Raw genomic sequence first — 144,179 nt, 5'->3', positions numbered from 1 at the left:
TAATTCAGTAAATTGTAAGATATTTTCTCCCTACTTATCGCGTGCCATTGGGGTGTAATTGGAAGCGTATCTCACTAGCAATCGGAAGGTTCGAAGTTCGAATCCCGGTGAGGATGTAACTCATTTTCAGTCCTACCTGCTTCAATAAATCTAATAACTATACAAAACATGATTCATTAATACATGAAAAATATGATTAATTAGGAAAAATATGATACATGAAAAAAATCTTTTTAAAAATGCAAACTTAAGTAACGATCAAGTAAATTTGCGAGATATACTTACATGGTATAAATGTTTTTTTCGAAAAAATAGAAATATCATGTATTATAAAAATCGAAGTTACCTTTCACAAATTACGATTTAGCTGTGGTAAAATTTCTATCACGTAAATTATAAAACAAAATTGGAAACGTTTCACTAGAAGAGAGGCAATCATGATCCTTGATTTACGCTAAGTATTTTTTCAGAATGTCGACCAAGGCTATGAGTCGCTAAGTAAGTATACATGTTGGAAATCTCATAATTTTGGAAACCCAAAATTATATATTAAATATTTTAATTAGAATATTTACTTACCCAGAACTTATTTCTAAATTACCCAGAACTTATTTCTAAATTTTTACAGTTCTTTTCCGTGTTCCAACATCAATCATCGAGTTATTATGGACTGTACTCATCAAACTTATATCCTTCTTGTCTTTCGAATTCACAACCTCATTTTTTCTCTTTTTCTGGTGAGTAGACGTTGAAGCCATCTCCCACTGTCTTGTATCTTATGTAAAATGGAGCAAATATTCATAAAACCAGGAGCAGATTCAATTAGAAATAGAATGCCTGATTAGTCCTGCCCTCTAGGAGGTATTAGAACAAACAACAATAAAAACTCAAAGAAGTAAACATTTAGGAAGTGTTATAAACGTTTAAAAGTTTTAAAATGTAGAAGAACGCTTGAAGCGCGTTACGGCCGCCCTGCGGAAGTTTCACTTGAATGCGCTAGACGCGTTACGGACGACGAAGAGGTTAAAAATTCTTTCAAAACAGCAGTTATCAAATAATTCTGATGTATGGTTTATCGATATTACTTTTTTCAATTAATTTTTTTGTGAGATTGAATGAAGAAAAAATAAATTGGTTATGATTGTTTGCATATGGCAAAGTACGTGAGGATTATCTTCCTGAAGGGAGGGATGTATTTGTGGAGAACCTTCTATGGAGATGTGGAAAATGTGCAGTGCCCTCGCCGGTACACGAACCCAGGACTTCTCGAATACGAGTTGAGTATTCTTCCAATTACATCACGAAGACATAAGTAAAGAAGGGAGAAAACACACTCTGTCACAAAAAATGTATACACCCAGAAGGAAATGAACTGTTATCACGAAACTTAACACATGTTTAATGGAGGAGGAGATAAACAAATGATTACAAATTCAGAACAAAAGATCATTTTCAGAAGTCAAACAACAAAAATCAGCGTTAATTTACAAGATTTTCACAGGACTAGTTTCGATGGTTTTACCGAACCATCATCTTCAGCTGCAAAACCGCAAATGAACAAGATAGGAAATAATGTTTAGATAAGATAAGAAAGCCTGGACAAGAATATATCATTTTATTAAGATCATTTTATTAAGAAGTTATGGCATGAAAAAGGTTACAAATCAGTAAGCAGTGTAGCACCTTTGGCAGGTATACAAGCCGAACATGGCGTGGCATCGAATCAAGTAAATCACCTATGACCCCCTGCGAAGATCATACCATAACTAATTGGGTAGTTAATTAACCAATATTCCGGGACAGCTGCAGTTGCCTTCCAAGCATGTCCTAAAAATGTTGTATTAGTGAGAGGTTTAGTAACCAGACAGGCCACGGAAATACGTCATATCCCTGAAGACATTGTTGGGAGAGTCGCACAGTATGTGGAAGAGCTGACAAGTGGCACCTGGGCGATTTGATAGCATAGGCAGTACAACCGACGTTAAAATGTCGTCCGTTTAATTGCGAGCCGTGATAGTGCCTTGAAGGATGACTAGAAGTGATCGTGTGTCCCCAAAAATCGCTCTCCACACTGTCATACCTTGTGTAATCGCTGTATGCCGCTCGACAACCAATGCCGGATTGGACTGATGGCCTCCACACGCGTGTGCATTCGTCATCGGCACTGAGACTGAATCGAAATTCATCGCTGAAGCTCACACGCCACCAGTCGGTCACACTCCAGATTCCTCGAGTTAGTCAAAAATCCAGTCGACACTCGCTATGATGTGGGGTCAGTGGTAGGCGTGTTAATGAACGTTGGCAGCATATACCAACTTTGGCCTGTCATCTCCGAATGGTTTCACTTGAAGTCATCGGATGCCTGGAAGCTGGTAAATGGCGTCGAATCGCTGCTAGCGACATTGTTGGTGCTGAAGTTGCCGCTTTGATGATTGTGAGATCCTCGAACTCATTTATGTTACTGGGACACTTTCTGCGAGAGGTAGACCTCCGCAACGGTAGACTATCTCTTCCGTGATCCATTGTCGCCAAAAACGAGCAATTACAATATCGCTCCGACCGAAATAGCGGCAGACACACCTGTTTGACCAACCTGTTTGTCTGAGGCCTGTTGTACGCCCCTTCTCAAAGTCCGACAACTGTTCGTACTGCTACGTCTCAGAGGCATCTCTAATCACAATAACGTCGATCCAAACGTCAGCAGATTCATTTGAATAGCCCTACTGCACGAGCAGTCATGCTTTTAAGCTCTCCTAGCTGCGCATCTCATATGCGTATAGCCTGTATGCGCTTACCTTCATATGCACTTACATTTCATACCTTACCTTACATCTTATATGCGCTTATCCTTGTCTCATTGGCATCGAAATTTAAACCATTTACATATCTCTTAACAGACTACATTCCTGCCGAGTTTTATGATAGTGGCTCGATTTCTTCTAGGTGCGTATATTTTTTTGTGACAGAGTGTACTTTATAGAGTTTATTAATTAAAATGTCATCCAATTCACGCAAAATATGAGGCTACATGTGTTCAAAATTTTAGCCACTTTTTCACAACGTACCTATATGCATGTATATGAACGTATGTACATACACATTCTTCAGTATTTATAAGTATAGATAACTTATTATTATACTCTAATATGCATGTAATTTATCATATATTCCACTGGTGATTTTTATGTGTGTTTGCAGCATTACTTAATTAACAAAACTTGTTTCGAACACCAAATAGAGTGCCTTGACACGATTTTTTTTATTTGGATTTGGTTACTTTTTCACATGTTACTTCGAAGGTATTGATAGCAGAGTTACCTTTGCTTCATTCAAATCTTTCAAATTATTTGGCAACGCAGTGTACAGATTTAATTTGAAAGATAAATAATCTGCTCAAGACTGACAGCATCTATCAGAACACATTTGTGTAATTAATGCTGTGGTAGCATTATGCAAAATGAAGCGAAACTGGAAAGGTTAAAGAAGATTGCTCAACTAAGAAATCGAAACTAATATGTGATTCAAAATGGCTTAAAGGATGTCTGATTATTTCAGACTTTCTCTAAATATTAAAAACTAAATGTTTCATTTTCAGATGTTAGTATTAACTCCCAAAATTGAATTGATATTTAATGGAAATACAGCGGTACTTTCAGAAAAACCTTTCGATGAGGGGAAAATTTACAGAAGAATATTATAAATTTATAGACTCAACATTTTTATGACAGTTTTTTTACAGTATTATTTTAACTTCTTATATAGTTTATTTTAACTTCTTACATTATTATAGTTTACTGATGTGATGTTTCAGTGGCTAATAGCAATAAGATGCATATTTTCAGAAAATAAACTGGTTAAAATATTCTTAGAATTTGTTTCATTGCCACGATAATAGTCGGAAAATTTAATTTGAGTTTTATACAATTAGACACCGCCAGAGAATAGTTATAGTTCAGAAAATTTCCACTTGGAATCAACCTATCATAATTACTCTTTCCGTTATAATGTGACGTATATTTTGGTTAAATTATGTACAATTAGTTGCACTCAATTTTTCGATAAAATGCAGCTTTTAGATACAAAATCAAACGATTCTGTACATAGATGCATCATTAGAAACATCTTTTATAAATAGCAATATAGTTACAAAATTTATTATTGGTATATTATATTTAAAATATATTTCTATTTATATCACTTATATTTATATCACTTATATACTTTATTGAAAAGTAAAAGATTTGAATCATTAAGAAGTGTGTTTATTGCTTGCATGAAGATAAATTAAAGTTGTTATGTTTAAGGCAATGGGAATATTTCTTAAGGTAGATTCCGGCCGGGCAGCGTAACGGAAAGTAATTTATCGAACTTAGTACTTCAAAATGTTAAAAAAAATATAGCAAATGATGTTTATAGCATCAAAACAAGCAATCATTACTTTTTAGGCCCTTAGAAGCTATGGTTTTCTTCACAAGACAATTTGCATGAATATGAATATTTTTTTCTATTTGTATTGAAAAGTTATACTATAAGGTATTTCTCCCACTTTCCTAACGTCTTTTGTGGTGTAGTGGTTCTGCACGCTGGGTCCGGTATTCCAGAGGTCTGTGGTTTGATTCCCGGTGAAGGTGTTTGCTATTTTTCATCTTGCCTGCTTCCAACAAATACCTAATGTCTCTACAGTGGCGCCCGAACTAAAAGGGTTTCGGTTGATGATTCTCCGCACCCAGGATTTCGCGACTAGGTCCCCTAAAACCCTAGTCGCCCTTTCAAAAGGGGAGCATATAAGGTATTTCTCCCACATTCCTAGCGTCCTTCGTGGTGTAGTGGTTCTGCACGCTGGGCCGGTATTCCAGAGATCCGTGGTTCGATTCCCGGCGAAGGCGTTTGCTATTTTTCATCTTGCCTGCTTCCAACAAATACCTAATGTCTCTACAATACAAACGACGAAAGTGTGGAAGATGAAAAACGCATATTTACGTAATTTTTCTCTTCAGCTAGATGATGGACATGAAGAAATTTCATTTTATTACAAAGAAAACGGCATAAGATGTGTTCGCTACGTAGCTTCAGATGGAAAAGGCATGCAGAAAATAACTGCTATATTTTAAAGTTTTACGGGTTGCTGCATGATTCCGTAAAAAGTAATTTATAAGCTGAGTAAGATTCCAATATTGTAAATTATCGTGTTAACATTTTTGGTATCACAATAGCAACACCACTTCGAAAAGTCCTATATTAGTCAATAACCGATTGACTAAATTTAAAAGATAACGGAAAGATATTTTGCTTTGCCAAATGGCAACACTTTGAGAAAAGGTTTTATGCAAAGTCATATAGAAACTAAATATAAAACATTATATTTTACCCAATGTAATACTTCCCAAGATATTTGTCCTCCCCTGCGGGGGGTCGACGTAGAGAACTCTGCGAAGCTACTGCCTAGGATCTGTACCTAGGATCGGCCACGGGGGTATAAAATTTATGAACCTAGTGGATCTGGAGGCCTCGGAAAGGTCACTTGTTGTTCGGCTAGGCGGTCTGGCGTGTTCTAGAGCAGTGAGGCTCTAGTAGCGCGGGGTATCGTCCAGACACCTATCAATGTCTCTAAGGTGCGGGGCATTTTTTGGTTGAACCATGACCTTCGTGAATTTAGATGGCCTGGTCAGCTTCAAAATCACATGATTTGACGTCACGGAAGGCGTCAGAGCTTTCACCCCTCGCGCTGCACTGTGGACACTGCAAGTGAAGAATTCCTACGTTAGTTTGTGTGCTGTTCATTAAAACGTTGCACTGTGTTTTTCACTATTCATGTATTCATGTAGAAAGGAATAAAAAATACATTTTCATACTTTTGAAAGCTCTGAAGTATTTATAGTTTTAAAGCATTGGGCATATTACTGATCGTTCATTCAAGTTATTCTTAAAATTAAAACTGCAGCAAGGATTAATTAATAAATAATTATATTGTGATATGATAGTAAAAACATTTTTAAGTCTTTTAATTAGTTAAATAGTATTTAGATTTCAGTTAATTATTTATACTTTGGAATCTTTTTATTCCTTTCCTTCACATCTGCGAAATTAAACCTGCAAAATCAACAATAAATTTTGTAAATAGATTTTTCGGAGTATTTATTATATAAATTTATTTTAGTATTTGTTGGAAGTAAGAATAATTAAGCCGTAAAGATTTATTTATATTAATAAATAGCAGCTTTTATTTATTTATTTATTTTAAAACTTTGTTTTTTTTAGCAAATCCTAAAAAATCATTACAATACAATATAAAAATAGTTGTACAAAATATCGTAAAAAATTGATAGAAATTTTCATGAATATTCCTTAAAATAATACCTATTAAGATATCAATCTTAACTATAAAGAAATAAAAGGCTTTTTATAACGTTTTTCCGTAAGTCTCTGAACATTTAATCACTGCGCATTATTTAAAATAAAAAAATCTAAACTTTTAACGAAACGCGCATATTCAAACCTGAAGCAACGTCACGGAAGACTCCGTGACGTCATTAACAGAGTTCCGTGACGGAAGGGGTTAGGCGTTAGTACCAGAGATTGATGAAGATTTGATGAGAGAGAACAAGTAATAAAATTAAAAAGTCACCAGGTGCTAGTTACTAACAGTAAACTAACGCCTTCCGTGACGTCACTCTGTAGCTAACCAGGCCATGTTCTTCCATTAGAATGCTTCATGTCTATATGGCAGTAGATTTGTACTGTGCTCTGGTACAATACACTGCATAATGTATTTGCAACTGAACGTGCCTTGTAATATATCAGTAATTGTTTTATATATTGGTAATTATATTTCGGAAATTGCACATTAGTATTGGTATTTGTAAGGGTCTTTTAACATTTTAGCAATTGTATAAGTAATCATTTAGTAGTTTTTTGCATTAGTCCGAGGTTGCGTTATAAGGTACAATATAACTGTTTGAGTATTAGCAATTGTGTAATTGCATAATGTACTGGACTTGTTATAATTGCATATTGTACTGAATTTTGTAAGAATAGAATATGTATTTGTGTTTCAGTTTATGCCTCCTGAAAAGTGGTAACTGAATAAAATATTAGTATGTAATCAGGATCGTATCTATTTAAGTTATATGCTGATGAAATATTATGCATAGTAATTGCATAATGTAATAGCCATTATAATATGTGCTAGATATTGCAAGATGCAATTATCTAGTAATGTATGAGTATTTAATTAATAAGTGGATAATAAATATCATAACTGTATTTGTTAATTAATGCACTTCTGTCATTTATCCGTAAATGCACCAGTTGTGATATTCTTGCAATTATATTAAATATTGGTAACTATGTAATGTACAGGTACAACATATTTATATAATGTACTGTATTATAGTAAATATACTTGGAAGTTTTTTTTTTGTTTTTGTTTTGTATTATGCGCAATAATATTATAAAGTGTAGGAGATTGGATAAAGTACTATATACTGTAAGGTAAATTTGCATGTATATAATTTATCAGTATTTGAAACAGGTTTTAGTATTTACCTAAGAATGAAAAAAAAAAAAAAAAAAAAAAAAAACTCCTTAAGAAGTAGATTGATAAAACACTGTACTTGTACCTGCTGTATAATGCATTACTATGTAAAAATACTCGTGAAGGAGTAGATTGATAATATATTGTATTTGTACATGCTGTATAATGCATATCTGTAATAATATAGTTATGTAATAATATGGTACAAGTTATTGGTCTATCAAGTACTGGTAAATGTATAGTGTATAGGTATAAAGTACAGGTATTGGGAGCAAACATTAGTTTCATAAGATGTAATCACTTTTATATCTATTTTTTAGTACTTATTCAAGGATGTATTAGCATTTATTCAAGAATGGTTTATGCATTTGCATTATGTAATTGCATCCCATTTTTGGTTTTATATTTTATATTTGTATTATGTATTAGTAAGTATGCATGTATTATGTACGATGGGTAAGAGCATCGGCTTTCTAAAAAGCACAGTGCAATTAATATCTTCAAGGACCTCAACTGCTGAATTGGTAATCAATTCTTTATGGATTATGTAATACTCTGGGACGGAAGACAACTCAGCGGATTTCAGTAATTTCAGTTGGCCGTGGTTGAACCCTCAGAACTGAACTGAGGTTGCTTCGCCATGCTAGTGCCGGCACAGCATGGCGAAGCAAGTAAGTTAAAATTAGTTCCCAAGATATTTAAATTATAAATATATGATAGTGTAACTTAAAATAATTATTCAAAAATTTAGCGACTCTGCGAAATATGCTTCTTACAGCAAAAGTTAACTTCTGACTGATAACTCTTTCAAGAGAATTAAAAACAAGTTCTATTAGTTTCCTATGTTTCAAAGTGTAAACATATTTCAAAAGTACTACTAGTTGCGATGCGAGAACTGATGCTCAGTGAAACGTGAGTGTCCTGAACATATCCACGTCTACTGACTGTGACTCACTTGATCTTTACGATGATGAATATGTTAACTATCTTTTAAACATTAAACTTCTACTCCCAGAACGGCGAAGCTCTTCATTCCGAAGTCATCAAAGAACCGTTAATCTTTGGATCTTTCTTTAAACGGGCACCTGGCGACGTTTTAATTTTATTACTTGTTCTCTCTCATCAAATCTTCATCGATCTCTGAATTTAATTTTCTCAGAGGGATTTAGTTTGCTGTAAATGAAGTTTGTACATCTTTCTCACTTCCAGCGAGCGCAGCGTCCAGAAATCCTGGGATTACTGTATAATTCGGAATAGGCTTTTGGAAGAATTAGTTTGATTGAGAGTACGGGAGCGACACTTTGAGGGACAAGGAACGGTTGGATTTCTAGCTGGCTATGAGCTATGCATTATTGCCCTGAATTCTAAAGTCTAAAACCTAAATGATTTGGTAAGAAACATCATTTACTAATTACAATGATGCTGAAAATGCTCCCAATTATTAATTAAATTAATTTGTACAGACATTAGGTATTTGTTGTAAGCAGGAGAGTTGAAAAATGAGCAAACGCTTTCGCCGGGAATCGAAAGGCGGACTTCTGGAATACGCACCCAGAGTGCAGACCATTACACCACGAAGGCATACCAAGAAGGCCGGAGAAATACCTTTTACCCTATAATACTACTCCCCCTTTTATAGGGCGACAGTAGTTTTTAGGGGACTTAATCGCCAAATCCTGGTGGTGAAGAATCATCATCCACCACCCTTTTAGTTCGGGTGCCACCGTAGAGACATTAGGTAATTTTGAGAAGCAGTAGAGATGAAAATTTAGCAACGTCTTCGCCGGGAATCGAACCACGGACCTCTGGAATACGCGGCAGCGTGCAGACCTCCACACCACGAAGGCGGCATGCTAGGAAGGTGGAGAAATACCTTATATACTCTCTCTTTTTAAAGGGTGACTGGCGTTTAGGAGACCCGGTCGCCAAATTTAGTTCGGGCGCCACTGTAGAGACATTAAGATTTTTTTTGGAAACAGGGAAGATGAAAAAAATAACCAAACGCTTTCGCCGGGAATCGAACCGCGGACCTCTGGAATACGCGCCCAGCGGGCAGACCATCACACCACGAAGGCATGCCAAGAAGGCGGAAGAAATACTTTATAAATTATATAATTTAAATACATTTTAAATTGTTGTAGTGAGGTATATTATTAAAATAAAATAAAGATTGAAATTATCAACTAAAATTATTTGCTAAATCTTTGACTTTCCACTGCTTATCTATGTATCTATTCTTTTAATGCGAGATATTCAAGATAATACACTTCTTTTACCATGAAAGGGAAAAAAAAACTGCAAATTAGAAACTTCAGATTGTATTCTAAGATGTTAAAAAAGAATTTATCATAAAACTTAATTTTATTGCAAACTGAAAAACAGTAAATTTATTAAACAACAGTTAATAACGAAACAGTTTATTATTTCGAATAAGTTTCCTCACAAATGTTTAAAAGAATTTTATTGTATAGGTATTTTAATGAAAACAGTTCTTTTATTCATACGAAGAGACACCAGTGCTTTAAAACACTATTTTATTGATGGCGCATTATGCAAATTACATCTTATATGTAATTTTGCCAACATCAGCGTAATACCCAAAAGTACGATTTATGAAATGGCATTATAGGAAGGAAACGGCGAACTAGAAAAACACTTGCCCTCTTTCTCATGGTAATCCCAAGCATCTATCAATTACAGAAACTTTCTTCCCCGATCTTTTTATAGAAAAGTTCGTCTTGATGCGGTTGAGACAAAAGCTGTCTCATGACTACATTTAATCGATAGTTTGCTTAGAAAATCGATGATCTCGAGAAGACAAATGAGCATTCTTCGGGTATATCAAATGTTTTTACTTGAAAAATTTCTCCTGTAGCATTTTCTTTTTACTGTTTTGAAAAACAATATTTAAGGTTTTCAGCACGAGTGTCCAACAGGAGGACCGCATGCTGATCTCATGAGCCGCTGATGAGACCCATAAATTGTAATCGGATGGTAAAGGTTATCGTAAGTGAAGTCGAATATGCAAATAAGAACTTGCCAAGTGATTTTAGCGGATTTGGTTGTTAATTGAACTAAATAGACTTCTGGCTTACTAATGTAAGCAGTTAATAAATGTTTTTTGAATTGTAGTTAAACCTGTAAAGGCTATTTTCTAATGCGAGACATGCCTTCGTGGAGGAATATCTAAAGAAAATTGCTTCATATTTGATATTGTTATCCATATGGAAAAATCACGACAATACTTATACAGCTAGCCTGTTTATATGGATGCAAACTTCAGCATTAGTCCATTACTAGGTTAATGGTGGACGAGCAACACGAAGATGGCGATTCTACCAAAGAAATTCCTTTTCATATAAAATTGAAGAGCAAAGGCCGACTCAGTACCCCCCGGAAGAATGTTAATGAATAAAGCAAAAAGTCTGATATGAGAAGACTCTTACCATTATTTGCACTTTGAAATAAATACAAATCCATTAAAATAAGTGTAATAGATTCACACAAGCCAACGAAATTTCCTTGAAATGCAAAATTATTCGATTCTTCAGAATTCACAGTAATTTTATTTTAAATATATTCCTGATATCAGCCATTAGCATTGAAAGAAGATGCAACGCAGCAAGATCACCATAAACTAAGTAAAAATGAAAGTTATTGAATAATATAAGGTACAGGAGAACTCAGTCTATTCCGTACCGATGAGTACTTAAAATATGGAGTTAATATCTTAAGTACCATTACTTTGATAATTTATTGCGATCGTCCGTTGTTGGAAAAGACTATATTTGAGAATATATATTGTTATATATAAGCCCCTTGCAAAATTTAAAAGAAGAATTTTAATGTACGCTTCCAAGATATAGAAAATTTAAAGATTCTAGCATGGCTCTTGACATTATGATGCAAAAAGAGTTGATTGCATTGAAAGAGAATGTTCAAGCACAAGTCGTTAAAAGACGTGTACTCAAAGGTTTAGAATTTAAAACTCATTCGAGAGAAATATTCCCAAATAGCAGCTGCTGCATTACCAACACTACTGAACTTTCCGTTTCCTTACTACTCAGTGAAAACAAGTTATAGTCGAGAAGCAGGTTAAAATTTTTGAAATTATTTTTTGATGATGTGCTTTAGAAATTCAGGTAATTTTATGTGATATGACAAGAATTTTGTATCTATGCATCAAGCGCAGTTAGCACATTAATTCAGATCTCGTTTTTATGGCAGTAGAATCTGTAAATTTGTTTCTGAAAACTTGTTTGTATTTGTAATATCAAGAATAATAGTAATAAAAAGACAATGAAACATAAACTTAATAAAATATTTGTTTTCAAAAGCTTTGATCATATCCTTAGTCTAATTGTTATCTTCAAGTTGTTTATGTGCAGTTATTTGTATTATGATTAAAATTATATTATAGAGGAAAAAATTAAAAAGAAAAAACTACTGTGAAAAAATCTACGCTCCCTTGGGCGTAATATGAAAGCTTTCAGATTTTATATTACGCCCAAGAGAGCGTTTTCTTAATGTTTTGTGTGTTACCTTTATTTATTAAATATCACGTTCTTCGCACTTAAACCATAAAATTCAATTCAACAGCAATATCGCAAAACATTTAAAAGAGCATATTTTTAGAGTTTCCGATACACAGTCTCGCGCGCTCGCGCTGGAGGTAAAATTTTTTTTTTTCCGCACAGTGTTGCCATTGCTCGCTTTGAAATCGTTGAATTTCTAAATAAAAAACTCATAAATGCTTTACAATATATGAAATAGATAATAAAAAAAAATTCCAAATTTTGGCTTCCAGATGCCGATATTAGGGTGGAGACATACGTTATTCAAAATTTGATGGCTGTAGGTACCGTTGTTTTATCACAATGCGAGAAACATACATAGATGTATGCAGATTCTTTCATTATTTAATTTCTTTAAATATAATAGAGGGCTCTAATATTTGGTGGCAACAATTTAAAAAAGTGATTCGCCGTTTAGAGTGAACCAACACAAAATGCGAAAACGAAATCAATAGCCCTTTTGGGCATATTGTCCCTTTGGGCTAATTAAAAGGTTCAATGAAGAAAACCATTTTTAAGTGGGATCAATGCAAGAAAAGATAGGTAAACCTATGATTTAAAACGCCTTAAATTTACGGTATGCAAAACTGATATTTTTATGCATATTTCTAGCATTATTCTAATTCATAAATGATATTTCTGATAGCAGTATTGCATAACACGGTCTAGCAAAATAATCTGATTTAATACTTTAAATTGCTGTACATAATATAAGAAGTTGCAGTGTTTTTAATTTTGGCAATGTATAGGGCTATCCATTTATGGTTTACTACAATTTGAACCCAACATACGAGAATCTGAGGGTGTCACATTTCCTCTTCTCTAATCATCGACATCTTTAAATGGTTTTCACGTAAACAGATTTTATGGACAGTTTTCATATCAACAGTTTATTATTCTGGAAACACTTCACATTCATAAGCGCTCATGCTTTGTTCTGAGATCGATCTTGGGTGAAATCTTATTTTCAACCACCGAGTCAGAAGAATTCACGTCTTATTCTAATGGAAAATTAACTTACAATTAATTAATACTGAATAGGTGTTGGAAAGAAATGGCATTACACTGCAAAACAGATAGAATTCTAGTTGTTAAAAATACAGCTTTTCTCCATTATAAAAATTCAATTTCAGTGTCTACATTCATTGTAGACGAAGCATAAAAACAGCTACATTAAGAATTTCATGCTATATTTAGTAACAACATTCATATATAATCGCCTTAAAAGATAGAGGCTTACAACACTTCTGTCGGTGAATAAAAAGGCTTTTAATATCTACAACTAATTGTATCAGATACTATGAGAAACAAGGACATAGTTCAAACTTATCACGTCATTAGACTAAGAAGGGATTAGCGCACAATAACTTTTCAAGAATGTTAAATGCTTCCCGTGTTGTTTTTTAAGTTAATCTTTAGTAAAAACAAATGCACAAAGCTTTCCAGATTGGTTTCCGAAGATTTAAGGCGCCTTAAAATTCAAAGTCTCTTATCATATACACCACACGCGTTTAAATTTAAATACATAACTTCACTAACAGTGAATCCTTATATTTTTGTTCATTTTTTCTGATTTATATATAGACGTCGATGTTTTTCCTTCATAGTAAATCTTACTTCTGAAAACCAGACTTTTTAACATTACCGCTTTCATTTCTATGGATCACGTTTAGCGCAAGGAAAGAAAAATAATTAAAATCATAACAAAGGATAAAATAATTAGGAGAACTATCATTTAATGAAATCTAATGTTAGCTTTTAGTCTTATAGTTGTCTCTCTTCAAATATTCTTCCCTAGGACATATGATAATTATAAGTTTTAGTTTTAGTACAATCAGATTATAGTCTAATACAGCGAAGAAGAGTTTAGCATTAATTTAAGAAATAGAAAAATAATTATACACATCCTTTTGGTCTGTCATTTTAAAAAGTAATATCTATTGTTAATAACTTAAATTAGCCATTACTATTAAATAAAATCAAAACTCAACTCGCAAAAGAATATCTATTTTAAATTCTTCAGCGTTTATTTGCGTATTTCTCTCTGTAATATAAGAGGCTGTTGTTTCTTATGGCCGTATTCGGAAAGTAATCCGTTTACATCAGGCCGCTCGCCCAAAACAAAACACTAAATTCAAAATTACATCAAAATATTAAAAACACTGCAAAATTACATCACTAAAATTCAAATCTTTACAATACCAAAAAATTTAGACATAAAAATTTCATAATTAAAATCTTAAAAATCTTCAGTGATTAGAGGCGAAGCAATGGTGTGCTCAGAACATAAGATCCCTGACTATCCAATACAGGTACAGGGAAAAGTGTGGTGGAAATCAGCGATCCACCATGGGTCAGCTGATAATGCCTTTCCATACTAATTAACTCAAAGAATATTCTTGCTTTATAAGAATTTACAAAGAAAAGTTGAGGAAATGGAGAACATCACCCCTATGTTGTAAATTACGGTCAAGGTCTTCTGTAGACTGAGAATGAACTCGTTCCAGTTATTCCTGATATTCTCCCTTCGAATTTGACAGTTCTGTGCTGTAAGCTGTTACAAGTTTTTTTCGTACATTTCTTCTGTATCTACGTGGGATGATATCAACAGAAATTCTACAGTTTTACCGTTCTTATTTAATTATATGATATAAATATAAAATAGAATAAATAACAAAATGACAAAATATTAAAAATGTATGCATCCATTTCAAATATTTAATATTTAGATGAATATTGCAAAACATAAAATGGCTGTTTGCCTAAAGTGAAGGATGCTTTCGGGGAAAGCTTAGGAAAACTGACTCGCATTCCCCTTTCACGTGGGAAAAAAAACGGAAATCAACCATGTGTAGCTAGCCTAAGGATAAAAAAGAAATGCATGCACTGGAAAATGGTTTGCGATCTACTACGAAATTTCATTATACTATTTTCATTTTTAATTGGATGCAAACAACAATGTACACTATGAGTATGACAATGAGTTTCAAACATTGGTAATAATTTTTGAATTTTATTTGTAGCGGACAAGGATGCTAGAATCACAAACGCATTTCGTCTCTGACGGTAGCTCTTCTCCTCCTTTTTTGACCATCGCGATTGAATTTAATTTTCTATTAATCACTATACTTTCGCAGAAATGGCAGTTCTCTACCAAACGTGTGTCGTCAGTATTACTGTTAATATTCGCAGACGTGATGAGGAAGACTGTTTCAAAATCACACATAAAATTTGCTTTTTAACGTGTTTTGCGGAAAATAGAAATAATGATCACTATCCGTGTCAATTTTTTATAGCCTACTTTAATTTTTCGCAGGGAAAGGAGAGGAAATTTTAAAAAGGAAGTTTTAAACTAAAGACATTACAGTGTAATACATTACAGTGTTATAGAGCTAAAGAGTATATATATATATATATATAAAGAGTATATAAGAGTATATATATATATATATATACTGAAAATATTACACACACACATATATATATATATGTGTGTGTGTGTGTGTAATATTTTCAGTAGATCGACATAGTAAATGATGAAGCTTAGCAATCTGGTCACATCAGAGTCCGGTTGTAAGAAATATAGCGATGCCCCACTTGTATTCGAATAAAGCCTTTTTCATCCGTAACAGAAATGTATATATATATATATATGTGTGTGTGTAATATTTTCAGTAGATCGACATAGTAAATGATGAAGCTTAGCAATCTGGTCACATCAGAGTCCGGGTGTGGTCTTGGTAAAGTGGAAAACACCAGAATTGAAGACACAGAAGAATTTAACTTTTTAGCTCCATCTCTTTATTTAATGAAAATAGCAGATCATTCAAGATTACATATGAGATAGTAATTTAGACTCAATCCGATTAACTTTAGATTTACTGCGTCATACTATTCAAACAAAGAACGACAGAGCGGCAACAAAAAACGTTACAGCGGCAGGCGGAGAAAAGCAATCTGACCAAAAATGGCGCGAACTCCTCATTTATAGCAGCGGTTACGTAACATGCCCGAATGCTCTCGAAAGTACTGGTCTAGGGAAAAGATCTTGAAATTCCGGGAAAAGTTAATTAGGGAAAAGTTAATTAGAGGTTGCCTGTTCGCGTAGAGCGAAGCCATTGTATATTTAAAATATACGAAAATTCTTACTTGCTTTTATTTTCACAATCGTTCGGTGTCTCTGGACCTTTAGGGCCTCCCCTTATTCAATTTATAGTATTCATAACAGTTTTCATTGCATAACTAAGCTTTATAAGTTTTCCAATGAGAGATTTCTGGCGGATAATGCAGTGCAAAAACAAATAATGTATGCCGTTTTCTTTACATAGGCCTACTAACTAGTTCTGTGACCAAACATTGCTTTAGCTGGCTACGCAATGCCAGAGCACTTCCCAAACGTCCATATATTCAGAAATACATTTTCAAGTGCATTGAATATGTCAACACCTTTGGGGCTGGTTTCTAATGATTTTAATTCTAACAGTTTTTCATGAATTTTCAAACTATTGTTCTGCCAAAGATAAGGAGCTGGCTTATGTCAGCTATATATATGTTCTCTTATAGAGCTAAAGAGTAAAATTCACATTGTTATAAAGTACTTGAAACTTCACTACCCATTGCATTAATTTTCTGCTTCCTGTCTGATGAGATAAGGACACTGTTTAAGGGGTGTTGGAACCCCCAAATCTTCAAAAAATTGTGATTTCGGATTTTTGCATTTTCAAATTCTCTACACTTTTATCTTTTTAAAAGTACCATTCTTTAATCTCTATGAAAATTAGAACTGTAAAAAAATCTAGTTTTAATTTGTCCATCTACTGCTTTGATCAATGAGGATTTTTACATAAAAAATGCGTTTTTCTCCAAACGTGATTTTTTTATCTCAATGTACCTTTTCTCAAGAACTACTGCTCACAGGTATCTAAACTTTTTATGGCTTATTTATTAGGCTCCCTAATATTTACTCAAATGAGCTTTTTGTAATATACTTAGAAAGAAATTAGTTAAAAATTTTTTTGTGTGAGAAAAGTGCTAAATTTTACTATGCCTAACAAAATATTCTGTAATTTACTCTAAAATTCAAAATGTTTCAAAAGCTCATTTCAGTGTAATCAGATAGGCATACTTTAATTACAGAAAAAATTTTAAGCTTATATCTACAGCAGATTTTGAGAAAAGGTACATCGAAAATGGCCAATTTAACATTGTCGGTATAGGGGTTTCTGATACCCTTTAAAAGTTTTTAGCCATCTTATTATCTCCAAATTAAGATGCCGCTTTTACAGCACATGTTTCAATACACTCGCCATCCTTAAAAGTCGTTTAACTTTTAGCCCTAAATATGCATCGCAAGATGCTTTCAAACCAGATGGTTGAGGTTTGAGTCTTGCTGAAAGATATTCTTCTGTGTAGCTAGTTTCAGCTTCAAATCATTAAACACACAACTCATGCTGCTTCCTTGGTTTTTCATATATTTTAATTTATGCAAGTTGGTATAGTGTAAACTCATATTATACTCCTTCGAAACACTTAAGACTTCAGAACAGATAATATGAAAGGGTTTTCCATTATCTTAAACAAGAAAATAATTTCTTTGCTACTTAGACTGAAATTGTTTTTGTCATCAGATACACGCCATTTGTTTGTTTTCGCCATTTTAGGTAATACTGAAATAAATTTGCTTATAATGGTCGAAGAGAGAAGCTTATTATCGAAGTGGCCGTTATAGAAGAAATGAAAATTTACTGCTATCTCTGGGAATGAAAGAAACTGCTATCTGCTTTAGCAGTGTTGTCAGTGTCAGAGGTTTTCCGCTAAATTTGCTTTTACGTATGGCCTGTAGCGCAGCGGGAAGAAAGCATGATCACTCTGTCATCAAGTGCTGTTACCAAGTTGCTGGTGCCAAAAGTGTATTATTATGGAAACACAACATGTTTTGAATATAGCCAATATACTGGTGACTAACGCAGAGATTTCAAACACAGTATGCGAATTTTTGAATTTTGTGCTACTAAAGTATTTATCAAATACACGGTGTCTCATGTGTTGCTGTTCAATAAGATATAAATCTTTCATTTATCAATGCACATGGTGTGACATATTGTCAGTTCTCAGAGATGTAGTCGTTTAAAGAGGCATCAAATCTTTCATTCACTTTTCGAATTAAGGTTGCAAAGTTGATTAAACTATGGTATCTGATTGCTTTAGAAGTTTTACCAAGTAATTTGCATCTTTTACACTTTTATAATGGCTGTATTAGATATATTTCTTAATACATATAATTTATATATTTTATAATAGAATTATTATAGTAATTGAGAACTTTTTAAAACATTTTCATCATCATTTTAACTTTTCTGAAGCTTATAATATACACAATTATGTACGATAGCTGTTTGTACGCTGTGTAACGAGAAGTTTTTAATAAATATTATCTACTAACTTCGATGCAGAATTAAGCGTATCTGGCAACTACTGCACGTAAACTGTCTAATTCCAATTACCGCAGTAATCAACCGACTATGAAATCGAAGGGGGGAAAGTTTTTAAATTTATGATATATAGATTAAAACAGAGCAAATTGCAAAAGAAGATTGAAATATTTGGTTTATTAGTTTGCCTAAGTACTAATTTGATCAGAGAAAAGTTTTATTTGATTAAGATATTGAAAAAATTGGGAAAAGATATTATAATTCCGTCGTGTTATAATCACAATATGATTTTGTTAGAATTCGAGTCTTAGTATCTATAAATTTCTTTTAGCCCATTATGATATACCAGGGAAATATGATGTCAGAAAATAGTGTCGAAAGGTAGTATAAATTTTATTAAAATAATTATATGATCAAACATAAATAAAAAAATTCATCAAATCCTTAGGTTAATTTTCAGAGGCATTATTTCAGTTTTCTAAATGATTAAAAATATAATTTGATTATGCAAAATATTGTTGTTCATTTGTACTTATTTCTGCATTAGAAAGTAAAAATATAAAAGAAATTCGCACTCAGTTATGCAATAAAAGATGTTAAAAACATCTTTTCTTTAAAGTAATAACGCTGGATATGTTCTTAAACTATTAATTGAACATATTATGAATTAAGTACGATTAAAGTTATTTTAATTATATTGATTATTAAAATAAAATTTAGCCTAAAGTAACGGTCAAACTCTTGGCCACCGGTAATACACGGGTTCATATTCATATGAGTGGAGCACAGATGAATATCAGCAGTGCAGCGGACACACTTTCCAAAAAGCGTGAATGAGATATTTAGATCAGCACAACGTAAAATATGCCTGGAAAAATTTCAGGAAGGCTTTATTAGGATATGCGTCTCTGTACGCCATGGATGGAAATATAAACATCTTTAGATGGATTATTAAAAAATTAAATAAAGATACAAATGAGCAGGAAGTGCATTTATTATTATCTAATCCATCAGTTTGTTCAGCAATTATCGTTTAAAATGTAAACTGGAGGTCATTTTAAAAAAACGTTTTTCGTAAAAATTTCAATAAAAAATCAGTTATAGATAAAACAGGTCAGCTATTAGATAACGTCTTTTAATTTAACAAATCCAAAACAGCAAATATTCCAATAAAATTTGAAAGGTTGCTTACTTAAAAATATTTCAAAATTTTAACTATTGCACTCACATCTGTATATTGTACTATAAGTTTCGATATGATAATTAACAGAAATGGTTTCAAAAACAGATAATTATCGGTCTGAAGTAAACTTTCTCAAAATGGTGAATTTAATTTTGAAACCATCATCTCTAAATGATGCAATGGAGAATTTTAAAACGTTTATATTTAAAATGCTTAATAATATATTTTTGACAACAGTTTCATAAAAATAGGTGCCATTTTACATGGCAAGTAGTTTAAATGCCATTACACTATTTTGAAATCGATTTTTGATACTGAGAGGTAGGTTTACACAGCATCATAAATTGGGGATTACGTTTTTGATAAATTTATTTGCTGATCAAGTTGTCCGAGAAACTTCAGTTTTACCCTTAAGCTCGTGGTAAATGTAGAAAAGGACAATTTTACAAAAACTCACATAAGATGAACGGTTTCATTCGTATTATTTTGATATAGAAAAGGTTTAGAAAACAAACCGAAAACTTAGACGTTAGAAGAAAAATTCACAATTCTTATGTTTCCAAATAAGAAGTTATTTTATTGCCCTCGGTGACAACGAAGAGCTCTCCTTCCGATTCTCTGAATGATTTGATGCAAAAAGGGAAAACTGGCGGAAAAAGAGAAGGGAGAAAACATGGCTTAGAATTAAATGCAAATTTTAACCGAAATAAACAATGGTCTTTCAGATTGCCTCTTCGTCCTATTTTTTTTTCTGTAAAAGTTTAACCATTAGCCCAGAATATCCAAGTCAATGGAGCAAATGCTTTGAAAAGTTTCTTTTTTTCGAATGGCGGACCCAAGTCATCATAGACGTTGGCCACTACCAAGACCAGAAGAGTTGGTATCTTTATTCTGGAGTTTCCTAAGGGGTAGTTCACCGCTGCCTCCTACGAATGGGCGGACACTTACAACCATGCCTTTCCCGGAATTCGAACTCGGACATTTTGGTATCGCAATTGGCTTCCCTAACCACTATACCGTACCTGTATAAATACTAACTGTAAATGTTTGTCAAATTATCGTTTTCATTTTCTCTCACATAAGGTGGATTGTGTCATTCGTATTGTCTGGATATAAAAAAAATCTGATGTGTACACCACGACTTCCTTGTATAGAATATTAAATTATAAGCTTTTTTTCCTGCATTTTATTTTAACTTATTTCCTCGAATTTCATTAGAGATATATTTCTCATTCAATTAATTCAGTTCACTTCGCACTAAGGCGAAAATACATAAAAACTTTAAATATTTTCATTAAAAATTGAAAGCTATAGAAAAACATAAAACAACAAATACAATTAAAAGAATTTTTAAAAAATTACAATTAAAATTATAGCTTTTACGCAAAAACAAGCAATTCGGCCACCGGGCAAGAAGGCAGAGTTTTCGGCGCACAAAACTAAAAGTTTCTTTATAATCTCACTTGGCAAAAAGACACTGTACGTTCCGTTGTTAAAAATAGTGGAATGTAAATTGACTTGATATTACTTCAGTATAGAACCCAAAAAACCTCAGAATCATAACGTTGACCGAAACTTCTTTATTGACTTTCAAAGTAAGTTAGTTGAGGAACGGCGAAGATCACACTGCCAACTCCGAACTCAGTAGCGGCTTACCAACACAAACTCAGAAGAACCTCTGCTTAGTTGAAACTCCAGTAATTCACAGCAACCTCAAAGCTCTAAATGCGAGCTTTAAAAACCTAATAAATTTGCGTCTGCGCCGCTCCTCGGTACAAAGAAAGAAATACAATTTGCATAACATCGAACATACCCCCAGCCTTGAAGTCCCAAGGGGGTTCAAACAATAAATTTAAACTGTTGAACTGCATAAACCTGAAAAATAAAAATTAAAGTCTCTAAATCAGGAATTAAATGGCAAAGCACAGAGCTTTGCTATAGGTCGTTTTATTTTACCGTTAGACGTGCGTAAACTCTCCACTCGAACTTTCTCATCAAAACCAGGATACACTTTAGTAATTCTACTTAATTTCCAACGTAGCGGAGGTAGATTTTCGTTCTTAATAAGAACCATATCACCAATCTTCAGATCTTCTTGTAATTTGCACCACTTGGGTCTCTGCTGCAATCTAGATAAATACTCACTGCTCCATCGATTCCAGAAATGTTGAGATAACCTTTGCACGTTCCTCCAACGGTCACTGCAGCTCATGGTTTCTTGAATTTGGTTAGATTCTGGAATAGCGCTTAAAGCCGCTCCGGTTAAAAAGTGCCCTGGTGTTATCGCCTCCAAGTCGCTACAATCACTTGAAGCTGGTACCAAAGGCCTAGAATTAAGATAGGATTCAATTTGGGTTATTAATGTCAAAAATTCCTCGTATGTTAAAATAAGTGTTCCTAAACATCTTTTTAAGTGATGTTTCATAGACTTGATACCCGCTTCCCAAAGCCCTCCAAAATGAGGGGCAGAGGGAGGATTAAATAACCATTTAATATTTTCTGAAGAAATATAACCCTGTAGCTGTTCATCACGTTGAACAATAGAAAAGGCTTTCCTTAATTCTTTATTAGCTCCTATAAAATTCGTTGCACAATCACTATGAATTTCACACGGTTTGCCTCTACGAGCTATAAACCGCTTAAGTGTCGCGAGGAATGATTTTGTTGAAAGATCTCCAACTAATTCTAAGTGACTCTTGTAGTAAACTTGTAGTAAAACAAATAAATAGACATACGTAACACTTAAAGATTTTGACTCCTCTACCAGGACGATATTTAACGTTAAATGGTCCTGCTAAATCAATCTCTACACGAGAAAAAGCTCTACTTTGAGTAACTCTTGAAGCGGGTAAATCTGCCATTAGCCGAGTTGCAGTTTGCGCTCTAACTCTATGGCAGATAACACATTGGTTTATACACTTTCTTATAATATTTCTAGCATTCACAATCCAAAATCTATGTCGTATGACAGAAGTGAGTAGCTGCGTACCTGCGTGAAGATACGTGTCATGATAATGCTTAATAATTAAACGCGTAATATTGTGATTCTTAGGTAAAATCATAGGATGTTTCTGATTATTTGAAACTGTAGAGTTTCTGAGTTTCTGAGCCTTCCGCCTACACGCATTACTCCCGCGGAATCCAAGGAAGGACTTAAAGACAGTAATTTACTTGATGTCTTCAAGGGTTTACCAGATTCTAAACAGAATAATTCTTCTGGAAATTCGGCTCTTTGCAAAATTCTAACAATCATAGAAGTAACTTCACAGAATTCTTCAGTAGATAAATAACCCTTTATACGCTCTGTAGGTAACTTACTACAATTATTTCTAAATCTTAAACACCACCCTAACACTCGACATAACTTTAACCATGATGAAAATCTTGAAAACACACTAGGCTCTTCAAATTTGGAAACATTTGAACTGAAACTCGTTTTCAATTCCTTCAACATAACTTCACCCTCTAATTCTACACTTGAATTTTGCTGTACATGAATTAGGGATTCGTTTAACCACTGCGGTCCCTTCATCCATAACTCACATTGTAGGAATTCTGATGGAATAAAACCTCTGGTCCCACAGTCTGCAGGATTTTCTTTCCCAGCAACATAATTCCATTGAATACCTGGAACAGCTTCTTGGATTTTTGCAACTCGATTTGCCACAAAAGGTAGCCAACGGCGAGGTTCAGACGAAACCCATGCCAATGTAACCCGCGAGTCGGTCCATGCGTAAATATTGTTAATAGGCAGTTCTATGCATAATAATACTGCATGTAAGAGGTTGGTTAAAAGTAACGCAGCACACAACTCTAGTCTCGGAAGAGACTGGGTTTTTAAGGGCGCTACTCTGGTTTTCGATGTCAGAAGGCTGACTTTGACTGACGAATCAAGGTTGATTGTTCGAAGATAGATGACTGCACAATAAGCCTTTTCTGAAGCGTCGCAGAAAGCATGGATTTCTATAACTACTGCCTTCGGACTCAAGACATACCTCGAAAATTGTAAGCTTGAAAGTAAGGGCAATTCTAGATAGAAACGCTTCCATTTTCTACTTATTCTCTTATCAACGAGTTCATCCCAACCCAGCTGTAAGTTCCATAACTCTTGTAATAATATTTTCGCGTATATTATTGTTGGCGCTAACCATCCCATTGGATCAAAGATTTTGGCTACTTCTGATAAAATAGTCCTCTTAGTAAACTCTTTATCACTTATGCATACCGAAAAATGAAAGGTATCACTAGAGTTGTTCCAATTAATTCCCAATACTTTTACTTTCTTGTCACTGTTTATTTCAAGAGAAATACTTGATTCTCGTAAGCACTCGGAAATATTCTCTGAAATAGCTGAACTGTTTGAAATCCACTTCCTTAAGCGAAATCCACCCCTTTTCATCATTTCACTCAACTGCTGAACTAGAACATTCGCTTCCTCTGCACTTTGTGCCCCTGAAAGCAAATCATCAACATAAAAATCACGAAGGGCAATTTTTGATGCTAAAGGAAATCTCACTTGTTCATCTAATGCAAGTTGTTTCATTACTCTAGTAGACAAATATGGCGCACAGGCAGTCCCATATGTAACTGTCACTAATCTAAATGTACTCAAAGGCTCACTAGGACTATCCCTCCAAATCATTCGTTGCCAATTTGTATCTTCTGGTTGGACACGAATTTGTCTGAACATCTTCTCTACATCGGCACATACTGAAATTTTGTGAATTCTAAACCGTAGAAGAATTGGAAACAGCTCTTGCTGAACTCTTGGCTCAACCATCAAAATATCATTCAATGAAAGACCCGATGTCGTTTTAGCTGAAGCATCGAAAACAACTCTCAGTTTAGTCGTAGTACTTGATTCCTTTAATACGGCATGATGAGGCATGTAATACGTAGAGTCAATAAGAATCTCTCCCTCAAGCACTCCCTCCATATGTCTCAGCTCAAGGTATTCCCTCATGAAATCCTTATACTGTTCATATATCTGAGGCCTTTTTAGAAGTGAATTTTCTAAAGATTGGAATCTACGCATAGCTAATTGTCTGGAATCTCCAAGCTGAGAAGGCGGAGAGTGAAACGGTAATTTCACAGTATATACTCCACTTTCCTCTCTCGTATATGTAGATTTGAAATAATCTTCACATGCTCTCTCCGATTTAGTAAGCATGTCAAACGTAATTACAGCATCCAATTTCCAAAAGTCAGACAGCATCTGATCAGTTTCCACTTGTATATTATTAACATAAATAGTAGGATTAATTTCTGTTGAATTATTCACACTACCTGAAATAATCCATCCTAGTAGTTCAGAACGAGAAGCTACCGGTTTACCTTCTTCTCATTTAATTATTTCTCCCTTTAAAAGAGGTAAGGCAATATCTACGCGTAAAAGTATATCAACAGGCCCACTTTTGTAAAATGTTGGATCTGCTAACATTAAATCATTATATTCCTCAACGTACTTCTTATCCAATGTAAAATGCGGCAAAGTTCCAATAATTCTATTGATGATAAATACTGGTGTTTTAAATGACACTTTCGCCGGAAAATGCGGAACGAAGTTTATTTCCGTAATTCCATTAGTTTTCGTATTCAAAGACCCTAAACATGAAATAAAAACTTTGGCATTTCTTCTTGCTAACCCTAGCCTTTGTACACAATCTTCTGAAATCAGGCTTGCTTGACTGCCAGGGTCAAGGAGGGCTCTACACAATTGGTATTCACCCGATGAATCTAACACTTTAATAACAGCCGTACATAATAAAACTTCACTCTGAAAATTAAAGTCTGAAACACAAGATTTAATTACTGGACTAGAACTTGCGATATTCTCCCCTGACCCAGCCGATTGAGCGCGAGGTTCTGGACGAGGGAAAAATGGCTTAGCCGTCACTGATAATTCATTCGAACTGTTCGTAACTCCTTTACGTGCCTTTGGTTCATTTTGAACTCTTTCGAAATGCAGTAGTGTGTGATGATTTTTAAAGCACTTTTTCATTTATGTGTACTTCTACACTCGAAAGCTTTATCATTTGAAACCAAACAATTAAAACAAACATTATTTCTCTTGACAAAATTAACGCGTTCCTGAACATTCAAATTTAAAAACTTATTACATTTAAAAACTGAATGACCGGCTTTACAATACGTACACTGCGCGCGAATCTCTGAAGCCAGTGAAGTTAATTTGTCTTTTGTAACTTGTTTTTTAACACCTTGCGGTTTACCTGCTTGCAAGGTTCTGGCATGAGATTTCAAGAACTCTAGCAGATTATTAAGCGTTGGTATTTCCTCACTCTTTAATGTTCTTTCCCACCATCCTCTCGTCGAAGAATCCAATTTAAACTGTACTATTAACATTAAAATAGTATCCGCGAATTGTTCCACTTTGAAGCCTAGATTTTTAAACGAACATACACACTCTCTTACAGTGTCTACTAACGCTAATATCTGACGAAAAATTTCAGCTTGTAAATTTGATAAATACAAGATTTTCTTTAATAACGATGAAAGTAATTCTCTCTTATGTGAAAATCTTTGACACAATAAATGCCACGCTATTTCGAAATTCCTGTCACAAATAGTTAAAGCTTGAACAATCCGCAAAGCATCTCCTTTAAATATTGTAGCTTTTGTGCACCTGATAAACGGTCATTATCCACTATCGCCGTTTTAAATAAATCAGAAAATGATAACCATTCTTCAGTACTGCCACTAAATACAGAAAGAGTTAGCTTAGGTAAGCGTATACTCGCTATTTCACAAGATTTAGTTTCCACACTAATGTCTTTAACATTCTTAACTCTGGTTAGCATTAAAATTAACTCATCAACAGTATCTTGTATGACCTGTTGTTCTTCTATAAATACATCAATATCTTTTTCTTCACACACTACAAATATGTTACTAAAAATATCCGAAAGTTCGGTCATTAAATTATTTAATCTAGATTTAAAAAGTTCTAACTGATTAACATCAGCAGAATCGTAAGTCACTGTAATTTTCTCTTTCACTTTACTTAACTTAGCTTTAGCTACACGCTTTTTAGTCTTAAGCGTTGTAAACTCCATTATCTAATAAGAAAGATAAAAAAACACACTGACTCACCAAATTTACTGCGACTCCGTAGCTGACGGACCAAAAAACATGTACGTTCCGTTGTTAAAAATAGTGGACTGTAAATTGAGTTGATATTACTTCAGTATAGAACCCAAAAAACCTCAGAATCATAACGTTGACCGAAACTTCTTTATTGACTTTCAAAGTAAGTTAGTTGAGGAACGGCGAAGACCACACTGCCAACTCCGAACTCAGTAGCGGCTTACCAACACAAACTCAGAAGAACCTCTGCTTAGTTGAAACTCCAGTAATTCACAGCAACCTCAAAGCTCTAAACGCGAGCTTTAAAAACCTAACAAATTTGCGTCTGCGCCGCTCCTCGGTACAAAGAAAGAAATACAATTTGCATAACATCGAACAGACACTGAAGGTGCAGAAAGATTAATTCACTATTCTGCTAAGTTTCAAATATAAAAAAATATGGCTGTTATGGTAAACAAAAATTAGGCTTAGCCGCACTTAAACAAATTAAAAAATTTTTGATAATTTTACAACTACTGCATTCAGATTAACTAAAGGCATAAAAACTTTAAGCGGAAGATAAGAACAACACAATTCAATCTATTTTAAAGCAAAAAATTCACAATTACCAACATATAAGAATAAAAAAAAATTAGCTCCCCGAGTAACAGAAATTATCTGAAATAGGTAAGGAGTTTAAAACCTATTATTTGTTAACTCATTGAAATTTAGCCATTAGTAACAAAATTAAAAAATATTTTGTGCCCAAGTACATGACGTGCGGGGTTATAAATATATTTTATCAATAATTGTAATAATGCAAATTATCAGTTATTCTTAATTATCAATTATATTTATTACAAATTAAATGTACTATAAACTATATATTAGCTAGATATATAACTAAGAAAACAAATAGTATGTACCAATTATGAAATATGAGCTTGTAGAGTGAATAGGTTATATTAAAGCAGAAGATGTAAAAAATGCGCAGTGCCCTCGCCGGGACTCGAACTTACTTAGAAAGGTTCCACCTCCAGAGAAATGATATATGTAAAGTTTGTAATAAATTCGGCGATTCAAAGCATTTCATCGAGGACTGTTGTCTGACTGGAAGAGTGAGAGGAAAATATAAATTCGCGAAGTTTGAGGAATTATTTAGTAACTATAAATTGTTTAGAAAATTTGCAAGAGATATCATGCAAACTGTGAATGAAAATAAGAATAGTGGTATCGATATATAACAAAGCAGAAAATCATACTGAAAACAGAAATAATTGAAGTAACGTATAAATGTAAGACGAATTTTGATAATATAAAGAAGATTTGAGTAATAATAACTAATTGAAAGTAAATCTTATAAAGATTTTAAACTTCGAAAAAAAAAAAAAAAACATAAACATAGAAATGGAAAAGACACATCTATATACTATTTCACCGAGAGTGTTCGGAACGTATGTATCTGCTTTACGTTTTTTTTAAAGCTTTTATGTTCTTTTGGGCGATTGTTTGATCTGAACTCATTAGCATATGTTTATTAAATTTGTTATTTTCTGTTGTGTTAACCTTTTTTTTTTATGCTTTGTGGCTTGGCCTATCCCCTCATAGCCATATGGAAGGTTTCGCCTGCTAGGCGGGGTGGGAGCCACTGCTTAAAAACTAACTAACCTTATAAGCTTATCAGATATTCAACAAAATAAGCTTTGACAACTGTTATGAAAACTGTTAATTTGTTAAGTCGGGTGTTATTATTATTAAAAAAAAAAAAAAAAAAAAAAAAAAAAAACTATTGATTTACTATGTGAGGTCTTACGCTATGCTTACTTAAATTATTTTGCTAATCATGTGGATGGCACATGCATGTTTGTATATCGTAATATAAAGTTCGGAAAACTTTCGAAATACTACGCTAAAAATATTCTGACTATAAAAATAAACCTCCATTTGATAAGGACATCCTTTACTATTTCTTGCAGAACTTTTTGTGACTTTTAGCGGAAGATTAGTATTTCAAGTAACGCCTGTTGATACCGTTTGCCTAGATGCAGATAGATGGAAACTTTTAACAGTGACTTAAACGGAAGTGAGTTTGTTTACTCTCTAATAAAAAGTTATAAGCTCAGTCTCTGTTTTTTTTCCGATTGTCTTCGTGGTGTAACTGGAAGCATACTCCACGCGTATTCGAGAGTCCCAGGGTTCGAGTCCCGGTGAGGGCATGGCCAATTTTTCACCTTTCATGCTTTAAAAAAAAGGCCTAATGACTCTGTAAGTGGCGCTCGAAGTAAAATGGTGGTGGATGATAGTTCGTCACCCCCAGGACTTGGAGAATGAGTCCCTTCATCCCCAGTTGCCAGGTTAAAAAGAGACTATGTAAGATATTTTATCCCTCCTTTCCGCATTTCTCCTTCGTGTAACTGAAAGCATACCCGACGCGTATTTGAGAGGCCCCGGCTAGAGCACTGTACATTTTTCACATTTCCTGCTTCAAAAAAACCTAATGACTCCATTGTAGAGCCATTCAAAGTATTCAAAGAAATTACAGAAGGACTAACTTTTTAATAAGAGAGATGTGTTCATGGAAAAATTTTATACTCATATTCACAAAAAATGACGAAAATCTTTAAATTATTAATGCAGTCGTTTCATTCGCCGAAACTCAAACACGTGCTGGACCATCAGTGTTCAGCGGACCCAGCTACGTAGAATTTGCATCCGAATTTTTGAAATGAGACACAATTTGAGATCTGCGTTTAAAATCATATATTGCTTATAGAAATTTTCATACACCTACAAATTTCTATATTTCTATATATATATAGTGAAAAATTTAACAGACTGAAATATTAATTATGCTCTTTATTATTAAACTAGGTAAAGCGACACGAATTATTTTTTTAGAGAGAGACTCGATACTGGAAACACAAAGCTTAAACTTTTCACCACTTCGGTAAGCTTTGTCGGATTAATAATTTAGAGATCTGTGTATTTATATTACCATATATAACTATTAAAAATACACCTGGATATCTTCACAAACTCCTCAACTGGTAGAAAGACTTTAAACATGCCTTTGCATAAATCTTTATTAATAAAGCAGTTTAAAAACTTCTTAGCGCACATTTTTATGACGGAGAAAAAGTTAAGGCAATAATTCTAGAAAGAACTACAGACATTACTGTTTAACCATAGCATAGTTATGAATACTTTATCGGCTTTAAAGTTAAATCCTAGTATTTTTAAAAATGATCAATTTGAAAAGAATAGGAAATTGAGTTAGAATCTTAGATCTAGCAAATGCTGAACTCATGAAAAGGGTTTTGAAGGAAATATATAAATGATAAGCAACCTGATTATAAAAGACTCACAATAATTATTTAAAGGTTAAATTTCCTTTAATAAACCGTTTGGTGTGTATGACTGAGTGGGAATATGACTCACAACCAAAAGTTAGATAAATACTGGAGCAATTGTGAAAAGTGTCTGTGGCAAAAGAATAGTATATGCATATTTTTCTATCTTCCATTTTGAATAGCAATGAGTGAGTTTTGATATTTGACGGAAAAGTAAAATTATTCCTGACATAGTCATTTATGTATCGGAGTTTTACGTCTTTATGAATGAGAGAGTTCGTCATGTTCTAGGAAGCGTTTTTAATTTGTCGACACATAATCTCAAACTTGTTTTGGATGATTTGTGTTTAATACATGTGCGTTTTCGCCGCATAATTCAAATCTTAAAACAAACTACTTGTACAGTTTTTATATCAGATCTTTAATCACAGATTTTATATCACATTCTAATTTTGCCATTCCGAGAAAGAATAATATTTTCATCATCTGAGAAAGATATTTCAATTTTAAATTTTCAGAACTATACAAATAGTAAGATTCCAACACTTCTAGTCACATTCGAGGATAATCCTATCGACATAGTTTTCAAAAACACAATCAAAGTCAATTTTAGTATCAATAAAGTTCTGGATGTGATTTCAGTGGTTTATCGTCTGCAAATATATTACAAGAAAAGGGGCCGGAAATTTTACACTCACGAACATTTATCTTAGTGTTGTTATAAAATGACATAAAATTACGTTATCATTTTGTGCTCATCCAACCGTTCTGGTTTATTTTGGGCTCATCCAACATTTTGCCAACCGTTTTCACCAACAACGATTTTTTATCAAAATTTCATTTACTAAAACTAACTGGTAAGGCTCTGTTTTACATGACTGTGGTTGTGCTTTCAAATGTTTAAAAGCCTGTACAGCTTCTCTAGGAGCCATTCAGAAACACAGATGTTCTGTCATCTATTGCCGGTCTTATCTTGTCCGTAACCAGTAGCATACAGTCTTGAAATCCCTTCTGTTAGTCTTTTTAGTCTGTCCTTTTTAGTTAGTCTTTTTAGTCTGTCTTTTTAGAATTATTTAATTTTTAATCTTTCCTTTTTGGATATAAAATGAATAAATTGACTAAAAAATATACCTATACATCACTAGTGACGTTTTGAGTATCGATGTCTTTCGGTTTAATTTTAATTTAAAATGCTATTTTATCTATCCTTTTTTTTTAAAAAAAAGCTAAAAGTATTTTATTATTCTAGAAACGTATTTTATATTCTAAACGTAGTTCATAATTCTAGAAAATTGGTATTTCTTTAAAATTTTGAATTAAAAATATTCCATAGTGTATCAAAAATGTCGAACATTAATAAAAAGTACTAAATATTAGTAGCATAGCGACAGCATAATTTGTGTTTATGAATATTTAAAAATACATTTTTTTCTTTTATTCCTTAACACAGCCACCGTAGTTAAAAAAAATAGATAGGTAGAAACCTTTAAAGAACCTTAAGCTCGGCATATAAAAATACAAAAATAATGACGATGACGATGGCTTAAAGTGCTGACCAGAACAAACTTTAGCGAGAGTAATTCTCCTAATGATGCCTGATAATTTTCATTCATGTGAGTTTAATTTAAGATTTCGACAATAAAAGTACACAGCTTAATAAGGAAGTTTTATAAACAGGTATTTTTGGAAAGGGAAAAGAGAGATTGAAAGCTTGTAATTTGAATTTTTGCTTAAATGTAGCAAAATAAAAGTTTTTTTAAAAGAAATATTTATGTTTGCATAATATTGGCAAAGAAAAAAAAGGAACTTTTTGGACAAAATTATAAGTAATTTTTGTTTGCCTAATTAAATTTCTCAATTATTTAAAATTCAAATATCGACTAAATTTCCCATGTTTATTTTAACTGAAATATTATCAAAAGTATGCATACTGTTCAGAACGCAAACCAAAAAAAAAAAAAAAAAAAAAAAAAAAAAAAATTACTGGTATTATGAAGTAAAGATACCTTTCAGCTCATTTTGATGATTTGTCGAAAAGAGTGTAGCATCCCGAATTATATGATAAGCTAAGCTGTGTCAAACATCCTAGACGAAGACGTCAAACGCATTTTCCCTCAATTACTGAAACTTCGATTTTCTTTTTCCTTTTGATATGCTAATGTATTTTATGGTATTTGTATAATGAATTATAACAAGAATTTTATCGGCACATGTTAAAAAAGCGATTTTTTTGTTTCAAAAAGTTATCTTTTTTAAAAACTAATTTTTTTCATTAAAATGTAGGATAATGTAATATTTTTAAGAGCCGAATGGAAGTAAAAGAAGTGGAAATTATACAAATCTCAGCGTTTGCTGCAGAAAAATATGTCAATGTGTTTCAGTCAGAAGGAAGAGTTTCTTATTCTGTAAGCCGGAAAAAATGTCCATTGTCGTTCCAGAGGAATCAAGACGTGGGTGTGAATTCATAACAGAGAATGTTTCACATATTTACATGATATTCAAATTATATTGTTACTGAATTAGCTGGAAAAAAACTAAACTTTTTCTGCACAGAATATTTATTGCACGCACTAAAATAATTATTATATCACTATTTAGCATGTCCCTATATAATTAGGATCCGATCGTTTTCTCGTATCACATTCCCCACAATTACTATATTATTCTCCATGACTACTGGACGCAAATGAGGAAAATAGTATGCTTTATTGATTTCGAGCCTCATCTTTTTAAACCATTCAACATTTTTGAACTATTCTACTTCTGTTAGCGTAGTGAATTCCCTTCGACGACGAATCTGTATAGATTTCCCACCTGCACTCAAAAGCTCACCAGTAAGTCACTTTACACTAGTAATACGACCCGGATTCAAGTCTCAGCGAACGGACTCGATTCTCGTGGTTTTCTCCGGGTGTAACGTAAATACGAGCCAGTTACTCAAATAAAGTCCTCCACGAATACATGCCTCAGGCAGATAACTCTTTCGTGCTTTCTTATCATTAAAAAATCACATCAAACCAAACCATCGCTTAACCAAAAACCTTGCAACACTTCCGTTGCTCTTATGTTGTGCACTAATGCAAGGGTGTTGTCTTCTAATTGAAATTCTTCCATGTTCCTATGTCTGCTGCAGGCTTGCTAGTACTATCTACTCGGAGCTGAAAATTTTGCATACCTGATGCGACACTGATATCGGTATGCACGAAATGCTTAATGCAAGGTTTTCTGTTTTCTGCTAAACGGCGTAAGATAAGCTATAGGGGTAACAGCCGTTGAAGGATAAAGAGTTTTCGGACACTTCGCGATAATATTCTTTCTCATAGAAATCCATATGTCAACAGTATTTCAAAAAGAACAATCAGAGGTTCGAAAGGCAGGCCAAATATCTGGAACTAATACCGTGCAATAATTATTGTTAAACTTCTCAGACTGTACTATCGTCTTTAGATTGTTGCGAAGATTACCAAGCATTTTCAGGACCAAAGTTAGAAGTTTGATGTGACACAAAACGGAAGCTTTAAAAGTTTTAAACTTGGTAAATTACTAAGAATAGAATCTTCTATCAATGAAACTTGATTAAGACGATCATCCACAGTTCCATATGATTTTGGTCTTCTCTGGTAAAGGTATTTCTTAGGTGTTTCATTGTATTTCTTAGGTGATGTAGTTGTCATGAGAGGTATAATTAAATTTGAACATTAAGCCGAAAAAGTTATTTAAAGCTCATATAAATCTTAAAATATTCCTGAATTTCCCCATCAAAGGTTTTGTAACGTATGTATGGTTAAACCAATTTATTATCCAATAGCACCTATTTAACCTTTCTTTGCTCTGATGAATTACAGTTTTAGCAATCAAATAAAAGTCTAACTTAACTTCAGTAGCTCATATAATGAAATAAAAGTAACTAAATTATTTATTAAAGCTTTCTTTTCTATCCAAATAAAATTTAACAAATACAAGAAGTTGCTACATGCAGGATTTCAGAAACTCAAGTGTTTAAGAAATAAAAACACAAACTCCAACTTCCGTTACCAACACGTTTAACCATATGCTTTAACAGATACAAAATTAGGTAGTAGTTGTTTTCTGTTTGGGTTAAACTGCTATACTGAATGGTTGCTACAGTACTCTCTCTAAACTGATTCGTTCAATATTTAAACCTAAATTAATCTGCATGCTGTCAACAGCTGAAGGAAGAAAGAGGAAGTACGCAAAAGAATTAATATAAAAATAACTTGTCAGCTAAAACAAAACTTATAGGTGATTAACACACCCATTTAAATAATTGAAAAATTCATTCGCGATTCAAGTCCTAGAAAGGGTACAGTTGATTTTTAACATACTCATACGAACTAGCTTGATGGTTAAGACAATCAATTATAGTTTCAGATGATTTTATTCTTACATAGAGATGATCGGCTTACAGAGATGACTTCTGAGGATGTCCACTGCCCTTGTGTAAGTATAAGCTTTGAAATACTTGTCCTTTTACAAACAGTTTTTGAGAGAAACGGTAGCCATGAAACATACTGTATTTTTAATTTTTACTGTAATACCGTATTATATAGAGGATCATTTTAGACGATTAAAACTGAAAGGGAAGCTACCAATAAAGGAAACCAAACTGCACTAAGAAAATTTATCTCTAAAATAAATGAAGGTTTTTTTATTCTTCCGCCTAGAACAGCTGCGTTGTCTTGACTCCTATTCTTTGGATTCTTCACGGTGTCTTCACTAATTCTTTTTGCCAGTTTCAGAACTGATCTAAATAAATGTTAATATAAAGGTCAGCATTTCTTAAAATGTTTGCATTTCAAGTTCGGAAACAATCATGTATACCTATTTACTACTATCCAGTTTCGAAGAACATCATAAATACCCTAATAACATTAAAATACCTGTTTCGACCAAGTACATAAGTATATGACTTTAAAAGTATACTTTATTTATTACAATAATGCTGCAAATCATGATTAACAGTATAACTTGGCTTATTTTAATTTAATACCATAATTATATAAATTAGTTACATCCGAAAACATCAAGTAAGTAATTAAATAAATGCATTATTATTCGCTAAAATGTAATATAATGATAAAATTCGAAGCAAAAATAAAAATATTTTGTTCTATTGAAAGTTAGATGACGAAATTTTTTAATAACGTACAGATTGCAAGTCTCTTTATATGCATCCTTTAATATTTTGATATTTGTTTGTTCATAATATCTTTCGTTCAAAACGAAAATGCAAAAACCAACAATAAAAACTAGAAATTCGTTTTGAATTCAGTTCTTAATTTTATTTAATTTGATTATTATAGATTTAGCTTAAACAGTTGGCAGCAAGGACAGAAGTGAAGAAGCGAAGCGTTAGTATAAATTCAAATGCCAATCATGTTTTTGAAGCTGATGGAAGATGAGGAAAATCTAGCAGCAGCATTTTATCATCAATATATTCCGAAAACGTTGCCACCGTATTAAACATAAAACCTTTTAGTTTATCTTTGGCGATTCTCAGAACACTACTTTTTCAAGACAAAAGAAACATTATCTTTCAGATGTAATCAAGTGCAACTGCTCTAAGAATGGAACAACATAAAAGCAATAAACGCTATTCTGATTAATTTAAATCTTTATCTATGTTTTCAAAATTATATTTTAATTAATATAAAGCAAAATGAATTTTATTCTAATACATGAAAGTAATAATTGTTATGAACGCTTTCAGCTCTATTAAACTTAGAAAAAGATATTCCTCACGCAGTGTGTTATATTAGTGTTAGATAAATTTTTAAAATGTTAAGAGTAAAAGGTTTCTAAAAATGTTTTTAATTTTTTGAAATATGAAATAATAAATTTTGGTTTGAGAAGTTAGACTATAACCTGAAGTTTTCAGATAAGGTTTTTTAGAATTTGTACTTGATCATTATCTTCATCTATGTGTTATCAATTTCCACAATCTATCGCCAGATGGCGTCATGATATTAAAAGATATTCAAAGCATTTATAGTAATAAAAACGAGAGATAAAGAATGTAACCATGGCAACAGACGATATTAATTACTCATGCACGTTTTAAAAGACAAGTAGAATAAAGTATTTTGATGATGTTGGTTGAGAATTTCTGTCCTGATAAATAACGCAAAAACAAAAAGATACACATGGTGGATGTAAGAGAAAAATCTTGACGCCAACACATGTTTTTACTTTATGCTCTTATACATTCTAAATAAATCCACTCTGTTATGCGAATGATCAAATATAAGTTTAAACTGAGAAAGAACCAGAATTACACTTAGATACTTGCAGTTGTAACAACTAGCTTCCAGTTCGAATGTGACTTGGAACCACGTTTATTTTTGTATATAAAAGACAATATACGTTACGTATTTACCGGCGTTTCCTTGTAGAGTGTGGGAATATTACAGTTACGTAGAGTTCAGTGAATGCGCATGCGCTGTCATCGACGATCACAGCAGGATTCGTTTAAGCTTTCCAAGTTTTGTTAACGACTTTTGAGTGTGTGAAATTTCTACTGTTCAATTTTCATAAATTTGTTGGCAAGTTGTGGCTCAAAAGCAACGTTCGCAGTGCTATATCATACCATACAAGCTACGTGTGATCGCGTATGTTAAAGAATATGGAAACAGGGCTGCAGAGAGGCCTTTCGGGCCACACTCAACCGAGAAAATGATAAGATTAAGTTTTAAGAATTTTATGAGGAACTAGATAAAATTTGTGCGCTGGGAAGGTGAAATATATCACTAATGGTAGCAGGAGAGTCATTGGCACAGATATGTAAATTAATTATCTAAAACTAGGCGAGAGCATCATGTTAGTAATTCTGAAACTGTTCAAAGATAACGAGGTCAGGGTCGAAGACATATTACAAAAAACTCTCAGGGCATTATTTATCAGCGATTGCTGAAATAATAAGACAACTGAAGTTAGTTCATACCACACTTTATAAGGTATTTCTCCCGCCTTGTTAGCTTGTTAACATGCCTTCGTGGTGTAATGGTCAGCACACAACGGCTCATTTTTCATATCTCCTGCTTCAAAAAAACCTAATGACTCTACAACTTCAGCTCTAGGAGTTCGATTATCTACGTATACGGAGAGTGAGAAGGTTAAACAAAACATATTTGTACTCAACGGAACCCATGATTTTTGTTCCACTACTTCGGTGGCTGTACAATGTGCCTATTTCGCCCCCAGTACAGCAGAGCTCATTTCTGTTGGAGCACCATGGATCGGAGCTGAATGACTTACTGATGAGTCTCATTTTTGTTTGGAGAGTGATTCCAAATATGTATAAGTTGCTTTCTCCCCCTTTTCGCGTGCTTTGGTGATGTAACTGGAAGCACATCCGATGCGCAATAAGCACGTGCGGAGTTCGAATTCCGGAGATGGTATTGCACACTTATCCTGAATTGATATAACCTAATGATACTATAAATGACGCCCGAATTAAAAGGTGGTGGACGATATTTCATAACCACTAGACTGACTGAATGCTTTCTTCCTCATCTGAATCCCCTTGAAAGAGGAATATATAAAGTATTTTTTCCCTCCTTTCCGCTTGTCTTCATGGTGTAACTGGAAGCACATCGAACGCGTAATCGGGAGATCTGGAGTTCGAATCCCGGCGACGACACATTTTTTGTTTCTAGCATGGATATAACTTAATGATTTCACATGTACCATAACTAGAGAAAAACACACAATAAGCTAGCTTGAAACATCCGGGAGAGGCATCAATAGAAAAATGATGGAATCATGGCACGGGAAGACATCGCTTTTAATGGTCTCGCTAAACTAGACATTTTTACCAATAAATGCTGAAATACATAAACATGAGGCCCTTGATCCTTATTGTCAAGTCGTTTAAATGTGCAATCGGTACCAACGTTATGGTTACAATAATTCCCGTTCCTCGTAGTACTAGTGATCGATTATTTTGGAAGCCCAATATAGTGTGCCCGACTATTCTTCACATTTAAATCCTATAAAATGTATGTGGAATGCAAAAAAGACTTCGCCTTTAATACTTAGCATTGCCTAGTGCTATTAATTTTGAATGCACATTGTTAACTCAAAGAACTCCTAGACAACCTAGTATACAGCATGGAAAATTGTTGCAATTTCGATTAAGAGTGACCACATATCTTATCGATGTTTCCTATGCATCTCTGACACATATTTGCATCAACGTTTCGCAACCCCACCTTATATCACATTTCCTATTTCCTTAATAAAATCTATGTTTTTCAGAAACAGGGAATTCTGTCATTTTGAGGATGTGTGAGGAATGGCAAAATAACGTTCTTTCTGCAAGTTCCGAGATCCAATCTGACATATTAAGTTATATGAATTGTCATAATCATTCCTTTAATTTTCTGTTCCGCAGTTTATTATTTAAGCAAAGAATAATAAAATGTACATTTGGAATAACTCTGTGATTGGGACTGCAAGAAGAGATGCATCACCAATTAAAAGCTAGATAAAGCACTTAATCTAGGAATGGCAGCTAAAATAATAAAAATTTCAGGTTACATTTTGATTTCGTTTTTACAGTTTGAACTTGGTTGGCGGTATCCCACCTCCCCTTTTGAGACCCCGTTAAAACAGGTAGTATTTCAAAATAAATTTAGTTAGTGAGTTTAGGAATTTGCTGAATATTTAATGAGAGAGAGAGAGAGAGCGGCCATCTTCTCTCATTAAATATTCAGCAAATTCCAAAACTACGTTCTGGCCGGAAGTAGTAAGTTGAAGTTAAGAATTTGACAGGAAAGGAACTTAAAATTTAACTGTTAATAAAATTAACATAATCCTTACAAGTATAAAAATTATTTCTTTAAACAAGAGCAAAACGTTTCTGTGTTAGTTAAGTAATACATGTATCAGAAATACAGTTAATTAATTAAAGCAATGCAGCAAGTTTACAAAAATCTTGCTGAATGGATATATTTAAAATTAAATATACTTAAAACTCTACCACTTAAAAGCATTATTAAAACTGAATTGAACTGACTGATGAGAGTGAATATCAAGAGGCTTGATCGCTAGTGATTTACAGTTGATCATCATTAACGTAGGTAATAATTTTAAACACGTTGTTAAAATAAAAAAAAAATGACCGTTAAGACTGTTGATCACCGGTGACCTATTTGTTGATAATCCCTATTGAAGTATCTTGCATCAAGCAAAGTATTGGTCAGAAATAGGTTTATTAAGTCGTAAAATTTGTTATGCAGCTATAGACATCGAAAAGTTGACAAAAGATCTAATGCTTTGTCAAGAGGCAGCTTTCTGAGAAATGGCTATTTTAGAGATCACGTAGAAGATAAATTAAAAAATCTTAGGTTTCGCACAATGGTAATCGTCCATTTGCTAAACTATATGAAATATAAATGCATGGTAACGTAACGTGACATTATGGAAACGCAACAGTGCAAGAGCTATCGAAAGACTTATTTAGATAGACTTCTGATAACATAAATGTATGCATTTCTTAAGGGATGATTGGAAGAAAAAATATTGATCATCAAAACGATCATCATTTTAATGCAATCAACAGACACAGCATCTCAAATACTTCCTGCACTGTTTCATTGATTTCTGCTCTTTTAATACAGAATTCTATCAACCCCCGACGGAGTTCGATAGAGAAGACATGAAGCTCAGAAAAAATTGAATGCAAAACAGATGGTCCGTCTAGAAGGTGAAGAAATGCACAAGGTAAATGCTATGTAAAAATATTGATAATCATTAACATGCCCTAATCGAGTTTTCTTTTTAGTGATGCAAAAATTTGTCTTATTGGCGAAAAACCTAACTTTATCTTTGAGTACGGACAATATAATTTGTAAATGAAAGAAGATACCGAAACGAATGTTCCTAATTTGTATTTCTCAAGAATCGCGTTTTCACCATTACATCAAAATCCTTAATACCAGAACCTTCTTTAATAGGATGTCGATTGCTGAAACAGTACAGTAAAACAACTTAAAAAAATCAGTCATCTACCATATTTGACTTTAAAACAGTGACGAAGCATGGGTATCAGCCGCTCAGGCGTAAGCCAAATTCACCGCCCTTCTAGGTGCAAACAAACGAATAATTAATCTTGATTGTTGATCAGTAATTGTATTTACACTACAAACTAGGGTTCCAAAATTATAGATAGGTAAATTATGAAACTATTAACGAATTTATGGGTTTCAATTACAAAATTAAGTAACTGTCTCGTTATTTTTACAACAATATAGATATTTTTTGCTACATTTCATTTAAACCTAATTCCTCAAATTGCATTACAAGTATATATCTCATTTAATCGATTCAGTTCGCGGCAAGGCAAAAATACACAAAAACTGAAAACATCTTCATTAAAAATTGTAAAATACAGAAAAACATAAAACACCAAATGCAATTAAAAACAGTTGAAAAGCAGTTTTTACAATTAAAATGAGAGCTTCAGCGCAAAGCAAGCAATTCGGCCAGCGGGAAGGAAGACATATTTTTTGGTGCACAAAACTGAAAGTTTGCCTTTGGTCCCACCAAGCAAAAAAACACCGAAGTTAGTGTAGAAACTGACTTAATTCGCTCTTCTACTAAGAGTTTCAAATGTAGAGAAATGGTGGCTTCATTAGGCTCAAATAACTTTTAAATTATCAATAATTATATAACTATTATTTTCAGGATAACTAAAGACACAAAAACCTTAATCGGAATATAAGAATAAAATTTCAATCACTTTTAAAGCAAAAGATGTACGATTTACCAAAATATAAGAATAGATCTGTTTATTCTAACAGAGCGGCTGTTACGGCTTTTTGAGCGGCCGTTTGCAACCAAAAACGGAGGTGCACAGCTATATGTCATAGCAGTCCCAGTTACAATATTAAAAAATCACAGAGAATAACCCTGTTTAGTAAAGACGCGTCAGGCCCGGTGGCGCAGTAGTTAGCGCATCGCACAGGCAGCACCACAGGTCCGGGGTTCGATTCCTGGGCTGGGAAAGGTCGACTCAGCCTTTCATCCCTTGATTTCCATCATTTGGGTCGATAAAATGAGTACCAAGTTCGCTTGGGGACTAAACACTGGGAGTCCTGCGTGTCAAACATACATTTCTTATTTTATCATATATATATATGGCTTTGAATAACAAGTTGCAGTAAGTTGCCTTTCGATGTAGCATAGGATCTTTGTATTATCCTTTAAATTATAAGCGTTCTGCTGAACTAACTGCCTTATTTAGAACTTGTAGCGTCCAGTGAATGAACTTCCATCTGCATACTGAAATAGCAGGAAAATACACTGAAGAAGGGTTTTAAAGTACCCTTTATTAGCTCTTTAAAGTTTATAGTGCGTCAATAGCGTCTACATCCCAAAACGGCAGCCTATGAGAGAGGCGATTCTATTATTTTCATCGGGGAGTAGGGAAATTAGAATGGAACGCCAACGGCAGGGCACGATGTTTGCTTACATTAGGAAGTTCAGAAAATTGCAAAGGTGGATTGCTTTAGCTTCTGCGGTTACGTTCAGTTAAATATTAGGCAGTATTTTTGGTTTGCTGATAGAGGGCAAATAGATAATTCACCTTTATAAATCCGCGTTTATCTATTTAAACTTCAGAAGATTTAAGATGAAGTGAATATATTTAACACAACAGAACGCAAGCTTAAGACTTGTAAATCTTTTAAAAAACAATACATCGATAATTAAAAATATTATTTATAGTTCATTATTAAAAACGTTTTATAAATGCATAGTTATCATATAATTAACAATTCATTCATGCATTACCTCATTATTTATTATAATTAGAAGAGAAGGTATTTTTTACAGTAATATTTAAAAATTTGATGTTGTCTTTTAAAAGATTTACAAGTCTTAAGATTGTGTTCTGTTGTGTTAAATATATTCGCTTCATCTTAAATCTTCTGAAGTTTAAATAGACAAACGCGGATTATAAAGGTAAATTGTCTATTTGCCCTCTATCAGCAAACCGAAAAAACTGCCTAATATTTCCCTGTAAGTAACCGTAGAAACTAAGGCAATCCACCTTAACAATTTTTTGAACTTCCAAATGTAAGCAAACATATAGTCCACTGCCGTTGCATTCCTCAGAAAACCATTCTAACTCCCCTACTCCCCGATGAAAATAATAGAATCGCCTCTCTCATAGGCTGCCGTTTTGGGATGTAGACGCTAGTATAATGCGTCAACTCGACGCTAACAAACTTCGCCTCTGCTTGGGCGGTAAATGAAAAGCACGTAATTAAACTCAAATTTGAAGATATTAACAAACGATAGACCCAGACTACAGGGCTCAGCGAGATCCCGTAGCTTAAACCCTCTTCTACGCTAGTGGCAGCAAAGCAATGCAATTAAGCCACTTGAAACAGCAATAAGCAAACGTAGCTACGGCAGCGATGGCGATTAAGTCTAACTCTAGCTTTGTACTACCGAAACTCGGCTTTTAACTACTTCCTTCAAAGAAAATTTGCATTCGTTCACGCGCGCTACAACATTTAACTATTCTGGCACTGGCAATTAAGGGAATGAAAGCTTACAGGATAGGCCTAAACTCAAACTTTAAATTGTTAGTTAAAATAAATATAAATCCCTACAGTCTAATAAACGCGTTCATTTTTGAATAATTAGGCCAAAGGGCATTTGTCCCTGAAGGACTATTGTTTTCGTTTTGCAATTTTGCGTTGGTTCACAATAAATGTCCGTTTTGCCTTTCAAACTGTTGCCACCCAATGTTAGAGTCCTGCATTATATTTGAAAAAATTAAATAATGAAAAATCTGCATTTATGTATGTCTATTTCTCGCAATGTGATAAAACTACGGTACAGAGAGCCATCGAATTTTGAATGACGTAATCCTTCTACGAATATGTGCATGTGGAAACCCAAATTTGAAATTTGGAATTTGTTTTATTATCGATTTCATATTTTGTAAAACTTTAACGAATTTTTCATTAACAAACTCAAGGATTTCAAAGCGAGCAACGGCAACGTTGTACAAGGAAAAAAATACATTTCTATCTCCAGCGCGCGACACTCTGTATCGAAAATCCTAAAGGATATGCTGAGTTTAAAACTATTTTGTGATATTGCTCTTGAACTGAATTTTATAGTTTAAGTTCGAAGAACGTGATATTTAGTACATCAAGGTAACAGACAAAATGTTAAAAAAATGCTCCTTTGGATGTAATGTAAAATCTGAAACCTTTCAGATTTTTTATTTTTTTAATATTTTATTTTTAATAATAAAGGTAAATGATATAATTTAAAATACATTTACTTTGTAATATGCCACATTTGTAAATTTATGAACATTTGCAAAGTTCAGACAGTCGTTACAACGTTAAATAACTAATGTTAAACAACTAATAACACTTGCAATATTAAACAATCAACTGTAACTGCGGAACAAAGCTATGACGACTGACATTACAGAATGCTTTCTGAAATTATATTTCAGAATACTGTACTCTGCGTGCGTACGGATATGTAATGGATTGAATAACACAGATAAAGCTAATCCGATATCACCGCGAATTCGCTACAATAAGCAACAAGAACTAAGTAAACAATTGATTTAAGCTGCTTTAATCCGGCTTTTATAAGCCTTTTAATCATGCGCGAAAAAATTCTGGTAATTTTTATTTCTCCAGTTTTCTGGAAAGCAAAAGCAAGTACGAGATATCTATTTATTAAATGTGCGTTCTCCTATATTTTAACTTTTCCGGCTTAGCCTTCTCTTCGAATAAGTCTCGTGCTGCATTGCACGGGCATATGAAACAATTTAATAACAATTTTAATCATAATTCTACTAAAAAGAGCAAATTAAATACAAAATCCGTCACAATACTATGTTTAATTTTTTCTATCTTTATAGTTAATCAGATAGGATATTAGCGAGAAGTAGCTGTAAATTCTATTCCTGTAAATGGTCATGTTAGATTTGTATGTGTAATTATTAAAATTTTTAAAACGAGACAGAATTTTATATGAACTTGAAGTAAGGTTCTAGGAACAGATCTAGCTTTTTAAGCTAGACCCAGCTAATAAATCAAAATGACCCAGCTAATAAACTTTTTGTTCTGCTGCAATAAGTTACATATAAATACCCAAAGACCCTGGTGACCGTCGAGTCATTGGTCGTTAGTGACGTGGATTTGGACAATTATCGGCATGCAGAAGTCCAGAAATATTTGCCAAGGCTTTTGAATGATAAATGTGTAGTAGCACAATGTATGAGAAATACAACATTCCCAAAACTTTGGAAATTTTCTGTAAACTACATTTCCAATATCAAAATCATATTTACTACGATTACACATTTATCTGAAAGTTGCGAAACCAGAAAAAGCGAAAACATCAGGGATTCCATAAAATTAATTAAAAAAATTTCAAAATATTTTCAATTAATTTTTGCTATTTTATGAATAAGTGGATCATTGCACTATAGTATTGGCAATATTCAGAAAGATGGTCTTTGTATTTACAAGATGAATGATTTACGTTTACGTTCCTTACATAATAGATTACTTTATAATGAATGATGTGCTTAATCAAAGGCGCGGTTGGGGAAAAATTGTTATTTTGAGAGTAAGTGAATTGCAGTGAAAGCAAATCCGAATCCTAATCTTAGCTGCCCCAAAGCAAAAGACTTGAAATCAAACTGCTCCAATAACAGAAAACATAATTTCACTGTTAGAGTGAAACTTAAATTTCTTTGAAAAAACAATGGTCTGCGTCGCTTGCATACAGTTCTGTGTGCTGTACATGTACATACATGTCTCGTCATTTGGACATTCACTTTAAGCGCTGCAGCTAGAATTGGTACCAGCAAGAAAAATATTGGTTTGTAAAAGACGCTGTTAATCTAGGTCTCCAAAAGGGTTTTATGCAGACACCAATGAGCTGTCTGTGAAAGAATTTGTGGAATTCTTGGACAGGGAAATTAAGTTACTTGGGTAACATTTTAGAAAAATGGGAAATAGCTTAAAAATTAAGCAATTGTTCGAGCATAAAACAGAAACTGAGGAGATATGTAAAAGGGCTTTTCTCATTGCCAGAACAATCGAGTTTTCCACAAACTGTTCAGTGGTATAAACACAGTGGTACAAATCAGTGGGAAAAACATTTTTATGATTTTGTTTTTTTGTCACGGTTAAAAATATAATCTACTTGAAAGATAAAATTTTTTTCAAGTGACTTCTTGTTAAGATCTAGATACTTCATGAGTTACTGAGGGTGTTTTTAATCTGCTAAACAAAAGGTATTTTAGTAGAACTATCGCATCTGTATTAAAGAAATTTTAAAGAAGAATCGTAATTTTATTCTCTTAGGATTATCTCTGTCTGAGAATTGTTATCAGTTAAAAAATGTAATTTATTGTAAAATGCTCACGAAAAATTTATCCAATATTTTCTCTGCAGTTTGTTTAAAAAGGAAGAATACAGATAAAAATACTAAACCGAATATACATTTTCCATATCAAAATTAATCCAAAAATTAGTATTGACACAGTAATACAAAACGTTGTTTCACACAGCTTTCGGATGTTTTTAAAAAGGGAACTTTCAGGCAGCTGACAGTTGACGAGAAACGGGAAGATACCATCATTCTACCAAAAGGTTAAAAGGTTAGGCGTGTTTTGTCTCGACTTTCCCGCACATCTAACATTAGAGGTTACATCAAATAACATTGTAAGATACTATAGCCATTATGACTCAGGACATAATTAAATAATTTACATAATTATTACATTATTTTCGATACTCAAATTACTTTACAGAAGAAGTAAACTTAGAATAGTACACATTGCAAATACACTTTACAGACTTTACAGAAATTTTCAAGCGTATATTGCGTGACATCGAAATGCAATAATAGAACAGAGAGTTCAACTTCTAGAAACAAACTGAGTAAAAATTAAATTTCAGGCAAAACTTTTAGGCAGAAATCCTGCTACAACTTTAATTTATTGTGGCACGTACGTTCTGAGAATATGATGAATGTGCAAAAATTCTCCCGTTAATTACATTACTGAGAGGGGCAGCATGAATTTGAGGCCGTGATCAATGGTTAAAGGAAAATTGTTCCATTGCTGCAACGGAGAAGTTATAATTTAATTTCATTCCAGAGCATTGTATATAAGATATTTTCTCCCTCCTTTCTGCATTTCTTCGTGGTGTAGCGGTCAGCACATTCAGCGCCTATTCGAGAGATCTAGGTTTAAGTTCCGGCAGGGCATTGCTCATTTATCACGCTTCCAGCTTCAAAATAAGCTAATATATCTACAGTGGTGTCCGAACTAAACAGGTGGTGGATGATGATACTTCACCAGCAGGATTTGGCGATTGGGTCCTCTAACCCACAGTCGCTTATTAAAAAGGGGAGCATATAAAGTACCAGAAGTCGGCTCAGCCTGAACCCCGTCTCCTACTTTAAAATAACCTAATGTTTCTACACTGGTGAAATAAATTAAGAGAATTTGCATATTTTATCGAATTGCATGAAAAGAACTGAACTGAAGGAAAAACTACTGCTTCTAGATAAATATGCAAATCTTGTACGGCAAATACGTAAGCGTACATGTGTGCGTAGGCGGAGTCAACAGAAAAACAGGCGTAGAGGGTAAGACGAATTGTGTTTCGCTAGCACACCTCGCGAATTTCTTGGTGTTATCTTACAGCAATCGGTTAAGTTCACACTGGAACAGTAAAAATAAGTAACCACCAACGTTTAGACGATGGAACGAAGTGGCGAATTGTTGGGAGGCTAGAGGCAGGCCAATCGCAAGTCCATCGAAAAAAAGCTGGGCAAGATCGTGCCAGAGCCACGACGCCCACACAAGATCGCTATTTGTTCATTTTAGCGAGGCGTAAACAGAGGGCTTACAGCTTCTCAGCTCTCTCGGTACCCGTATGCAGCCACAGGAACCCGTGTAACAAGGGTGACTGTTTTCCAAAAGACTGAATGAGAAAGGGTTGTTTTCCAGAAGATCGGCTGTTTGCGTCCCGCTCACGTCTACGGGCAGGAGAGTCCGATTAGCATGGTGCAGGAAGCATAGTGATTGAAGTATGGAGCAATGGGCGACGTTCTGTTCACCGACGAAGTCGTTTTAGCCCAAACACCGATTCGCGCCGTACGTTCATATGGAGAAAGAGAACCAGGGACCCGCTACCTACCCTCCAACGTCCGCGAAATCAACAATTATGGCGGTGGCGGTGTAATGGTCTGGGCAGGCATCATGTTGGATGGCCGCACACACACCTCTTCACGTCTTTGACAGAGACTCTATGACTGGTGTGAGGTATAGGGATGAGGTCTTGGAGTCCTATGTCTACGTATTACAATTTAATTGCTATACGATTTTCATATCAGTTGGGTATTTGTGGACTACTAGAATCTTCTTTGCAGATACTTGTGAAGGAACTAGCTTCGTAATTTGGACAAATACAATATTGCGCTTACGTAATATTACGCATAAATCTGTAAAACCTTCATAAAATATCAACGCTTCTTTTTTCTATCTACGTTATTCTGAATTGTAAAGACATAGATGTTAAATAATTTTTACGCTCTACTGAATTACAGCTTCTTGCGGAATATAATGTCATTTGTCTCAGAAAGAATATCATGTCATTTGCGGAAATGGCAAATATATATATATATATATATATATATAAATTTGCGGAATATAATGTCATTTGTCAGATGGTTGTATTTTATAAATGTTCTCAGCTTCACTATGTTTGTTCCCACTGTCTGTCATCCATCAAAATAGCAGCAAATGGTTTTGTATGTTGATAAAATGTTCCTTTAAATAATTAACCATATTTGAGATCAGATGAGAAGCAACGCATTGGGATGAAAATAACATCAAACCTGTTTTCATATTCTCTTCTGTAATATTTGATATTATATCTTTGAGAGCAAGACAGTGAAAATATTACTGATCACCTTTGTGGGATATTCCGTCATATCTTGTTTCTGAACTAAGTAACGCAAGAAATTTATATGGAGAGAAGAAAATGAAAACATATTTTGTGTGCCAGATTTTATTTTGGCTTTCTTTCGCTTGCCGGTTTCGTATGAGGTAGCCTACCACAGGGATTTACGTCTTTGCCTTAGATTTAATTATGTGTACCTATGCCACAGTTAATATACTGACTAAATTGATAAAATGTCTTTCAGGAAACAAAGCTCCAAGTTGTACCTTTTACGAAGATAAAAAAGAAACTTAAATCAAATTGAATATAAACACAAGATTTTGTTTTCAACTAATACAAGTGACAACATCATTTATAAAATACACAATATATTCAATGCTATTTGCCTCTGAAAGTATGTCCTCAACCGAAGGGCAGTAACATAGATCATAAAGTTGAAATAACAGAAAATAACGAAAGAAGGATTAGATGTATCAAGAATTTAGTCAGAAACATAAATTTTTAATCAGAGAAAAAGTAAGTAGTTTTAAATAATGCTTCCTTTATAGTTGTGTACGTTGTAGAGTCATTGTTTTTTTTTTTTTTTTTAAGTTGGAGACATGAAAATTTTGCAGTTCCCTCGTTGGGACTTGAACCCTGGACCTCTCGATTGGTTGGTTGACTTTTACTGGCACAAAACCTTGAAGGTTATTATGCGCCAAACGAATGGTGAATAAAATCCAAAATGTACACACTATCAGATGGATTATTGAAATTAACTTGCAATACTGATGAAGGCATGGAGAAACGACTTTGAAAAATGCTCTAGCAACAGGTGGAGCAGTATAAAAGGAAAAACTTCAAATCATATGGTAAAAAGAGATGTCTTTTATCTTATGAGGTTGATGTGAGGGTATCTTCCAATGAGATCTGTTAACATTCGTAGAGTTAAAATGATATTTACGTTTCTGACTAAGAGCAGGACAGCAGGTCAAAATGCGATTGACTGAAACGGGAACGTTGCAAGTGCCACAAATAGGCTCATTATCTCCTTTCAAGAGATACTGATGTGTCAGTATGCAGTGACCAATTCGTAGGTGAGTCAGCAGTACGTCCTCCTTTCGATTCCTTCTCGACTCCCAATACTCCAAATTGGGTTTTACCTGCCTTAATTTGTTCAGTATGTGGCATTTCCAGAGTTCTTGCCACCTAGACAAGATCTTTGTTCTGATATAATTCCGTATGTCTGTAAAAGGGACATTATTTTCAGAGGTAATATCATCAGATTTTGCTGCAACATCAGCGAATTCAGTGCCTTTGATGCCAGCATGTCCAGGCACCCAGCAGTACGCAATAGAATAAGCTGCTAATTCAGAAATCAAACAACAAAAATCAGTGTTAATTTTCAAAATTTTCACAGGACTAGTTTTGATGGTTTTACCGAACCACCATCCTCAGCTGCGAAACCGCAAATATTTTTTTGCGGTTTCGCAGTAAAAAATAAATACTTCTGAATTAGTATGAATAAGTACTTCTGAATTAGTACTTATTCGGTGTGTTCTTGTGTCAATTATAGAATAAGCTGCGTTTCTCAAACGGAGATGGGCCTTTAAAATTTCTAAGACCAAAGGGTGGCTGGTATTTGTATTTATTGATTCAAGAGCAGTCAGAGAGTCAGAGTAGATGAACTTTCTGCTATCTGCTATTCTGGTAAAGATAAAGAATAAGGAATTCAAAATGGCAAATATTTCTGCAGTAAAGACAGATGCAGCCTTATGAAGTTTACTACTCTTAATTTCTTTATCACAAAAAAAAAAAAAAAAAAAAAAAAAAAAGCGCTGCCCCGACATGATCATGATTCTTTGAGCCATCAGTAAAATTACTTTATAGGTAGAATGGCTGCTTCTATGCTCTAGGAAAATTTGTTGATATTGGACATCATTGGTATTACTCTTCTTAAGTTCTTCAAAAATGTTAAGTAGGTTAATATTCACTTCTTGCCAGGGAGCAATACCGAGAAAGTTAAAGCTTTTGGGATGCAGATCTTTTAGGTTGAATTCTTCAATCAGTGAGTGAATGCGAAGATTAAAAGGTGGGTGGACATCTAGAATACGCATCGAGTATGCTTCCAGTTATATCATGAAATAACGGAGAAAAGAGGGAGAAAATACCTTATGTTAACTCTGTCATGCTACATCAGCTTCTAAATCTCAAATTAACGAACTTCACAGGATTGGGGTGGTGGATACATCTTAACGTAACGTAAAGTAGAGTGACTCAAATAATGTGAATGATAGCTTATATACATCCCTAACACTCATATCTATTATTTAATTATGCTCATGTGTGGAAATACTTCATTTCATAATATAAAAATGTACAAGTGACTTCAAACAATCAGTTCAATCGGTTGTAACTTCCTAAAGGCTGAAATAATCCCAGTGCATATAGGAATGTTCAGTTTTAAATCCAAAACACAGAACTTTTAATCCAGAGCTCGTCCGAAGGAAATCAAAACAGAAAATTTGGAATGCGCATGACTATTAGAATTCTGAACAAAGCTTAAACCGGTTGTTTGAGGGAATACTGCGCATTGAGAAGAACTTCTAAATTGTATAGTGTACTTACTCTATGAATGAAGGAGAGAGTGAGAAGAGGATATATCTAGGAGATACTGCTAGTATATTAGGGTGCACAGAGTTAGGTTACAATTTATATAATCGCGTTCGGAAATGAATTACAACAATATTGGTTGCCAAAATGAATTAAAACGGATTCAAAGGTAATATACCTTATATAACGTTTTTAATATTTTTGAAAAATTTATTTTTTCTTTAAAAGAACCTCTTGAAACGGATTAGAAAAAAACGTAAATATTGTTATTACTGTTTAACATCATAAATGATGTTAAACGATAATAACGATAATGATGACGTTAGATAAAATAATAATGATGATGAAAGGCGATAATGATATTGATAATTTTATACACTAATGCTAATATTGGACGATAATGACGATATCAGCGATGACAGAACAAGTTAGTTTAAAGATCATTCATCCACCTAAAAATGTGATGTTCATGGCATGTATAATGACGAGTTCTTATAATATAGATTTATATCTATAAAGGGAAATAATCAAACTGTTCCCGAGTGTGGCTGAATTAATTGCTGTCAAAAGAAAACCTCATAATTTTTGGCTGAAGAAATTACATTACAAAAATTGTAAAACGAATGATCGGTGAATCAGCAGAAACTGATATTTGTAAAATAGCACTTTCAAATGACACAATTCATTGTAGAATTACAGGCTTATATTAATTACTAGATAATTTAATATTGATTGATCGGTTGATAGTTAATCTCCACATCTTCAGGGATGCCAAAAATCATACCTATGTTACCTGTATGTTTTTTAAGAGTGAAGACCGAAAATGACGTTTACCTAAATTTTGTGCAAGCACACACTAGGCGCCTTTAAAGAATGTATCCATCCCCTTGTATGGAATTACTGTCCTGTTTAATTGGAGCACACTTGGAAGGTGGGGTCATTTCAGATTTAAACATGCCAAATTTAAGCGCATTCCACTGAACTCACTCGACAACTGTTTTGTGCTGGATACAGCGAGACATACCATGCGGAAACTTTTATTTAGAATCGTGTCCAAAAAATCACAAGACTTTCGAAAATAGAAGATTAGGAATACTTACCTTCGGGTATAAATGCATCCGATCTCCCTTTTACAGGCTGTTCAATTAAACAGTTTTTGCAGTCGAAGTGGTGAGAGAGTCCACCATGGCTATTAGAATAGAATCTTTATGGCCAAAAAGCACCAGCTTGACGGACGAAAAAGTTATAAATTCAGAAAAGCGTAAATCAGTATTAACGACTCTTAACAAGGATTCTAAACCTGGAAATTGGTATTACAGGTACTTATCATCTGTATAAAAATTTACGCATGTTATCTTGGATTCTTAGATTTTGCTTTAAATTACGGAAAATTACAAATAAACCTCCAAACGTCAGTTTCGGAAACTGAAAGAACTGAGATATCTGTTATGTTATTGATTCAAAAGGAATCATTTAAGGATGTGAACAATGACAAAATTAAAGACCTATAGTTGATTGTGAGGATCTGAGTTGATTATGTTGACCTTAGACCAATAGTTAATTGTGGATGATCTTATTAGAGCCAAGACCAACATTACTTATCAGGATGATGCTGATGGCTTTAAGTTTCAATGAATGCACATAATGAACTACTGCATGCTGGTACTTCCATAGTGATGTTTCATTTACGAGAAAAGTATTGGATCTTCAAGGCTTATAAGACGATACAAAACTTTATTAGTGAAAGTGGTGTAAACAGTCAAACATTTAAATACAAAAGTTGTGACGCAACTTGCTGAGTTTTGCTACAAGGTAGAGTACTGATGTAGGTATTTTTGACATCGTGGGTGTCGATCTTGTATGACCCCTCTACCTTAGAAATGGTTGAAAAGCTTATACTATTCTTTACACCTACGCAATCTATTGGGTCATTCATCTGTTACAGTTACTAACATCCTTGTCAACTGAGTTACTAACATCCTTGTCAACTGAGGTTTTTTTTGGGGACCTTGAGACGTTTTATTTCTCGTCGAGGAAGAACTTCTACAATATATTCGGGCAACAATAATAACTTTAAAGGGGTGGACAGCCTTCAACATACACTTGATTTGGAGGGTGTTCAAAGGCCGTTGAATAAAGAATTCAGGGGGAATTTAATCTTCCCTCAGCATTAGAGTATCTAGGACAATTACGTCAACAATCCATTAAAAACGCTACGTCTAAACCTCTGGAGGTGAATGAAATTTTTCTACTGGAAGCTAGCATCGAGAAACGTGCATTTTGGAACCTGGTGCGCGTGATAAAACTGATACCTGGTTATGATGGACAAATAAGACTTGCTTTCATAAAAACAGACTTCTGAATTTGTGAGACAAGTACAAATCTGATCTGGATAATCCAGTCCAAACAACGGAAACAGTTACTCTGACTACCAGTAGAACTGTGAAATGTTGTATACTTATTTGAATAGATTGTAATGATTTGATTTTTTATTTTTTCTAGGTTTAGTATTATCCTTTGGCATTTCTTTAATAAAAGTATGAAATGCTGCTTTTTCGGGTAATTTATATTTGAATCTTGTTGAGGCATTTTGGAAAGCATAATTAGTCTCTAGTATTCGTTTGAAATATTCTAAACTACACTATTATACCTGTATTGTGCTTAATAGATACGTGAATTTACCTCCTCACCCGCGCCAGTAAAATATGATGGGAGTAAGATGTAGGAAGTAGGTTTCTAATGTGTTCACTAAATGGCAGAACTTTGCAAGCTTTTTTTCTAAATATATCTTGTCACTGCGCATAAGCTGCCTCTGTGAAACGAACGTTTGTCTTGAGTAGAAGCTAGGATTCGTAAGTGCTTTGCTGCACGCAAATTATGACTGAATTTGTAAATAAAAGTAGTGTGTTTTTGTAGAAAATGATATTCTTTATTCCTAACTCGTCACACAGGTTGTCTGCAAGGATCTAATCCGATTTTGAATACATTTTAAAAATGGATCATCACAATAATGCTGTAGTCCGAGTAAGTTTAGAGTCACTTGCTTACTATTCATTCTTCTATTGCATCAAAAGACAAAAGCTACTTCCAGAAATCATTATCGGCAAGACTCAAACAAGTAAAAGGTATAGTAAAGCAATCTAATGTGCCTGGAAAGCTGAGATACCTTCTTACGAAGTTGCTGAATTAATTACTGTTAAATGAAAACCATAATATTTGGCGGAAGAAATTACATTACAAAAGTTGTAAAACGAATCATTGGTGACTCAACAGAAATTAATATTTGTAAAATAGCACTAAATTTTGTGCAAGCACGCACTAGAGTTTCGCCTTCTAAGAATATATCCACCCCTCGTTTGAAATTTTTGTCCTGCTTAGTCGAAACTGGCTTGAACGTTGAATAATTTAATGAAAGAAGAAAAAACTAGAGGGCGCTGTTGCTCGCATTGTTGGGAGAGAATAAAGTTTTTTTTATGAACTAGAATACGCTCTGTATATAGTGAATTAAAAGTGTTAAAACTTTGTGAACCGCCATCACCTGATTTAGAATCGTAAACATTTAAAGAGAAGTGGAGTCATTTCAGATTTAATCATGCCAAATTTAAGAACATTCCATTGAACTGACTCAACAATTGCTTTGTGCTGGACTCAACGAGAAATGATATTTTCGATGAAATTAATCCGTATTTACAAGAAATTAAAACCTCACGGAATTTGTGCATTGGCATACCCACAGACTGTGCTACGACTTTGAGTGAATCTACAAAAAGGATTTGTAACACATGTAAGAGAACGTAATGCAGATATATTAGGTACACTGCCCCCAAAAAGGGACAGTTCTATATCTCCCTTTCTACTGGGGCGATTGACGAAATCCAAATAGCGTTTTTCATGTCTCAGCGACTTAGGTAATATATTAGATTTATATATAATTGTTCTAACATAGGTATTTTTGCACAAAACCGGATTTTTTCTGAAATAACATACTAATTATTTTCCGTATTTCAATTCTGCTACTAAAATCATGCCTAAATATTAAATTTTGTAAAATTTGGTGCGAGATTTACGGAGAAATTCAAAAATTTATGTTGGCGCAATTTTTTTCAGTTTGAGCCAAGAATAATTCATTTGGCGAACTTCTTAATATATGGAAATCTATTGTCCTTTACCTTTCATTATGCCAGAGAGGAAAAAAGGCACCTCGTTCCTACCTTTTTACATTGTGCATGAGTGGAAAAACACGCCACATCGTTCCAACTTTCAAATAATTTTAACAAAGTGTCTAAACCGCATTTGATGTTTTATCGCTTTCAACAAATATGCCAAATTTCAAAACGTGCCAATATATAAATTCACGTATATCTTAGGTAATTTTGAATAAGAAACTGCAATTTTTTACAGGTATGCTTAGAAATACGTCTACTTTAAGATGATGGTAAAAATTTTATAATTTATAATTTAAAATGCTTTTTGAAAAATTTATAAAAATTATTTAAAAATACAAATTAAGAAAACAAATCATAAAAATGGGTGAATTTTATTTGAAATAAACCTGAATTTTGAAATGTGAAAGGAAGAATCAAACAAGTTTAATAAAAAAAGAGAGATTAATCAAGGAACATTGAGGAGCTAAAATTTTGAGAGCTAATTTTTTAAAAACTACTCGTGCGGTTTTTTACAAAACTTGGTAGTTTGGCATAATGTGAGTCATAGAATCGAAATGTGGAAAAAAATGACATGTCATTTCAGAAAAAGTCCAATTTTGTGCCACAATACCTATATTAGAACGATGCTATATATAAATCTAATACATATTCTAAGTCGCGCTTTCGAGACATGAAAGACGCAAGTTTAATTTCGTCAATCGGCCCAGTAGAACGGGAGATACAGAACTTCCCCCCTTTTTTTTCGCAGTGTGCCTCTTGTTTTTTGCATCAAGAAACACTCATTACAAAACAATTGTCATCAGAACTGAAAATAGCTCTGGCACAACTCGTTACAATAATTAATTATATGAAATCAAAACCAATAATTATGTTAGGTGTCTGATAAAAATCGTTGTTACTGCAATCAAAGTTAAATGGTTGTCTCGAAGGAAAGTTTTATCTCACATGCTTGAATAAAAAAACAAGATAAAAATATACTTTTTGAACAAGATAATAATGATTTTGTTTATTTATTGGATGACACTTGCTTACTTAACTGATATTTTTGTTTATTCAAGCAGCGAAAGAAAGTATTTTAACCTCAACTGATAAATTATTGATACCTAAAAAAAGTACTTTTGGAAGAATAAGGCACAAGAATGTAATTTAGTAAAGTTTCAGCAAGTTCAAAACGACTGTTATAAAATAATTCATTGAATAATTGTTGACCATTTGATTATACTCGACAATAGAACTGTTACATTAACTTTTAAATTTAAAAATTAAAGAAAAAGAAAAGAAAATCTGAAAGCTTTCAGATTTTACATTACGCCCAAAAAAACGTTTTTTTAAATGTTTTCTGTGTTACCTTTATTTATTAAATATAATTTTATTCGCACATAAACCACATAAAATCCAATTCAACAGTAGTATCAGGAAATATTTAAGAACAACATATCTTTAGAATTCCCGATGCACAGTCTCGCACGCTTGAGATATTTTTTTTTTTTTTTTTTTTTGTTGCCATTTTTTGCTTTGAAGTCGTTGAGTTTGTCAATCAAAAATTCCTTAAAGTTTTACAAAATATGAAATTTAAATAATAAAGCAAATTCGAAATTCAAATTTCGGGTTTCTAAGTACCTATTTTTCGGTTGGAGGACTACGCTATTCAAAATCTGATGGCTTTAGGTATATTGTTTTTTCACAATGCGAGAAAAATTCATAGATTTATGCAAATTCTTCATTATTTAGTGTCTTTAACTATAAAACATGGCGATAATATTGGATGGTAAGTGTTTGAAATGTGAAACGACTGAAATTGCCGTTTTGAAATTAAAGCCCTTTGGACTAAATTACTTAGTTCAAACTGTAGTTGTGATAAACTACATGTCGGGCTGTTAATTAACGTATGAAGAAGAGGAAGAACTGGTAATTTCGATGCGTAGTACCAGGATTTAATTTTAAAACATTCAGAAGAATAAAATAATTATTCTGGGTTATTCTTAGATACGATTATCCGAAAATATCACAGAAAACGTTAAGTGTATTATTACACTCGCTCACATCTTATTTGCGTGAGTTCGTATTTTCGGCTTTAACCAACAAAGAAACAAAGGAATGTTCCACACTTTCGAATATGGAACATGAAATGACAGTACAGCATTACCATTCTTACGCCCAAATATAAATAAAGTTAAAAAAAAAAAACCACCAGTCTCATGTTTAGTATTAAATGTAATTTGTAATTTGTCATCAAATAAATATTTTATTTAATTAGTAATGCAATTTTATTTCATATTTGATTGAAAATTATTATCCTATGTGATTTTTACAAAATCCAGTACATAAATCAATAAGTCAAGAAAAATTCTTTTAAATTTATTAGTCCGAAGTCGGGCGAGGGCAAAAAGGAGCGTTATCCCATATGTCTTGAAACGGCACTTTGCTTTGAATCACTAAATGCGCTGAATCACTTTTCAAATTGTTGCCAATAAATATTATCGCCCTGTATTATGTTTAAAGAAATTAAATAATGAAGAATCTGCATGTATGTATGCACGTATGTTTCTAGCATTGTGGGGGAAAAAACAGCACTTAGAGCCCAAGTTAGTTCTTCATTAGAATATGAGCACCTGGAAACCTGAATCTTTGAATTTCAAATTTGTTTCATTCTCTCTTTTATATTTTGTAAAACTTAACCGAATTTTTTATTAAAAAAACTTAACAATTTCAAAGTAATCAGTGATAACACTGTAGGGAATTAAACATTTTTATCTCCAGTCCTGTTTTTAAATATTTTTAGTCAAAAAGGACATTAGCCTAAATACTCTCGAAGCGTATACGTGTGAGTAGATGAAAAAATCGCCCCTTTGGGCGTAATATGAAATTTGAATACTTTCAAATTTCTTTTCTTATTGTTATTGTGCCGCCAAGTAGTACCGTATTTGACGGCATATAAGACGCACTTTTTTTCCTAAATTTGTTCTCAAAAAAGGTACCTGCGTCTTATACGTGAAGGTAATTGCATTCAATAATTGTTTATTTGGCTTTTACGAAACGTGAGAACTAAACGAAACCACGCTATTGAAACGTTTTTCCTTGTGTGTGGCCGTCTAAATAAGGGTGTGTCTTATATGCCGTCAAATACAGTATTTAACGTATTAAAACTATACTATGCCGAAAAAACGGTTGAGAATCATTGCACTATAATACTCTGTACATATTGTTTTCCCGCACGAATTATCATTCAGCAGTGAAACAAAAATACAGGCCGTAACTCGATTTTTAATTCTGCGGAGAGATGAATTTGTTACTATTGGCTAGTTTATTGTTTATGCTAATGCATGTACTTTAATGAATATTAAATTGAATTATTATTTTATGATCATCCTTTGGAAACAGGTTTTTTAAACAATTTCTCTTTATCATTATTGTGATTATTAAAGGACGTTTTTAAAACGCGGCGTGTTACGTACCCCTGTACAGAACTGTTTGTCTTTGTATCTTTTATATACAACCTTTTTGCAAAATGATATTACACAAATATAAACTATTGTTGCGAGCGTACGGGTTTGCAATAGATCGAATGCACACAGAACGGATGATTGCTTGACAAAATTTATTTTACCAAAAGAAACACTCCATAGCTCTGGAACTTTCACAAAAATACTCGTACAGCTCTTCACAGTGTCACAGACTACACAAAGTAGTTACCCTTCAAATTACCAAGAAAATTAAACAAACGAAAGCAAAGCACATCTAAAAGGGGAAGCTAACACCGAGATATCCCAATACTTCGTAATCGGCTCTGAATTACGACTACTGTTACTCAAAAACTGACACTCTTCCCGATCTTATATAGTCGCGCCCCCTAGCCGCTGAGAAATCTCTAGTAATTCTCGAAATTACTGGAAAGCATATGAGTGCCGGGTACGGTTACAGCTTCAAATAGGATCAATTACAGTTATTCTGTTACAATACCCATTACAGTTATACAGGGAACGGACTAAACTGTAGCCAAATAGTCGCCAAGTTTGGTGACCTTTGGTGATTTCTCCTCGGTTTTGGCGAAAAAAAATAGTCACTGAAACTATCGCCAAGTTGACGATATCTTGTTAATTTAGCGAGATACTTACTCACTCGTAAGTAGACTTGCCCATGTATTCTTATTTTTTGAGCAAAGCATGTCCTCTTTACATTTTTATGTTACATTACACACACAAAAAGAAGAACGACAATTTCACTAAAATTATGTACATATGTACAAAATTTCCAACAATATTTTAAAAGCTAACTCCTAGAGACAAAGATGACTCCTAATTCTTTTGCAAATTCTAAACAGAGTAAGGCAAACTCAAGTTTTAAAATAAACTATTTATACTACAAAATGCTTAAAAGTATAACACTACACAACCTACGAAGTTTGCAGTAAATTCCAAACAAATTTTTAACTCGAATTAAAATGTTAATCGCAAAATAATATGGGACTACTAAGCTTTAGCACGGTCCTAATATTTTCAAAGAAAGTGCGATTAGCTGAGCTAAAACCGATAAGTAATTCAGTAGCAGGTAGTTGTAATAGAATAATCGACCAGCATTAGGTACTCAAGGCTCTCTTTCGAATTCAAGAACCTCTGCTCTTCAATATATTTCAATATATTATCTAGTTTGCATCTTGGTGAAAGTTGACGGAAGTGAAACGGAGGTAACTGGGTTAATTAATAAAATATCGGCATAACATGTGATAGCAAGGTTATTGAAAATTTACTTACGTATCAAATTATGTAACGCAGTATTTTATTATTAATAAAATATACTGGTTAACAAGCTCACTTTAAACTATTTTTCATTGAAAGCGATCAAATATGTTATACATACTTATCTAAATTTTGAAGGTTAGTTGAAAGTAAACGTGCAATGGTATTTTTAGTCCAAAATGTCTGTGTCCTTGAGGGACTATTGTTTTCTTTTTGTGATATTGCTTCGAATCACTCTGACTGTCCGTTTCACTTTTCAAACTGTTGCCACCAAATATTATCGCCTTGTATTATATTTGCCGAAATTAAATAATGATGAATATGCAAAAATGTATGTATGTTTCTTGCACTGTGATGAAACAACTGTCCTTAAGCCATCAAATTTTGAATGAAGTACGTTTCCACCCGAATATGGGCATCTGAAAGCCCAAATTTGAAATTTGGAATTTGTTTTATTATCGATTTCATATTTTGTAAAGCTTTAACGATTTTTGATTAACAAACTCAAGGATTTAAAGCAAACTGTACAGAAAAAACATTTTTAACTCCAACGCGTGAGACTCTGCATCGGAAATTCTAAAGGACATGCTGAATTTAAAATTATTTTGTGATATTGCTCTTCAACTGAATTTTATGGTTTAAGTGCGAAGAACATGATATTTAATAAATAAGGGTAAGACACAAAATGTTAAAATAAGGCCCCTTTGGACGTAATTTAAAATCTGAAAAACATTCAGATTTTCTTTTCTATATTATGTTTTAGTTATTTAAATAAAATAGTTGAAGAAAGAATGAAATTATTCACATAAACTGAAACTGAGGAAAACAACTGCGATTTTGATCTCTACGTTCAGGTTCGACGTTTATCTCTAAAATATTTTAAAGATAGATAATTATGACAGATTTACTAGTTTAAGAATTAATTCCGAGAAATTTAATGTACAAAGGACAAAATCTCATATTTTAAATAAGTTATGAAAAAGTAGTACTAAACAGTCAGCTCATATTATTACATTATTACATCACATATGCTACTTACTTTAACATTTACATAGTAAAGAAAACAATGTTACAGGAGTAGTTTATTATTTCGCGTATGAAGTTTGCTGCCTATTTGTCCTGTAAATGAAGTGGTAACAATATCTATTCTGTTAACGCAAAATACGCAGAGCAAAAGCATAACACACGATTTCAGTAATTAAATCATTAAGCCAGCTTATAATAAACAGATTATAAGCTTGTTTAGTTTCAGATGGCCTCAAAAGCATAATATTGGATTCAAATAGACAGAGTTCCGTATAACTGATATCTAGATATTAAAATCCCGATAATTGGATCCCGGATAATTGCACTGAGGATAATTGGAAGTTGTGTTACATAGAAGTGTATTATGAAGGAAACACATTTGAATTAATTTTCCAGTGAGAATTTTTATTAAGCATTTTCATTTTCTCAACTATATTCAATCGTTGAAAGCAATCCAATTTGAATGAACAAAGCATGATGAAAGGTAAAATGTCATTAACCCTTAATCTGATACTCAGCGCCCTTTTTAGATTTGCTAGAAATTTATGTTGAGGATTAAATTCTCTCCTCCTCTAGTGAGTGCAGAAGAATATTCAGTTTAATTGATACAATAGTCTATCCTAATAAATGAAAATATAAATAACTGTATTTGCTTGTTTTGACGGGCGAAAATATATAGTAACAGCAACCCAAGTGGCAAAACTTGTTTTCGTTATTCGTATTTTATATTCACCACAACGACAAACGTAAAGCAATTTTTCAGTCACTGAATCCTGAAGAATTTGTATTCTGTAGTAGATAGAAGGATGAATGCAGCAAATCAAAAACTTGCAGATATGGCCATTTCGAAATATAAATTTATTGCAGGATAATTCATATCAGATCACATTTCTGTAGATAAGATATTTTTCAATCATAGTTGAATGCAATAATTTCCATGTACACGGGTTTTAAAGTACAGCGCCATCTTAGGCAGTAAGCAGCAGCTTGGTTGAGTATCTTGCCAGGAGGGAAGCGTAAGCGAAAAAGGACGTAGCAATTCAGAAGAAGAAGGGAAGAAGTCAAAAAGTTTCAGTTTTGAGTTAAAATGCTTTGGTTTATAATTATTTGATTGGGTAAAAGGAGGTATCTGCATTAAGCGTTACATAGGGTTGCATGATTAATTTAAATGACGCAGTTTAGACTTATAGCGCTATTTTTAAGACAGAGAGAGGAAGTCCTCAAATTAAATAGAAAATAAAAGACAGCCAATTACAGCCAATTAAAATTAGAAGTTTGCTTTCATATTTTTTATCTTGTATGCATAAATATCAGAAGATTCTAAGACTACAGATACTCACAAAATTATTTAGACACACTGTTAATAAAATACATTATTTTAAAATTTTGCAATCAAATATATTATCAAAAATAAGGACTTAAATTTTTAACAAGTACGTCTGTTTCTTTTAAATAGGTGTTTAATAAGCAATTACACATTTATAAAATTTCAAAAGTAAAGTAAAATTCCTACGTTTTCCCGAATGGCATAGTGTAGTACGACTTCGCTCAGTTCCTCCTCCAGTATTGATAGAGAGCACCCCGAGAGGGACGGATAATAGGATCTCCTACCCCTCTTTCCTTGTCATCAACCTCTCGAGAGGACTTTTGGCTTGTCGAATATTTAGAGTGCCTCTATGCCGCACGGACACTATACATTTACAAACATCCATGCCCTCTCCGGAATTCGAGACTGGGCCCTTTGGTACCGAAGTAGGCTCCCCTAACCACTATACCATCTGAGCGGCTCGAATGGCGCAGTTCTAAGAATTGGTTATGCAAAGGTTACCTTAGAAGTTAAACTAGAGACCTTATGGAAACATTGCAAGAAAAGATTATTTTTTTTTACTGGCGTAAAACATAAATTAAAATTTCCATTATAAATATTAGAATAGCCAAATGTAAGTGGCCAAAATATTACAATGCATTTGCGTATTTCTAATACAAAAATTTTAAAACAGAATCATATAAGCACAAATCATAACACTGAACACTGAAAGAATAGGATAATTGACATAATTTCTCCTTACTACATCTACATGTGAGCAAGAGGAAACTAGCTTCAGTCCTTATAATTTTCAAAACCAAGCCTATATCAGAAGTAATCTGATGACTAACATTTGAATCAAAATGCTGAAACGCTAGATAGCATGATATCCCAAAACTAGTAAACTTTAAATACAAGTAAAGAAAAAAGCCCCAGAAAGAAACATTTAATTATTTGGGAAAGACTTAAAAATGTACTTGTTGAGGATATTCATAAGAGAACACAAGGAAAGGTGGAAGAATAGGGATTTCAATTATGTTTTGTCGGATATCTTACTGAAAAAAACAAACATTTGTATAGGATTTGGAAACTGTATGATTTTGCCTAAGAAAATATTAGTAATAGATTAAAAGAGTAAGCTTAAAATGTCCTATCTATGGGATAGGAATATGATGATATTTGAAGCTTCACTTTTATTGCTACTTTGGTACTCTTGTTATCGGGATCAGTTTAAGTAATGTATGTATGCACGTATGTATGTATATATGCCGTGTATATACACAGATACATACATACGTACACTGCGCCAAAAAAAAAAAAAAAAAAAAAAAAGACAGTTCTATATCTCTTATTCTACTGGACTGATTGACGAAACTGAAGTTGCGTTTTTCATGTCTCGAAAGTGCGACTTAGGATATGTATTAAATTTATATATACCATTGTTCTGATATAGGCATTTTGACCTCAAATCGGACTTTTTATGAATTGAAATGACAATTTTTTTCATATTTCGATCTCAGGACTCAGATTATGACATATTGCCAAGTTTTGTAAAATTTGTACGAGTAGTTTTTAAAAAAGTAGCTTTCAAAATTTTAGCTCCTCAGTGTTAATTGAATTTGATATATATATTTATTAATATCTCTTCTTTTATTAAACTTATTTGATCCTTCCTTTCATATTTCAAAATTTAGGTTCGTTCCAAATAAAAGTCGCCTAATTTTCATGATTTATATTTATGATTTATTTTTTTAAATTTGTATTTTAACATAATTTTTATAAATTTTTCGAAAAAAAAGTTTGAATATAACCTATAAAACTTTTGCCATCATCTTAAAGTAGATGTATTTCTAAGCATACATGCAAAACATTAGAGTTTTTTATTCAAAATTTCTTAAGATACACGTGAATTTACCTTTTGGCGCCTTTTTGAATATGGCGTATTTATTATAAGCGATAATAACGAAAATGTGGTTTACGCACCTTGTTAAAACTATTTGAAAGTATGAGCGATGACTTTTTTCCGTTCGTGGACAATAAAAAAAGGAACAGAAAATAGGTTACTATAAATTAAGAAGTTTGCCAAGTGAATTATACTTGGCGCAAACTGAAATGCGCCAAGATAAATTTTTAAATTTCCCACCAGAATTATAAAATTTAATATCTAGGCATAATTTGAGTCATATAATCGAAATATAAAAAAATGGTATATTATTTCAGAAAAAGTCATATTTTCTTAGAACAACTGCTATATATAAATATGATACAGATCCTAAGTCGCGCTTTCGAGGCATGGAAAACGCAATTTTAATTTTGTCAATCGGCCCAGTAGAACGAGAGATATAGAACTGTGCCATTTTTTCTTTCTTTTCTTTTTTTTCGCAGTGTAGATATATACATGCATATATAAACACATCCATCCATCCTTACATGCATACATATATACATTCCTGAATACAGTCCCGATAACAGACGAGTACCGCTAATGTTTTGTTTCATGACAGATAAAATGTCTAAATAACTGAATTAAGTGACATGATACATAGTGGTATCATAAGCACAGTACTAACAAGAGTTTTCTAAAAATGGGAGGAGTAATATAAGTGACCAGAACAACTGAATTGCAATGAACACTGTAAAGATGAGCACCTCTCTAAGATGACCACATATAAAAATATTCAGAATTTCTGAGAACACAAATAAACATGCATATTAAGAATAATAAGAATGTTCATGAAAAAGAATTACTCCTTAATTGAATGGAAATCGTGAAAATGTACTAAGGTGATGAAATAGCTATTAAATTGTACTGGACAAATCAAGGAAATACATTATCAGTTCTTGCTATAAGAATGAAACCCTGGTTAATGAAAATCAGAAGTAATCATTACTGAACAAGTTGTGCTCCCATTTTTCGAAATCAGCGTATGTGCTTATGGTTTTTACTTTGTGATTTTAACAAATCTTGCGGATTAATTCTGTCAATAACATGAAACTGAACTGTCTGTGGAAAAAAAAGTCTAAACGTTTCCAGAATTTATAATATGCTCAAAGGGGTGTTTTTTTCCATCTGCTCACACATACATGTTTTGAGAGCCCTTGGGCTAACGCTCATTGGGATAAAAATGCTTAAAAATAGCATATCTTTAGAATTTCCAGTAGACAGCCTCGCGAGCTGTAGATAAAAATATTTTATTCCATATAATGTTCCACGGATGCTTTTGAAAACGTTGAGTTTGTTAATCAAAAATTCGTTAAAGGTTTAAAAAATGAAATAAATAATAAAACAAATTCGAAATTCAGAATTTGGGCTTCCACATGGCTATTCGAGAGGAGGACTATGTTATTCAAAATCTGATGACTCTTAAGTATCGCTGTTTTTCACAGTGCGAGAAACATATTCATGCAGATTCATCATTATTTAATTTCTTTAAATATGACAGAAGTAGATAATATTTGGTGACAGCAGTCTGAAAAATGATTCAACACTTTTAATGATTTCACGCAAAAGGCTTTTTCGAGACTAATATCCCTTCTGGGCTAAAGATAAAAGAATTAAATTAAAACATACCATTAAGAGGCTTTTGAAGGCCTGTCTGAAAAGGACGTTGCAGAAATTCGGAAGGTAATAGATCAGAAGAATATATCTGATTTAAAGTTCAAAATTGCTTTAGGATAAGAAATGATTAAATGAAAAACTTCAGTTGGCAAACTTCACCGGATAAATATTTTTTTAAAAAAGTGAGTATTTTAGAAATTATTTAACAGTTGTTTAACGCTTAGGTTTTTCGAAGTCATATTGCAAATTTGGTTTCTGTATTTAAAACTATAATTTACCTGGAATATGTATAAAATCAAGGTATAATTTTCTAAATATATTTTGCTATTTGTCTCAGTAACTAAATCATAATTTTAATTATGTAAAAATCTTTAAAATGACCATTTTTTTTTACAGATGATGAAAGTCATGTTAAACCGTGGATGGTCTCCTTAGAGAGATTTCTCTGATTTAGGGACTGAAAAATTTGAATTAGATGATCCTTTTCTCATATTCCAATGCTCGCAGACGATATTACGTTCTTCACAAACTGCGGGGAACATTTTCTTTCATGAAACAAAGGAATACAAAAGCTGCCCTGCGACTATCCCAGAAAACATATTAAGAATAACTTTTTCCCATTCGAATGAAAACAGTTTTGTAACTTTAGAAAATTTTAACACAATAAATCGCTAAAACAGAAAACACCTGAATAAAAAAGAAAGCTGTTTGAAAAGGAAGGAAAATCAGCGCACAGACAATCGTTTTCCTTGTTTTAAAGAGACGAAAAAATCCAATATTCCACAGCGGACAAACTGAAAGTGCCCGAAAGGTCCTCCAAGACGGGAACAATAATATCAATAATAATAACCTGTGGATATAACTGAAAATTCGAGTTGCCAAACGGCGGAAAGTAAAAAGTAAGAAAATAAAAATACTTGCCGACGACGGCCTAAGCGAAAAGTCGATTTTTCTTCGAGGAGCGATCAAATTTAGATCCCCGGTGAATGCCATTGGTCACCGGAAATGCCGCCTTCCGATTGGTGCCGACAGTAGTGTGACGTCGTGGCAAAGGTGGTTGGCGCCGAAACTAAGAAAAATAGCCAACGTATTCTAAAAATCGGCCCGGCAGATATATATATTCGCCAACAATCCTGCTTAGCCTCACTTAATAATCGACGTTTCGGCGTAACAGTTACATCCATATCAAAAATTAATTTTAGTTTTCAAACTTGGAGACGTTTGTCAAAATTTTCACCAATAAGGTAAGTTTCTTCTAGTTTCAAACTTCACGGTATGCTATTAAAATAACTAACACTGTTTGCATTCATATCTAATATTATTTATTCTGATACATGTTTTATTTGAATGAAGTACTGATGATGATATACTTCTAAATTTTAATTCATTTATAACCGGCTATAATAACTACATTTGATCGGAAGGCGTTATAAGCGGCTGATGTTAAAAACTGTTTTCTCAATTGAAGTACACGCTCCGTAAGTCGATCATTTATAATTCTAAATTTATTTTCTGTAAAGACGGTCATCTTTGAAAAGTGATTTTCAATACAGATGTTTATTTTATGTTTTCAGGCATTCTAACTTCAGTGATACTGATCTTAGCATCATGGTCGTTATAAGAGAATAATATTACACCAACAGAAAATTATGGAAATCTTGACAAATTGCTTTGAGTTGCTTATATATGTAATTAAGACATTTGTATAATAATTTGAAATACGTAAGAGATAAATTTAACGTAATATTGAAACCAGAATTAATCAATCAACCGAAATGGATGATAAAATTCGTTAAATCTCCAGATATTAAGGTAGACACACAGAAATGCAATGAAATGCAAAATTACGTACTTACTTTAGAACAAATACCTTAAGAATAATTGAAAGATGTTTTATAACGGATTGCAGCGTTAGATTTCTTGAAAATTTATCTATATAAACACTATTTACATTTCATATTTCATGACATAATTGTCATGAATGAAGTAGGCTTTAATTGACGGAGTGCGAAATTTGTCTCTGTAGTTCTTGGATATGCTAACATCTGCATCTAGTATAAAACTCGATGATGGTGATGATGAGGATGATGGATGAAACTTTTTTGTAACTTATATACTGCAATATTCACTTCAGATTTCTAGTTTTAATTTGTTCAAACAATAACGTATATGTGTAATATTTTAATATATTTTTAGTTATATTATTTTACGTTCAGTAATAAATAGCCATTTCATCTTATAAACGGCAAAGATTCAGTTTCACGATTTTGGCAGCTTAGATATATTACGTTTTTACGAAGAGTATTGAAATATCTTTATGAGTACTAGAAATGTAAGAATTTTTTAAACTTGTATAAACTCTTCTGCAATAGTTGCAGCTGAAAGTTTCAGACTGCAAGTTTACTAAATCTAGTTTAATATTTTTTATATTTTAATTTTTAGTATTAAACACTTCTTCATGGTATTAGAATCTAATATGAAGTTTTCATCTTGCAATTTCTCTCTTTTTTAAAGTCTGAATTCATTTCGAATATTTCTGTTTCAATTAAAAATTTTTAGACAGCGTTCAAGAGTTCCCCCTCGTATACCAATTTTCAGTCAGAATTCTATTTTAATTTCTATATCAAAAAGATAATCTAGTAAACAGATTTCTCCCTCTTTACCAACCTACTGTGTGCTTCATTTCATCGCATTCATCTAACATTTGATAAATAATTGTCAATAGTTTTTTGTTTTGTTTTGTAAACTATGGAAATATACTCGAGGGCTATCTGCTTAACGCTTATGCTTTCATGAAAAATTTTCTAAGGAAAACTGTCTCACACTTATGTTATACATGAGCAAAACAACACCCATGCAGTCACTCGTTTTCTGAAATTTGAATCCAAGTAGAACTTCTAGTGTTCACTAATTTTCTTCGCTTTGCAAATGATGGGCTCGTTATCAACAAGTGAAATCTGAAAAGTGGCTGATAGGTTAAATTTTATTTCTTCCTTCTATAGTATCTTTTTTTCATTCTCAGCGATTGCATCTGTAATAAAAATTTCGCTAAATTAAGCAGTTATTAACAGCATTTACTGTAACTTTATTCTATAAATTTCAGGCGGGGGATAAAACAAAACAACATAATGAACATTAAGTTTAAATGTGACATTTTATGATACCATTTCCAAAGTCTTCTTAATGATAACGTTCTATGATTTGGATTAAATAATTAACGTTAATTACGTTAATTATCAAATAATCACACTTTTTATATCCTTCAACATTTTAAATAATATAAAGCTTAAACTGGATTTTTGAACATATGGAAATTTATCATCACTAAGAATCTGATATTGACAGGGCAGAACGCACCTAATTTGCTTGAAAGCGAATGCTATACAAAGTAACGTAAAGTGAAAAATAGAGATTAGCGAGGGAGGTCTTCCAGTCTAATTCCAAAATTTTTTCTGAAAAATGTATAGGAATCTATTCATCTACAACTATATTACAGTAAAAATGCAGTTTTAAGAATTTGAAAATTCGTCAAGCTAATAGATTCAAGTAATAAACGTATAAAATAATGATTGAAGAGAAAAAGGCGTATTTTGCTTATCAATAGACAGTATCATAAAATGAAAGATTAATTGAAACTAATGGAAATTTAATCTCTGAAAAATTAGGTCACAACGTAAGAAATTATTGAAATCACTTCATTGTGAAAAATGTCTATTACTTACTCATTTTAGTGCAAAACAAGAAGTATACACTGTACTTGATAGTAAATGTGCTTATTGCTGATTTAATTCATAGCACAGATTAAGTGGAGGCCCTTAAGTCATCACTTCGCTTAAAGTACCGGTTTTCAGCCTATTGACTAACGTGTACCATCTAAACAAAAATTGAAAAACTTTAGTACCACCCACTACATTAATATTAAAACCAATTGGCTATATTATACTTGCACACGTAAAAATATATTAAATTAAAAATTGGTTATCATTTTAATTATCAAAACTTTAGTCGTAATACTTTAATTCTAAAATTTAGTCCGAAATTTGGGCCTGTTTAAGAGAGATCAATTTCTTTATGTGTCTTATTTCACTTAACTTTAACCGTAAATTAAGATCCAATTTTAATTTTGTTTCGTATTTCTTTTTCAAATAAAACGAGGAAGAAAATACTCACTCGCACAAATAGGTTGTGCAAAAAGGCAATAAAAATTTGAAATGCCTTTAAATTCTTTTTTTGGGTTCAGCCTAACGTTACTTGTTAACTTAGGCTCTGAAGTTCTTACTTGTGAAATCTTCAGTTAGAGTGCAATCACAGAAAATTTCTATCAGTTTTTAATTTGTGCCTTAAGATTAGAGATTTAATGCGGTTCAAGTAAGATGGTCTGCTCATTTCAGACATGCACTGGTCTTCAAGAATTTTTCTATATTATTTTAGATGCATTAATTTACTCTCGCACGTATAAGAACTTCTTAGTTCCTAATAATGAGTGTCATGTTATTTTCATGTTAAATAATTCATTTGTATTACTTTTAAGCCTATTTTTTGTTCTCTTCAGCATGTAAAGGGTAAAGTATTGTAGCATAATATCATGCAATGTACCAAAAAGTTTTAAAAAATTCCATTAAGGCATTTTTAACGTTGAAATTATGTACAATTTTGATTTTGAAGTACTTATTCATTATGTATGAGTGAAAAGAAACTAGATAGAAAGTAAGCCGAAAAAAAAAGTTTGAGCGCGAAGGATTAAACTGCCTTAAAATGAATAACGAAATGCTTTTCTCAGAAACTTGGGAATTAGCAAACATATTAGCGGCTGTGCGCTCTAGAGTGAAAAATAAGAATAGTTTTCGCATTTAAAATATTCTTTAAACAGTTTTCAGTTATCAACGGCAAAAGGCATGGGAAAAAGAAGTGCAAATCTTAACACTTCAAAATGTACAGTTGGTAAAAATTCATTACAGAGCGGAAGCAAATCCCAAGTGCGAACATATGTACATAACAGGCATGCATTAAACATTAAGTATCCAAATAGTACTAGTTAATGATGGTAACATAATAGAGCTCGAAAGCTTTTTTATACTTTTCAGTTTCGTAAATCAAGAGTAAATAATTCTGAAAACATTCGTAAGTGTCAGCTGTATGTACTGTAAGTGAAATGGTTTGGTTTATGTGATTACGGCAAAGCCTCGAGCGCTATTTTCCTAAGGGTAGCGATGCCTTCGTGGAGGACGTTCTAAGGAAAACTGGCTCGTATACACGTTCTGCATGGGGAAAACCATGAAAACGCCTATGCGGCTCGCCCATTCTTAGAATTCGAGCCTCAGCCCAAACTACAAGTGTTCAGCGACTTTACTGCTCGGCCGGTGGTGGACCTGTAACTGAAATGTTAATTTTAATTATGTAAATTAGCGTATTGAAAAAAAAAAGAAAATCAAATGGTCTTGGAGCTACATAGAATTATCAGTTTACTGAGCATTTTAATTAAGCTGGTTTCGTATTCAATTTAAACATGGGAAGGACACGAATGCAACCAGTTCGATCATGGTTGCATGTGTGATCATGATCGAACTGGATTGGTTTTTAAAGTACAAGAAGGAGAGATATCTTTTAGAAATAAAAAAAATTCCTATTCGTATTTAGTCTTTTTATTCAAAATTTGTTTTAATACTTATGATTTCGCTTGAGATAACTATGAAATTTCGTTTGAGATAACTATGAAAAAGAAACGGGACAGTTTTAAATCGCCTGATTTATCAAGTAATATATAGTTTTTATACATTTAAATTCTTAGTTCCTAATAATGAGGGTAAGTTAGTTCCTAATAAGGAGGAACTAAGTTCATTCCTTCCGCGAGATCTTGCAATGTAAGGGTTAGTTCACCGAGATTGCATTTTGAATCCAGTTTACAACTTAATGCAGTTTAATTTCCCAATTCGGCCAAAAATTGTTTATTAGAAATTATACACAATTTTGACTTTTAATTTTTTTACATATTTCACTTTCATCATTTTGATTGTCCTTTTTCATTTCATTTTAATTCCAATAACGTTTCCATGATGCCAGCGTAACAAATTTAAAAAATGGAAACTGCTAGAAAGAATAATCATGAAAAGCAAATCAGGGTTCAAAGGATTATAATGGCCCACCAGCGGCCGAGCGGTAAAATCGCTGAAGACCGAGGTTCGATTTCCACGAACGATCTGGCTGAATGGACGTTTTCATGGTTTTGCCATGTGTAACGTGTATATGAACCAGGTTTCCTTAGAGAGTCCTCCACAAAGGCATCCCTCCCTTACGTGTTGTGCCTAAGAGAGAAGCACGTAAATAATAATGATAAAAGGATCATAATGCCTTAAAAGGTTTCGTAAACTATTTTAAAGCGGAACCTGGAAGTTTGAGAATACCTCGGTAGTACTAGATGACGTTTGAGAAGGAGCGTATTCTTTTTAAAGAATTTCTGTCACCTTTAAAAAGATGTCTTGTCCCTTTAGAAAAAGATTTCGTATCGAAGAACGTTATATGTTGGGTTAGAGAAAGATTAACTGCAGTGATTGTTACAAATATTTCTAGTGCCATGTGTATGCTTCAGTCTGTTTCTGAAATCGTGACTGCTAACCAGCTGGACGACTGAGAAGAAAAAATGAAAGTCTGAATAATTTCTATATTTATTTTGTTCTTTTTATTAAACTATGTAACGGATATACTTAAATTAAAATTCATTCAAGTATTATTTTTATTTATGAAATACTATTTTGTTACGTTATATAAACTGGTGGCATTTAAAATTTCTACACCTTGAAGGAAGCGCATAACAAAGCTGGAATTCTTATTGGAGGTAAGATGTGCAAATGAGTTTCATCTCAAAACATGCTCATAGTATAGGCAAGAGAAATAATACCACAAAGCAGCGCAAAAAGCAAACTGAAATGCCACTGCTTCGGTCAGAAATCACTTTTACGTATTGCTTACTGGAAGGGAGGCTATGTTATGTCTTTTTCACAAAGAAAGAACTCCCATGAGAACATCTTAGGATCAGGACGTGAGGTAATCATACCGTGCATTGCGTGCGATTGCGAATTATGGTACTAAGCAAGAGATGCTTTGTTGGCTGAGATCTATAGAATACTACTATATTTTACTAGTGATGGGTTCAGAAGAGCCACACGGAACTTGTGTGGAATCTTAATGATTCTAAATAATTCATAAAAAAATATTTTATGAATTCTAAATAATTCATAAAAATGAACAATGCCTTGGATATCTGGCTTCTTGTTCGCATCGTACAGTCGGGTCATGTGTTTTGAGTCAGAAACTGGGTACATTGCACAGCACTAAGTACTTGCATGAATGGTGCTCTGGTATCTAAAACGCTGCAGATTCTCAGCAAAGCTACAACTGTTTTGCTTCCTTTGACATTGCACCATTACAATTAGCTCTTATAATGGTACATTGAACAACGCATACATAGGAATCTTTTCTTATAGCATCATAATTGTTGTATCCAAGTATGAAAATCCCGAGGGTAATGAATGTTGGAAGCTTATATTCTTCATAGTATACCCAACCAACACCTGGAGTGATGGTATCAGTGTCATAGAGATACATCTTACATTTGGTACTTCAACCAGCCATCGCTATATTACTGACGTTGAAATGTCCATGGCCTTACGAAATACTCGGAACTTTCTCGTTCCACCTTTCAGTAGGAAAATGTGAGACCACGTGTTGCTCATTCTGTCTTAAATTGCCTAAACACACAGGGTGTTCAACTCCTCGGTTCCTTTTTCAGATATCTCACCAAATGGAAATGTATAGTCGATGGTTACAGAGAGACCGATTACGTAGCATTCATCAGCAAGTACGACTGATGAATGGCATGGAACTGCAGCAGCATCGAGCTGAAATACCTGTAACTGTAACAGAAACTCTGTTCGACTCCACGCTCAGCCATATTTAGCAGCTGCTATTGTCTTCAGAACTCGGCTGCCCCCATGGTACTGATTCATCCATCACGTTCTGTAACTCAAAATTACCTTAAGTTTTAATCATTCATTTTTTCACTATAACTCATTTGTGAAACATATGATTCTTTTAACAACTTTGTTTTATGAGGTAGTAAGTTTGACAGCTAGTCGTACATTACTCGGGAAAAACCGTTTCTTCTAAACTTCGCTTATTTTCAGATAAGAGTAATGCTTATTCTTTGGTGGAACGCTGTAAAATCTAATCTGAAACACAACATATACTTTCAAGAACAAATTTATTAATATAAATTTAAATCAACTCTAACCACGAAATGTTTCAAGTATCTCAGAATGATTGCACACTCTTAGTTTTTAAAAATAATGTAAAAAATTTTAATCGTTCTTATTGTTTGTAGATTATAGTTCAAAATTTGAACATTTGAGTGAAAGCATTCTTGGGAATAGCGGAGCCCATCAATCATTTAGCTGTCTTATTAATGAGAAAGTTGCCCAGGGTTCACCACCGGAGGAGACCGATATTAATTCCCCTCAAAAGAAGAGAAAGACATACACATAAAGCCAAGCTTTGTGTGATATTCGAACACCCGAACAATCGGGCTAGTATTAAGCTACAATAACCGCTATAGAGTCTCTTCATATTTAAATTATAATAGTTCTTATAATTCCATTGTAAAAATTACTACTTTTTCGTCCTTTGTTCTTTCTGGAATTTGAATAAATTGCCCTTTATAATTTTTAATCTCATTTTTTCTCAAATTACAATATTGCCCTTATATATATGAAGTGACTTTTTTTAATACTTTCAATTCATTTCGTAAGGGCTCAGCAGCGGCTGAGTCGTTAGGCACTGGTAGTTCGGTCCGAGTTAAGAATCCCGCAAACAGGCTGGCTGCACATTTTCGTGAGTTTTCCCAAGTGTAACGTGTATACCAGCCAGTTTCCCTTAGGAAGTCTTCCAGAAAGGAAACCCTCCCATTAGGCAGATAGCCTTCGAGGCTTTGCCGTAATCACATAAACCAAACCATTTCGTAAGGAGTGAAAATGACCATATTAACGAATTATTATAAAGCCAAATTGATATTGACTTTTATTTATTAATTCCGGGCTCAAATACTTGCAAAACCGGAAACTTCCATAAAAGGCAAGAAATCTTGCGTGGATATCCTTTTTCAAGTATTGCTATGGGAAGATAGCGTTTGTTCGCTATTTAAGCTTAATAATAACAGTTAACGTACCCCTTGCTACAACAAATGAGAATTTGATTAATTTCGTCGGGAGCATTAGGAAATACAAAGACCGTGTTGGATAAACCAGCTAGGAAAATTCTTAGCGCCATTTTTTTTAACTTCCTAATGCAGAGCTCATTTCTCAAACTCATGAGCATTTACTCTAATTAGACGCAACGCTTTGCTTTATTGTGAGACCCTCCGAATAAAATTCGAAACTTCAGTCGTATTACACAGAAGTAAAGTGAGTTTTTAGAAAGAAAATTAAACGTCTCTAAGAGCGCAAATGGGGTAATCTTCGCATCCTTTGGTTTAGGAAAAGTGTTTCCGACATCAACATTAGCGTCCTTAGCAAATACCTGTGAGAAAATGATACTGTAACGAGATTAAGATCTCGTTTGGAAGCTCGAAGAAAAGGGAATAATTAAGAACCTAGGATGTAATCCAGTATAGAATATCTGTTTATTTCTTACTTTCTGAATAAAGCCATCAGTAAAACTCAGTCGTTAAATTTATGAAAAACATAATGTGAATTCATTACCGTATCTGCATCTCCAAATTCCGCAAAAAATGATATTAATTAATGCCAATAAAATTTAAGATGGGATCGTGAAATGGCAATACGCTAAATTTACTCGGACATCTTATATTCGAATAGCCGAAGTAAGAAAATTTTAACCATACTTTGCTTATCAAAGTAAAACTAAATCAACCATTTGAGAAGTCCATTTTCTTAAACATATTAAAAACGTGTTTTTCTATTGTTATGTGTTTGTACGCTGTGATACATTTAATAGCCAAGCCGACAAAGACAAATATTGTCTGTCGACAAGAGATTTAATTTATTTTTCCTATTTAATTGATATATAATAGCCTAACAGACTTAGATGTTTAGAAGCAGTAAACATATTTCTTGATAATTTAAATATTTATTTTATTTTTGACGTTAGCAAACTCTTAAAGAGCTTTTTCAAATAGGTTGCTTATTACGTTACGTTACATGGGGTTATGTTACGCAACCATGCATTTAACAATTTATCAACAGCACAACTTAAAAAAAAAAGAAGCCATTTTACAGAGCCCATCAGTGTTCATGTGCATAAGACTGCTAAATATCCGGGTTCAATTCCCAGATCACCGAAAAAGGAATTATACATGTTAGAACGTTTTTAATGGTTAAGTAGGCGTTATCATGGTTTTCTCCATGTGAAATGTGAATACGAGCTAGGCTTTATTGGAAAGACTTCCGTAAAAACATTTCTAACTAAGAAGTTTTCACATGGTTTGTCATAATTAATCAAGAAATTAAGAGTTGTATTTTTTAAAAAGTAGAAATAAAATAAAATATTAAAAGATTGCAAAGGGGAAAATTCTAACTCTTAAAAATAAAAATCTGAAAGCTTTCAGATTTTACATTACGACCAAAGGGGCGTTTTTCTAACGTTCTGTGTGTCACCTTTATTTATTAAATATCATGTTCTCCGCACTTAAACCACATAAAATTCAGTTCAACAGCAATATCAGGAAATATTTAAAACCAGAATATCTTTGGAATTTTCGATACATAGTCTTGTGCGCTGGATCTATTTTTTTTTGCGTGTGTGTGTGTTTGCGTCATTGCTCGGATTGAAATCGTTGAGTCTATTAATAAAAAATTCCTTAAGTTTTTCAAAATACGAAATAAATAATGAAACAAATTCGAAATTCAAAACTTGGATTAAAAAACATTTTACACAGTGCGAGAAATAAGCAAACATTCATGCAGATTCTTCATTCTGTAATTTCTTTAAATATAATACAGTGCATTATATTTAAATATAATGCATTAGTGCTTTCATATTTCGTGGCGAGAACTTGAAAAGTGAACCAACATTTGAAGTTTTCAACGCAAAATGCCAAATCAGCAATATAACTAATATAACCTTCTGGGCTAACGCCCTTTGGGCTAATAAAAATCTGAAAGTCTTCAGATTTTACATTATGCCCGAAGCGGCTTTTTTTAACGTTTTGTGTGTTACTTTTATTTATTAAATATTATATTCTTCTCACTTACACCATAAATTTAATTCAAAAGCAATATTGCAGCATAATTAAAACAAAATGAGCGTATGTTTAGAATTTGCGATACACGCGCTGGAGATAAAAATGTTTTTTTTTCCGTACAGTGTTGCCATTCCTCGCTCTGAAATCGTTGAGTTTGTTACTAAAATTTTTTTTAATGTCTGACAAAATATGAAATAGATAATGAAATAAATTTCAAATTAGGATTTCCAGATGCCCATTTTCGGTGGAGGATTACGTTATTCAAAGTTTGATGGCTCTAGGTGCCGTTGTTTAATCACAATGCGAGAACACATACATACATTTATGCAGTTTCTTCGTTATTGAATTTCCTTAAATATATTACAGTGCTGTAATATTTGGTGGCAACAGTTTGAGAAGTAAATCAACGCAAAATGACAAAATGAAATTATTAGCCCATCTGGGCTAACGTCCTTTTGGGCTAATAAACTAAAAACAAAATAAATAAGAAACTGTTTATTTCAGCTTAAGGAATACGAGCTTGGTTTGTTCAGCAAATACAACATGAAGGCATACCTTCCTTTAGGCAGACAGCCATCTATTGTTTTGTCATATTCAAAAAACAGTTTTCGAAACTTATACCGCCGTACGCATGTCGAATGAAAATTATTTTGTAGAAACGATGATTTTCTTATTCACAGTTAATTCTTTGAAATTTTTGCAAAACTTTTGTAAGAAAAATTACAGCGGACATTGTTTGAACAGTTAGTAATTTCTTTTATCTTTGCTGAAACACTTTGATTTAAAATGGAAAACGTTATGACCTGGTTTATGAATAATCATTCATAATATTTTCACCATCATTTTTACATAACATATAAGAAACTAAATGAAGTTCAGAAGATTTATCTTTAATTATAAATTTACAATTAGCGTAAAAACTGACTACATGATTTAAAAATAAAAATTTACTCTAAATCTATGATGTGAACAAATATTAAGTATAATAAACTGAAAGCGCTGGAAATTAATATATTAAACTAATGATAAATATCTAAATAACAAGAAATTACATATATTCCTGAATTCTTTAGATTTTTTACGCTAGAAAAACTCTTCGTCGTTTGTTTTGCTTAAAAACAAATCACAGTTTCATATAATTTGCTTGCTGATTTACACCGATCACAATATCCTTAAAAGACCTCACATTTTTTCCCAGTAAAAAATGCCCAAAATTGCTTAGAAGAACTTTACATTGAATCTTCACACCAATAAATTACTTCTTCTGAGTTGCCAAACTGATTTCCATAAAAACCAGAGTGAAAACCCACTGTGGGAGAGAAGAAATTTTTAAAAAATTTAATTCCCCTTACATAAGCAATTATGGTTCAAGAGATGGCAGCGGCTTCATCTACTGCATCTTCGAACGATATTCGATTAGGGAAGCAAAAATAGGGAGATATATTGCTAGACAAGCGCAGAAAATTAGATTATCGATGCTCTCAGCGCTTGCTGAAAGAGGATTTTGTTTAGTTAAAGAAATACAATATAACTACATTAGAATTCAAAAAAGGTTAATACTAAACAATTAAAGAGTTCAAATAGGAGTAAAACAAAACTCGAGTTAGCTGTATTACTAATGATTTCCGACAGAAATTGAAATAGATCTTCTTTTTAACTTATTAAACTGAGGAGACCGCTGAGCAACTGATAAGGAATTTAACTCGGGTTTCAATTTGTGGAAATGACTGGCTGCAAGAGATACACAAGCCAATTTTCTTTAAATGGTTCTCCACGAAGACATTCCTTCCGTTAGCCAAGGCCCACCAGTGGCCGAGCGGTAAAATCGCTGAACACTGGTAGTTCGGTCCGAGGTTCGAATACCGCGAACGGGCTGGCTGCATGGGTGTTTTCGTGGTTTTCCCCATGTGTAACGTGTATACGAGCCAGTTTCCCTTATAAAGTCCTCCACGAAGGCATCCCTCCTCTTAGGCAGATAGCCCTCGAGGCTTTGCCATAATCACACACACACACCTTCCGTTAGCCAAATAGCCATAGTGCGCGTTTATATGTTAAATAACCAAAAACAATTTGTGGTCTTATTTTCCGTTTTTGTTTTCAGATATGGGTACAGCGTAATTTCGATAATCCGAAACTGAAGTTAGCAGAAACAATTTCGAGTAACTGAAAATTGAAACTATCTACATATCTGACAAACTGAATTTAAAAACTGTTTTTATATAGGTATAAATAAATTAAAGAAAACAGGGTAAAAATTGTGAATATTGCGATAGTTATTGTAAAACGAAACGTAGTAAACATCATTAAAATTAATAAATACAAATCCTGCGAGGAACTGCAAGTGCAAAACCAGTAAAACCTTTTTCTCCTTTCTTATAGTGTTTCTTCTTGGCATAACTAGAAGTACATTTAACAAGTACTATGAAGACTAGGCGTTCGACTAAGAGATTGATTTTTCGTGTCTCCTCCATTGAAAACACTATACTTTGAGTCTACAAAATTTATGAATCATTACGCAGTTCAAATACGCTTCCAATTTACAGTAAGGATAAGTTTCGTTTCGTTTAGTAACACTACATTTTCCCAATGAACTGGAACATTATTTTTTATCATTATTATAAATACAATAATAACATATATAATATAATAATAATATATTAATATCATAAATTGTAATATAAAGAGAAGGAATGATAAAAATTACATCATATTATTAAAATACTCTTTCCAAATACTTAATACTTATTTAACATTATTTTTAGTATATTAAGCCTTTTCAATTTTGTTTAGAGATAAGATATATGATGTCATAAAAATATCCTATTTGTTTTATACAGAGTGTACTTATTGCCAGTAACATATAACGAAAGTTTTTGTTATCCGTTGTTAGCAACTTACAGTTGCAGGTTTGTAGATAAAGTCTTAACACTATGTACAAATTCTTACAGCAGTGTTCCTTGCTTACTATCAGCGGTTATCGCCTTAGTTTTTATCTTTTAAATTACTCATTAGGTTCAAAACGATTAAGACCAAACTTCGGGTAGTGTTTTATGCCTTTTAAAATTATATTTGTAAAAAATAAAACTTTTCAATAATGTTTTGAACATTTTAAAACTTTTAGCGTAACTTTCTCATGGTTCATTTAATGTTGCGTTAGTTTATGCTAGAAAATTATTTCACGCTTTCAGCGTATAACACTAACCACTTTCATAAATATGATCGCCAGACCCGTGTAAATGATATGAAATATGATTTACTTATATTAAAATTTCTTTCATATAATAATACTTCACTGCCGGAAAAAAATCTAATCACAATAACACGTCACATCAGTCTAATTGCTAGTTATTCACAATAGCAACGTAACCTTCAAGCAGAGATAACAAGGTCTCTCTGCATAACTGAAATCATCTTTCAAAAACCTTCCCTTGAACAGCATTTCATTTTATCTCATTTGAATACTAAAATCTGCACAAGTTATAAGGTATTTCTCCCACCTTCTTGGGTTCTTCACACCTAAAAGGGTGTTAGATGAAAATTCTCCACACCTAGGATTTGACGATTGGGTCCTCTAAAAACGCCAGTCGCCCTTTAAAAGGGGAAGTATATAAGGTATTTCTCCCACCTTCTGGGCGTGCCTTCGTGGTGTAGTGGTTCTGCACGCTCGGCCGGTATTCCAGAGGTCCGTGGTTCGATTCCCGCGAAAGCGTTTGCTAATTTTTCACCTCTCTTGCTGTCAAAAAATCCTAATGTCTCTACAGAGTTAATTAGAGGGATTTCTAACACTCCATTCCGCATATGTCCATTGAAATTCTCAAGCGTCAATCTAACAATCTTTTCTGGTTATCGGTTAATTGATCACAGCAAAGCGTCACTTGCGTGTGGTTCTCACTTCTCACTGGTTCCTAAGACTGTTTTGGTTCATTCGAAACATTTCCTTTCGGTACCTGACATGGTTAAATTATTTGATTATGGCAAATTACATAAAGTCTATCTGCCTAAGAGGAGGAATTCCTTTGTAGAAGATCTTAAGGAAATTGCCTCGTATTCATGTTATATTTCGAGAAAACCAAGAAAACTATCCATGTGACCTGCTCGCTCGCCTGGTTTTGAACTACTGCCATTCAATGACCTTAAGCGCTCTGCTACTGGCTGGGCACCTCGGATAAAATGAATAGTCTTTTTCTTTCCTCTGCTCTTGCCGATTCGTCTTTAGAGAAAAAAATTAACTTGCCTGGACTTAATTGCTGGTTTTGGGGACATTGTTTGCCGCAGCAAGTAACAGCTACACTGAGCAATGTACTTGCAAACAACACACCAAACAAATGTGCAATACATGGAATATAGAATAGAAAGGAAAACATACAATAGACCACCCAAACGTGGCCAGTCCTTTCGCTAGGACCCGATCACTTTTTGCATTACCAGTATTCAGTTGTCTTCCATTCGGTCCTGAGTGGGAAATTTGAAAATTTGAAATAATAAATTAGACGTGTAATATAAACAGTTTTAAGAGAGTTTTCTGCTGTATAAAGGTTATACTAGCTAATTCTAATAAGAAACATTTTATCAGCATTAATTTCCATATCAAATAACGGTCTTCCATTCCAATACATCATGCGGCTTGTTGTAAGATGTATTTACTTCTTTTGAGTATACCTAATTTATATTACAAACCTCCTTAATATGCTAACAAATTATCTTCCCTTTAATCAGCTGCAAAACTTACATAAGAGAAATTTTGAACTTCGAAGTGGGTTTACATACTGTCTTCAAAACTGTGACAGCGTAAATGAAATTAAATCTCGAATTTGGAATCATTCAGGCTCGAAAAGGAAGTTCTTTTTTGTGCGGTTCGTGAGGTTAATATTCTTTGTTCGAAACGCCAAACACCTGAGTTCCACCTTTTGTCTAGGTTAAAGTGCAACGCCACAGTCTGTAATTTGATTAGCAAAATAAATGGCTTCCATTTCATATTTCATAACAGCAGAATTAAAATATCTCTACCCGAATGATGTGAATATTCTGTAAATCGGCAATTCTTCTGAGAAAGTATTAAGTAAGTTATTAAAATCAATTTATAGATTAACATTAAGGCTTATCTATTTTTTTAGCAAAACCAAATGAAAAGTTAAATGTATTGTTTGTAATATATTTAACACATGCATTGATTTTGCAAGATTACGAAATGCACTTTGGAGAAGTCGTTTTCTATTTATGAGAGAGTCGTTGCCAAATTAAAATGTAAATTTGAAGATAGATGTTCATAATTCATTTAGAAGATTAAATTTTCTGAACAAATTTTTGCTTACTATTTCAAAGAGAATTCGGCTCAGTGTCCAACTGTTGAGTTCTGGAGTTTCCATAGATGTTCAAACTTTACTGTATAAGCAGGTAGTATTGTTTCTAATGCAGAATTAAAGGTAAATAAATGGTAATCGTTTTTTTTTGTATGTAAGGTAATATTTTCCTTAAAATGTAATAAAACTAGAACCGTTTCAGAAGCATAACTATAAATTAAATTTAATCGAAAGTGGTTCAAACACCTTTAAAGAGAATAATTCTGATAAGCAGGCAATATCAACAGCTGGGAAAGAAAGAAAAGAATATGAAAATAATCAAGGAAGAAGTTAGCTAAAATAAATATAGGCTTGCTGTGAAGGTTTCCCAAAGGAAAAAGATCAAAATCTGTAACAACACGGATTTTTTCTACGCTTAAAGTATGAAGTATTGTTATCATAATAAGATGATAAATTTCATTATTGAAGTGTAAAGATTCCTAGCATACGCGTATGTCATAAATTAAAATTTTATTTAAATGAATATCAATCTGTTAATTTATTTAGTGACGCTTCATGTTCTGAAACAAACACCCCTTCATATTTTAATTTAGTGTCCTCGAAAATTTTCGTCTCTCGAGTTAGGTTGCCAGTCTCTCAACAAAAACTTACGCATTTGAGATGCCAGTAAATATCATTCTGAGTAACACAAGGATGTCTCTCAACAAAAACTTACGCATTTGAGATGCCAGTAAATATCATTCTGAGTAACACAAGGATAGCTTCGAATAACAACAATTTTCTTCTCATTTTGCTGTCTTGCCTAGTTATGAGTTTTTTACACCTTATTGGATTATATGTCGTTTACCTCTGTTTTCTAGCAAACCGTATGTTTAATTTGATAATTACAGATGATATTCAGAATTGCAAAGCTAACGTTTCTTTTCCCATTAAATAAACTCTATAAACTGAATATTAAGGTAAGATTTCTATTACCGTATTTCCAAAATAAAAACTTTTATGGGATTTAAGCTGCGAAATATTATTTTATTGTTGTCATTTCATTCTTTAACACTCGAATAACTTAAAAAATCCATTCAGCAATAAATGCTTCAATTAAAATTCGCTCCTCAAAACCTTCGTCCTTTCCAAATATTCACCCGAGGAGCACCTGTGAACATACAAACGTAGAGTGTATTGACAATTTGACACTGCAGGTGCTTCCCGAAGCGAATTCCGCTTCTAAGAAAATTCTTTTACTCCGCGATGGTCTGAATGCTCCTTTTCATGAGTTGAAATAGTCTCAGATAAATACTACAGCCTCGTAGTACGGCTTCTTTGAGAGAGACAGGAATATGCAAACGTAAAAATATTTTGGGTATTTGTTGAGCGATTTCAAACAGCCTTTTAAAATAAAACATAAAATATGTTTGATAACGAGAGTATTCTTGCGTCGACAAGGTTTAAAAGAAAGTACGCCTATGCAGCATTTACATGATTAAAATTTTGTAAATATTATACAGCAATTATTTAAGTATGGATAAGTAATAATTGTTTTTCTTTCTGTCCTCGGTATTACGATACATGACCATAATCTTTTAGGTAATCCAAAAGAGATTACACACGGAAGGGCAATTGAAACATTTATTTAATATACTACAGAGCCTCGCATTCTTTGGTAGCATAAACTAAAGAGCTCTAGAAAGACTGCAGAGGAATTATTCTTAAGTCTTGACAGCAGACAAAGTCAGAAGAAGGGTGTAAATGACCCTTTATTCAATCACAAAGAGTTTCAGAGACTTGGGCTTTACATAAGCCAACACTTCTGGCTTAACTTAAACAAGTAATGTTGAACTTTGATTCAAAATATTCTCTAAGATCGTTATAAATCAACATCAATCACTTTTAAAATGTAACCGGTGGAGAGTATGTGGAAATTCAGAAGGCACGTAGCATTACGCGACGCTACCGCCATCTATCAATTAAACAAAAAAATTTCCACAGACTTAAAATGTAATAAAACTAGTCTAAAAGCTCACAGAATAATTTAATTGCGGGGAAAGGCTCTGACTCGTACAAGCCGGCGGAACAAGCTCATTGGCTAAAAGTACTCAACGCCACAGAAATCCCTAGTAAGTCAAAGTAATAACCTGGCTTTCAAGCAGACATAATACGTTTTAAAGTCAACTTCCGAAACCCTCGCTTGAATAGCACTTCTTTGCCCCTTAATTTGAATAAGCGCGCTAGCTGATTAACACTCTGTTCAGAAAGCGTGGGTGAAAAGAAAAGTTGCTTTAACTAAAAATTAAATATTAGTCAAAATAACTAAATAAACCCTCACAACATTAACACAAAGAAAAACGTGAACAGGTAGATATTTTAAAATACAGATAATTTTCAGAAGAGTTTAAACAGTCATTATATGAGTGTTTTATACTATATTTTCCCATCAGCATGAAGGAGTGAAGTGTGGTGAACCCCACAGTTCCTTTTTTTCAGCATAACTAGAACAGAATGTTTATCACTCTGGCTGTTACTGCTAATCACTATGAAGTAGTATAAAAAAGATAGAAAAAGATTAATTTCTTAGAAATGGATATGATCTTAAAGTTGGACTTATTTAAAATGAGAAACTATATACTTAAGGAAAATTTACATCCTTACTTACTTTGACCTTACAAAAAGCTAAACATTAACTCTAAACAGTATTTGGAACATAAAAACGAACGCCAGTGAAATTTATGTGAATTTTAGAAAGAATTTTTTTACATAATTTTCATTGAATCTTTTAATTATGTTCAAAACATAATGGTATTAATTTTACAATTACTGGCGGATTGTATTAAAATAGCTTTGCAAAATAGCCAAAAAATGTGCCGATTTACCTATTCAACAAATCTTGTGTCTAGGTAAAAAATTCCAAAAATGAAAAATAATTAATAATAAAGATAGTGAATTAATTTGGTCTGGGTGAATACGAAGAATTTAACTGAATTTAAAAGGTGTTAGTGAAAACAAAATTTTCATGTTGGAAATAATCTATTAAAGATTAAAATTTATAAAGTAATGCATGTTATACATAATAAAAAACAAAAGTTCTGTATTGTAACATAAACATGCAAAAAAGGCAACAAAGCATGGTTTAAATATTTGCTTACTTTTTATTTCGTCACATTTTATATAAAAATAAAAGTACTAAAGTATGAATTTTACGAGTGCTGCAGTTTTTTTAAACAGAAGCGCTTGTTATGAAAGCGTCCTACTTTAAGCTTCTCGTTTTTTTTACCACGATGGTGCTTTGAAAAATAAGCATACCCATCAACAGGCATTAGAAGGATTAAACACTTCTCAGTTTACTCTCGTCACGTTTTAAGCCGATGTCTCTATCTTCGAAAATTTACACCGAATGTAGCGTTCTTCAAAAATATCCATTTGCCACTTTTTAGACAATGATGGTAATTGGGAGAGAAAAAAAAGTGTGTTTTGTAAATATTCATATAAATTATGCTACAGCGACGTTATCAAGTATTTTAAACGTTTATCAGTTATGCTAATAACAAAGTTTTTAAATTTTGTATCTTAAGAAGCTTAATAAGCGAAAACTAGGTTTAAAAATGGTCACCTGAAAGTGCATGCATTCACATTAAAGCAGAACTAGACTAATAAACTTAAAAGTTTAGTTACCTAGAGGGAAAAAAGGGTTATTTTTAATGCCTGAAAGACACTTTATAATACCACTGTACTCATTTCGTTCACGGTTTAGAAATGCTACAGAGACTGTTCGCACAATTTTTATACGATTTTCATTGTAATTACAGAAATATTTTACCTAAACTTTTTACATGTTCTATTTGATAACCATTATTCTTCACTATCTTTATACACCGTAGTTTCCAAGACAATGAAGCCTTTTGTACTATCGGAAGAAGTATTTTATCCCATTGCTTTCGAACTGCTTTCCAAAATCTAAGGAAGTTGTAGGTTGACATTTGGGGAAACCGCGTTTTAAACAAGTAATATAAGAAAAAAAAAATAAAGTCAATTCCTACTTAGAGAACTTTCGCTACATAATGGGACATTACGTCCGCTTCATCCAACTCTATAAAACAACAATTCTTGAATTCCATACACTTTAAAAATCTTTAGAACTCTGTCTTACTGTTGCCACTTATTTTTATTAAATATTACAATCCCATTTATCACAGTCGTGTACTGTTGTTTATAAGTTGTTATAAAATTAATTTTTACAGCACGTGAAAATTTCTAATATAAACGGTCATTATTTGTAAGTATTAAAATGTTAAATTTTATTATGGGAAATTTTAAATTTTAATTAAATTTCAACCTTCAATTGCCATTTAGTGTATGAAGACTGAGAGGCGATATTAAGAAGGATTTCAGTTAAGTTTTATTGTTGAATCTAAAATTCTCTGAGGCTTTATTGAGTACTGCCTTTCTATCTTGAAAATATCAGAAAGAAGTCTTCATTCAGTACTCAACATGAGTTACAGAGTTTATTTAAAATAGTTCAATCAAATATTAAATTTCTTTCAGTTTTTATTGTGAAAAGTTGAATGAAGACTTAAATTTACATGAAGTATTAAAAAATATAAAAAATGTCTCATCCGAATTTTCCGCTATCAATATTTTCGCTAAACATTACCCCCACATGAGCTTAATACGCTCACGACAAATATGCAATATAAAATAATCTAGACGTATAACATATGAAAGCCGAAGAAATTTCGAGCGAAAGTTTCGCACATATTCAGCTGATGCATATGTTAATAGCAATGTTTAAAATTTAGACATACATAAAACGCCTAGGAAACCTCCAGAATTCCAAAAATTGGATGCTGAGCCATGAAATTCTAGAGATAAGCCAGCGGCAAAAATGCTCTCGCAAGCCAGCCCTCTCGTTATGACGTCATCAAAAGAATCACAGTATTGAATCTTTTCAAGAATGGAGTGATATGTGATGTCATTTTTGTTGCCCGAGTAGTTTGGCTTTGACTGTCTATCAACCCTTAATGTTTTCACACATTTCTTAAGCATTGTATACAAAGCCAAAAGGCAGCCGACAAAGTATAGAATATTCTTCGGTGTAACATTTTTACTGTCGTAAGAAGAAGCACGTGACTTTCTACCGGAGAATATTGAGTACTCACAAAGTGCTCTTATGTGAATGAGAAATTAAGTGCAGTTTCAGCTTCTTTATTGTAACGAACAGGTCAACAAGCACTTAACTCTTGTTGTTTTTTTTTTTCAGTATGTTATCTTGTATTTTATTTTGCATTATTCTTTCACTTCTTTTTACTTATGGTACTGGCAACCTTTGTTCAAAAAGTATGTATGCATATTTCCACCACTGTTTCTGTGCTTGCTCAATGCTTTGAGTGAAATGCATAACTTTCTTCTGTCTGTGATTCCATTCAGATCGCATGTGATACTTCTGAGCAGTCGTTTTTATTTGCTACACTATTCCCTGCATGATATCTGAATCTGTCAGTCTTCAGGGAAACAGAGAATGCTCTTTAATGTACAATGCAGTTTACAATACTTTTTATCATAACTCATTTAATTTTGTAATGTCTCACAGAGCACAATGTGAAATAAATTCTTACATACTTATATATCACGTAAATATTACGTTTCACATAATATTCACTGCATTTAAGATTTTGTATATAAGTAAAAGGTCGTGGATGGGAGGTCATTTCTACGTTTCTTCATGAAAAGTTTTCCTATGATCCTCTTTTCATACGATGCTTAAAGGGTGTTGGAAGCCAACAATCTTCAAAAGATGGTGATTTGGGAATTTTGCATTTCCGAGTTCTCTACACCTTTCTAAAAATACCATACCTTAATCTCTATGAAAATTAGAACTATAAAAAATCTAGTTTTTATTTATCATCGAATGCTTTGATAAAGAAGGATTTTTATATAAACATCCGTTTTTCTCCAACTGTGCGTTTTTAGACTCAATGTACCTTTTCTTAGGAATTACTGCTCACAAGTATGTAAATTTTTTGGTGCTTATTTATAATGTTTTCTAATATTCACTAAAACTAGCGTTTTGTGAAAAACTAAAAAAAATTGTGAATTTTTTCTTTACTATGCCCAGTAAAATATTTACTATGCCAGATGAGAAAAGTGCTAAATTTTACTATGCCCAGTAAAAAATTTTATTAACTACTTTAAAACTCAAATTGTTTTCAAAAGATCATTTCAGAATAATTAGATAGGTGTATTGTAATTACACAAAAAATTTCAAACGTGTATCTACAGCTGATTTTGAGAAATGGTATATCGAAAATGGCCAATTTAACATTGTCGGTATAGCGGGTTCCGACTCCTCTTAAATATTGACATTTTATATGTCGCCCGAAAATTGCATGCACTGTAGGGTTTTCCTTAGTTTGCATAATAAATTATTTTAAGTTTGGTATCATTCTTGAACATCTCATTTTCCCCTCGCATTTCCTCACCTGGATGCAACTTCAAAGTTAAGCGCAAAAACAGACGAAACTTGAAGTTTATTCAGAACGTGATTATGCTAGCCTAGCGAGCGTTGCTATTTTGTCCTTGCTGCTGTTACGCTGAGTTGCTCACACGCCTTTTGGCCATTTAATATGTCTGTCGTCGGGTTGTTGAGTCAGCCTAGTTAGTCCTAAACTAAACTGTTAGTCCAGCACTAATACTTATCTTTGAATTTATTATTAAATTCTTCTTAAATTCCCACCGTAAATTGTAGGTGTTATTGTAAGCACGAAGTACATGCATTTGTGTAACGAATTTGACAACTAATAAAGGGTTAGTTTTACCTTTCTTTTGGGCTGGTATTACTCACACCTATACGAGAAGTCGCCATGTTTTTTAGAAAGATCACTCTAACTGTATGATAGCAAACCTATCATACAGTTAGAGTGATCTATCTTACAGCATTACCCAGGAAACTGCATATTAAATTAAAAATATATAGTCGTTTTATAGTTTGCTTAAAAATACTTGATCTCTTATACAATGCGTGTCTTCTGCACATTGCTCGCAACGTGTAGATACTTGCTTGCGCGTAAGGAAGAGATTTGCTTTAAGGTATAAAGAATGTTTAGACAGTCCTTTACTTTTACTGTATTTTTAATCATGTGGATTCCACTTGTACAGTATCCTTTCGGAATCTTGAATGAGAAAGTAAACTTCAAAAATTAAGGGTTCTCTACATTTAAAGGTGAAATATGGCCAATTACCATCCCACAGGATTTCATTTGAGGACTTTCTCAGTCCGAACATTTCGCACTCAAATTAGTAGAGGGAGAGAAAGCATCCGATTCTTAGTCGGGCGGAAAATCTTCTCCGGTTTGCTTCCTACAGCGTCGCCGTTGTTGTTGTTACTCTTGTTTTGGCAAAGTAGCAGCGGAAAGTAGACAAGACTACTCCAAATTAGACTTCACGCCCCGGCGACCGAATTCACCCAAATGGTTTTCCATTAGGTCTTTCTCGTTCATTCCCTCCCTCGATAGACCTGTGGTTATTCGGCCCGAAGAAAGGATTTTGTCATTAACGATTTGTGTTGAGTGTTTGCGAATTTCCTTCCATCTGCTTGCTGCAGAGTCGCTGGCATTTGGGGCGAAGAAGAGTTAAGCGATTTCTTTTACATGGATTGAGAGGGAAATCTCGGATTTAGGAATTAGATGGGTTTTGCTTTGCGCTTAGCGTGATGAGGTATTACAGTACAACCAGAATTAACTGAACCTTTTGAAATCTCACCAGGAATAGATAATCGAATGCATAAAATATAATTTATTTCAACCAGATAGCATGTTATTACAATTAAAATGTGTTTTAAATTATATCATTTGATAAGCTACTAAAAAGATAAAGTTCTCGATAATTCAAGTTATAAAAATTTAATACAATTAAAAAACGAAAAAGAATTTAAATACAATTAAAAGTTCTAAATATCAGAAAAATTAAAATTATTTTTAAAAAAATTTAAATTATTAAGAATTATTGAAATCTCTTCTTCATGCTTCTCCTTATAATCTGAAATAATTTAAACTACACAGTTATGGTCATTGTTTAGCTTTAAGACCTGATCCCAAAAATTTCAAGGTACATAACACAAAGTTATGTATTTAAAATTGCGGTTGTAAGTAGCAATATAATGCCTATTTTTTAAAAATAAATAATATAAAAAAATCTGAAAGATTTCAGATTTTATATTACGTCCAAAGGCCGTTTTCTGTGTTACCTATATTTATTAAATTTCTTCGCACTTTAACAATAAAATTCAACTCAACGGCAATATCGCAAAGTAATTTTAAAATGAGCATATCTTTAGATTTTTCGATACACAATCTCGAGCTTCGGAGATAAATTTTTCCCCGTACAGTGTTCCTCCATTGCTCGCTTTGAAATCTTTGAGTCTGTTAATCAAAAATTCGTTAAAGCGTTACAAAATATAAAATAAATAATAAAATACATTCCAAATTCCAAATTAGGGCTTCCAGATGTCCATATTCGATGGAGGATTACATTAGACAAAATTTGATGGCTCTAGGTACCGTTGTTTTTTCACAATGCGAGAAACATGCATACATTTGTGCAGTTTCTTCATTATTTAATTTCTTTAAATATAATGCAGAGTTCTAAAATTTGGTAGCAACAATTTATCTTACTTAATAACAAAGATGCTTTTTTATAGGATACATTTAAGAAAAAGATCTGGAATGGCTACTAAATCAGCTACTTGGTTGATAAAACAGATGTAACTTTATTCTTTGGACTTGACTGGTCATACGAATAAAAAATAGTAATGCAAGATAACGACAGAAAAAAATCTAAGAATGGTTCTGTTAAAGGTGTTTCAGATTTTAAAAGATTACTTAATTCAAAATGAATAAAAATAAAACAAACCTGATTTTCGTATTCATATTAATATTTGAAATTAAATTCCCATTTTAGTTAAATATAATTTTTTAAGTACAATTAATCTCTTTAAAAGGAATTCGAACTAGTTTTAAGTTGAAAAACTACGATAAGCATGCTGCATACGATAAGCATAATTAATCCGCAAAAATTTCACATTCAAAATATACTATAATAAAAGTGAGTTTTTTAAAATAGCCATGCTAAATAGAAGAAGAACTGATTATGATTATTCATTCCATCCTACAATATCAAGTCGAGGAGACTTTTGCTGATTGAACTATTGAAAATTTTTTCTATACTGAATAAAGAAAAGATTGAACTGTGAAAGACATAGCTGCGTGCACTTTTTATCACTGGATCACTTGTTCTCGAATCTTGCTACATGCTGTAATTGGGCTGAAGGGGTTGTACTTGTATTTTGCCCAGACAACGAAACTCCTGTGACGAAATAATGATCCTGATTTTAAATATTAATAAAAAATATCTATTTTATATGTGTATCTAGAGTATTATATTCCCTTTTAATCCTGATGTTTGGATTTTTAGTAACGCGTCTAAAATACTACTACTACTAAACGTTCAAATATACATCGGAAGTAGCATCGAAAATATATTGTTGCGTTCTGCACGAGTTCATGGGTTTCGAGAGATTCACGGCGACACTTGATAAAAAATTAAAACACAATTTATCAACCAGCATTATTCAGGACAGTTCCAAAAGCACGTTTACAGCCTTCGAAAGACTACGACAAACACGCTGAAATAATCAACAACACAACTTTCAGGCTATCAGGCTATAACTGTGAAGACAGCTTCACGGCAAAGCACTAGAGTACAACTCCCGACTCAGCTCCAGTCGTTCTCGGAGCTCAAAGTACTCTCGAGACTCTCCACGCTACAAATCGCGATTCACTCAATAGCCTCAACGATGCGCATTCTCGATGCGCCAACTCAAGATACACTCGACGACGAACTCGACACTAGACTGACAATCAACTCGATAGACTACGAGATACTCGATAGACTCGAGATCGACTAGACTACTCTGCGTACCAGCAGGGTTTATATAACTTTTGGATTGCGTTCGAGAACATTCTGGGCCATACCGGTAAGAATTCGTCCCATAATGTTCTCCATCCGTCTATGTCATATCGCCAATTTTGTCCCCAAATGGGCGATTTCGCCTCAAATATTGCAACCCTGTCTTCCGTTGCCATTTTCTGGCAACTCTAAACCCGCCTTGCGGGGGTTGCTCTCTTACCACGTGGTGGACATTAGTAGTCACATTCAGCAAAACTTCTAAAACTATTTCGCTTCAAATAAAGAAAAGGATCTATGACCCTTAAAATTTCCCGAGGCTACATCAAGCATCATCAAGATGATTAGATGCGCAGCCAAATAAAAGATTCAGAAATGTATCGGAAGCCAAAAAAGTGTTTAATCTTTTAAGTGCAACTCTCAGCCATCATGGATAAAACTTGATCGACATAAATTTTGGTCAGTGTATTCTAATCCGTTGTGATTGACATGGTTGTTCAGATTAATTCCTTGCTATCTAAATTAATCCATTATGGCTGATAGGTTTTGACATGTGGATATATATATATCAGCCAAGCTTGTTGCTATCTCTTTGTTATATATGTTGTATACATATAACACTGTAAAAAAACGCAAAAGTTCTTAAAACTATAAAAATAATTACAGTTATAGATTTATAATTAATTAAAAATTCATAATTAATAAATCACTTCACTTATACAGTGAATTCAGTACGTATTAATAGAGGTCTAAAGTGCTAGAAATGAAATTACTTTTACAGTTTTTAAGATTTTTGTATTGCCATATTTTGCCTCTGTTATTGTTCTGATTTTTATGTCAAAATACATGCACAGCTTATAATTGTTTTTCGGACATAGTTACAATTATTTTACATAATTTGGAATTCATAAGTTTCTTAAAAATCTTAAAGGTATTAGTATTGATTTTTGAAAGCACATTTAAATAAAAAGATGTATATATAAAGAAGTAACTTCTAAATATCGCGATGGCCAGAAACGCTTTTTAAAGGACTCCTAGATGTCAACTGCTGGAAGAACTTCCCATAAACGCTCCTGACAAGTTTTATCTCAACTTGTTCCGTTAGTTGGATCATTAAGTATTTAATTTTGAAATTTTTCAAGATGAAGAGCTTTTTCACAATAGTATTCTGTCTAAGAGCTTTTACACAATAGTATTAAACTTTAGTACTTTCTTAACTCACAGCATTTTTATAAAACATCCTATAAGGTATTAGTTTATTTTTTAGATTTCATTATTTAATAATCTGAGCTGCGTTAATATTCTATTTTAGTTTTGAAACTACTTTTTACTACTATATTAAATAACATATATATGAATGTATAGGGAGAGAACTACAAAAATGCCATGCACGAGCTCATTTATGGGGATTCAGAGCAGTTCTGGGCTTCTACAAATAGAAATAATACAGGGAAATGTATAGTTATCTTTATCTCCTACACTATCTTTATCTTCTACATGTTACCTTTATCTCCTACATGTTTGAAAGATAAATCAGGACCAAAGATCGTAGAACCAATTATAATAAAACAAATAGAAAAACGGGAAAATTTATGTGTGATACAAATAAACTAAAATTAAAATGGACTTGAATATAATATCGCTTAACACACACAGTCTGTTCAAGGGAGAAGCAATGTAACACATAACGCAGGGTACGCAACGTAACTATGTCTACCAATACACGTATCTGAATAAAACAAAATGAAATATAATTGCAAACCTAAAATGTTCTGCGTAAAAATACTATTGTATTAAATTTTATCATATGTATATAAACGAAAAATTTTGAAGTCTCTTTCTAAGTTGTTATTTTATTTCAATTTGTTTTGTAATTCAGAAAACTACAGTCGATTTTCACTTGCTTTGAAGCCTAAAACATTGAATCTTTGTGAAACAACTAGCTTTACAAAATACCTACATATTTTCACTTTCGCTAATCTCTATGCATTTGATGTTATACTCTAACCAAGAGGATTTACGTCTGTAAATCCAATTGTATATATTTCAAAGCAATACGCTTACTTAGGTACTGTTTACGCTACCACCATGCAATATTAAACGCGAAGCTCGATTCTATACCAAGAAAAATAAGATTTCGAAATTTAAATATTTAACAAAACTGACAAAGTTTTAAATGCAATTCTAAATTCCTGGGTTCACTTTCCGTTGCGCAGAGGGGCAAATGTTCGGAGCGCTCTAGCTTTGAAGCTCTAGAAAGAAAATTTGAGTTTTAAAGCTGCAGAAGGGAAGTAATCGTTGCCATTCCCAGGGTAGTAATACGGAATGATAATCTCATTTTACGACTTCCCGATTACGTACCAGTGTCCCTGATAATCTCTTGTCTGCAAGGGCAGTTGATTTGCTTTTCTGTGTTTGAGAATCAAATATAGACTCTTTAACCTCTTCAATTTTACAGTGTAGTTCCCGAGATAAAAATAGCTAAACTATAGTTTGAATATATTGTCTTAGAAAATTTTAGCTATTTTAAAAAGAGAAACATTTTTAACGGAGACTTTCCATAGTCTATTACTATAAAATACACAGTTCAAGCTCGTAGCGCCCCTTCCTCATTTACGATCATAACGTATGTTGTCAACATGCTACAGAGGGAATTTAGCGGCTTTTAGCAAATTCGAAGATTTGACTATTTTTCAATAGCCGGTGTTCCATAATTACGAATCATGGTTTGGGAGGTGGGATGAAATGGCCTTAAAACTCCTATTTTAAGATATAGTAATTCGCAAATGTTATTTTTAATGGTATTCACTATTATTTATGCTATATAGTATTTCCCAAAAATATGTCACAATATATTAGAGAATTTACCGTCTCCGCATTTTGGCAAGAGTTGCCATTTAAAGATATAAAATTTTTATGTCTTGAAATAGCAAAGTTAAAATAACCAACTCTCAGTGTTGCCACCTGATAAGATTTTTATTTCGAGAAATTTGGAATTTTGAAAATCGATAACTGATTAGGAATCTCAACTAATTTTAAGAGCTATAAACGCAACTCTTAATAATTTTAATTTCTGTTTTATGCTTAATAACATATATAATATATAAAATTTATATTTTATATCGATAATTTATAAATATTCGAGACATAATTGTAATTATTAAAATATTTCTAACATTAAACCGCAATACAGAACATGTTTTGTATATTTTCTTATTTATTTATTAATACTAAAATGATATTATTTTGCGTCATGATACATTATGAGAAATTTTTCAACCTGTATATCGCTAAATTTGTTGTTGTTGGAAGCGCTATTATTTCACAACTGAGCGATTTGGAAATAGTTAACATACTACTTAAAAACTCACATCTTTATTTTGTTTTTAATAATACGGATTTAAATAATTTAATTTACAATAGATGCTATTCATTCTACATGCCTATTTAATAATTTTTACAATTGTTTACTATTGTAACAATCTATGTAAATAAAGATAGTGTCTTTCATACAAATACAGTTTTATTCCGGTCTTGATAAAATTTGGCACACATGATCTTCAAAACACTTATACTGTCACTGTATATATAATATTTCTCAAAAACCATCCCACCGGTAACGAACTCTTTACTTAGATATATTCCAATTTAATGAACTTTTGATTAAAAACTGAACGATTTAAAATCTTTGTGTTGCAGCTCTGCAAAACGTGAAACATTTATTGAAATGTAATCAGAAAAGTCAGCTGTATAAATGAAATTTGTTTCCACCAGCTAAAAAGCAATATATTTATTTGTCTTTTGAATTTAATAAATAAAGTCAGTGATTTAAAAAAAAACTTTTGCCACTGGCCAAATCAAATTCATTTTAAGTGTGTTATAGTTCAAGGAAGCGTTAAGACATTTCATTTTTCTTTCAAATGTATTCTATTGTCAAATAACAAACTAAGCTTAAGCTAAATAACTTAAGAGTAATAAATTCAAATTAATGTTAGTTATTATTAATTACTAGCTGGAACCGAGCTAGACTAGCTGGATTTATTAAAACCATCTATATATAAAAGAATGTCTATTTTTTTGTTTATGTATCATCAAGGATATCTTCATTTTTATTCCGACCTTGAGGAAATTTTCTTACTTTAGCTTCAAAACCAGCGAAAGCTACATAAGATTTCTACAATCTAATCCACGGGGTCCACACTCAAGGCCTTTATATTAGAACCTTTATCTTAGATTCCTGTCTCTGCTGTGTTCCTGCTATCAGTGGAATTCATGTAAATGATATAAAATAAATATTATTATTGTTACAGAGTCACGCGTCTTAGTTTTGCGTCGCTGTAGTTGTAAGTTAAAAATCGTCAGGTGACGCCGTGTTCATTTACTCTATAGAACAGTGCAGAACCTTTAAAGCAGAATGTAAGGGTGCATTGTATTAGTCTTTCATGAATATTTCGAAATCCATGTAGACATTATCCAAAGTGGATGGTTATTTTCCGAAAGTTGATATTCGAAAAAAGTCATTAAGGCTAATATTTTGTAAGATATTATCCGATCTGAGGAAAATTGTTTAAGGCCAATATATGCGCATATACATATTTATACCTGCTTTTATGTAAAAATTTCTAATAGCGCTCAGACGTCCTTGAAATGGCATGATGATTTCCTAGGAAATAAATATCAGCATAATATCGAAGCTCTCCAAATTCAAAATGCTATATCTTTTCACTTAAAATACTTTAGAGTTCTTATCGTTGCCTTTCTTCTGTTTCAGATGCGTTTTCTCTTGATCCTCTGGTGCGCGGTCATGGGTTTGGAAAGCTTCTTCGTCTGCTGTCAACAGGACTTGTGGGGTGGTCAGACTCTTTCCAAAGATCTTCTGAGGCCCTACTTCTTGGAACCTTCATCCCTGGAATCTCCAGACTACGAGAGCGCGAAGTCATCTCCCCTCAACTCCTTCCCTTCTTCCCGACAGACGACTGGAGGACTGAAAAAGAGAGTCGGTGAGTGCTTTTGTGCCTATGATAACTACATTGAACCTTCGTTAACATGACCCCCATGGTTTTAGATGACTTTGATCTTGTGTGCATACTTTGATCTTGTTTTACAAAACATTACTGTACAAATCATTTGCTTAAGGGACTTATCCTATTCGTTGTCCTTGAAGTCTCTTTATTAAAAGTACTCAAGTAGAAGTATGGTATAATTGTTTATTTATACCATTAAAATTAAGAATGAATTACAAGTATAAGAAATAAGTAACGAACAACCTAGAAAAAGGAAAACTTAAGAAAGTATTTAACTAACAGTCAGTATTCGGAACTTTCCTTAGTGAACAATAAATCTGAAAAATGGATATTACATATGTATTTCAGCTTTATATTTATTTATCCATTTGATGTAATGTGTAATGTATTGAAGAGATAATTTTTATAAACATAAGTATTATTAGTATTGTTAGTGAAAGAAATTTTCTACCGCCTTATCATGGCACAGAATAATCTTTTGTGTCCCTATTTGGCACATTTTATAATTTTTCATTCCGCTTGAGTGAAAAGATCTTCATATCGCCAATGAATCGCAGTCATATCACTTCGTTCAGAATGAACTATACTGTTTCATTATACAATAGCATTAGAAAAAGAAACATGTCATATACGAATGTGCTGCAAACCCCCTGGCTGATAATAATCGGCCTCATCGTTAACGAAGCTCATCCAGCATAAATTAAAGAAAATAGAGTTAGGACATCAAATCAAAATTCCCAATATGGTTCTATTGCCATTTATAAAGCTCATCAAATCCGTCGCAAACCTAAACTACCTAACACGTTGCAATAACAGGCAGTCTTCGACGAAATGCCGTCGCTTTGCCTTAAGCATTACAAAAATTACAAAGACTATTATTTTGCAAATTAAATCTTTTCTGGTACACCGGGACGTGCCCGCGTCCGGTAATTATTTCATTGTAATCAAAATCACATATCATTCTCATATTTTTAGAAACTTCAAATTTCAAATCTTTCCCCCGAAATGTTCCATTTCTCTTTCATGAAATCATTATAGAAATCCTTGATTTTACCAACAAGAAATCTTTTTTATGCCTGAATATCGGACGCATCCCCGGAATTACCCTTAGCAGCCTCTTACGATAGCATGTCGGCCCTCTCATTGCCCATAACACCAATATGGACTTTCATTCAGTTCATTTTCACTTCATGAGTTTTCTCAACTTTTATAAGGAGGTCTTTTATATATGAGATCAAAATATTTTTGTTATCAGCATCAGCTATTGTTTTGAAACCAGATAATGAGTCTGTTATATATATTAATATATGTTTTTACAGTCAGGTGTTCATCGGTACATTTATGAGCAACTATTCGGCTTGAGAAACCCAATTGCAAGGTTCAAGTCTAATTTTGCCATAGTCTATTTCTGTAACAAACAAGTAAATCACCATATCCTGCAATAATGCCATTGTCATAACACAAACTGTTAGTAAATATATCCAGTTCTCCTACGCAAACATTTGGTCTTGATATTCCACTACTTTTCTTAATGCAGGAAAAAAGAAACATGCGTTTTAACTTCATGATATGCAAATGAATGTGGCGGTATTTTAAGAACACAGAATTAAATTTTTATCTAACGACGAGGGATTTAGAATGCCTCATTTTACGAAAAACTGCACTATCCTAATGGATGCTGATGTTATTAAATATCCCACATTTACACCAGCCAACGAATGGAGTGTTATTATTATTACAGCATGAAACTTCGCGTGATAAAAACGATAAAAATAAATGGTTTCAAATTTGCAATAAATGCTTGTTTTGGGATCTCTTCGCTTCTTTTTCCTTTCTTTTTTTACATAGATGCTAAAGCTGATGTTTTACATTAGATTGATGGATATATGCTCAGTTTTCGTGTTGCTGCAGTAACGGTTGGAAATTATTACATTCATTTCGTCAAGAAGATAGCCGTGTGAAAGTAGATACCTAATTTCACTGCACAGAAATAGACTAATATGCCTCAATAAATGAGTGAAGTAGAGAGAGATAAAACTATTTACATATTTTCCCATTAATGTTCGCATATATTTCTGCACCTGCGGTTTATTAAAGATTAGATACTGCTACTATTTTGGATTATTAGAAAATCGTCTTCATGTGCCTCATAATTCTTTAGAGTGCGAAGGCCCTTCTAGGTATTGTTTTAATATTCCACTTTCCGTTCGTTGCCTGAAAGGAAGTCTTACTAACCCACGCGGCGTACGAGCTTATATTTACAATATACATTACATTGGCTTACAAAAAGTAAGCATTGATTTATAGAGTCTACGCGTTCTTTTTATAAGGAGCATAACATGTAGACTCTACGTAGAAGATGAAGTAACGAATAGTCGCTAGTCTTTTAAGAATAAATACTGCAGAAGGAGGTTTTAAATAGCCTTTTTTATTTGAATTAAAATTAACAGATGCACGCACTTAGTGTTTACAATTCACCACTACTTGTGACTAACTGAAATTTAACAGAAAATAAAAATGTAAGAAATCACTAATAAATTTGAATGCCTAACGACTGACTCTTTAGTTTAACTAAACGCTAAACCGCCTGCGCACAGTAAAGCCGAGTCTGGAAATATTATTATAAACTGAAAGGTGTCTAACACCGACTAGAGAAATAATTTCAAACAAACGCATTATAAACTCGGAAATAACTCCGATACTATACTTACGAACTCTTCAAACGCAGCTTAAATACTGCTTCTGAAACACGATTAGATTTTCATAGTACGTCATTTAAAACTTACATTCCGGCAGGAAACTGAAGTCAGAAAGGAAAGGAAAGTAAAATTAAAAATAACTAGTTAGAATAAAATAAGATCTTTACAGATTAACGCACAATTGTAGCAAATGAAGGTAGCAGATGCTTTTGTGCGTGAAAGAAAACATGTATTATGTGTAAAGATGACAATATTGAATTAACTTGACATTTAGCTCATTAACAAATTGGTGTTTACAGCTAAAACCAAACAAAAAATCTTACATCAATAAGGTATGCGATCAGTCCGGATCTTCACACAATATTAACAGCGATTACGGATGCTTTCAATAAGGAAAATGACCATCGCATGTGCTAACAATGACCATTCTTACATTAGGGCAGTTTCCAGCTGTCTGAGGCTGTACACAAACAGCATACCTAAGAACGTCCCAAAGATTTTCCGCCTTATTAAGGTCGAGGAAATACGGCGGCTACTCTAGGAGAAATGCCCTCTACAGGTACTTACTCATTAACAATGGTGGTTTGTTGGAGATGAAAATTATAATTCATAAAGAGGAAATCAGGATCAGTTGCTGTAATGTAGAGTTTCAAAACGGGATGTCGTTCTTCATTACGTTACCCTGCAGTCATCTCAGAATCATTTTTAAAGATGTACGTCTGGGTTCAATATTCCATTGAAATCCCATCCCACGCCATGTTGTTGAATTTATGGCTATCAATATTTTGAATTATTTATGGCTAACAGATATCATTATTTATTTTATGAATTTCATTTAACACTTCCAAATATGAGGTGTTAAATGAAATTATTAGCCTGATTTCGTGTGTTTCATTCTCTCCAGACTTTCATACCCTTATCATCTAATTCCATGACAAATCTGGACTGACAGATTTGAGTAGGACGTTGTGTGTAGATGTGAGTGTGTGGACGTTGTGTGTAGATTTGAGTAAGACGTTGCACCAATTAGAAACAATATGGCTGAGATGTTAACATCACCACTTTAATATTGCTCCTCCAGACTGGGTAGTTAATAGATCACTACGCCTGGTATTCAAGTGTACAGTCTCTTCATGTTAAGCCCTTGGCGTACAGTACTGGCAGATATTGTCTTGCCACTTGGATGTAACAGCTGTAGAGATAGCTCCTAGACTCCGCTTGGATATTACAGTATAAAGATTTTCAGAAGGGCTTGAAAGTCTTGATAGATCGGACAAAGATTTCCGGATAACTATTTCACTTGTTTGCAATTTTTCCTCCGTTCGAAAAATTTTCAAAAGATCAACGTCAAAGAAAAAGCGGTATCTTTCAACTATCGTGCTTCAATGCATCCGACAGCTTGATAGAGTTCCCTAAATGTTATTCGTCATTTAGCCACATAAACACGAATATCATCAAAATTATCCAAAGAAAGTTATGGATATTTCTTATCGGTATTTAGTAAATGAACCTCCTAAAAACCTTCAGAATGCTGGCCTCTTCAGCGAATCCTAATTAGAAGATTTTGGGACAGTCAATCGTGACTGGATGCAATATACGATATTTGCATATCGCCATCATAATCTGCATCCGTAGGGATTTTCAGCCAGTCAAATTCAAATTAAGAAACTGTTACTATGAATTAAGTGCTTAATTTTTGGAAGCCAGTGTATAACATCAATTTGCATTTTATTCCAAGAGGGGAAAGCAGTTAAGGTTTTTTATTTACATAATGGAGCCTGTTTCCCGAACTAACTGGAACAAATTAGGCTGATCCATTTTAATATCCTATGCTTAATTATTAAATAATAAATACTTTATACTCAGAATTATAAAATTGCATGCATAAATTAATTAAATAAAATTATATATGTTAAACAGAAAACTAAAATATCATATCTAAAGTAATATCATAAATTGTTGGTGAGAAGAAAAATTAAATTATTCGAGATAATAAATTCGGATTTCCTTAGTCTAGTTCTATGTTCTTTATTCTGTTATATATGGAGATTCAAAATTCCTTTCGAAAATTTGAAAGTTTATAATACAGTAGCCATAGAAATTTAGCAAATAACTGTATTAAGAAGCTCTTCAAATTTGAATATGTAAGAGAACCCATTATTACAGATTTTCTTGCTACCCCCCCATTTTTCTTTTAGAAGTGAATAATTTCGACTACAATGTGCTTAGACATATTCGGAGCGGAACTGAGCAAAGTAGTACTGTCACCTGTGTGGTGTTCAATGCTCTTGCCAACGATAGGCGCAGTCTTGCAGGATGAATTTCGTGGGCTTATTCTGATGTTACTGTCAGACAAGTGAGATATGTCACGTCAACAACAACAACACAATTTTCAAGCCTTAGCTCGTCAAAAAGAAGAGGTTTAAACGTAATGTAATTAAGATGCGTCAGTAACCAATAAAAGTACCTTTCTAACGAAATTACTGAAATATTTCCTAAAGTAAAATATTGTTTCTAATTTCATAGTTAGGTAGCTCAGTATCTTTTAAGCCATTCAAAGAAACATCATCAAACAGAAGCATCCAAATGTATAAATTTTATGGGTTTCATGATTTCATTCTAGTCCATTAAAGAGTATAAAAAATGTTCAAAGGCAGAATAAAATCAAAATTTTTATAAAGTATTTACATACGAACATATAATTTTTGTAATTTAAAGTTGCATTATGAGTTTCTGCAAACTCCACTGAGCCCAATCTTTCTCTGTCGAGTTCTGTCTATCAATTCCGCGGTTTTACTCGGCTTCGGTTTCAAAGTTTGTGCCAAGTTTATTCTTAGATCGTAGCAACCACTTTAATAAGGTTTCATTCCCTTGACAATGAGAAAAATGGATTTATAATGCAAAACTAATGTATTGTAGCTATACTGAGTGAACAAAAAATGAAAAAAAAAATTAAAAATTAGTTTAAAAAGTTGGAAACGATCGTAGATATTATTTTCGTTACAAACGAGAGCAAAATTATTTGCACGAACTTCCGTATATGAGTTGTTTAGATTCTTATCTGGAAGCAAATACTTTGTATCATGAAAATAAATTAAACTTTTATTTTTGGACTTTTGACTATGGGATACAAGTTTTATGGTGTATGCCGACATATACAAACTTTCTGTAAATCGCTTTTAATAAAGTATTTTTTTTACAGTTTTGCGCGAAATATGATAAGAAACTGATCTTTGACCACATGTATTTTGGAGCAAATGAGAAAGGATATTTATCTTATATTTTGGAAATAAATTTCAGAAATTACAGACAGCTTTTTGATGTAAGTCCTGGTATTCTTTCAAACCCTTTTTGTGTGCAAGAATTTCAAATTTGGGAAATAAAAGACGGATCAGAAGTCGTTGCAGCGTTTTATCTCAGACACTAACAGCTACTTTGTTCGGAGAATCGTCCTAATATATTTCTTCTTGAAAGAAAATACGGAAGGAATCTTATCTTACACGGCAAAAGAAATGCACGAATAAAATGTTAGCCTTTAGACAATTACAATTTGGTCAAAAGAAATCCAGAGCTAAAACCCAGATTATTAGTATTTTTAAATCATTAAATAAGAATTTAGGAATTGCATCTTATTCTTTTTAAAACTCTACCTAAATTCAAGTTAATTTTGTTGGTTAGATCTCTACTTAAAACGTAAAGCAACTGTTCACTCAGTTCAGCTGTGACAATGACAAGTCATGCGAAGGGTGCGAATAATTATTGTTAATTGAACGGGGGTTGGTTTGTTCCCCTTGTAAATTCAACTAATTTCCGATCAATGACGATAATTACTTGGTTTATTAATTTTCATTTTAAAAGTCTATTTTTAATGATTTAAATTCAACTTCCTTTAAAAATATTATTTTCGGGATTAAATTTCAATGTTTCTGCGTTACTTCATCCAGAAACATTCTACTTACTTTCTATTAGGAAATAATATAATAAATATTATTTTAGTAAATAAATTATATATATATAATATTATTTTTGTAAATAAATTATATATATATGTACAGAATAACAGATATTGAAGCACACGTAGATTTAATCAGAAGTAATCTTGGCAGGTTTAAAATTTCATTTTTATTTTAATTAAACATTTTTCAACCCCAAATAGCTTATCGCAATAATCGTGCATGTTTCAAATCATAAAATTCACATTTCTGAATTTTTTCAATAAGAAGAGGGCAGCGCAGCAGCAATCTAGCTGGGCCGAGAAGCTGGACTGAAATGCGATATATTCAGGACGAATTAAGAGTGGGCTAATTTCAATTTCAGCATATTTTGACTGGATAGTAAATAATGCTCAAATGTCTTATTGGCTATTTTAGTTCTATTTACGTAATTAACGTAATTATGTAAAAGTAATATGATATGAATTAATTCAGAAAGGACGCAATTCAGAAAAAGTTATTATAAGGACTTTGGAATTGGAAAGGAAAATAACCAAATTAAAATGAAGAATTAAGGGGCTCCTGCTAATTTAAGTTATTATTATATTTGTACTAGAGAACGTGATTGAACAAAATTGGCCCAAATCTGATAGCTCAGATTATACGATACATTTTTCAGCTAGGCATATGGGTCCGTGAACAACCGTTTCTGCAATTTTACATTCTCTCACTTTCCAGGTCACTGAAAAGGAAGTGAAAGCAAATAATTTTTGTAATTAAGGTGGTTTCATACCCCATAAAAAGGAAAATGTAAATGTTAAAATAAATAAGAACAAGAAATCTGCAGATGATTACAAAAATTATGAATTGGTTGCATTATAAATTAAGTATATTTTAATTTGTATCAATTAGACACATTATGCAGGAAGTAAAATAAAGATTTAAATTTTCGAGGATTACATTTTGCTTTCAAATCATTCACATTATAAATTAATAAGAGATTGATTAAATCTGAAGCTAAATTAAAGATTGTATGCTTTGCTGAAGTCAACACTCTGAAAACCAGCTACGCTCAAGGACGCGTGAATGATAAATTAAAGGCCTTGTATTGCTTGCAATAGCAAATTATGCGAAGACATACAATGATGAATAAATGCAGGCTCTTTTTATTTCGTATTCAGTTAGGTAAAATCTCAGTTGAAGCATTATTACGTCTGCATATTTTATAGTTGAAATCATGTGTAAGTACCAATTTTGCAAAAATCATACTAGCAGTTTCGGGGGTCTTTGCATTTATAACTTGACGCTAATTTCCAACCTGGTGGTAAAAATAATTTACTTGATAAAATTTTAATTTATATTAATATTGCGTTTTTAGTCCAAAACGGCTATTAGTTCCGAAACAAGATCTTGCATATTTTCACTTTTCATTCGAGTCTGTTACTTTTCTGCAAAATGTAAGATATTTATTTATCTTTCACATTTAATATATTTCTTATTAAGTAGCCAATTACACTATTTAAAAGCAATAGATGTAGCTAAGAATGTTATTTAAAAATTTTTTTAAATCTGATTGATTTAAATACAAATGCATTTAACTGATGATATATCTAGTTAAAAACATTAAGTATTTTTATAGAATTACGATGCATATTTTTTCAATTTTCAAATATACAGAAGATACATAACGTTCCCACGTTAGTCTAAATGGATATCCATCTAATGTTCTATAAAATGTTTCGCTATTTCTTCGAGGGCCAATCTATTCATAATGTGTGCTGATAAACCATATTTAACTTTAAAGGCGACCGTTAAAATCTGAACTCTTTCAGATTTAAAAAGAATAGTAATGGTCACATTCTAAAATCGTTCTGAACTTTGAAACATTTTGTAAGTTATTAATTCGACATTTTGAAAGGAAAGTTTACTTTTAAGAACATTGCAAAATATTTTAGGATAGGATAGGATCATCATCAAGCAATAGGATCATCTACGAAAACAAAGCCTGAAGATTGGAATGCAATACCTGAATTAAACTTGTAAATATACTTAAAAATCAAATTTTAAACAAATCAAAATAGTTATCACAGTTCCTTGAACATTAAAGTAACGTTTGAAACTTTAGTGACAGAATAATTATCAGTACAACCTTCACTTACGTATTTTTTTAAAGCATTGAAAATCTATGTTTAATAATAGACTTCTGTGAATTTATGTGTATTTTACAGCAATCATCTCAAAGTAAGCAGTATTTCTCAAAAATTAATTGAAAAGAACTAACTTGCAATCTAAAAATTTCAGATAAATAACCCAAAAAAGAGTTAACTATTAAAAATATATAAATTTAAGAATACTGAATTATAGAAATAGATCAGTCCTTTTCGTATGCAAAAATAATGTTTAATAAGTCTACAAGTTAAATTTTTCTGTCTGTTGAGCAAAATTTACACTTAACTAAAAGGAAATTTCAATCTTAAAAGTTCTCATGTTTATTTCTTCAATTCTTTCCAGATCGTGGAATGATGTGATCAAAAGAATATCAGAGTATTAGAAAAATGTGTAACATTGTTGAAAGAAAATTAAAAGAAAAATTTATATCGAGAGACTAATGTATACGTATATATTAATAAAATTTAAGCGTTAGCTTTAAATTTCATTTCAGAAGCAATCATCTAACAAAAGAATTGCAGTTAGAAATTTTGAAATTAATAAATAAGTAGCTATTTTTATAAAACGCATTGTAAATATTTGCTCAGTGCATTAAAACGCCTTCCGTTCCTTTTACTTCTTGCATGAAAATGTATATGTCGCAAAATTTTGTTCAGAACTATACAGAAGACAAGTTGTTTAATGATTCGCTTTCTTATAATGATGAATAAAGTGCTTTTAAAATAACGATGCTTGGAGTTAAATTTTTGTCTCTCGCATGTGAATTCAAATGCTATTAATTCTTCCCATAATTTGAAATTCTCGTTTCCAAAATCATTATTTACGGCTTGCGAGATCAACATGTAAAATCAAATCTAACATAATACAATCAATTAAGATAAAAAATATTACATTATTATACACAGTAAATCTGTTCCCGTGGGCTAGAGATACCACTTTGCTTTTAATATTATAGCTACTATTTAGTCAGCAGGGTAAAGAACAAAGCGACCAGGGTCAGCTATTTCCTACTCCGCATTAAGTATTAAATTTTAAATCGTTACAACAGCGAATTCTTTCAGCTTTGTTTCATTCCAAGAACTTGTGGGATATATACGCCCCAGCTCCAAACATAGGGTAACTGCATATGCCGTAAGTGTTAGAACTACAATATCAATTAAGAAAAATGAACGCAATTTTAACTCTACATTTTAGCTTTTAATTTATCTTTGGTCTTTGACTTTGCTGTAGGATTTATCTACATTTATATATAGATATGTGATCACAGAACAAGGATGAATTCTGCAGTAAGGATAAATTACATTCTCTGTTTATATAGGGAATGTAATTTATCCTCACTCTTTGATGGCATACTGGTCTCAAACTTCAGTAGATATATTTAATTTCGCTAACTATCATTCAATAGATTTTTGAATGAGTATTAATATTTTATCTGAACTGCTTTTACTTGTTTCAAATAGATTATGTACAAACAATTTTCACCTTTTATTTTTAGTTTTTTAAGACGTCTAGGTAATGAATCCCATTCAGTAGTCAAAAGCATATTAAACAGTGAATTCTCGGTTTATTTGTAGTGATTCATCACGAGATACTCACATCAAAATCATTTGTTAAGCTTACTTGGAAATAAGGAGGAATAATTCGAGTGAATGTGCAGAATAAATTCGAGTGAAATGTGCAGAATGATGCGTGCAGATGAACTGTTCATAATTCGAATGAACTGCGCAGAATGATTCACTGTGCAGAATAAATTCGAGTGAATAAATTCGAATAATAAATTCGAGTGATTCACTGTGCAGAAATGAATAATGTTTAACTTTGGCATCGTTATCTTTTTTAATCCTAAGCCAGCTTTGAAATCATCACCAAATGTATTTGATATTTAAATTTATATTTTCAGATGTGTACAGAGATTTATAGGTTATAGTTTAAAAACTCATAAAATTTTTAATAAATCTGAAAAAATATAAGAAATTTAGTGGATCTAAAACTAAATTTGAAGTTATAAAAGAAGAAAGTAAGGAAGTTTAATTAAAATATGATATTACCAAATATATATCAAATTTAAATAACATTTTCGAGCTAAAGCTTTAAACACTGTCAAAATAACATGTCAGTGCGAATTTCATAAAACACACTTTAACATAATTTAAGATACAGAATCTACGAAAAAAAATTAGCATATCTTTTCAGAAAAAGGAAGATATTTTTCTAAAGGTGGTATGCTGTAAGAATATTATATATAGCATAAATCTAATATACAGGGTGTCCTAAAACGACCGCATAAACTCTTCGCAGCTAGATTCCTCGTTGGGAGTACATAAAAACTGCCCAAAGAAGTGTTCCTGTACGATCCATAGTTTACGTGAAAAATACGAAAAACAAAGTATGACGTCACTGCCGGTGGAAAAAAAAACACTTCTGGACATATCAACAGGGACAGGGAAAAGTGGACGGAGCACCAGAACTTCGTCAGTGACTTTTACAGGTGTTGCTCCGCCGCACTACTGTACCCGGCTGGGCATTTGGTTGGCCCGCATCGGATGCTGGCCTACCAAAACATTTAATAGTAATTTTACATACTAGACTTACGTATTGAATATACAATTACAAAGATACAGTACAGACATATTAACAACAATATTGGCATAGCTTTGCAGACGATAATGTTCAAAACGGCCGCAGAAACATCAGGAACGCTGGTCTCTTAACCTGTGGGCCGGCATACTCGGAGATCGTCTGCTTGGACCATATCTGTTACCTGAACGGCTTTCGAGACAGTGCACTTGGTGTTTCTCAGTGAGGTCTTAACCGAGTTCCTCGATAACATACCATTAGCGGCAATACAGGGATTTCGGTTCCAGCATGATGGGGCTCCGGCGCATTTCTGTGTTCTTGTACGTGGTTGACTGGATATGGAATACCCCGGCCGCTGGATCGGACGTGGGAGTCTGGTTCTATGGCCGCGACGTTCGCCAGATCTTACACCGTTGGATTTTTTCCTATGGGGCCATCTCAAAGAACTGGTGTATCGAGACGTAGTGACAGCACCAATGGACTTAGTTACTCATCTGGCATGCTGCTTGTACTTCGGTGGACCCGCTATGCTGCAACGTGTGATGACAGCCATTCCACGGCGTGCTCAAGCCTGCCTCGACATTCACGGCAGACACTTTGAACATCTGCTTTAAATTGTGCATATACTGCTGTTGATATGTTCAATAAAGTGTTTTTTTCTTGCACAGGCAGTGACGTCATACTTTTGTTTTTCGTATTTTTCTCGTAAATTATGGATCGTACAGGAACGCTTCTTTGGGCAGTTTTTATGTACTCTCAACGAGGAATCTAGCTGTGCAGAGTTTATGCGGTCGTTTTGGGACACCCTGTATAGCTGCGTATACCCCAAGTAGGCTTTTCGAGACGTGAGAAACGAAAGCTGAATTTCATCAATTAGCTAGCTAGAATGAATGCTATAGAGCGGTCCCGTATTTTTTACTTATATTCACATATTACTGAAGAATACATTTTTCAACATAATACTGAAGTACGTTTTTCTGTATAAATGAGCAGTTCTAAAATTGCATGAGCAGTACATTAAGTCCCAAAAGCAGAAGTAATCATCTTCGTTCATTCATCGACAAACAGCGCATGAGACATAAATTTTTTTTGGATTCTGATATATTTGATCATAACAAAATTTAGAAGTAATGATGTAATAACACTGAGACATAGAAACACAGAAATACTGATGGAGTAGATATTTGATAGCAAAGAATGTAGATCCATATTGAAGAGGAAGAATTCTGATAGCTTAGAATTCTAAAATGTTGAATCCGTAATGACTAGGAAATTTGGCAACCGAGTAAGATTAAATCTTCACGTTTATTTCAATTGACAGTTTACTTGGCACTCTAATTGTGCTTATTCAAGAACATTTACATTTTTGAATACTTTTTCAATAGGAAGGAAAGCTGCATGCAAGTGACTGAACAGCAAGAGAGCTAGAAGACAAGTACGCAACTATCCAATATGGAGGCTCATTAAGAGGAAGGTTTGGGTTAAGGTTAGAATGGTTTCAGTTCTCGAAATTCTGAGTTTAATTTCCGAAATAGGCACGTCATTAGCGTTTCGCAAGCGGCATAGATAAATCTAGAAATGGCGCAGTCAGAAAAGTTACTCCTACCTTTAGAATACAGAGAGGGAGGAATTAAGAGGCTATTACTAAATTCAATTGTAAAGGTGATTTACGTATTTTTTATCTTACGCATATATATATTTAAAAAATGAGTTATCAAAACCACTCTGGGCAACATTTCAAGTTTTATATCAATAGTAAAATTATTGCCTGTTAAAACGCGAGTCACTTGAAAAGGAGAAAAGCAGCATCAATTGCTTTAAGGCCAAACAGCAAATTCTCTGTTTATTCTGCTCAAAAATTCTAATATAGAAATAAATCGAAATTTTCTGACAGAAAGTTGCATAAAATTTGAATTATAGCAAGACTTTTAAAGTAGTAATGCAAAACTGCCATAAAAATTACACCTTAAACTAAATTTCCGTTAGCCTTCCAATTATTTACAAGGATGACAGCAAAACTGAGCCCTCTTCGCTGCTGCGATAACATCAAAGTGTCTTCACTTTAGACGAAGGCAAAAAGAAGAGAATACCACATTTACAAGTAAACCTTACAAAGAGGAACATAAATAGTTCTATTCCTAGTTATAAGAGTTATCCGAAAGAGTATAGTAGCGGATGTCATCGACTTTTTTTAGGTCCAGAAATTGATATCATATTGAGCATTAGAGGGGTATAACGGCAACATCAATTCACTTCAATACCATCCTCGATGACAGCAAGAAATGTAAAGGATTTGTGGAAGCCTATAACGTTGAAATGAGAATCTTCAGATGGTGAGGATGAAGTATCTTTACTATCACAGGAAGATGGTGTCTAACAGATGCAGTCTATTACTTCAATGAATAGAAAAATAGGAATAGGGATCTAACGATATTTTTGATTATTTACGTTTGTTATTTATTAGCAGAAGAAAGGTTTGTCGTTTAAACACCCGATATAAATCTTATCAGTTATCCACTTGCAAATATTCTCATCGCGGAGAAAAAGGAAACTCTTGAGTTGTTGACATAAAAAACATAACTCATAACATTGTAAAAAATAAAATGTCAAAGAAAAATAAATGTAGCAAGCTCTTTGCTTGGATGCTAAAAACGATTATTTCACATCGGAATACAGAATCTATGAACTATTTAATTATTGGTTAGTTACCAAAACTGATGCATATAACAGCTAGATATACATATGACAGTGGCACTGATAGATATAACAGTTAGATGTACTGCAAACTGATACATATAACAGTGCCAAAACTGGTACATATAACAGTTAGATGTACTGCAAAATATATCAATCATATACATCAATAATCCCAGCGAATGGGCTGGTTATATGGAAGATTTCGCGGTTTATGTGTAACGCGAAAAATGAGCAAGTTTTCTTTAAGCCTTCGTTTACAAAGGTATACTTTTTAAGACAGATAGCCCTTTTATAATTTTCCATTGCTCAGATAGAAATAATTAATTAATTAAATTAATGTATCATTAAAATCAAAATAAAACTAATTGAAATCAAATTAAAAAAATCTGAAATCTTTCAGATTTACATTACGCCCTAAGGGGCGTTTTTTTAACGTTTTGTGTGTTACCTTTATTAATTAAATAGCATGCATGCTCTTATCACTTAAACCATAAAATTCAATTCAACAGCAATATCGCAAGATAATTTTAAACTGAACATATATTTATAATTTACTATACACAGTCTCGCGCGCTGGAGATAAATTTTTTTTTCAGTACAGTATTGCCATTCCTCGCTTTGAAATCGCGAGTTTGTTAATTAAATATTCTTTAATGTCTGAGAAAATATGAAATAGATAATAAAACAAATTCCATATTTCAAATTTGGGCTTTCAGATGCCCATATTTGCAGTAGGATTACGTCATTCAAAATTGGATGCTTCTAGGTACCGTTGTTTTATCACAATGCGAAAAACATATATACATTTATGCAGATTCTTCATTATTTAATTTCTTCAAATATAATACCGGTCGATAGTATTTGGTGGCAAAGATTTGAAAAGTGATACAGCCTATTAAAGTTTTCAACGCAAAATGCCAAAACGAAATTAATAGTCCTTCTAGGCTAACGTCCTTTGGGCTAAAAAATTTAATTAAATAATTGTAAGCTGCTCGAAAATAATTATTCTGTACAGTCTGTAACAGATGATGTTAATAACATTGATTATTATTTATTATAAAATGAAATAACGTAAAATTGTTTATAAGGATTCTCAATTAGGTATGTTATGAACCATATAACCGCTAAGCTAAATTTAAAAATGCTATGATAATTAATGCACTACAAGGAGAAAAATAATTTATCATGTAGCTTAATAGGTATAATAAATTAAAAAACTCTCTTTACACAATTCATCTGCAATTTTACATCGCCAAATAATAAAACTGCCGACACTTATGATAAATTAAAAAAAAAAAGGTTTATACATTTGATGAGGTGATTAAATTAATGATTTCATTATTTACGCGTCCTACGATATATAAAATTGTAGATGAATTCTGTAAATATTATTTAATCTACTATTCCCACTGAACTATATGATAAATTATTCTCCTTTAAGAGCAATAATTATCATGTCCATTTTAAATATTAGCTTATTCCATATAAAACGTTTTTTAATTGTATTTTAATTTCCGTTTTCTAGTCTCAGTTACATATTATCAATGATAAAATTTTTAGTTATTGAAACATAATAAATCATTAGGAAATTATGAAATAAAGAAAATTTTGTCATTCATAGAATGAAGATTTTATTTTAAACTAAAATGAGGAAATGAATATCGTGAAGCCGTAATTAAGTGCGCCAAGATAGCAAACTTCAACTGCTCAATTAATAGTTGTTTATCATTATTATTTTAAGGAAGGGAGAATATTTTTATATTCTGTAAAAATTTCAAAACTTGCATAAAATGCATCTCTATATGTTGAAATGTTAAAATCATAAACGTCAAATAGTATAAGAAGTTGAACAGTTTTCATCAGTTTTCCAAAAATTCAGACATCAGGTTAAAGTTTTCATGCAAGTTTCCATGAAAAGATTTTTTTCGCTGTATTCGACGGTGCAAATAGAAATATTCGACGGTGCAAAAAGTTTTATTTTGTTTATTAAACGATGATACGAGCGAAAACTTGTTTAAATATTAAATAAAAAAATCTAAATCGAATATTAAAAAATTCGCTGTACCACCTTTCATTCTCATCGGCTAACAGTATGTGAACGAAATTTCAACTGGATGACTTATCAGCAAGCGGACTGTAAATGGATGACAAAATTCCACGCGCAATGAAACACCATGAGTGAACTAAATGAAAGCTTATAAAAATATCGTAAAAGTTATTAATAACTACAGCACGTATATTGCTTTAAAATAGAGCTGTTAGTTAAGCAATGCGAAGCATTAATTTGAAAGATAAGTTAAAAATATTATACCATTTCAATCTGCAACACTTATAAGGTATTTCTCCCGCCTTCTTAGCATGTTTTCGTAGTGTAGTGGTCAGCACCTTGGGCGCGTATTCCAGAGGTCCGTGGTTCGATTCGCGGCGTAGGCGTTGCTCATTTTTCATGTCTCCTGCTTCAAAAATATACTTAATGTCTCTACACACTTACCGGATTGTTCGGATGATAAATGCCTTGTTAGAGCAGGGTAGCACAACTAAATTTGACATGAAAAGACTAAGTTGATAGAAGTGTACTCCAAATGTCCAGATTTCCAGATTCATTTTTACACGAAACGTTACTCGGAAATTACCTACAATTTGGCACGATTTAACATCGGAAGCTTTCTAAGTTAATCATCGACTGAGTAAGCAGAGATTTAACATGAAACAACACTAAATCTCATTAATAATGGAATCAATCCCGCTATGTTATTTACGATATGATCCTTGATTTTATGAAATACATATTATCTAACAGTGGCGATCGATTGAATGATCTTTCGTGATCAAAGTGTAGCTCATAACATCTTCAGAAGATTCTTTCGCGAGCCGATGCTGCACCGGAAGTCTAACAGTTTACTTTTCTGTAGCACAACACTTTAAATTACCAGTTGAGAAAATTAAAGATATATTTACGAGCGATAAACATTTTGCATATTGAAAAGGTATTCGCAAATTACAAATGCATCAACGATTGGCCCTAATGCTTGATCCTCATCTTTACTCATGACTTTCATCTCATTATGTAGAGCATTAAACTTGTTGTTTTTTCCTATCAGGAATTAGAAGTTAACGCAATCTAATAAAGGAGTGAACTTAAGAAACTTCTAATCTCTTTCATTAATCCCAGTGATCAAACTCCTCCCTTAATCCCACTCGATGCTCTTTTAAGATACTAAAGACGGACCAAACTTGTTTGAATCTGCACCATTAATTCACTTCGAGTTTATTCCATGGACAAGAGGAAACCTCTGTTATTCTCACTGAATTGTATTCCGGCTTTTGTTCATTAGAGGAATTACAAATACGATAAAGCTTCTGCATCGCAAAATGTGGTGTTTAATTCAGCAGAAGGAACGTACAATTGGTTTGAACAGGCCTACTGACGTAAGAATTTAAGTTGCTTCATCGCCCTTATAATAGCTTTACAAACACACCTATTCATTAAAAGTATTCCGAAAGAGCTTCAATGTTTCGGGCATGTTATTCGCGGAGTCAAAAGTTGATAGATTTATTAAATAAGCTTACATATCAGCAAAATAAATGCTTCAAATAGGCACCATATAATGTACCAGTCTGTCGAATAATTGTGTTGCTTTTCACCTGTAGACCAAATATGCATATTTATTCAAATGAAGCAATATCATTTTATGATTTATTGTTTTTTTAGGTCACATATACTTGTACGGTAATGCTTCCAAGACTTGCTACAGTTACAGAGAAATTAAGCAGTATCAATATAGGGATAGTAATGTGACATATATATAAACAAAGCAAAGTTAATTTGATAAGCTGCCAAAGTCAACCGGTAACTAGTTTTGTTAACAGCCGGTACCACAACTTTGGTAGTCAGTCGCATAACCAGGCCCGACCCCCAACTTAGAACCTCCATATTAGGCAGAAGGTGGGTCTGTCAGGCAAATTTCGCCTTCAATGAGAGCGTAAGAAATTCTCTTCGCTGCTGCTCATCCCACACTTACAGGCCACAGACTCTAAATGAATTCTGTTTGACCCATGGCTGATCGGTATCATCATTTCTGGCGACCAGAGACCAAGGCTGCAGCTCTAGAGGCCTGAAAATTTGACTGGTCTTCAGAATGCTACCCGTTAATATTACGCGGAATGGGAAATAATAATAATATAAGAGATAATAATAATTAAAAAGGTCGGGTAGTTGATAAATGGCATAATAGCCTAACGCATTATGACAGCCACAAAAAACTTCGGGACTCAAGAAATATATCTATTTTTTAATGTTAAAAGTATTAAGATGCAGCTATACTGTTTTGTAATATGTAAATTTCTAGCACTGTACACAAGACATACTTTATAATGAGAAAGATCAATTATGCCCCAAGATTAGCAGTAGCCTCTTATTTGACAGCTTGTTAGGTTGAGAGACATTAGGATTTTTTGGAAGCAGGAGACTTGAAAAATGAGTATTGCCCTCGCTGGGAATCGAACCACGGACTTCTTGAATATACGCCGAGCGTGCAGATCACTATACCACGAAGGCACGCTAAGAAGGCGTAAGGAATACCTCATAAGGTAAATACAAAGCAATGACATTCTGTCGTAAGAATGATCACAAGTACAAAGAAGAGCAATTTGTAAAATCATATTAGCTAAAATTATCATAGTATTATAGCGTTACTGTGATATAACGTAACGTAACATACCGAAATTATTATGATAAGAACAGGAAAGCCTCGAATGTAGATGTTTCTGAAGTTAAAATAATGTCTTTTAGATAAGCAAAACCTTAGGAGTTGCAACCATTTAAATTCGTTTTACTACATAAATGATTACATGTTGTTTCTAAACCTAGAATCGAATCGTTTGGAAAAAGCATAAAATATGGCTTTTTAACGTCTAAATATTTACCAAACACAAACTGAAAGCCAATCCAGTTCATTTATGCAAATCCCAGAGCTTAATATAACATTTATTCGCCGACATAAAGAATCATAGAGCTGAAATAAATCCTTTAGCTCTGAATCTATTCTGCGATTGATTCTAAGGAAAAAAAAATTGGAACAAGATAACGCAGATTTATTCAGGGAATTAAGGAATACAACATGTATAATAATGAATGTTCGACAAGAAATCCAGCCCGCACTTTATGCAAATTTTTCAGCACTGGCAATTAGCCTAGGAAACAGATTACTTTCAATTTAATTATATCACTTAAGCCGAGCGTACCAATAATGCAATTTCCCAAGGAGAAATGACTTCCTTTATGAGAGATTAAAGCAGAATTGTACAACTTGTTGGACATTTTTTATTACCTTTTAATAACTTATAAACGTACAATGCAAAAGACGCTGTTGAAATTCATCATCTGAAAGCTCTGTTCAATACCTTTTGATTTCCATATTTCGTCTGCAGAACATATTTACTTTGAAAAAGCTCTTACAAATTTTGTGATTCTAATTCTCTTTGAGATAAAATGGGAATACCACAGCTGAGGTAAACATTAAACACATCGTACATTTAAGTAGTTATATTTTTAAATAAAATATTCTTGTAACGAATAGAAAAATGTAAGAGATGTATAAAAAAGTCGAATATGTGTTCCAAATGTTTGTATAGGGAAAAATTAAATCGTTCTTGAATTACTGCGAGAATAAAGAAAATTAATTAGTAATACAAGATATTTGTCTCATCAAATCTCGAATTAAACATTTGAGATCGTTTGGGGATTATTTAATTCAAATTCCGGTTTATAAAAATTCTTTTTATTGAGTGAATGTATGTGAAATTATTAACTGTAACTGTAAAGTATAATTTATTTCCTAGGGAATGGAAGTTTAGATTTGTATGCAGGTATTTATATTGCGCATTCTCGCAGCTCTTGGGTGTAGAATTCTACCTTTTGTACATTCCTGAACCTCCTTATAATTTCGATAATTAAAAATTTTAAGAGTTCAGTAAATGATGATATACAGGGAAGCTTCTCAAAGATTATTACCCACTATTCGAGATAATAGTAGTCACCTGTGAATGCTGATGATCACTTCCAGATGAGGCTGTTTTATGCAAGTGATACTCTTAAAAAGATTCTTTTATATTAAATCCTCATAAGAACAAGGAAACTAGGCATCAAAGGAACGTTCTCTCGAAAACAGCTGATTATCTTAATTTAGTAGTGATCGCCAGCGGAAAAATTTCTTGTAAAACAGAAATAGAAATGAGGATAGATAGAAATAAGGATACAAATTGTGTAGATTTATCATGCATATATTATTAACAGCAGAAGACTGTGCGAAGATTAGCTATTCCAAGTTTAACAGGCAGCGAAAGATTGAATCAAACTTACAACAACGAATTATATCACATTAAGTCAATTCAAATAACGATCATTGTATTAGCGGGCAGTGCTTACTCTTCTTCATATTAATTAATCCACATCTGATTCAGAAGATAGACTAATTTGTGACGCCCTGATCGATATAATGATTAGCGATGCTGCCTGCCGTATCGTTAGGCTTGGCTTCAAAGCTCGGATAAGGCGTGGATGTTTGTAAGTGTATAGTGTCTGTGTGTCATAGGGAAAATTGAAATACATGACGACCCGAGTCCTCTCGAGCTGTTTGGTGATAGGGGAAGAACGATAGAAGATCCATGGGTAACTTCCTTGGGTAACCGTCCCCTGGGAAACTCTCCTTCGAAATCCAGATGGGGATGTCGTACTGCAAGATGTTTAAGCTCCCATACCATGTATAAAGTGGATCACAGGAGACTAATACGCTGTGAAAAACAGCACAGGATAGAGGGAGGATTCCATGAACATTAAAAATGATTGTCTTCAAAGTTACGATCTAAGTATAATCAAGTCTATCGAAGTGTAATCTTGAAAGTTATAAGTTATAATCATTATAATCTCGCTAGACAAGTCCTCAGCGTAAAATGATAGTTGAAAATGGTTGCCATTTTTGTAGAAGTGACATTGTTTTACTGAAAAACCTTTTTTTTTTATTGTTTAAGTTTCTCATTTAAAACAAATTTCGTTTTTGTGTTCGATCTGTTTTCGCTTAAAAAAATAAGAGAATTGTCCTCATTCGGCATCACGAACAGTCTTGGAATAGTGTATATTAAATATTGCATATTTATTTACGACACAATATAAAGAGGGTATATCATCTAGCGCTTTGGCATACATTTGAAAACTGTTATTCTGTTAAAAGAAAAGTACCTAATCCTCTTTATGTATCCGTTAAATGCTAACGTTCTGTTTACGTTTTGATGGTTTTCGGTTTATAATACTATATATTCCTAAATGAAATTCAGAAAGAAATTCCAGATGTCTTAAAACAAAAAATATTATTGCGGTAAATTTTAATTTAATTTAAGAACAATGATTTAATTTAACCTTTTGGCAAGTAGGGATGTTATAATTTAAGAAACAAAATGAAATTTAATAAAGTGTTAAAATTCTTTTTATTACGCTAGCCTACAGTTTGATATTTTTGGATTAGAAGTTAATTTTTAAACTGTTACTTAAGTCACAGAAAAATAAGCCTTGTTAATTATTCTTTTTTAAACATTTTATGTTTTTCTTTGCGTTTCAGCAGCAATGGGAGTAGACTTACCCGACTACATCTTGCACTACAGAGGAAAATCTCCAGATCTTGGATCTTTCCGAGAAAGAATGCAACTTAGTGGTCGAAGGTAAGTTCTTTGCAAAAAATTCCATGTCTCCCTCAACACCTTTCCTATTTACCCTCATTCAAGTAAAGAAATCCATGCGCGTTACATTTTGCGTAACACTACAGTGAATTTTCAATTATATGAGCTAATTTATGACTGACTGTGTCAAAAAAAAATCCGAAAGGTTTCAGATTTTAAATTACGTCCAAAGAGGCATTTTTTTAACGTTTTGTGTGTTACCTTTATTTATTAAATATCATGTTCTTTGCACTTAAATCATAAATTCAGTTCAATAGCAATGTCGCAAAATAATTTTAAAATGAGCCTATCTTTAGAATTTCCGATACACAGTTCCGCACGCTGGAGATAAAAAGTTTTTTTCCTCCCGTAGAGTGTTGCCATTGCTGGCTTTGAAATCCTTGAGTTTGTTAATCGAAATTTCGTTAAAGTTTTACAAAATGTGCAATCGACAATAAACAAATTCCAAATTTCAAATTTGGTCTTTACATGCCCATATTCGTAGGAGGATTACATCATTTAAAATTCGATGGTTCTATGTACCGTTGTTTTATCACAATGCGAGAAATATGCATACATTTATACAGATTTTTCATTATTTAATTTCTTCAAATATAATGCAGGACTCTAACATTTGATGGCAACAAGTTGAAAAGTGAAACGGACATTTATAGTGATTCAACGCAAAATCGCAAAACGAAAACAATAGTCCTTCAGGGACAAAGCCCCTTTGGACTAAAAAAAATCCATTATGTGAAAAAACCCTTACATATTGTTAAAAAGCTTTAATTCTTCCTTTAAATTTAATACGTTTAAAATGCGATTTAATAGAAAAAATGACAAAATTACTTTAGGTTCTAATTTTTAATTATTTTCTGTAAAAGTTTCATTTCTTTATTTTGGAAAACATATTTATATTCGTTTCGACGACTGTGTGAATCTCTCTTAAGAGCTTTGAAAACAAAACTCTTTTCTTTTCACGGCAACAAGTTTCCGAATATTCACTGGTGAGGAAGCAACTTTCTGACAATGCTTTTCTTAAACACAAAGAGATTGTCATAAATTTCAACAGTTATTTCGTTCTTCTAATTTTATCCTTTTCTATTTGACCACATAACTCCTCAAATCTTCATAAAGTTGCTTCAAACAATGGTTATATTGGTAGCCCGAAATTGATATTAGTTCCGAATGGGATATTAGTCTGGAAATGGTATTTTGCCATCAATCAATGTAAACAGCGTATCACTTTTCAAACTGTTGCCACCAAATGTTATCGATCTGTATTATATATAAAGAAATTAAATAATGAAGAATCTGCATGAGCGTAAGTGCGATAAAGCTAAGAAAAAAAATGGAAATATACGAAGGACTGTAACAGCAGACTTGTAGACTGCGAGCTCAACGAAAGCGTATAGAACCTCAACAAACCCTTTTGGGTCACCATTAAAATCTGAATAATTTCGAAACATTTTGGATAAATATTTATTTCTTGCGCAGTGCCCTTAATGTCACTTCTTAACACCACAATTATAAAATGTATTGCGTCATAGGCTCCAATTTCCGTTATAGATGTTCTTCGTTTTCAAGCATTGTTTAACAACTAGATCATAATTAATTCAACTAAATATTGAAGTCATAATTAATTATGCACTATGTCTTTAATTAGTGGAACAAATGCATTAAATGTGGTCTGGACGTTGTCACAAGATTTACAATATGATATTGAACTGTAAAACCTGGCTTCAGGGAATTTAAAATAAAGTTAAGTTAAATTAAGTTACTAATTGATTAAGGCGAAGCAACTGGAGAGATATCTGCCTGTGAAGAGCGATGCTTTTGTAGAAGACTTCTTAGAGGAAACTGGCTCCTCTCCACGTTACACTTGGGCAAAACACGAAAACAAAACTATTCAGCAATTCCGTTCGCCGAGATTCGAAACCATTGCGAACTATCAGTGTTCAGCGAATTAACCGACTTTAAAAGAATATGAAGTTCTAAGGAAGATTGGAATGAATGAAGTAATAGAAGCAACTCTGGCTTCACCGACTAAAAAGAGATTAGCCCAGAAAGTGAATTAGATAACACATTTAAAAATAAATTCACAAATGTCTCGTCAAATTGTGAGCCTGAAAAAAATCATTTTCAGTTAAGTTATAGGATTTATAAGGCAAAATGATAAAATTCGAACGCAGTATAAGATTAAAAAATATATGTATTAAGTAAATTTTAATTATTTTATTAATGGAAAGTGTTTTTATAATTTCCAATTATTTTATTAATTATTAAAATTTTTATTAATGTGAAAGAACAGCTCAAAGGAAAAAAATGACTCACAGGAACTCGGATCGATTTCTTGTATCCCATGGAGGAAGCCATGAAAACTCTCCTGCAATTAGTCCTTTCACTATGAAATGAGGCCCACATCGAACTACACGTGTTTAGTTGTTTTACAGCTCGGCAGCCAAGGGCCTTGTCTTTCTGAAATTTGTAATTCAATTGAGCCCGCTAATTGCAAGTAGCTTAAAGCATATTACTATTTTATCATTTTTTTACTTAACGCATCTGTCTTATGCGTTCAATGCATAAGACAGATGATATGTATTAACCCAGATGAGATGTAGTGATATGTCAGAATATTTATGACCACATGAAGTTAGTGTAATTTATGTCACCCTAAAATAAATGAGAAGTAAATTAGCTTTCTGTATAGGGGAATTATTTAAAAAATTTATTATATTATGACACAATTTATCAAAACTTAAATTTTCATCAACTCAACTTTTCAGTTTATCTCTCCATATTGACACCTAACATATGAATATTTCGCGGTTTGATGTCTTCGGGCCTAAGTGGATCAACTAGGGCCTTTTCAAATTTTCAGAATTGAGTTTTAAAAATTTCAGAAACCGCCAAATAGCACTATATCTCTAATCGCGTTATTTTTATGGTTTTTATCTGCCTGTCTACAAAATGTGATCGGCTGCATACTGTTTTCAGAAGAATTGAAGGTTCAAAGCTGGAAGCCCTCTCTTGCAAAATAAGAAAAATAACTCTTAAGTCTGTTGTTTCAACAAATAATGAGCAAAATAATGAATGGCAGACTTTAAAAAAATATTAAAATGATACTACTTTAAAAGTAAGAGCACAGCTATAAGTGACAAGAACAACACGTTTGACTTATCGGTAATAACTAAGTAAATTTGGCTCATGTAAATTTCTGCAGAAAATAGTTTGGTGCGTATTGTCTTATAACGGTAAAAATTTATTTTTCAATTTTTTATTTTTAATGCATTAAAACTAAATATGAATATTTTATTGCCATAAAGCAAAATGTTTAGTCATTTTCTGTTCAATGAAAAATAAAGAGTTGTTTTTAAAATAAAATAATAATATTAATATTACATAACTTTTTATTACATTTTTCTCACTTAGAATTCGTAAAAGTTTCTTTTTTTGTTTTAATGAAATAATTCAAAAATATTGCTGTTTTCATATACCACGAAAAAATGTAAAAACTGGTGAATAAACGACAATATGCTTCATTTCAAAGAGGAAAAAAAAAAGTAAGCCGGGATTATTGTTGTTTTGTATATTTAGAATACTCATAGTTGGGATTAATGGCAGTAATAATACGATGATTTATATAATCAAGTAATTGCTATTTGTTTAATCAATGGATTGTACAGGCTTTTCAGTTTTGTTACATTAAATTTACAAATTATATTCAGAATACATTATTGGGAAAAAAAGTGTTCACAATTCTTCGTTCTTAAACGAAATGTTAAGCTATTTAAAACTCAGCGAGAACCTTGTTCAATATTCGAATCCCTTTGAATGCATCTCTTGGGGTATGCAAAATGGACAGATGGTAATATATTTACGGTACTACTGTTATAAATTTACATTAAAACCTAATTATGGCTCTCCTGATATGCCTTACACATTTTTTTTTGCCCTTTCTGACTTTTTAAAATCTCTGGCGGGATATCATCAGGGACATCAAGACCGCCTAAAATCTTTATAAGAAACGGAACAACTGCATGCTTCCCTTTTGTAGTAATTAATTTTAATAAAACCCCTAAATTAACATATGCAAGATGCCGTCAGAGTAATTCAGATGAAGTAACTTCAAACAGGAATTATGTTTTTTTGGTAAACAAGAGGGATGTCTCCGAGAACGTTAGTTTTTATTTAATAATTACCTATGCCTCGTTTTTTTTCGGAACCTTGATTAAGATGTAATCAACAAAAACTGTTGACAACACAGTATGTAAAGAAGGTTCGGATCGTTCTTTGAGAAATCCACCCACGCCTAGATTAAAGTGTTAGATTCTTGAAGATGTTTTTTCATTCAATTTGTATTGACAATGGAAAAAATAAAGTAAAGATCTAATTTATTTCATTTATGTCTTATTGTTCCTGGGAAACTTTTGCTTGTTTGTTTAAAATGGTTGTTACTAAAAAATTGTTAAAAACTTGCTTTTTACCTACCTTTTTATGATTTCGATTTTCTGTTGAGGTAGTCATCTTACAGAAGTGACAGAGGTGATGTCCACTAAAATAATTGTTCGTATTTTCAGAAACACAGGTGAACTTTCAGAGCTGGTCACCATCAGAGGGTTTATGCTATTTGACGAAATCTTTCTGAGTTGCCGATGCTAATTGATTTGATTTGGTTTGTTATGGGAAAGCATTTTATGACTACCTTCCTAAGGGGAAAGATACTTTTGTAGAGGATTTTGTAAGAGGAACTGACTCATATCCACGTTACACACGGGAAAAACCACGAAAACTGCTATGCAGTCAGTTCGAGTCTCTGAAACTGAGCCCAGGTTGAACTATTAGTGTTCAGCGACTTTGCAATTCGGCCGCTATCGACCTGTTTCTAATTTAAAAGCTGAGTGAGAAGAAAATGCATCTAAAGTTAATGCATAAGAATGTTTAGGCTAGTTTATTTTATGCTAATCAATTTACACCTTGCTTGAATAATATATCAAAACAACAGGAGAAGTCAAATGCTTAAAATGAGAGATATTTCTTCTAAATGTGATAAATATTATTAAAAATATATAAACATTAAAAATGCCTTAAATTTATAGGCGAAAATGTTCATGCACTTTAAAAGTTTCAGTTTCCTCGTATAAAATTTCCGTTATCACACCAAGAACTAATTATATAATTCACCAATTATATATACTTGTTTTGCAAGTTACTTAGGCGAATCTACCTTCTTTTAATAAACATTAAAATGTTGATTCCCAAAATGACTATAAAAATGTGCAAAAATGGAAAAATTTTTATGTGACTTACGTGACTAAAAAATTCTGGTATATGACTTTTATCTATCTAAAAAATTTATGGTATTTTGTAGTATATTTTAAATACATTTTAAAAGACTGGATCGTTTTGATAGAGATAATCGGAGTTAAGCGAGAGAGATGATCAGTTAAATTTAAATACAATTAAATTAAAATCCTTTTGTTGTAAACTCTTTAGTAACGTCTTAATAAACATCTAAACTTTGGGAAGCTAAAGTTTAGATGTTTAATAAGTTTTTCTTCAGCAATTAGAGACGTGATTTAAAAAAAAAAAAAAAAAAAAAAAAAAAAAACCCGAAAATCTGAAAGGTTTCAGATTTTTGTTTTTTCAAATTAAGCCCAAAGGGGCGTTTTTTTAACATTTTGTCTGTTACCTTTATTTATTAAATATCGTGTTTTTCGCGCTTAAGCCATAAAATTCAGTTCAAGAACAATATCACAAAATAATTTTAAGTTGAGCATATCTTTAGAATTTCGATACGCTGTCTGTACAACGTTGCCATTGCTCGCTTTGAAATCCTTGAGTTTGTTAATCAAAAATTCGCTAAAGTTTTACAAAATATGAAATCGATAATAAAACAAATTCCAAATTTCAAATTTGGGCTTCCAGATTCTCATATTCGCAGTAGGATTACGTCATATAAAATTAGATGGCTCTAGGTACCGTTGTTTTATTAAAATGCGAGAGGTATACATGGTGGCAACAGTTTGAAAAATGAAAAATGAACATGCAGAGTGATTCGACGCAAAATCGCAAAACGAAAACAGTAGTCCCTCAGGGACAAAGCCCCTTTGGACTAAAAAAAATCTGTATATCGTGCAGTAGTAGCCAGATAAATATTCTTCATACGAAAAGGGCCCACCAGCGGCCGAGCGGTAAAGTCGCTGAACACTGGTAGTTCGGTCCGAGGTTCGAATCCCGCGAACGGGCTGGCTGCATGGGCGTTTTCGTGGTTTTCCCCATGTGTAACGTGTATACGAGCCAGTTTCCCTTAGAAAGTCCTTCACGAAGGCATCCCTCCTCTTAGGCAGATAGCCCTCGAGGCTTTGCCATACTCACACACACACACATAAGAAAAGCTTAGCATTTGCAAGCGAATCCATTAAAAAGGCCTAAAGAATTTTGGCATATAGTCATTTTTTATGAAGTTAAATTTGACATTAAGCAATTAGATTAGTGTGGATGATAGCCAGAAGAAAAATAAACCAATGTTAAAAAAACAATGAAAAGAAATCTAATAATCCGTGGGTGTGTGGCTACAACAGATGTTGAAAACGTATATATAACTGTTAGTGTTTTAAACAAATATGATTATCTGAATTTTTTAAAAACAAAAGAGTCCCCAAACTAGTTTTTCCTAGAAATGTTTCTTTTAACAAGATAGTGGTGCTAAACAAAAACTCTGTGAATTAGTGATTGTTATGCAATACATCACATATTTTAGCACCTTCACCGCAATCAGCAGACATCAACCTAAATCGAATATATTTGGAAGAAAAGAAAGGGAAATTCTGAAGTGCTCGATATCAAATAAACATACTCTTAAGCGTTGTTTAATATCAGAACGGAAAAAGATGATGAGGAAATACATTTGAATTTGATAAATTTAAATGCCTAACGTATTTAAGCCCTTACTGGTGAAAAAAATGCTTCACTAGGTATTAAAATGTATTTCTTTGTTTTAATATTAATATAATGCTTAATATGGATCGAAAGCAATTTTTCATTAATTGTTTACTATATGCAAATACGAATTAAAATTTTATTCCACGTCCAGGTTCATATTTAAACTAAAAAATTCTTCATAAAATATTAAATTGTTTTCAAATCATATAAGTGTTAAGAATATTTTTCACCTCATTGTAAAATCTTTCGATTTAAGTTTTTTTGGCCAATTTTTGTCACCAATTTTTTTTTAAAATTTGATATTTGCGGTACATTAACAACTAATTCCGAAGGAAAATCGACCATAAGTATAAATCGTACTACGCAGTAGTTATAACATATAAATAGAATAAATGCATAAACTGCAATCTTACAACAAAAGCAAATAATTTAATTTCATTAGAAAACCGTAAGCTTCCAGTAGTTTTGTATGTTCCATTTGTATCGCTGTCACGCAAAGATTTAAGTAAAAAGAATAAACAGCTTTTGGTTTCACTTCGTTTAGATGACCATGGTACGAATTGTGCATTTCGAACTATGGATCCCAAAACTATCCTTACATAAACTTTTTGCTTTAAAACATCGAAAAATTTTGCGTGCAAATTAGCGACATTAATACCATGCAAACAAAGACTTGTTTAACTATACCGAATTCTTAATCATGCAAGTAAAAAAGTATAGACTATGTTTATCTTTCTGCTTTACACGCACTTAAATACAATAGAACCTCCAAATTAAAGGAAAAGTGCAATGCAAAATGTGATTATTAACATCGCCCGGAGGTAAATTAATTCGGACAAACTTAATGAGGAGGGAAGACCGAAGATGATTTCGCCGAGACACCGCACTGTAACCGTAGCTGCTCCGCCACCGCGCTACGATAAATAGATTTGCCAGACAAATAGTCTTTTTTAAATGATAACAATAAATTTAGTTAAGCTTTTATTAATTAAATGTAACACCGCCAAATAGGAACAGATTGTGTTACATATTTTGCAGCAGGAGGAGCTTCTAGGGTCTACAATTACGTATACTAATTAAATCCAAAGAATAATTAACCATGTGTCTTTTAGATGCATAGTTAGGTAACGATTGTTTCTATTGCTTAGAAAGCTTCAAATAAGTTAGGTCCCAACTTTTGAAGATCCTTGGAAGTCAAAATTTCTAATTTGCCACCCTTTAGAATAGTTTTAAAACGGGGCTAATTGTTTTAATCGGTTTTTCTCAGATTTCGTCCGCTTTTGTTTTATCATCACTGGATAATTGATTATTCACGATTCATATTGTCATATTTTGCTGAAAGAACAGTATTACTAGCATTAAACGTTTGACATCTCTTAAATCTAGATATGGAAACGCTATCATAAAAAGAAATGTAACGGTCGACAGGCCCCACATTTAGCGTTTTTAATTTTCTTTTCCTTTATTTTGCATAAAATCCATTTACAGTTGACACAACCGCCCAGACGGTATAGTGGTTAGCGGAACTTGACTGCGATGCCAAAGGGCCCGGGTTCGAATCCCAGAAAAGTCATATGCGTAAAATTGTCTGTGCCTTTATAGGAGGTAATGGTGGCCGCCTATTAGGTGCCTCCACAATAACATAGCCACCAATTCTGGCCTTAGCAGTTGGCCAATGCCGTCATAGGCAAGTGCCCGCCATTAAAAAAAAGTTGACCCAATGTATTGCGCAGTTGCATATCTTTGTATAAGTTCTGTATCTCCAAAAGCTGAATACCTTGCTGTTAATCAGAAGCAGCGAAACATAAAAACAAATTGACAGTAATTTTGCCTATAATATGTATTACAGGTAAAATACGTTTAACATTCAGAAAGCCGAAGCCTTCGCTAACCTGTGTGTTTAAAATGCGAACAAAGTGTAGACAAAATTACGTTCCTAGATTTCATAATCATCATAATTTCTGATCAGACCACATATATCGCGTACCTATATTATAAAATTTATTTTGTTTGCAATATAACACTGAATCAAATAAATTATTCGTGTGATGAGTTTAAGAAGAATTAGTTTAAGAAGATGAGTTTAAGAGAGCATTTTCAAGACCTGTTTACCCTCCTAATATTAAAGTAAATTTCCTGAACTATAAACACATAAAATAAATAATAATGTTGCGTACGGGTTCGTAATGAATTGAATGAACAAGTCTGATGAAAAGTGAATAAAAATATATTCTTATCCTAAGGATAAATACAAAATGCTTAAATTTCCTCAGAAATAATCGTACAATATCGCGATATCTTACAGTAGTTATTTTTTAAACTACTAAAACGTTGAACAGAACTCAATTCAAAATACTGAGAAAGCTAATCCGATCTCAACGCGAATTCGCTACAATAAACGACAGTAATAAGTAAACGACTACTAAATTGAGATGTTTTCCTCCAGCTTTTATAAACTGTTTAATGACGCACGAGCACATTCTCGTATTTTCTCTATTTTTCTGGATAGCAAAAGCAATTACGATTCAAAAGCAATTAAATGCGCGTGCTCCTTTATTTTAACTTTTTCGGCGTAGCTTTCTCTTCATATAAGTCTCGTGCTGCGTTGCACGAGTATATAAAACAATTTTAATTACAAATTCTACTGAAATAGCTAAATAAATACAAAAACCGTAACAATAATAACATACGGCCTGTTCCATCTTCAAAATATCGTCTTTGAAAAGATGGATGTTTCCTTGTTGTCTAAGGTCAATAACAGATTGTTAGGAACAACGACCATTAAATTTACTAGGAAAGCCTAACCGAATTAGCCGAAAATCCTTTTTTCTCATGGAAAGACACGTAAAGATGAAAGCCTCCGAATCTGATTTATGTTATAACTCGCGGTCGAAATATTTACCACCACTTTTAGAAGCTTCGTTCCCCCAACTTCAGATCTTCGCTTCCTTCTAAGCTTCCTTTCCCAATTTCAGACCTCCATCGGCATTTTTGACATTCTGCTATCAAATTATCTCGGTTACGTTTTCTCTGACTAAGCAATGATAGAGAAACAAATATTAGCGTGAATCATACAATGTGTCCTAAATAATACAGGAGTTATAAAACTGAGTTTTGGATCGAAACAAAAAGTGAAGTAATAATTTAGCAATTGTTGGATCAAATTAAATTCTAGGAAATTTCACGAAAGTATCTCGTTTAAATTTTAGAGTGTCAGGAAATCATTATTATTATTAATTAGAATAGTGACCTAAATCGTAAAATTATTTCAATAAAATACGCGTATATAAATAATTATTGAATTGAATTCTGAATTTGATTTACACTTAAGAATCTGGAAAGTAGCAGAAAAAGTGGAAAATAAGAATGAGCATCAGCAAAGAAATTTTGAAAATTCATATCAAAATAAACTGTCATTCTAAGAACTTGTAGTCTAGGTAATCATTCGCGTTTGACTGTTAAAAATGCTTCCTAAAATTAAATTAATTGCATAAAAGTGCAAAATGTACCCTTCGGCATCATTTTTATGTAACAAGAGAAAGGCATGTGCCTTAAGCCATATATAAGGGCATATATATTTAGCCATATGTAAGGCTTATATATATAAATATATATAAGCCATATATATTTAGCCATATATAAGGCCAAATAAGCTATATATTTACAAATATCGAGTATAGTATCCTCTTCTACAAACATAGATTAACTTATCTGAATATTGCAAATAACATCGTCGTATAAGAAAATGAAATATGCGTCATATAAGAAAATGAAAGTTTGCCCTTGTCTTGCCAAAAATTCTAAGAAAAATATACCTCCTTCAAACAGCGGTAAAAACACTCATGTCCATAAATTAAGGATAATGCAAAATCAGGCAAAGGAAGAGTTAGAAGCAGAACAAATTTGACTTATTTGTAAAGCTTATTTATTAAGCAAAAGGTAAAGAGCAAAAAAAGATGCTATATGTTTGATATTATTAAAAAAATTAGCGATTTTTTCTCCCTGGAGCAAATTACAAAAAAAGGCCTATTTACAAAAAACCAATATTACATGGTTGGTATGATTGTTAATACATTGTATGTCTCCCAGACGATGCAATATAGTCCGTACACCGCCTAGGCATGCTGAGTATCAAATTATCGATCTAATCTTGGGGGATATTACACCACTCAAAAAGCAATGCTCTCCGAAGTTCCGGTAGACATGTAGGAGGAGGTTGACGGGCTGCAACTCGTCGGCCAAACATGTCCCACACGTGCTATACTGGATTCAAGTCCGGTGAGAATGTTGGCCAGTCCATTGGAGTGATTTCTTCCGATTGAAGGCATTCACTTACGATGTTTGCACGGTGAGGACGGACGTTGTCATCCATAAACACAAATTGTGCGCCCATGGCGCCCCGAAACAAACGTACATGTTGTTCCAAAATGACGTCCCGATAGATTTGGCTTGTCATGGTTCCAATTTGAACATGCAGGTCAATTCTGGAACCCAGAATAATTCCACCCGAAACGAGCACTCCTGCACCACCGTAACGGTGTCGTAACGGGTACCTGGAGCTCCCCATATGAAAGTCAGAATCAGACTACAAGCTAAACCTGGACTCGTCGGAAAACATCACACAAGCCCACTGTTGCGGTGTCTACAATGCATGCTCTCTACTCCAGGGTAACCGCAGGTGACAGTGAGTTGCAGTAAGTGGAATGCATCTGACAGGTCTACGAGCATACAAACCATTCTGCCCTAAGCGTCTGTACGCGATCTGCCTTGAAATTGTCGTACCAGTGGCTGAAGAGAGATGACGAGACAGGTCTGAGGCTGTGCTCTACCTGTTTCTTTTGGCAGTAACTGCAAATGCCGGTCCTCATTCGGCGTTGTAACTCTGGGGCGACCTGTGCTGTAACGTCTACTCACATTACCATCATCTTGGAATCGTTGCCTGGAGATGACACTCTGGGCAATTTCAAGTTCGCCTGATACTTCCAGTTGGGTACGCCCACATTCCAGACGGCCGATAATTCTACCACGTAAAAAATCATCCAAATGCGTCCTTTGTGTCATAACTATTCGGTTATTGCACTGAAATCGCCTGCGAACAATTTTGCTTCTTTGCCTGTATTCCTTATATATCACTCTCTTACACTCTCCTCATTGTGACGTACCATCGGTGTCATCTGGTTACTTCCTGAAATTTGCATATGATTCTTGAAGATGTGTGTAGTGATTTTACATTTGATATATTTCTTTTAGAGTTCGATTTCCGCGTGACTCCGAATTATCCTTAATTTATGGACATGAGTGTAGTTTTACAAGTGCTAATATTACAAGCAATTTAAAAATTTAACTCGTGTTATTGATAACATTAAGAGCACAAATCAAATACCTTTAGTAATTAGTTAAAAAGTAATTACGCTTAACAAAAATTTCATTAATGTGAATTTGAAAGTAAAGTTTGATTAGTCGAGGTTTAAGCCAATCAGATGAATGCGAAGAAATTAAAACGATAGGTACTTAGTATCCTGTTGGTATGACTGTTGCCAAGCAGCATGATTTGGCGCCAGTTATGAATAAGCGTTACGTAACAATGTTGTGTAGAGAATCGTCTGATCGCGTTATAAACACTAGGTGAATGATTTTCTGATTTAAGGAAATGTTAATTTTATTTGATTCTGAATTATTTATTTTAATGCTTTAATTTTGGGGGAAAAGAGATGCTTCTGGGAATATTATTTAGTTTCAAAGAATATTATTTATTTTTCTTTTATTTGCAATTTTTGTACAAGCTTTGATTCATTGTGAAAAGAAGCAGGGAAAAGGAGGCGATTCTACTAAGTCATGATTTCGCGCGCTTTGTCCTTTAGAATGTTCTAGAAGAAATTTCATTGTGCAGTTGACCTTAGGACAGGAAGTACGTGACAGAAAGGTCAGAGGTTGCCACTTAACCTTCGATGTAAGTCATTCAGGTTGGCGATCGGAGGTCCGATTTTTGGCTAGGTGAAGGAGGGGCGCGCACGCGCATTCACCCTTATTTCCGCATTAAGGGGTTGAAACGCAAATTTTGCCCAAATTAAGGAGGCGATAATTGCAGCCATTTGTGGGAGCCCGTGTTTGTGAAGGAGACTAAGAAAATTCGAGTTTGATTCACTTACTCTTGGAATTTGTTACTTGCTAGACTTATTTTTTGGACGTTACTTTTCGAGCTTGCTCTTGGGTTGAGCGATAGAAGGTGAGCTGTAATTGCCTAGACAGACGTTTTTCCGGCAAGGAGCGGCAAACATGCTCCCCGGCCGCGTTTTGGCTAAAAGGCGAAATTGAAGATGAGCGAGTTTTACTGAAATGTTTAAAGAGACTTTGCCCGACGTTGGACGAGTTTTCGCTGAAGGATTTAAGACTTTCAAGATTAAGAATTTTTCGCCGACCTTCGTAGCTGAAGGATTGTTAAGTTTCTGGGGATGAATAAGTTGTATTTCCGGCTGAGAACGGCGGAGGCTATCCGGCCGTTGGCTTGCCATCGGAAAAGGATAAACCGGGGAGGATGAGGACTTTCCCAAGTATCTTAAAATAAGAAAAGTTTTTCTTCCAGCGTGTATTAAATTCCAAAAATTATACGCCAGATTCCACCCCGCCAAAGTGATATTTTATTCTCGACATCCGGACAGCGAGCTTAAAGATTCTGCTCGAGTGCTGGTTCTAGTGGCTTATTTTCTTCGATGCTGAGCGTGTGGGTGTGTTGCTGAAAAAAAATATGGAGTCGGTGTTCTACATGGCGGTCAGTGGTACCGAAAGCGTGAGACTCCTTAGACGCCAGTGTTCCCCTTACGGAATATCTTGCTCCCAGGACTTAAGGTGGACTATTATCCCTGATTTCTCCTAGAATGCAAGGCCAGCCGAGACATTTCCGAGTGCGTTTCAAGGCGTCTACCTCAGATAAGTAGTGGCTTTGTTATCAATTTTCCTTCGAACTTTTGGAAATTGGAACTTTACTTTAAATTGAATCTTAAATTAATTCTAAGGACTAAATCGCCTCCCTTTTTTCCCCTTCTTAATTTACCGAGACAAACTTTAAGGTCCTCTTATGAATTAGGATGTAATAATATAATTTGTTTGTGTAATCTTCCTTAGAACAGATGTTGAATTGCCGATAATATGTTTTCTTTAACCTCTTAGAAATCTCAGAAAGGGTACCTGTTAAATTAAAAGAGTCATGTAATAGATTTGCAAATCATGAATTTAAATGTAAACAAAAGAAAATGATAAATTGAAGAATTCACCTGTGTCTAAATAAGTAAATTGAACTGTAACTAAAATAAGAAATTTGACTCTCTGATTAGGATAAGATTTAATTTTAATTGTTGAGGAATTTGAATAAACTGGTATTTAATCTGGAAACCTGTTACTTATGTTTTCTTTATATCTTTTATGTATCTTTATTATATATATATTGATTTTACATGTTGTTTATTCGATCCTCTCACTGCGCGGTCCCGGATGCATTTTCACAACGCAATGCACTAAAAAATTCACTTATACGATCACTAAAAGTGTGGTAATTAGCAAACTCATAAGAGTTTAGGTTCTCAGTTGATATTTAGTAAGCTACGATTTCACCTGTCTGTTTCTGCATTAGTTTCCTCTCTAAGAAGAAGTAGTAACACAGCATTGGTGCTCATGATTTTTACGGCACGATAAAGAAACAGAACATTGGTGTCGTGACTTCACAACAACAATAGCTCCTAATATCTGTGCTTTTGTTCGACGTAATGCCGATTGATTCTCGATGAGCTACGTTTTGTTTTTATGAACAATGATATAAATTAGCTTTTATTGTCGCATTTTTTCTCGCATTTTGGAAAAAAATTATTACAATTTTGAACCTTTCTTCTACAGAACAACAAGCAATAGATTATTTTCAAAGTTAGGGACCGCACATTAAAAACGTGACATGATTTGCCAAGTGAGAGTATATTATGGTCAGTTGAGTATGGCCGACAAAACTGTAATAGATTGGAAGAGTTTCTTATGGGAAGTTTGCACTCATAGAACACGCAATGATACGCAAGTATCAAAACCTCAAAAATAATCATCGAACTCTGATTTTTAAATAATTTATTTTCCGAACTATTCTGAAATAGTCATGTTTATACTAAAGATGAAACAATTAAACTCATTATTTAGTGTTTATGAACATTAATAAAACTGTATTGTATATACGGTTTCACGTTAGAAAAATTAAGAAATAGTAATAATAATAATAATAAATTCTCTACCAAAATAAATAATATTTGAAGTTGGAAATATCTGTTATTAATTAAAATAACGTATACGTTCTTAGTTTAAATCAATATCCAGAATATTAGGGATATTTTAAATCTTACGAATTAGATACACATATTAACAAATAAAACATTTTCATTAAGAGGTGCACTTATTGAATTTGTTCAGGTTATTAAAATTTCAACTCAAATTTGACATGTAAATTAAGTATCTTACGTCTCGTCAAGAAGCAAATGCTTAGAAAATTAGCCGTATGATGTATCATCTGCAAAATAAATTAAAAATCTCATGTCCCCTGAAATGGCAAAAATTGCCAGTCATGTGGATAACAAACGCCCCAGTTACGCTGTGTGACAGCTAAAGCAACTTCTGAAAAAAATCACTAAAAACGTTCCTAATATCAATAGAAATTTATTTGACTTATTTAGCTCTTATTTTAAGCGTCATACACAGATTAAGTTGGCCCATGTTAAGCATTAGTGCGATATTTTTTATTAATTCATCTTAGCATTAATTCAGAATAGTAGTCTTCTGATAGGCCAATTACTTTCATCTCTTAAGTTATTAAATCCATTAGAGATACCATTCGTGTGCTATTTGAAAGTCGTTTCCCTGATAAAAAATTGTATTTTTCAAATTAGGCTATTATTTCGATATACAGAGCATCTGCATAGACCTTTTAAGTCATTTCTTAATTAGGTTAAGTACCCTTTCCATCAATATCTGTAGCTAAGACGTTTCAGTTGAGATTGCTTTCTCTAAGCAGGGTTAAGAAATACGTTTTTTAATACAATTCTCTCCCATAATAGCGAATGTTTGTTCTAAATTTTTATGAAGAAGAGGTAGCAAGTTCCTTAAAATTTTGTGAGTCAGATATTATGGTGTGAAATTAAAAAAAATATTTTTTGCTTTGGACACACAAATTGAAGGTGATAGTACCTTTAAACTACTGTCATTTATCCACCTATCCTTTCTAGCTTTTCTCACTTCCCCTTGCATTTACAAAAGTTAAAGAAAGAAAAACAATCTGGAGCCACTACTTTATTTCTCATACACTCTATACATAAGATCGCAAATCTTTCATTCTAAAATCATTACCTTTTACTATTTCTAGAGTGAACATCGCCTTTAGCGTTTTTCATTTTCACTTTCGGTAAAATTTATCGGAGTTGCACAGAAATCATTCCGCAAATCAGACAATTATCGTCTGCCAGAGGCCATTTTCCAGCCGTAATGTTTTCGAAATTGGTTCGTTTAAGGAGGGCGGGGGGTTACTGAAAGATCAAGGAAAACACCCTGAAGAGTTTTCCATTTTTATTTCAAGAGCTGCAGGAAATATAAAATGTTCTCGCGATTACAATTCTGGTTTTGAGTTTCTGAAGCTATTTAAGTCTCTTTAGTGAGAAACGAAATGAATGAATATAAAGTTTATTAAATTTAGAAAAGGGCGAAATTTAACCTTAGTTTGTTAAATTTCAGTTTGTCTATTTAATGTCTTTTAATACCTTATAATCCATTTCTATTAAGATGTTCTATGCTGAACATGACTCAGTAAGAAGGGGGAAATGTCGTTATTTCTATTCCATATTCGTCATTGGTTTGAGCTCTTTACAGTCTCCGAGCTTCCGGGATGGAAAACTAAAACTGGTTGTCTTTTTTTAAATTTATTTAAAAGCTTAACATAGACTTTCTTGGTTAATTAAAAAGTAACATTACAGTATTATTACAGAAAAGGAAAGACTTTCTTGGTTAATTAAAAAGTAAAATTACAGTATTATTACAGAAGGGGAAAGACAATAGCTTTCCATTTTTTTAGCGAAGCATTTTTTACTCTCTCGGCAATTCTCCGACGAAAGCTACCTTTTTACACGTATAAGATGAGTCAACGGAAACTCGCCAAAGGGAGCTGTCCCTTAACGAGTTTTTTTTTCTTGATCACTTTCAGCGGCCTAGGCAGTGGACACTTCTGCTCGTTCCAAAGAGAAACATGAAGTTTTCTTAAGGGCACATACCCGTTGTTTGTTGCAGAACCAGTGGTGATGGTTTGATCCCACATTTGGGTTTGGACATATTGAGGAATGAAAGCCTATGGCTTCGTAAAGATTATCCCTTACAACGAACCACTCAAAAGGACTTCATCCGCAGGCAGATTTATAACTACTCAGAGCAATGAGATGTAATGATAGATAGGCTTGTTGTATTTTTTCGCCTAGTTTTTGTTATTTAATTTGCATAAATTAATTTGAGAAATAAACAAAAGCGTGTAAATTTTCATGTAGAAAATGTAAGAATAGACACAGAAAAAATATCTACCCATCCAATGTAGAAAGGACGAAAGTTACGCCCCTAAAATTGTGCGGATAGGGCTTCGATTGCGGGTCATTTAATTTTAATTACAGAACCATCTGACGTCATAAGTCATAAGACTTTCAAATATGAAATTCAAAGATTTTACGCAGAGTACAGAGCCGACAATAACCACGATTTCATGATGATCCTTCATATGGGTATAATTAATTCAAATATTAAATTTAAAATTCAATTCAAATATTAAAAAATAAAATTAAAATCTGAATTATTAAGAAGTAACTTTAATGCCTTCAAATCGCTCAGTTTGTTGTGAAATTTAACCTGAAAGATAAATTAAAAATCTTATCTCACGCTGAATGGTAGCATTTTGGGAGTTGGTTATTTGATAGGTCACGTGGGCGATAAAAGGCAAAACAGCCTAATGTAATTGCATACAAGTATTGAAGCGATTTCCTTGTATAAGGTAACTAATGCATAAGCTTTAAAATAGGGGTATAAGAAATAAAATGTACATAAAATGTATCAATACATGCATATATGTATGTAAAGAAGGAATGATTTTGTACATAATATTAAAATCCATTTTTATTTTACGTGACATTTACGGATGATATTCGTTCGGCACTATAATCTTATCTATTTCCAAAACATTTGCATTTTTGATACTGTTGCGAACTGTAAGAAGAGAGCACAACGAAATTGCATCCACGCAGCAACAGAGCTACAAGCGAAGTGCGCACTTATCCAATGTGGCAGTCTATTAAGAGAAAGGTTTTAGTTTAGGTTAGAAAGGTTTCAGGTCTCAGAATTCAGTTTCCGAACTAACTACGTCATCAGCTCTGCTGAAGCTGTGGCATAGATTTATCTAGAAATGACACAGTCCAGAAATGTTAGTAATTTTTTTTAGAATAGAGTGAGAGGAAATATCCAGATTAGCAGGAATTAAAAGAAATTGCTAAACTAAATTATAATACTGATTTACGTATTTTTATCTTACACATTACTTATTTTTATCTTATATATAGATATAATAGATATATAATTAAGAAAAAAAAACTAAATATAATTTAATATTACAGAATGATTGTAGGAAAGTTTCTCACTAGCAGAATACCTTAGTATACGAGTTAAAAGCCAATTTCATGTGAAAATTAAACCATTTACAGACTGGAAATACGAATGATTTTTCAAATACTGAGAAAGAAAGTATTACTTTTGGAGAAAAAATATAGTGTTACCTCTTTATTGTCCTTCTAACCATACAAGTCAACACGAGAATGTAGAGAAGTTGTAAACAGAGCTATTTTCAGGTATAAAGGCGAAAAATAAAAATTTCATCTTAAAGTACAGGAAACGTAAGCCATTTCATGAAAAATAAATCTTTTATGAAAATAGAAATGCGTTTTATATAAATCAAAAATCCAAGCATTCCCTTCCGTAAAGGGTTATTTTGAACATACTAAAATTGCACATGATATCTAGCAATAGGATCGCTATCGAGTCATTCATTGCTTATTTGTAGTGTTTGAAAAGAGAACTGACTTTTCTATGGGCGCATCGTGATATATTTTTGCGATCGCTTACTTCAACAATGCATGACCACTGAATAACAATCGGTGAAAGCTTCGTTTTAACAATGCGAGAAACCCGTCCAGTTCTTCTTCGAAACCTTCAGTTGTTATTCAATGTGATGTTTTCATCTGCGCAGGCACCAGAATATGTGTGATTAGAGACGCATAATGGAGTACCTCTGTCACAAGCAATCTTTTCATACGCATGTCTAAAGACTTTTCAGACTGGCAGGTTTTTGTTAAGGAATTTATTCGGGTTATTTCTCAATACTGAGCTGTATGTACTTGTAAGTATGTGCGTAAAAACAGAAAAGAGATTTAGAAACAGTAAAGGTCTTCAATAGATACGGTATTATACCCAATTTGCTTGGTAACTATTATCTTCGTTTCAATTTTTGCTAAGGCTTCTTCCAAGCTTCTGAGCCCTTCATTATTGAGAAGTAATTGTAAGGTTAATGATATTTATTCCTAGCAAATTCATAAAAATAAAAAAGTTTAGAAAATTCCCTCCCCTGTGACGTATGAAGGGCAAATGATGTAATATTCTTTCGAAATTCAGAACAGATTTTTTTTTAACAATTTAAGCGTCAATGTAAGGTTAATTTTGCCAAAATTCTGAGACAGATTTTGGTTAATTTACAAATTAAAATATTATTTCAAAGAAGTTTTTTGACTCTACCCTCCTCCCGAAAAAAAAAAAAAAAAAAAAAAAAAAAAAAATCATCGAACAAGCAAAGCAAAATATCACTGAATTTCACTGAAAGAGGAAATATAGATATAATTCAATAAACGAAATGGAGTATTTATAAAAAAACAAACCAATATACATTTAATTTAATCTAAAAGCAGCAGAAATTTAAGGATACTTTTTCAACAAAGTTAAAATCATTTCAGATGTGGAATAAGTTAGAGTTTAGTGTCAAGCATTTCAGAGGAGTAAATATGAAAAAAATTATAAAATTATTAACTAAGTTGTACTACAGAAAAAAATAAAATCAGTATTAAGTAATAAAAGGGATTAAAACATGCATGAGTGTTTTATTTGATATATTATTTGGAGCTCTAAAACAAGGCAAAAAACAAAAATAAATAAATAAGTAAAATTTGAAAGCTTTCAGATTTTATATTATGTCCAAATGGGTGTTTTTCATTTAAAAGCACATACAGGTTTCGAGAGCATAATGTTCCTTTGGGCTGAAAATATTTAAAACAGCCTATCTTTATAATTTCCAATAGACAGCCTTACGCGTTGGAGATAAAAATATTTGTTTCCGTACAGTGTTGCCATTGCTCGCTTTGAAATCGTTGAGTTTGTTAAATCTAAAATTCGTTAAAGTTTTACAAGGTATGAAATACACAATAAAAATACGAAATTCAAGATTCGATCTTCCAAGTGCCCATATACGAGGGGAGGAGAATGTTACTGAAAATTTGATGTCTCTAGGTACCGTTGTTTTTTCACACTGTGAAAAACATGTATACATTCACTATGTTGTACACTGTGACTATGTTATACATGTTACATGTTTTTCACACTGTGAACAACATGTAACAAATTCTTCATTATTTAATTTCTATAAATATAGTATAGGAGTAATATTTGGTGGAAACAATTTGAAAAGTAATTCAGACTTTTATAGTGATTCAACGCGAAATCCCGTGTTGAGACTAATAGCTCTTCTGGGCTAACGCTCCTTTGATCTAGAAGACAATACCCGAACATCGTTGTAATATTAGAATTCTGAAATTTGAAAAATCAAATGTTTCTGCAGTAATTTCCTACTGAATTTCAAAGGTACAGATTATACATAGGGAACCTTTAAAAAGGTACTGTGAAAGAAATATGTTTTTTGAAAATTCATGGAAATTCATTCATGTCAGATTTGATCCAAGTTTATATTAGTATTTTTTTACTAATATGCATTTCCTTGGCTACGCAATATGTGTTTCCGTATTCATTGAAATTCAATGATTTTTGTTTACTGTGATGGAAGTATGTGAAGTTATTCAAATCACATGTGAAATTTTTAATTAACAGATCTTGTAATTTTGTAAATGTTTTTCATTGAAAGTTCCAGTCTAGTAGTATTTTCAAATGTCGATATATTTCTGAAATTTTGTGGATTGTGGTACACTCATTTGCAGTTTTTCAAATTCTTGGATCTTGTAAGTTTCCAGATTTTATCAATAAAGTTTCGGGCACTGATATTTCAACGATTATTGTGAGAAACTGATGTGTATGTGTGACAAGTGAGCCATTTTGGTATCGTGTATTGGCTTGAAAAGTGAAATAAACAGAGAGTTTTTACAAAATAGCATTTTATTCCAGTTATCAAAGCTAACGGTAGTAGCATACCGATTTTAAAATTAGTCAACATTCTAGAATTCAAATTATTAATTTCCATAAGAAAAACTAACGGGTCTAGAAAGTAAGAAGTCTACAATATTTTTCCGGATTCAAATTGCGACTTAAAGAATTAAAATGATGATAATTAAAGATAAATCTAAGTTTTGTATTTAGTTAAAATTATATATTTATTTTTAATTAAAACTTTATCTTTAATTAAATTTTTAGTTCCTTCAGAAAGCAAGACTAATAGTCATCTGCTAAAAAAAATAATAAAATGAGTGTGTTACTAATAGGGGTATATATATGTGAGTTAAAAATGTTCGCAGCAGAAGTTCATAATGTATATCTTTTTAATAAAGCTTATATTAATGTTAACAGTATTATTAAATGTAAATTATGCATATCTTAATTCTAGTTTTATTAATATTTATATCATGTGTATAACATAATTCATTCAGTCGTTACAATCAGTATAATCTGTTATAATATGAGCAATGAATTTCATGCCGCGAATATTATTAATAATTTCCAGAAATCATAATTAATATAAGACGTTTAGATCATAAATAAAGCATATGAATGCCGGTTCTTTAACGACATGGAACTTGAAATGAAAAACTAAGACGAAGCAGAAAATTTTGAAATAAAACAGAAAGCAGGAGCTGTAGTCCTTTGATTAAGAAAATAATAATAATAAAAAAACAGGGGATTTAAAATGGAAGAATATGTATCTATATCCATCAAAATGTAGAAATTTTTAAAAGCTAGAGCTAACCTAAAGATGAATTCCGCCTAGTTTTTGATTTCCTTGTACGAAGTAAAGAAAGAAACGCGAAAAAATTTAGGTATCATATTTCAAGAAAAATATGCATTATGCCAGCTCTCGAATCTATTTGAAAAATGTTTTTGCTTGACATCTATACGCACGATCTGTACGCAGAATAAAAGACTCTTTTCCTAAAGCGAATTGTAAAATGGATTTCAAATGGATTCAGATGAGAATTTTTTGTGACGTCTGTACATACGTATGTATTTATCTGGTACGCATGTATTTATCTTGCATAACTTAAAAACGAATAGTCCTAAAACGTTGAAATTTTGATGAGACTGCTATAACATGTAGTTGTGTACCTCTCTTTGTGGTTGCAATCCCCAACTTCACCAAAATTATATATATATATATAATATGTACTCACTTTGTTACCCTGCTCGGTGAGCTCAATTTTTTATTCTTATATGTTGGTAAATTGTTGGTTTTGCTTTAAAAAATGATTGAATTATGTTACTCTTATGTTCCGGTTAATGTTTTTATGCCTTTTGTTAATGTGCATGCAATAGTTAGAATTATCAAAAAATTAAAAACTAAAACGAGTGTAAGTGGTACTAAGTCTAATGAAGCCACCATTTGTTTACATTTGAAACTTTTAGTAAAGTAGTGAATTAAGTCAGTTTCTGCACCAACTTCAGTGTCTTTTTGCCGAGTAGAGCCAAAACTAAACTTTCAATTTTGTGCATTAAAATGTCTGCCTTGTTACCCGATGGTCAAATTACTCCTATTTTGCATTAAAACTCCAATTTTAATTGTAAAAAATTTTTAAAGCTGATTTTAACTGTGTTTGGTGTTTTATGTTTTTCTGTATTTTACAATTTTGAATGAAGATGCTTTGAGCTGTTATGTATTTTTACCTTGCCGCGAAGTGAGAACTGGATTAATTGAATGAGAAATATATCTCTAATGAAATTCGAGAAAATAAGTTTAAATGAAACGCAGCAAAAAATGTGTATAATTTAATTGGCCGTACAAAGACCTCATGTGGTGTTCGCGTCAATTTTTTTTCCACAGTTCTCCTGTATAGTTTCAAAATGAATTTGCTTTATGCTAAGTTCAATAACTTATATAAAATATGTTAAATATATCACCCTAGATTAAATCATTAACATTTTCTTTTTTTCAGGTAAATGAGAAGTTACAGAAAAATAAAAAGGATAAAGATATATGACATATTTTTTTGACAACAGAAAATATTCCGTCATTCAAAGACAGAAAACTTTCATCATCATTCAGACACAGAGCGAAGACAATACTCAAAGAAAATTGTCATCATACCTGTGACCGCGATGTTTACTTTGCTTTTTTTATTCTACTTAAAAACAGGCTTAGGTTGTATTTATATTAAACAGAGATTTGCATTTGAAATATAAGTGTTATGCATTCTGTACGTAAAAAATTTAAATAGAAAAAAGTATCTGTGTTGATACATGTGAACAAAAATAGAGAAATGAATGTAGAATTATGGAAAAAGGAAATAAAAGACAGGAATATATTTTTCCTGATGTATGTGTTATTGTTTTCATTTCAAGTTGAACATTTTTTATTCTTAACTAAAACAGATTAAAATCAATTAAATGATTAAGTAATTATTTATTATGAATATTTTTATTGCGTTTGTTAGTACTCAAACTTTCGAATAATAACTATGAGTGTATTAAAGAGAAAACTGAGCTATATTGCAAAGAAAATTATGTTTACAAAAATTGTAATGACAGTGAATTAGTAATAGATTTATTAACGATTTAAAAAATGATTCAAGACTGCGATGCAGTTCATTAATTTATTATTATTATTTAAATCAGGGATAACATAAAAGAAAACATAAAATCTGGAAAAAAAAAACAAAACAAAAAAAAAAAAAAAAAAAAAAAAAAAACAAGCCCGCACAAACTAATGTGACAATAAACAGATAGCTCAGGAAAATAAAAGGTATAGTATGCACAACATAAAGTGAGGGAATTTTAAGAGTTTATATTAATACAGTAATATTTTTCTAAAGGTAATGTAATTTGCCATTAAATTCTGTTTCTTGTCAAAATTTGCATGTGAAAAAGGCTTGAGTGTAGTATACACATAATTACCGAATCAGCTCAGTCTTGAGGGGGAAATATTTAAAATGTTCAAAATTATAAAATTTGGATGAATGTTAAATCAATATTGTTCTTCCATAACATTTGTTGGAAACATAGCAAAATTCATCATATAGGCATTCCACTATAAATGTCTTATAAGGTATTTTCTTCTTCTAGTACGCCTTTGTGGTGTTGCGGTAGCGCGTATTCGAGAGGTCCATGTTCGAATTAAGGCGAGGGCATTGCTCATTTTACTTACGTCCTGCTTTAAAAAATAAATCTAATGACTCTACAGTGGCGCCCAAGCATAAAGGTGGTGGACAATAATTCGTCTCTATCAGGATTTGGTGATTGGCCCCCCTGTCGCCCTTTAAAAGGGGGAGTATATAAGGCATTTCTTCCTCCTTCCAGCATGTCTTCGTGGTGGAACAGTAGCACACTTGACGTGTATTCGCGAGGTCCAGGTTCGACTTTCGGAGAGGCATTGCACATTTTTCAAATTCTCTTTTTAAAATAACATTATGTCTCTAGAGTGTGTTTCAGAAAACAGCGTGTTAATTCTATAAAAAACTTAAATTTATTTACGACTAATAAAGTCTTATTTTAACTTGATTAACTTAATTGATATAAACTAATTGAATACGACAAGACACACGATGATTTTCTGAAGAGAAAGCTATGTCTTCATGAAGGAGTCCACCAGCGACCGAGCGGTACGTCGCTGAACACTGCTAGTTTTTTTAGTTTGATTCGATTCAAGGTGAACAGGCAGGCTGCACTGGCGTTTTCATGTCTTCCGTATGCCTAACGTGGATACGCGCTCATTTCCCTTAGAAAGCCCTCCACGAAGAACCCCTTCTCTTAGGCAGATAGCCTGATTGTGCTTTCCCAAACCAGCCTTCACAGAAGAGTTCTCGGGGAAATACTATCGAAACAGATGAGGAACGCGGAAACAGCATCATTACAGATGGAAAATAACCATCAAAGTATT

General features: G+C 32.8%; 1 protein-coding gene across 2 annotated transcripts; it reads left to right on the top strand.

Moving 5' to 3' along the window:
* Positions 1-65,983: 65,983 nt before the first annotated feature.
* LOC118194812 (uncharacterized) lies at positions 65,984-142,618 on the top strand. 2 transcript variants are annotated; one of them, XM_035366018.2, is made up of 4 exons: positions 65,984-66,771; positions 96,798-97,026; positions 118,738-118,837; positions 142,240-142,618. In XM_035366018.2, exons 2-4 carry the CDS (start codon positions 96,798-96,800, stop codon positions 142,241-142,243), a joined length of 333 nt encoding a protein of 110 aa, XP_035221909.1. In that variant the 5' UTR covers positions 65,984-66,771; the 3' UTR covers positions 142,244-142,618. The 2 variants fall into 2 exon arrangements, with proteins under 2 accessions (XP_035221909.1, XP_035221910.1); XM_035366019.2 differs by having other exon boundaries at positions 66,613-66,771; positions 118,741-118,837.
* Positions 142,619-144,179: the final 1,561 nt, after the last annotated feature.

This window comes from Stegodyphus dumicola, chromosome 5 (assembly GCF_044657685.1).
Source record: "Stegodyphus dumicola isolate Sdum_Otavi_A_Nest chromosome 5, ASM4465768v1".
In the NCBI taxonomy this organism is placed as follows: domain Eukaryota; kingdom Metazoa; phylum Arthropoda; class Arachnida; order Araneae; family Eresidae; genus Stegodyphus; species Stegodyphus dumicola.
The sequence above is the reverse complement of the archived record's forward strand: the minus strand, read 5'-3'. Positions and strand labels throughout refer to the sequence as shown.

Coding starts and splice junctions, on each gene's coding strand:
- LOC118194812 (XM_035366018.2), top strand. CDS start 96,798: ATGCGTTTTCTCTTGATCCTCTGGTGCGCGGTCATGGGTTTGGAAAGC. Junction 97,027..118,737: donor AGGACTGAAAAAGAGAGTCG/GTGAGTGCTTTT, acceptor TTTGCGTTTCAG/CAGCAATGGGAGTAGACTTA.